At 44.7% G+C, this 144,179-nt stretch overlaps 1 protein-coding gene across 1 annotated transcript; it reads left to right on the top strand.

Annotated features, from left to right (window-relative positions):
- The first annotated feature begins 40,231 nt into the window (after positions 1 to 40,231).
- Positions 40,232 to 132,287, top strand: FAM83C (family with sequence similarity 83 member C). Its single transcript, XM_073608227.1, has 4 exons — positions 40,232 to 41,070; positions 81,508 to 81,675; positions 94,004 to 94,128; positions 130,772 to 132,287. The coding sequence occupies exons 1-4, from the start codon at positions 40,570 to 40,572 to the stop codon at positions 131,559 to 131,561; spliced, it is 1,584 nt and encodes a 527-aa protein (XP_073464328.1). The 5' UTR covers positions 40,232 to 40,569; the 3' UTR covers positions 131,562 to 132,287.
- Positions 132,288 to 144,179: the final 11,892 nt, after the last annotated feature.

Raw genomic sequence — 144,179 nt, 5'->3', positions numbered from 1 at the left:
TGAAATGCTCGTAGCTTCCGGTTTCTTAGGCCATAGAGATGTTTGGAGCCATTCTTGTCTCTGATCAGCTCTATGGTCAGCTGGCTGAATCACCGGCTGCATTTTCAGGTTCCCTGTTAGGACAGGAGAGCCAGAGAAAAACATGGAAGACGGTGGGGGGCATTCCCTCCCACTGCATTCCCTCCCACCGCTAGGATTGCTTTTACATGAAAGCCGACCACTGGCTGAAAAGAATGATACCAAGATGATACCTAAACCTGCAGGCATCATTCTGGTATAACCACTCAAAGTCCAGCAACATACCAGTACGTTGCTGGTCCTTGTTGGGCATATATTGTAAACTTTTTTTTCATGCAGCCTGTGGGCTGAACGAAAAAAAGATATTGATCGGTGGGTATGCCCACCATTAGAATACCTCCCTTCATCCACCCACTTCTAATGATGGGCATACATGCACCGTCTATATATGCCGAAGCATGGGGGCATCCTCCCGCAAAAGGCAGGAGCAAATCACTCCTCCACCCACTGCTGCCCCCACGCTTCGGCATATATGCTGAAGTATGTAACTGTGGTGGTGAAATCACCTCCGACAGCGCTGGAGTCACGGCTTTATGTATCGTGGGAGCAAACGCTGTTGCTGTCAAGATAAATAAATCCGCGCTGCAACTGAATGGTGTACCTGCTAAGCAAATGATGGTTAACAAAAAACAAAGTAACATTACAATATAACAGTAATACTTACCATACCTGCAAAGCAAATACAAAAAAAAAACAAAGTAAAAAATAAAACATTTAACACAACCTGTGCCTACCTAAAATATATATATGCTGAAGCATGGGGGCATCCTCCCGCAAAAGGCAGGAGCAAATCGCTCCTCCACCCACTGCTGCCCCCACGCTTCGGCATATATGCTGAAGTATGTAACTGTGTTGGTGAAATCACCTCCGACAGCGCTGGAGTCACGGCTTTATGTATCGTGGGAGCAAATGCTGTTGCTGTCAAGATAAATAAATCCGCTCTGCAGCTGAATGGCGTACCTGAAAACAAAAAAGTGGTTAACAATAAAAAAACAAAGTATAAAAAAATTGCATACCTATAAAGCAAACATGATAAAAACATAACAATAAAACATTGCAGTATAGAATGCAGAACAATAGAGAGAGAATAGAGAGAGAACAATAAAACGACAACTATTTTTGGTTTTTTTATTTTATATATTTTTTTGTGTTTTTTTTTCTTTTTTTTTTTTTTACTTTTTTTTTACACTTTTTTTGTAACTTTATTTTTTTTAGCTGGTACCAGGTTTGGGTCTCTCAAAATGCGATAGCATCTTGGGAGAACCTGTGAAAGTGTGTCCTAGTCTGTGCAGTGCTGTACCCTACGCTAATACTCAACTAGTGTATGGTAGCGTTCAAAACATTCACCAATGCAAAGACCAGGATTGTCAGGACAGAAGGGACAATAATACCGGGTGTCACGCCTAAATCCGCGCTTGCTGCAGACACATCTTTTTTGGGGGGCTCGTTGGGTAGGGGTACCCGGGAGGACATATTGAAAATGCCTCTCATGCAGCCGGCTTACTGCATTTGGTTGGGGATGGTGAGGTGGAGCACCGTCTGGAAACAGAAGGGCTCTGACGATCTCTTCCTGGAATTTAAGGAAGGATCCAGTCCGTCCTGAAGCTCTGTATAGCACATAAGCATTCAGCAAAGCCAATTTAAATAAATAAACAGACACTTTTTTGTACCAGCGTCTGGCCTTACGGGCAACTAGGTACGGCACCAACAACTGGTCGTTGAGGTCCACCCCTCCCATATTAAGGTTATATTTGTGGACACAGAGGGGTTTCTCCACAACACCAGTCGCCGTAGGAATTTGGACCGTCGTGTCTGCATGAAGGGAGGTAAGAACGAAAACATTCTTATTGTCCCTCCACTTCATAGCGAGCAAGTTATTACACTTCAAGCAGGCTCTCTCCCCCAGCCTAATACGGGAATCTACAAGCCGCTGGGGAAAGCCCTGGCGATTAGGTCGTACGGTGCCACATGCTCCAATCTGATGATCAAAAAGGTGACTAAAAAGTGGCACGCTCGTGTAATAATTCAAGAGACTAAAAATTTTTTGGGGACTTTTAAAGGCACAACTGTAATGGACTACAAAAGGTATATAAAAAGGTTGAATTTTATTAATAACATACAAAAAGCAAAGGGAATAGACAAAACATTGTTAAAAACACATCGGATATAGGCATACAACACATATAATAACACCAATGAGGATCCTATCCTGCAGTTTCCTATGTATTCCTATATATTCATATACAATTAATTCATAATCCAAGTAAAGGAAAGGGTGAGACATACAACAGGCAGCAACCCAGCAGAGCGGTGTACTCCCAGATCCTCCTGTTTTCTATCATGGGAACTACAGCGTATACAAGCTCCCTCCTTACCTACAACTACCTGATGTGACATATATCTGGGAGGCCCTGGTGTCTGCTTGCTGCCCGCCTGATTTTTGTCAGATACACTTCTATCTTGATCGCTTTCTGCGACCCACTGACTAAGTCCACTTGTGTGAACATTTTTTCTTTTCTTATTTTTATATTTATTTGAACCTCTAGCTCCTGAAGAAGCGTTCCTTGTCAACGTGAAACATGTAGAGCAATTCGAGAATACACCACTCTGGAATACCAGACCTGCAGTGCTCCCCTAATTTCAACTTTTTAGGGGAAGAATACCCTTTCCTTTACTTGGATTATGAATTAATTGTATATGAATATATAGGAATACATAGGAAACTGCAGGATAGGATCCTCATTGGTGTTATTATATGTGTTGTATGCCTATATCCGATGTGTTTTTAACAATGTTTTGTCTATTCCCTTTGCTTTTTGTATGTTATTAATAAAATTCAACCTTTTTATATACCTTTTTGTAGTCCATTACAGTTGTGCCTTTAAAAGTCCCAAAAAAATTTTTAGTCTCTTGATGCCCCTAACACAGTATTGGGGACGTTGGCACAAGTGACCTTCAAGTACCTACAGAGTCACCCTGTATATTAGGTACTTTAATACTAGGATCTACCTTTTGCTTGTGTAATAATTGTCCACGTACAAGTGGTACCCCTTTCCGAATAAGGGTGACACCAAGTCCCACACTATCTTGCCAGCGCTTCTTATGTAGTCAGGGCAGTTTGTCGGCTCTACGTGACTATCTTTGCCCTCGTAAACCATAAAACTACATGTATAGCCTGTGGCCCTGTCACAGAGCTTATACATCTTGACCCCGTATCTGGCACGCTTGCTGGGAAGGTACTGTTTGAATGACAAGCGGCCAGAAAATTTAATCAGGGACTTATCAACGCAGACAACTTGATGGGGAGTAAACAAGTCTGCAAAACGTTGGTTGAAGTGGGTTACGAGGGGCCGAATTTTGTAGAGCCGATCGTATCCAGGGTCTCCACGAGGACGACAGAGTTCATTGTCGTTGAAGTGCATGAACCGCAAAATCTGCTCGTATCGTGCCCTGGCCATGGAAGCAGAGAACACGGGCATATGGTAAATTGGGTCAGTGGACCAATATGACCGCAATCTTTTTATTTATGCCCATGTTGAGGGAAAGGCCCAGAAAGAGCTTACATTCGGAAACCGTAATTGGTTTCCAATCTCTGGCAAGGGAGGACTGGGGAATAGTGGCGATGTGTTGACCAGCGTACAAATTGCTTTGCTCCACAATAGATCTATAGAGATCTTCGGTGAAAAACAGTGGCGTAAAATCAACTGTTTCCACCTGAATTCCGGGTTGGCCAGTGAATGGGGGAAGTACGGGTGCTGCAGAAGTGGTGGGTTCCCAATTCGGATTGGCGAATGCAGCAGGAAGGGCACTATGGGAACGATGGGCCTGTCTTTGTCTTCTTGGTGGCAGCAGGACACTACTACTGCTTGCCACCTCACCAGCTTGAACTGCACTTATGGGACTCGCCACGTCACCACGTGATACTGCAGTGCTGGATATACAACCAGGGTGTACTAGGCCGCTGGTGCTTGCCAGTTCACCAGAAGGAATAGCGGCACTAGTACTTCTCTGCTCCATACGAGAGCCCTGCGGTTCTTGCACTTCAAGGACAGAAGAAGAAGTTTGGGGTCTGGTACGCCTGACCTTAGCAGGGACCACAACTCCGTCGTCAGAGCTATCTGTCATGGAGCCGCTGTCCTCTACAGGATCGTATTCTGAGCCTGAATCTGACAGATGAGTGACTTCCTCTTCATTATCTGTCATGCTCAGAAACATGTAGGCCTCTTCACTAGTGTACCTTCGATTTGCCATTTTGGGCTCTAAATTTAGGGGTACACTAGTGAGACTCACAGGCAAAAAAGCTCCTGACTGTTAGCGACTGATTCAAAACGCTACCAAAAAACTGTTAGCGATCGCAGGGATCCTGGCCTGACTCTGCGAACGCTGTAGTTATGTGTGCTTAGTGTTTTGTAAGTGACAGTTATCGATTGATACTGCACTTGGGTGGGCTGGGCTGGGCTGGGCTGAGGGGCAAAACGCAGGTGCTAGCAGGTATCTGGGCTGATCCCGCTAAGACTGCATTTTTGGGAACCCTAAACTGCTGGGGACGCTAGTAGAGATCTGATCGGATCAGATATTATAGCACTAAGGGAGGTGTATGCTGCGCGCGTGGGTGTAAGCGGTACTGGCGCTAACCTGATGCTTCCTGGGGCGACGCAGACCTTATCTGATCCTAAAAACGTAACTTATATCACCGCCCGGCAATTAGGGGGTTAAACCTTTATAAGGTAATAAACGGCGGGTGCCCTAAAACTATAATAAACTATAAAAAACAAACAAACTAACCAGCGTCACCCGTAACACTTATACGGTGATCGCTGGTGAAAGGGTTAACTAGGGGGAAATCAGGGGGTTAAAACCTTTAGTAGGTAGTATATGGGGGTCCCTGTCGCTATATAACACTAACAGCGAACCTATATACTTACCTCCCTAACTAGCATCGCCTGTGTCACTAATACAGCGATCAGAAAAACGATCGCTTAGCGACACTGGCGATGGGGGGTGATCAAGGGGTTAACCTTTATTAGGGGGGGTTAGGGGGTACCCTGGACCTAAAGGGGGGTACCCCAAACCTAAAGGGGGCTAACCTAACTGCTCTAACACTTATAACTGTCACAAACTGACACCAATGCAAAAAAAAAAAAAAAAACTGCTATTGGTGTCAGTGTGACAGGGGGTGCAGGGGGGTGATCGGGGGGTGAAAGGGGGTGAAAAGCGTGCCTGCGTGTTCTATTGAACGTGTAGTGTTGTGCACTTACTTGATGTCTTCTCTCCTCGGCGCCGGAACGAAAAAGACCGGCTCGAGGAGGGATGACATCACTTCCTCTCCCTCTGTTTACATTACAGAGGGAGAGGAAGCATTTTCATTCACCGGGAACGATCGGGAGGGGGTGGCCAACAATGGATGGCCTCCCCCTCACCTCTCATCGCCCGCAAACTAGAGCCGACCGCCTTTGGCACCGGGGGGGGGGGTCCGACCAGGTACGTGATTTTGCCTGCCCGTGCCATTCTGCTGACGTATATAAGCGTATACATACATCCTTGCCGCTCTTACAGTAAAGAACCCTCTACGTAGTTTAAGGTTAAGCCGATTTTCTTCTAGTTTTAGATTCCCTTCATAATTCTTTATGGGGCCAATATGATCTGTCTTCCCTCTTTTACTATTTATGTACTTAAAGAATTTCTTGGGATTTTTTTTACTCTCCTCCACTATGTGCCTTTCATGTTCTATCTTAGCTGCCCTGATTGCACCCTTACATTTCTTATTGCATTCTTTCTACAGTTGGAATGCTGATGATGACCCCTCAGCTTTGTATTTTTTGAAGGCCTTCTCCTTTGCTTTTATATGCATTTTTAGCTTGGAGTTAAGCCACCCAGGATTTTTTTTTTTAACAGAAAAGTATTTTATCAAACAAACAAGACAGTACATACACAACAAATACCATAAAGAAAATCTGACATCAGACATGTTATCACAGATCTAAACCTTTACATAAGCAAAAGATCCTCAACACCAACAATGACATGTACAGGATATTATAAGCTTACATTATAAATTGTGACAGTATTTGAACACTAGTAAATTGTGTGAGGGGCACAGAGGTAATAGAAGTAGGTAGTCTATGCTAACCCGGTGAGAGCTGGGGCCTCCCATCAAGGTGAGGGAGGTGGAAAAAAAAACCCACAACCAAGCCCGGTGGGCACAGAAGGAGATGTTAACAACAGAGACCCCCGGGGAGGGGACCCAGGAGGAGCGGGGGAGGTGGGGGGGAGAAAAAGGACGGGGGGGTTGGCGGCCCAGGCCAGGCGACCGCCTGTCAACCATGGGTCAGCCGCATGCAGCAATCCAATTCGACCACACATTATCAAACTTCTGCGTTTCTACTCTCATAAGTGATTCGATAAAGTGGTAGCGCATTATTGATCGTCTTTTGCCACGAGTCCTTGGATGGGGCCTCCCTCTGCTTCCGTTTTAGCAAGATTTCCCTTCTAGAATAAAATAAGGAGTAAGTAAGGCACAGTTTAGCATAATGGTCCCCTTCTATGTCCTCTAAATGACTCAGTAGCAGGGTCAGGGGATCGGGGGGTATATCTACCCCGCACACAATCCCCAGAGTATCCGCCACTGCGCTCCAATACGGGCGGAGTTTGGGGCAGGACCAGACCATATGAAAGAAGGTACCCGGTTCTAGGTCACATCTAATGCAGCGGGGGCTGAGATTAGGGTACATGAACTCCTGAAGTAACAATGAATATCTACTGGATTCTTTAAGTAAAAAGGCAACAGCTTGTAGTCCCAAAGAGTGTGGAACACTCGAGTAAAGACTCGATACATCACAAGTAATCCATCCATAATTGTCTCCCCATTCTAAATATCTCTCAATTTCACCAGGAGATGCTTCATATCCCTTAAAAAACCCGGAAGACCAATTACTAAAGGCTACAGTTGGCTGTCCACCCAATCCCCCAGTCGTTCGTTGAGGGATCTGATGCCAGCAATGATCGGTCTCCCAGTAAGGGGATCCAATCTCTTATGGAGACTGTGATTGACTGTGACATTGTGCCCGCTGCACATTCCAATTGGCTTCCAACCTACTAGGGCAGTGGTTCTCAACCTTACTAGTGACCCCTTGATAAAATTCCCCAAGTTGTGGGGACCCCTAACAGTAAAATTATTTTTGTAGCGTGGGTTGTCAGCACCCAAGGCAAGACAAGTAATTTGCGCCCCTAACCCACGGACATTTAGCGCTCCCTGAGTCCATTCCACTCGTATAGTATTAAAACCCCTTATGGTACATTTTAGGATGTAACACTCTTTGACTTTGTTCTCCTTTCTTTCCCTTTTATCTCTCTCTATCCTAATTTCTTGTTTTTTCCCCCATCTCTCTCTAGTCATCTTTCTTGTTTTCTCTTATTCTTTCTCTCCCTTTTTCTTTGTTCCTCCCCCTCTTTTCCTCTCCCTTCCATGTATTCTCTATTTTTATTCCTTCCCTTACTCCTTGGTGGGGGGAATGGGATGAGTTGTAGTGCTGGTGGGGAGCTTGGATGAGTGGCAATGCTGGGGGGAGATCTGATCAGCCAACTTAGGTGCTCTTGATCAAGGTCATGAGTGGGGACCCATCGGGGGGAGCACATGAGTCACCCGTTTTTTCTGCTGAACACAAAAGCCACTTGAACGCTTTTGGATACTTGGCCATTTTGGAGCTTCATATATAAACAGTTTGCACTATCAGATTCCATTTATTTTTTATCACAAAATTTTATGGTTTTCCATATCGATTTGGGATTTTTTTCACACTTGGGACTTGCTGTTTTGTATATATACAAATATTTTTTATGTGTATTACATACAATTTTTGAGTTTATTTGAAAGCTTTTTGAGGATTGCTGGCTTTAATATTGTGAATAATATCACTTTATATTTTAATAATTTATCTATATATCTGATTGCACACGTATAGTTCACTAGGTTTTATATTATTGTGTATATAATTGCATGTCATTTGCACTATTGGGGTTTACTCCCCTTTCTTCTCCCCTTTGTTTTTTGACTTATAGGGAGTTATATTTATATATTTTCTTTTTTTTTACATACACTTGGTTTACTCATCTCCATGTGACAGCCAGGAAGGTAGTGCCAATCACCCCAAAGTTGTTTCATGACTCATGTAAGGGAGACCTTCACACTGGCCACTAGTGTGAATGAAAGGATTCTACACCAAGTCCCAATGTAATGAGAAGATTTACATTGACCACCAATGTAACTGAGACGTTTAGCCTGCGTTCACATTTGTGTGTGTCGGGAACGCATGCAAAACCGTTTTCCTGACACCACAGAAATGTGCTGCCCTTTAGCAGATACAGAGCAGTGCCATTAATTGTTAATGACACCCTCACGCATCTGCTGACATGTGCTGTGCAACTGTGTGATTTTGAAAAAGTGTTAGGGACTTTCTTCCGCATTTCTAGCGCATAGAGCAGCCCATTGAAATAATTGGGTTGCCCTACACACGATCTACACCTTTATCCCCCTTGTCAGTACACCTTTGCATCCTAAAACCCATGCTAACCTCTGCACCCCAAACCTTCCCCATCCTCTCCACTCCAAACCTCCACCCCTTTAACTCTACCTGTCTACTCTGCTCATTTTTGCACCTACCTTCCTTACCTCTATACATCCCTTCCTTGCTCACCTGTGCACCCTAAACTTTAATTGTTTCTCTGCTTACCTCTGCACAACCCACACTACCCTCCCCACCCCCCACCACCACCAATTTGATTACCTTTGCAGAACACGCTGATGTTAGGCTGAATGACCACAGTTGTAGTCAGGACTTTCAAGCATGCCCCTTTATCAACCCAGTGGGCAGCATTCCGTATAGGTGATGGTGGCTATGACCTCAGGGGGGCATGATATACATATGAATGCCGCCAGTCCGCGGCTATTTAAATACGAATGCCGACGCTATTTACATATCAATGTTGGTTATTTACATGTAAACACAGGGTCTGCAGGTCAGTCACCTGTACACAACAATAGGGCAGAGCTGGGCAGCATTATCACTTCACACTGAGATATCGGGACACAGCATGGGACTAAAACTTCAAGGGACAAGGGAATTTAAACCTGGATAGTTGGTAAGTATGAGGTAGCTGCTTTGGGCCCTACAACAATGACAGGGCCCAGGGCAGCTGCCCCTTTTGCCCTGCCTTAAAGATGGCCCTGAGTACGTCATTACGTTCGTGTTTGTTGTCCGACAATTTCTTGCCATTTGTATGCAAGACAAAATCCAGTCACAAGCCTTCGGACAAATGTCTGAGGTTTTGTCTGCGGAAAATCCGATCGTGTGTACGAGGCTTAACGCCTCATGCACACTGGATGTTATAATCAAGTTATAAAAAAGCCAGTAAATTTGCAGTGAGTTTTTCAAAGTTTTTCAGCATTTTTGCAATAGTGTTTTTTAGCGTTTTTAAGCATTTATTTTTAATTTTTTTAATCAAATGGATCAAAAACTTTAAAAAAATGCCAGTGAGCTGCGTTTTTGATCGTTTATCAGCGTTTGACGTTAGAGCGTTTTTCAAAAACTCCTCTCAGGACTCACTAGTTTTGTTTTTTGTTTTTTTACAGCCAAAAAACGCCCCAGCCAAAAACAATTGATAACAGCCTATGGGGTTGATTTACTAAAACTGGGGAGTGCAAAATCTGTTGCAGCTCTGCATAGAAACCAATCAGCTTCCGTTTTTTTGTTAAAGCTCAATTGAACAAGCTGAAGCCGATTGGCTACCATGCACAGCTGCACTAGATTTTGCACTCTCCAGTGTTAGTAAATCAACCCCCTATGTGTGCATGGACACATAGGATAACATGCTGGAGAGTTTATTGACTGTAGAAAAAAACATCTGAAGCCAAAAACAGCAGCTGTAAAAACGTCCATTGTGCATGAGGCCTAACAAGTTAACAAACAGAATTGTGAGGAGGCGGTGATAAATATCAAATATCCACTTGCCGACCAAGCCTTTTCCTGCAATTTTTTAGTTTAACCTCCCTGGCGGTATGATTATTTCAGATTTTAGGTGCTGAAAGCAGTACCATTATTTTGCATGGAAATTTGGCGTTTTATATTGTAGGCCTGTAATTCTTAACAATAACACACTTAAATCTGTCCACCAAGAGTCTAGTAGATATCCAACATAAAACATAAATTATAATATAATAAATAAATATAAATAATTAAAAAAATAATAATAATATAAAAATAAAATAAATTTCCCCACGATTCACTATCGCTCAATTCTGCAAGTGTTCTAATTTACTATCGCTGTTTTCTAGCTGGCCACTTTTGACGTAAAGGGACACTTTTTGGTTGCTATGGACAATCTCAAGTTTCCAGGCAGACATATATATAATATATACAGATATATAATATAAAACTGCATGCAGGGCACTGGACAAAGCACTGGGGACAAAAGGGATGTGAAATGATTTCATACAGTACTGTAATCTGTAAGATTGTACTGAATGTGTTATGATTTTTACTTTTTTTTTTAATTTGCCGCCAGGCTCCGCCCCGTGCGTCGCAACGCTCCCAGGGAACGGAGCCTGGCACAGAGAGGCTTCGGAGGAGACAGAGCCCGCAGACACAGCGGAGGGACATCGCAGGATCCTGGGGACAAGGTAAGTATACCGCACCAGGATCCTGCAATGTAATCCCGAGTGTGGCTCGGGGTTACCACTAACATAGTTACATAGTTAGTAAGGTTGAATAAAGACACAAGTCCATCCAGTTCAACCTGAGTGAGCACCTACAATTGTCCCCGCACATTGCGTCCCATCAAGATGCCCATCCAGTATATTATTATTATTTTTTTTATATATATTTAAGGTACCCATGTAGCGCCATCAATCTACGCAGCGCTCCACACACACCCACACCGGTCCCTACCCCCAAGGGGTCTGAAATCCCCACACCGACCCCCAACTCACACCCATACACCAGGACCAATTTTTTTTGGACAGAAGCCAATAAACCTAACAGCATGTCTTTGGAGTGTGGGAGGAAACCGGAGTACCCGGAGGAAACCCACGCAGGCACAGGGAGAACATAAAAAACTCCAGGCAGGTAGTGTCATGGTTGGGATACGAACCAGCGACCCTATTGCTGCGAGGTGAGAGTGCTACCCACTACACCACTGTGCTGCCCAAATGGTGCTGAAATTTAACCCTGAGCCACACTCTGGAAAACCGTCAGGGAGGTTAAATCAGTATTTTTTGCTAGAAAATTACTACAACCCCCAAATATATATATATATATATATATATATATATATATATATATATATTTATTTATTTAGCAAAGAAAACCTAGAAAATTCAAATGGCGATCATTGCAATATTTTGTTACACAGTATTTGCACAGCATTTTTCAAATGCAATTTTTGGGGAAAAAATACACTTTAATGAATTTTAATGGGCAAAAAAAAACAATATGTAGCCCAATTTCTTGGTAAAATATAAAAGATGATATTACGCTGAGTAAATAGATACCCAACATGTCATGTTTTACAATTGCACACACTCAAATTATTGCTCTCACTCTAACGTTCGCGATGATACCTCACATGTGCTGCAAACACTGTTTACATATGCGTCCGCTTCTGTGCATGAGCAAAAAAATGTGATCTTTTGCTTTTAAAAAAACGTCTATGAGCAGCCGTGTGAACCGTAGGATCATTTCTGGGGCGCGCCGGTAAAAATGGTAAGCCTGAGAAACACGAGCTGCGAAAGGGGGGAGACGACCCCTCCCGCTGCTTCTGAAAGTGATCCAGCCGCTAATTAGTTGCTCGGACCACTTTCATGAGAAAGGCAATCACTGGCTAAAAAAATACCAAGGTAAACCACTTGCAAGCTGCAACATATACACTATATTGTCAAAATTATTGGGACGCCTGCCTTTACACACACATGAACTTTAATGGCATCCCAGTCTTAGTCCATAGGGTTCAATATTGAGTTGGTCCACCCTTTGCAGCGATAACAGCTTCAACTCTTCTGGGAAGTCTGTCCACAAAGTTTTAAGAGTGTGTCTATGGGAATGTTTGACCATTCTTCCAGAAGCGCATTTGTGAGGTCAGGCACTGATGTTGGATGAGAAGGCCTGGCTCGCAGTCTCCGTTCTAATTCATCACAAAGGTATTTTATTGGGTTGAGGTCGAGACTCTGTGCAGGCCAGTCAAGTTGATCCACCCCAAACTTGCTCATCCATTTCTTTATGGACCTTGCTTTGTGCACTGGTGAGCAGTCATGTTGGAACAGGAAGGGGCCACCCCCAAACTGTTCCCACAAAATTGGGAGCATGAAATTGTCCAAAATGTCTTGGTACGTTACAGAGAGTTCCCTTCACTGGAACTAAGGAGCCAAATGATTTAGACCAGTGCACAAAGCAATATGCAGACGTGACATCTGGTGTGCAGTATGGATCAGCAGGAAGGTGAGGAGGGTCCAGACTGCAGCGAAGCAACTAGCAGACGGCACACATGGTATGCAACATGGGAACGCTATAGCCAAAGGTGAGCGGAGATCTGAGAGAGAGGACTGAGCGACAGAGGATCAGCAAAGTTAGGGGACCGGAGCAGGAGAAACTAGCAAATGTTCACACATCTCAGCACAACGTGTGACCGGTTCCATTGAGAGCCAGGCACACTCTCCTGACATGCAAATTTGACATGGGAAACTCACATCCAATTCGCAATAATGTGAACCCATCCTCAATTTGTGTTGAAGCAAGTGTAAACTAGTCAGTGGCGGAAGTATAGGTATCACTGAGGTCGCCATGCTGACTGGGCCTCATGCTTGCTGTATACATCGATAGGAGGAACAACAAGGGCGGTGTCAGGGTAATGGCCGTAGGACGGGTAACCCTGCCAGTATCCATCATGGTCGCGCCGGGCGAATCCCCATGTGTGCACATAGGGGTACAACGACAGGCATACGCGTGTGCAATGGCGGGTGCGCGCAGACGTGCATGCTGACGCGCTTGCGCGCATCGTGGCAATCACTGGTGACCTCTGGCCTATTTAAGCCTGCTGCAGGTGTCCACAAATTGCTGGATTACCGTCAGCTTCCTGTGTCCCCCGTGACTGCTATTGTATCGCTTCCTGTTGTTACCCGGCTTGCCTGACTTTTGCTTTCCGCCTGCATCGACCCCCAACTTGGACCTGACTATTCACCAGACTCCGCATCTGTACCTTGATTGTCCGCACAGTGTTCGACCCCTGGCCTGGCTACTGACTCCGTTCCCGATTATCCCGCTGTACCTGATGTTGGACTAATTCCTGCTGTGTACGACCCCTGGCCTGGCTACTGACTCAGTTCCCGATTATCCCGCTATACCTCATGTTGGACTGATTCCTGCTGTGTTCGACCCCTGGCCTGGTTACTAACTCTGTTCCTGATTATCCCGCTGTACCTCATGTCAGACTGATTCCTGCTGTGTACGACCCCTGGCCTGGCTGATGACTCCGTTCCCGATTATCCCGCTGTACCTCATGTTGGACTGATCCCTGCTGTGTTCGACCCCTGGCCTGGTTACTAACTTTGTTCCTGATTATCCCGCTGTACCTCATGTCAGACTGATTCCTGCTGTGTACGACCCCTGGCCTGGCTGATGACGCCGTTCCCGATTATCCCGCTGTACCTCATGTCGGACTGATTCCTGCTGTGTACGACCCCTGGCCTGGCTACTGACTCCGTTCCCGATTATCCCACTGTACCTCATGTCGGACTGATTCCTGCTGTGTACGACCCCTGGCCTGGCTACTGACTCCATTCCAGATTATCCCACTGTACCTCATGTCAGACTGATTCCTGCTGTGTACGACCCCTGGCCTGGCTGATGACTCCGTTCCCGATTATCCCGCTGTACCTCATCTCGGACTGATTCCTGCTGTGTACGACCCCTGGCCTGGCTACTGACTCCGTTCCAGATTATCCCACTGTACCTCATGTCAGACTGATTCCTGCTGTGTACGACCCCTGGCCTGGCTGATGACTCCGTTCCCGATTATCCCGCTGTACCTCATCTCGGACTGATTCCTGCTGTGTACGACCCCTGGCCTGGCTACTGACTCCGTTCCAGATTATCCCACTGTACCTCATGTCGGACTGATTCCTGCTGTGTACGACCCCTGGCCTGGCTACTGACTCCATTCCTGGTTATCCCGCTGTACCTCATGTCGGACTGATTCCTGCTGTGTACGACCCCTGGCCTGGCTACTGACTCCGTTCCTGGTTATCCCACTGTACCTCATGTCGGACTGATTCCTGCTGTGTTCGACCCCTGGCCTGGCTTTGACTCTGTTCCTGGTTATCCCGCTGTACCTCATGTCAGACTGATTCCTGCTGTGTACGACCCCCGGCCTGGCTTTGACTCCGTTCCTGGTTGCTCTACTGCTCCATACCTGGGGATCTCTCCTCGCACAGTTGCCCAATCAGCTTATCCAGTGCACCCCAGCTGCTCTCTGCTACCCAGCTACCCAGCAAAAGCACTTGGCAACCCTTGGACCTTTGGGCACCATACTCCCTGTCTCATTCCCAGGGATACGCTGCACTGCAAGGGGCGCCCTCTCAGCAATCCGGCCTCACATCTAGGACTTGACAGGCGGCTGAGACCGAGCTCCCTGATCCTTAGCCGAACTGTAATTGGCATTGCAGGGAGCTTGTCACGCTGATTTGACCTAAAGTGAAAGCACAGTGTGTGCTGTGCTCTTTGTCTCCCCCTACAGTGCAGTACCCAGCAGGAAGAGGTAAGGTAAAGCACTGCCATTTTTTAGTTTACAAACTTTTTTTATTTGGTACAAAGAAATAGTACAAAAAGCTTATTGACATATGCCATAAAATGTACAAAGTAATTTCTACAAAAAGGAATAACAATATATATTAAGCGGTTCTTGAATAGAGTATAAATTTATATATAAATAAGCACTGCCATTTTTTAAAAGGTTATCTTTATGTATGCGTGTTTATATGTGTGTGTGTGTGTGTGTATGCACATTTTATGTATGCGTGTTTAATCCTGACCCCCTATATGTGTACAATCAAAACAGATTCTTTTTTCTTGCTTGTTCATAGTACCAGCAAAAAAAAATGCAGTTCCTCTGAAAAGCAATCCATGCTCAGATCGCTTTTCAGAGGCATTTGACAGCCAGTAAAGAAGCAATATGTTTCCTCCTGACCGCCTGTTTTAACCCCTTAAATGCATCATCGCTATGCTGCAACTTCATGCAATGCACAGTGTTGTGGAGTGGTTGCAGTGCAGCCCCATTCACCTAGGGGTATACTTCAAGGGTGTCCTGACTGGAAAAAGATTGAGAAGCCCTAACATAGAGGAACCAATCTCTCCATTTTACTCCTACAGCCACTAAATGCCTATGGGAGGGAGAGGAGGAGGAGAAGCGGGGGTAAATGGAGAAATCGGTTCCTTTATATGCAGCCACCCACTTGTGACCGGGCCCTGTTGTTCCGCCACCAAGCTCGGAGGAAAGGGCCCTGTCAGGGGGTCAGGGGAGCCCTTCATGGTTTCTTGCATCGGGGCCCTGAAGGTTCTAGTTACGCCACTGAAATGAGTCCTAAGTTTACTTACAACCATACCTCCCAACTTTCTGGGATGGGAACGAGGGACACCTATTAGCAAAAGCATGTAGGCATAGGACACACCCCCTTAAAGGAGAATTATACAAAAAAAATGATTAGTGAAACTGACAAGTGCTTTTTTTACCACTACTAATCCATTATACTGGCTTTTGGAATTTACAAATCCAGCAACTTATTGAATGAAAGGTTTAGAACTGGGAAACACTTTTTGAAAGATAAAAAGTGCATTTTATATACATCTGTATAGATCAGACCAAAATGAGGAGGAATGAGGGACATTGCTCCAAATCAGGGACAGTCCCTCGAAAGCAGGGACAGTTGCATACCTCCCAACTTTTTGAGATGGGAAAAAGGGACACCTATCAGCAAAAGTATGCAGGCATATGACACACCTCTTGCCACGCCCCCTTAAAGGAGAATTGTACAAAAAAAAAGATTGGTTAAATCCACAAGTGCTTTTTTTACCACTACTATTCCTTTATATAGAAAGCCCGGGGCAATAGTAATGAAATAGATAGGCGCAGGGCGTGCATGACGGGGTTAACAGTGAGATCAACTTAAGCAGAGGGGTGGTATTATGGAGCCGAGGGGGAGGGGCTGGAGGAGCTCATAAAAGGTGACTCCACCTTGGATGAGTCACCAAAGCGTGGGGGAAAATTGAGGAGCACAGCAGCATGGCAGAGATGGAGAGGATTCTGGCCCAGCTCAGGGAGGAGGCAGCGGTTCGGGGTTCAGAGTTGCTACAGGACGCATTGGGGACAGCTTTGCAGCGCCCTGTGTCAGAGGTTAGTGTGGGCGGGAGGAGCGGCACGCGGGCACGCAGGTCTAGGCCAACGGAGCGTTTTTCCCCAGAGTAGCAGGCAGGGACTCAGCGGCAGCCGGGGGGTAGCCGGGAGGGTACCCCTGGCGGGCCCACCGGCGAAACGGGCGACGCGGGCAGAAAGCGGCAGTCCAGGTCGGACACCCTCCCGCCAAACTAGATCATTCAGGGGGCAGCAAGAGAGAGACACGGCCGCATTGAGGCCTACCAAGCACGGAGACTCGGAGAGCACGGGCCCCGCCCCCAGGATGTCAGCAAGTGAGACAGTGTGCATGTAGAGGAGCGCTACCGATGGGGTCCCTGGGCCTTCCATTGCCTCGGCAGGGGACCAGCAAAGGATCGATCGGGGGCGTGGGGAGAAGGTGACAAGGAGAGCGGAAGCCGGCAGGACCGAGGTACTCCACACCTGTCCTGGCAAGGCTGTCCAGAAGTCTGTGAGTGGACACGCTGAGCGGAGGAGGGGGAGGATGTCTGCGGCAACCACGGCCATCAGGCCTGGCAGGCTTTTGTCCGAAGAGGAGGAGGATCTGAGTCTGAGTGTGACGGGGGACTTATCCGAGTCAGAAGAGGAGGCGGCCCCCCTTTCCGGGAAAACAGCTGCGGGGGAATGCAGATGGTCGGCTGATGGGGCACGGTAAGTCACTTTTAATTGTACCTGATTTGGGTTTGCCAGGGAGCACATGGCCTGGGTGTAGGTCGGATGTGGTGACAGCCAGTGGGGGGGCGGGGGAGGCCGCCGGGGGGCCTGTGGGGTTATTGGGCTTCTTGGAGCGTATAAAGGAGCTAGTACAGAAGTTTGAAAATACAGGAAAGGCCGGCGTCGGGCCGGCGTCTGCCTGGGTCCCACCAGCAGGGGGAACCGGGGAGGGAGTTACATCAGGAGTAGGTGCGGGGGCACCGGCAGTTACGGTGGCGGTTACTTTGCCAGCCTTGGAGGTAACGGTGACCAGTGTTACGCAGGGGACGGGCAAGACGGCTGTGGTAAGTGAGACTGCAGTGCGGCAAGACATAATTAGGCTACCTGATGCAGCAAAATTCTGTGTGTGTTATGAAGGGCCATTAGGAGCTCACCTGAAGCAGGAAGTTCAGGAGAAGCTGTGGAAAGGTGAGTATGTGGAGATTTTTTCACTACTACCATTAGAAAAGTTCCATTTAGACAGAGTAAAACTAGATGATTCTAAGGAGGACGAGGAGAAGAGAAGATACAGGTTGACCCCAAGGACATTTGCCAATTGGCTGCAGGCGTTTGCCATTATAGCAAGTGTCATTGGGGAAAAGCAACCCGAACATTGTTCGGCGCTTTTTTGTTACCAGGATTCGATAGGGGAGGCTTATAGGGTTTATGGTGGTATGGCATAGCTTAGATATGACGAACAGTTCCGTCAGCGGAGAGCGGTCCGTCCAGAGCTGCGATGGGACCACAAAGACATAAGCTTATGGATGCGCCTGATGACGACTGCGCGGGCACCGAATTAGTTTTTTCAGGGGGGGGGGGGGCCGGAATCGGCCGGAAACAAAAAAGGGGTTTGTTGGCAATACAATACAATACAGGGACATGCAAGTTCGGGGGTACATGTAGGTACAAACATGAGTGTTCAGGGTGCGGTGGAGCTCACCCGGCGTCCAGATGTTTCAAGCAAGGAAAGGGCCGTGCCGGGGAGGCTGGACACAAGACTCCGGTGAAGGTGGAAAGGATGCGTCCGTTTCTCGGTAGGTATCCGGATAAAATAGCAGCGCATTTACTGGAGGAGGGTTTCACGGTAGGATTTAGAATTTCTTGTACATTGGAGGTTGTTCCTCCCATATCTCCCAATTTGCGGTCAGCCTTGCAACATCCAGATGTGGTTTCCGAGAAACTAGGTAAGGAGGTTGCATTAGGGAGAATGGGGGCCTTTTCCCATCTGCGCCTTTGGCCGATCTGGTGGTGTCTCCATTGGGGGTAGTGCCTAAAAAGGAACCCAATAAATTTAGGCTCATTCATCACCTGTCCTTTCCAAAAGGTGGGTCGGTGAATGATGCCATAGATCAGGAGGCGTGCTCAGTGACATATACGTCATTTGATGCTACTGTGTGGTGGGTGCGCCGTTACGGGAAAGGAGCCTTGAAGGCAAAATCGGATATAGAATTGGCTTTTCGGCTACTACCAGTTCACCCTGACAGTTTCTGGTTGCTAGGGTGTCATTGGGACGACAAATTTTATGTTGACCAGTGCTTACTGATGGGTTGCTCTATATCATGTGCGATATTTGAGCAGTTCAGCTCTTTTATAGACTGGGTAGTACGGGATGTGTCGGGTTTGAATTCGATAATTCACTACATGGACGATTTCTTGTGCATAGGGCCGGCTTCTTCCAGAATTTGCACGGTGCTTTTGGCAACGTTAGAGCACATTGCGGACAGGTTTGGCACTCCACTGGTGGCTGAAAAAACGGAGGGTCCTAGTACGGTCATCACGTTCCTAGGCATTGTCCTGGATTCAGAGGCGATGGAATGCAGGTTACCGGAGGATAAGTTGGCGGACTTGAAAAAGGAAATTGCAGGGCTGATCGGATTGCGTAAAGTGCAACTGCGTTTGCTGCAATCTGTGTTGGGCAAGCTTAATTTTGCGTGCCGTATCTTACCTATGGGGAAGGTGTTCAGTCGCAGACTGGCGGCGAGTACGGGCAGCATAAAGTCCCCAAGCCACTTTGTGCGATTGGTCAAAACACACAGGGACGACTTGAGGGTATGGCATACCTTTTTGGAGTCATTCAATGGCCGAGCGATATGGATGTCGGGGCCTGTTAGCAATTTTGACCTGGAACTTTTCACAGATGCAGCTGGGTCCACAGGTTTTGGGGCCTTTTTCCAGGGACAATGGAGCACAGGTCCTTGGCCACGGGCATGGATCGAAGCGGGTTTCACTAAGAATCTGGTGCTGCTGGAATTATTTCCGGTGGTACTAGCGGTGGAATTGTAAGGGAGCATCGTTCAGGGATCTGAAGGTGCGTTTCCATGGGGACAATTTGGGGGTGGTGCAGGTAATCAATAGGAATACGGCGTTTTCTCTGCCGGTTATTAGATTACTTCAACATTTGGTTTTGAGATGTTTGCAACTGAATGTTTTCATTCATGCTGTCCACCTACCGGGTGTGGAAAATGTGATAGCTGATGCCTTATCTCGCATCCAGTGGGACAGGTTCCGAGAGTTGGCGCCGGATTCGGAGCAGCAAGGGGTGCCTTGTCCTGAGTGGTTGTGGGGGATAGCATTGGCTTCATCGCTGGATGGATAAAGAGGTCAGTAAGTGGGGTTACGTGGTCAGCATACACAAAGGTATGGCAATATTGGCTGGCGTTTGTGCAAGGGGCGAAGAGCCGACTGGACAGGTAGTACGGTTACTAGTTTTATACTACATCGCAATAAAGATGGAAGTGGGTGTGTCCGCCTCTGTGATAAATGCACAGCTGGCAGGTTTAGCTTTCTTGTTCAAATTACAAGGGCTACCCAATTTCACAGAGGATTTTTGGGTACGGCAGGCTGTAAAAAGTTATCGGCGATCAGTGGTCCGGAAGGATACCAGGAGGCCTGTGACCTTTGAGATTATTCTGGGTATTGTAGCCAGGCTAGGGGGAGTGTGTTCATCTGAATGTGAAGTTAACTTGTTCAAAGTGGCGTTTTTGTTGGTGTTCTTTGGGGATTTTAGGATTGGGGAATTGGTCAATCCTTCAAAGGAGGTACATGGGGGGCTGGGGAGTCAGGAGGTGACCTGCGGTGATGAAGGGGTGTCATTGTGGTTACGGAGATCGAAGACAGACCAAGCTGGAAAAGGGAGGTTGGTACAGGTGTATCCAATTCCGGGTTCGCCTCTGTGCCCGGTGTTGGCGGTAAGAGTCTTCTTGGTGGTGCGCCCGGTGGTGCAGGGTGCCTTTCTGGTACATGAAGAAGGAACTCCTTTGTCGCAATTTCAGTTTAAGGCAGTTTTTAGAAAATGCCTAAGGGTGTTGGGGTTGGAGGATAAAGCATTTTCATCTCACTCGTTTAGGATAGGGGCCGCTACAGAGTCAGCCAGACAGGGGATGGATGTAGAAGCGGTAAAACGCATTGGGCAGTGGGAATCTAGTAGGTTCTATTCATATGTTCGGCACCACCTGGTGGTAGGTTTGTAATATAGTTGTGTGGGTAGTGAATTTTCGGTTTGCCCAGGTATAGTGATGAATAATAGTGGTCATGGTGTGGTGTTTTGTTTTCTTCTACTTTCAGGTTCGGTGGCAGGACTGGTCTGGATAATGGGCCATTGCTGGGGGGCCCGGAGGGGGGACGTACGATATGAAGGCAGGCAGTTGGGTTTTGATAGGAGGGAGGCCTGTATCGGATGGTTGGGAGTCCCGGGAATGTTGTGGGGTAGGTTAGTCTCAGAGGTGCAGCGTTATGCAGTTAGGGACAGACCGCCTGATGTTTTAATCCTGCACGTAGGCGGCAATGATTTGGGGGTCAGATCAATGGTGGACATCACGCGAGACATCAAGTTGGATGTGTGGCGTTTAATGGAGGAATTCCCTGATATGATTATTGTCTGGTCGGACATGGTGGCTCGTACAACATGGAGGATGCCAGGTCAGTGGAGGGTGTTAACAGGGCCCGGAGGAAGATCAACAGAGAGGTAAGCAAGTTCATTAACTATACGACACTTAGAATTGGAGTTTGAGACCTGGAGATATTTGAGGAAGGATGGTGTCCATCTGAATGATGTGGGCATAGATATGTGGGTGTTGAGCATTTAAGGACGGAATTCAGCGAGCACTTCGGGTGTGGAGGGGCATACAAGGGTAAGGTGATTACTCTTGTATGCTGTGGCGGGCGTTGATCTGTGCAGGGGAAGGAAGATGTCAGAAGTAAGAGTTTGGGAACTATCGTTGGTATGGGCCCTGATGGTGGTTTCCGGTTAACGGAGGTTGGCCGGGAAGTGATAATGGGGGCACTGCGGCCAGTGGTAGTCTCTGAGCCAGCTTGTCGGCTTGAGGCATGGTTAATACACTTGAGAGGGACCGCAGTGTAATATGGTTATTAACACAGATGGTTACGAAGTTCCTGCTCAGAACAACGCTAGAGAGATTTAGGGTTGAATAACAGATGTTTTTTACTTGTATGTTTCTATGTTTATTTGAAGAGAGTTATACATTTGGTAAAATAAAAGTAGGCTGCTACGGCCTTTGTTACCCCAAACCTTGGTGTGGTCTCGATTAATATGAGTAAGGTATTTAGGTGGTGTTATGTTTTTTGGGTGTAAGCACATCTGTAAGGGCCCTTTCACACTGGGGCGGTTTTCAGGCGCTATTGCGCTAATAATAGCGCCTGCAAACCGACCCGAAAGTTTCGCTGCTTTGTCTCCAGTGTGAAAGCCCCGGGGGCTTTCACACTGGAGCGGTGCGCTAGCAGGACGGGAAAAAAAGTCCTGCTAGCAGCATCTTCGGAGCGGTGAAGGAGCGGAGTATATACCGCTCATTCACCGCTCCTGCCCATTGAAATCAATGGGACAGCGCGGCTATACCGCCGGCAAAGCGCCTCTGCAGAGGCGCTTTGCGGTGGTTTTTAACCCTTTCTCGGCCGCTAGCGGGGGGTAAAACTGCCCCGCTAGCGGCCGAATACCGACGGTAAAGCGCCGCTTACAATAGCGGTGCTTTACCACCGACACCGCCCCAGTGTGAAAGGGCCCTTATACAGTCATGGCTTTTGGAATTTACAGATGCAGCAATTTAGAAATCAGATGAAAGGTTTAGCACTGGAAAACACTTTTTGATAGATAAAAAGTGCATTTTATATACAACTCTATAAATCAGACCAAAATGAGGGACAAATGAGGAGGAATGAGGGACATTGCTCCAAATCAGGGACAGTGCCTCAAATCAGGGACAGTTGGGAGTTATGCAGTTGGGAGCTATGCTTACAACACATATGTGAAACACAAGCCTTGTCATGTGGCCTTCACACCTGGTTTGGAGCCGCATTGTGCTGAAGCTCTAGTCCACCACCTCTGGCACTCACCCTCTGCTCCTGCTCCCTACTGTCACTTGTAAACACAGAAGCCTTCTGTGTTTTTAATAAGGGCCAGCTTTGCTCTCAGGAACTAACAAATCCCTTCAAACACTCATGGCAAGGCATCGCAGGGACAGATCTCCAGAGTCTAAGTGGGAGAATGATCTCCCTGCAAGGTGAGGCAGAGTGGCCTACACAGGGAGGTACTAGAGCCAGGTCAGGTAGGAGAGAGAGACATACGAAGAAGCTTTGGGAGTGGTTGGTGGGTTGGGGTTCCGCACACTGTGCATAGTGCACCCTCAAACCATGCACTCTGTACAAAGTGCACCCCTAAACACTGTACTCTGTACATAACACACTCCTGAACCATGCACTCGGTACACAGCGGACCCCTGAACCATGCACTCCGTACACAGCGCACCCCTAAACACTGCACTCTGTACGTAACACACTCCTGAACTATGCACTTTGTACACAGCACACCCCTAAACACTGCACTCTGTACGTAACACACTCCTGAACCATGCACTCTGTACAAAGCGCACGCCTAAATGCTGCACTCTGTACGTAACACACTCCTGAATCATGCACTCTGTACACAGCGCACCCCTCAACACTGAACTCTGTACGTAACGCACTCCAGAACTATGCACTCTGTACACAGCGCACCCCTAAACACTGCACTCTGTACGTAACGCATTCCTGAACCATGCACTCTGTACACAGCGTACCCCTAAACACTGCACTCTGTACGTAACGCACTCCTGAACCATGCACTCTATACACAGCGCACCCCTAAACACTGCACTCTGTACGTAACGCACTCCTGAACCATGCATTCTGTACACAGCGCACCCCTAAACACTGCACTCTGTACGTAACGCACTCCTGAACTATGCACTCTGTACACAGCGCACCCCTAAACACTGCACTCTGTATGTAACGCATTCCTGAACCATGCACTCTGTACACAGCGCACCCTTAAACACTGCACTCTGCACGTAACGCACTCCTGAACTATGCACTCTGTACACAGCGCACCCCTAAACACTGCACTCTGTACGTAACGCACTCCTGAACTATGCACTCTGTACACAGCGCACCCCTAAACACTGCACTCTGTACGTAACGCACTCCTGAACTATGCACTCTGTACACAGCGCACCCCTAAACACTGCACTCTGTACGTAACGCACTCCTGAACCATGCACTCTGTACACAGCGCACCCCTAAACACTGCACTCTGTACGTAACGCACTCTTGAACTATGCACTCTGTACACAGCGCACCCCTAAACACTGCACTCTGTACGTAACGCACTCCTGAACCATGCACTCTGTACACAGCGCACCCCTAAACACTGCACTCTGTACGTAACGCACTCCTGAACTATGCACTCTGTACACAGCGCACCCCTAAATGCTGCACTCTGTACATAACGCACCCCTGAACCATGCACTCTGTACGTAGCACACCCCAGATACAACCGGCCCTTTGTGGCCAAACATACTGCTAGTGTGGCCCACAATGAAATTGAATTTGACACTCCTGACTTACAACATAGTTGAGAACTGTTTGTGATTTTTATGATTATTATTATTATAATGATAATAATCATTATTGTTGTTTTATCCCTTCATGACCAAGGTCAAAACAAATCTTAACAACCAAAGCCGGTTTTTCAACTTTGGCATGTGTTAGTGAAACCATACATATCTTTGTAAATATTTACTGCTGCATGTGTGGATTATACCTTGTTTTTTCAGGACAGATCAGGCTTTCATTTGATGATAAATGGAATGGATATCTCCTGACTTATTTTTTATCAAAGGTAAACTGGCCCAAAATAGTAAAAAATGGTCTTATAAATGAGCTATATAGACTCACCAGCCACTTTATAAGGGACACTTGTTCAATTGGTTGCTAACACAAACTTATAATCAGCCAATCACATGGCAGCAATGTAATGCATTTAGGCATCTAGACATAGTGAAGACGACTTGCTGAAGTTCAAACTGAGCATCAGAATGGGGGAAACAGGGGATTTAAGGTACTCTGTACATAGCATGGTTGTTGGTGCCACACGGGCTGGTCTGAGTATTTAAAAAACTGCTACTGGGATTTTCACGCACAACCATCTCTAGGGTTTACAGATAATGGTCCAAAAAAGAGAAAATATCCAGTGAGCGGAAGTTGTGTGGAGAAAAATGCCCTGATGTGTAAGGTCAGAGGGGAATGGGCAGACTGGTATGAGATGATGGAAGGCAACACTAACTCAAATAACCACTTGTTACAACCAAGGTATGCAGAAAACTGAATGCACAACACATTGAACCTTGAAACAGATGGGCTACAGCAGCAGAAGACCACACCAGGTGCCACTGCTGTCAGATCAGAAAGGGAAACTGAGGCTACAGTTCGCACAGGCTCACCAAAACTGGACCATAGAAGATTGGAAAAATGTTGCCTGGTCTGATAAGTCTCGATTTCAGCTGTGACATTCAGATGGTAGGGTCAGAATTTGGTGTAAACAACATGAAAGCATGGATCCATCCTGTCTTGTATCAACGGTTCAGGCTGGAGGTGGTGTAATGGTGTGGGGGATATTTTCTTGGCACACTTTGAGCCCCTTAGTAACAATTAAGCATTGTTTGAAAGCCACGGCCTACCTAAGTATTGTTGCTGACCATGTCCATCCCTTTATGACTACAGTGTACCCATCTTCTGATGACTACTTCCAGCAGGATAATGCACCATGTCAAGCTCAAATCATCTCACCACTGGTTTCTTGAACATGACAATGAGGTCCCTGTACTCCAATGGCCTCCGTGGTCACCAGATCTCAATCCAATAGAGCACCTTTGGGATGTGGTGGAATGGGAGATTCGCATCATGGATGTGCATCAGACAAATCTGCAGCAGCTGCGTGATGCTATCATGTCAATATGGACCAAAATCTCTGAGGAATGTTTCCAACACCTTGTTGAATTTATGCCATGAAGAATTAAGGCAGTTCTGAAGGCAAAAGGTGTGGTATCAAGGAATTGAGATTTCCCCAATTTCTGGAATTGCACTGTTGCATTTTAAATGTAATGTTTAACCCAGACCGTTGTTCCTAATTTTTACAGACAGTCTACTGACTGGAATGGTACCAGCTGATTGGAGAAAAGCCAATGTAGCACCAATATTTAAAAGGGGCCCAAAACACAACCCTGGGAATTACAGACCAGTTAGCCTAACATCAATAGTATGTAAACTCTTGGAGGGGATGATACGGGACTATATACAAGATTTTAGTAATGAGAACGGTATCATTAGCAGTAATCAGCATGGATTCATGAAGAATCGTTCTTGCCAAACCAATCTATTAACCTTCTATGAGGAGGTGGGTTGCCATCTAGATAAAGGAAGGCCCGTAGACGTGGTGTATCTGGATTTTGCAAAAGCATTTGACACAGTTCCCCATAAACGTTTACTGTACAAAATAAGGTGCGCCTTCTGGCCTGGATTGGGGCGGATCTAGCTCCAGACAGTTATTTGGGAGAGAACGCTTACTCCTGCCTTGCAAGGGGGGGAGGGAGTGGCAAGTACTTCCCGAATGTAATTAGGAGGAGTGATGGGAGCGACGGCAGAGCCTGATGGTAAAGGGCTCTTTCCGGCTTCCCGATCTCCATATCCTTCCTGTCTGTGGTGGGGTCTGCTGTGGTCTGGGCTGGGTGGTCAGGGCTTTTTCGAAAAGCCAGTGGTGAATGTGCCCCTGAAGTGGCAGTTCAGGGGTGCCGTATAGTCACGGTGTGAAAGCACTTGATTTTATGGCACCATGGTCACTTCACCACAACACACGTTTTTCGCACCTGCCTCTTGGGCCGGGCCTTTTGGCCAGGACCAGGGGAAATTTTTATGCCTGGCCGGAGGGCCGGCCATTGTATAGCACAATGGCCACTTTCACTCTCCCATCTCACTATCTTCCCCACTCTTTCTTTTACCCCTGTTTGTCACCTTTTTGTCTTTTTTTTTTTTTTTTTTTTGGTTGTCTTTGTATACACGTTTTGTCACTGTGTGGCGAGTAGGGTGTGGGTCCTCGGGCCTACTCTGAAAGTCTTGGGAGGGGATGGACATAGGCCTTTTGGCTTGGTTCGCCCTCTCCTTTGAGGGGTCTCTCTTCGGGAGAGCCCCACTGTACTTGGGTTGGTCTGCTTCGGCAGTCCTTCCAGTTGTGGGGGTCCGCCTGGTTTCGGCCGGATGGACCCTTTGTCTGAGTACCTCAGTCCCTGTCTGGAGCCTAACGCCCCGGGGGATCAGGGTAAGGTCCTTCCCTAGTGGAGGACTCTGTACACCCGTTGCACGTTTTTGTGTTTCACTCTCTATGTGTGTCATGGGCAAGACATAAGAGCTGTCAAAGTATGTCAGGGACAACGTTATGGACCTGCACAAGGCTGGAATGGGCTACAAGACCATCAGCAAGAAGCTTGGTGAGAAGGAGACAACTGTTGGAGCAATTATTCTCAAATGGAAGAAATACAAAATAACCATCAATTGCCCTCGGTCTGGAGCTCCATGCAAGATTTTGCCTCATGGGGTAAGGATGATCATGAGAAAAGTGAGGGATCAGCTCAGAACTACACAGGATGAGCTTATGAATGATCTCAAGGCAGTTGGGAGCACATTCACCTAACAAACCATTGGTAACACAATATGCCACCATGGATTGAAATCCTGCAGCACCCGCAAGGTCCCCATCCTCAAGAAGGCACATGTACAGGCCTGTCTGAAGTTTGCCAATGAACAGCTAAATAATTCAGAGAAGGATTGGGAGAAAGTGCTGTGGTCAGATGAGACCAAAATTGAGCTCCTTGGCATTAACTCGACTCGCCGTGTTTCGGAGGAAGAAAAATGCTGACTATGACCCCAAGAACACCAACCCCTCAGTCAAGGTGGAAACATTATGCTTTGGGACTGTTTCTCTGCTAAAGGTACAGACCAACTTTGCCGCATTGAGGGGCAAATGGATGGGGCCCATGGTAAAATCTTGGATGAGAACCTTCTTCCCTCAGCCAGAACACTGAAGATGCGTCCTGAGTGGGTCTTTCAGCATGACAATGACCCAAAACATACCATCAAGGCAACAAAGATGTGGCTCAAAAAGAAGCACATTAAGGTCATGGAGTGGTCTAGCCAGTCTCCAGACCTTAATACTATAGAAAACTTATGGAGGGAGCTGAAACTTCGAGTTGCCAAGAGACAGCCAAGAAACCTTAAGGATTTAGAGAAGATCTGTAAAGAAGAGTGGACCAAAATCCCTCCTGTGATGTGTGCAAACCTGGTCACCAACTACAAGAAATGTCTTACCTCTGTGCTTGCCAACAAGGGTTTCTCCACCAAGTACTAAATCATGCTTTGCTTGGGGATCAAATACTTATTTTACTCACTGAACTGCAACTCAATTTGTTTTATGTGTTTTCTTCTGGATTTGTGGTTGTTATTCTGTCTCGATCATTTATGATCTATGATAAAAAATGATAGACCCTTCATTTCTTTGCAAGTGGGTAAACTTACAAAATCTGCAGGGGATCAAATCATTATTTTCACTGTAGTAAAGTTAAAAGGGCTGTACTGCAACTGCCCTGGATCTGAGTGCAATGCGCACAGTTGCAGCATGGTCATTTGGCCTTTTTAGGGTTAAAACAGGCAGTGTGGAGATGACATATAGCTTCCCAGCCACCTGTCAATGACATAGTGGATCACTTTTCAGAGGGACAGCAAGGGCTGCAGGATATTAAAAAAAAAGCCCTTAAAGCACTTCTTCAGCCTTTTTGAAAAAAAAAAAAAATTAAAAAAGGTCAGCAGCTACAAATCCTGTGTAATAATAAAAAGACACTCACCTGTCCAGGGGTCCAGCACTGTGCTCACCTGAACCGTTTCTTCGCCAGCACCGGCATATTTACTGGGGGCAGAAGGATGTGACTCCTTGCAGCTTCACAGCCGGCTGCCTACTGGTATCGCAGTCTTCTGAGAACTGTGAAGGTTGCAGGTGGCCCAACCAAAAGCAGGTTCATAGGGTCAAATTGCCATTCAAATTCTTACGGCTGCAGCACTTGAAGTAAGACTTCAATTTTGTGAATTTCAAAGGGCAGCCAAAAACCTTCATCACAAGGCAAAATAGAAATTCACCAGACATTCAGGCACCAAAATATTAGAGGTCAATATAGTCTTTATAGAACGTAAACCCAATTATTGGTAGTACTGCACCTGTAGTGAGACTTTACCACCATGCAAATATGAACACCAACAAAAGGAAAGGATCACCTGGCAGAGGTCAGCAATGAGGGGAGTGTGGATGTGGCATTTCTAGAAGAGTGCACACGAGTGGGTTAAGCTGAATTTGTAGAACTTAGGTTGAAATTGTTCGTTTTAAGAAGTTCATTTGATTTTCGAATAGTTGTAGGGTCAAATTGTAGGGCCCCAGAAGACAGCAGGGACCACTCAGGACACGCATCGCGACTTGCGCATGCACAGTAGGGAACCAGGATGTGAAGCCACAAGGAGCCGAGGAACGGGTTGGCTTTGAGTGAGGACATCGCAGGCGCCCTGAACAGGTAAGTGTCCTTATTTTAAAAGTCAGCAGCTGTGGTATTTGTAGCTGCTGACTTTTAATTTTTTTGGCAGAACTCCGCTTTAAAAAACAAAACAAAAGGAAAATGCTACTTCAAGGCTGAGAGTCGATAGACATTCAACACCTCCAAGAGGACGATGGACCAAATATGAAATAAACACTTGTTCTTAGGAGGGTAAGGGGGTGGGAAGAGAGAAGAAAAGGAAGGGCACAAGAGGTGGAGCGAAAAGCGAGAGAAAGGTCGGGTGTGGGCAAAAGGACCACCACCACAGCCTGAAACCTGAAAGGTCCGGCTGCAACGTTTTTAATAAGGGGTGCATTGAGTTTGATAAGGCCGAGCCACAATGATTTTGTTAGAAAATTACTTAGAATCCCAAAACATTATATATGTATTTTAACCACTTGCCTACTGGGCATGTTCACCTCCACCCTGACCAGGCCAATTTTCAACTTTCAGTGCTGTAGCATTTTGAATGACAATTATGCAGTCATGCAACGGTGTACCCAAACAAAATTTGTACCATGTTTTGTGAGACAGAGCTTTCTTTTGGTGGTTTTTAAAGCGGAGCTCCACCAAAAAGGGGAAGTTCCGCTTTAAGGACTGGTCCCCTGCTCCTCACGAACAATTGGCACTTTTGAGGAACGTTGGGGGGGGGGGGGGGGGCGAGCAGGTACCCGATTTTGATAGGTACCTGCATCCCACATTACAAGCACCGTGGCGCTCTGAAACAAAAGTTCCTCTCCCCCGCTGCAGTTTTCTGGGACACCGACAGGTCCCAGAAGACTGCATCCACCACGGTGGGCAGCGCGACTCGTGCATGCGCGGTGGGCACCTGGCTGTGAAGCCGCAAGCTGTCACAGCCGGGTGCCCATAGTGAAGATGCTGGCAGCAGGGACTGAAGACAGCGGGTGAGACCAACTGGGGTGAGCACACCGCTGGATCGTGGGACAGGGGAGTGATTGTTTTTTAACCACTTTTAGACCGAGTCTCTTTTTTAGATGTGTTGTTTACAAGTTAAAAACAGTTTTTTTTTGCTACAAAATTACTTAGAACCCTCAAACAGTATACATTTTTTTTTTCTAACACCCTAGAGAATAGGGTCGTTGCAATACTTTCTGTCACACTGTATTTGCACAGCGGTCTTACAAGGTCTTTTTTTTTTTTTTTTTTTTTTTAATACACTTTTTTGGATTAAAAAAACCAGACAACAGTAAAGTTAGCCCAATTTATTTTTACATTGTGAAAAATAATGTTACGCCGATTAAATTGATACCCAACATGTCACGCTTCAAAATTGCGCCCGCTCATGGAATGGTGACAAACTTTTACCATTAAAAATCTCCATAGGCGACATTTAAAAAATTCTACAGGTTTACTGTTTTGCGTTACAGAGGAGGTCTAGGGCTAGAATTATTGTTCTCGCTCTACCAAACACAGCGATGCCTCACATGTGTGGTTTGAACACCGTTTTGATATGTAGCCGCTACTCATGTATGCGTTTGCGCATTTAACAATTTTTTTTTTCTTATTTATTTTACCTTTTATTTTTTTTAATATTACACTGTTTTAAAAAAAAAATTGTGTCACTTTTATTCCTATTACAAGGAATGTAAACATCCCTTGTAACAGAAAAAAAGCATGACAGGACCTCTTAAATATGAGATCTGGGGTCAAAAAGACCTTAGATCTCATATTTACACTAAAATGCAATTAAAAAAAAAAAAATGTTGTCATTTAAAAAAATGGAAAAACAAAATAGCCCTTTAAGAGCTATGGGCGGAAGTGACTTTTTTGTGTCACTTCCGCCCTGCAGTGTCATGGAGACGGGTGGAGGCCATCTTCCCCTTACTCGTCTCCATCCACAGCCACAGGAAGGATCAGATCGCCTCCTCCCTGCCGACAGCTCTGGTAAGCGGCGGAGGGCACCGGATCGTGGCGGGGGGGGGGCCACTGCCGATAAAAGTGATCTCGCGGCAAGTCCGCCACAGAGACCACTTTTATCTTGTACCGGACCGCCGTCCTAACACTGGGATACCGAGGTTATGGCAGCTAGCTGCTGCCATAACAATGATATCCGTACTCAAAGTAGGGACGTACATCGGCGTGCGGCGGTCCGGAAGTGGTTAAAAGTCAGCTGCTACAGTTTTTGTAGCAGCTGACTTTTATTTTTTTCACATGTGGCTGGAACTCCGCTTTAATCACCACTGAGATTTAATTTTTTGCTAAACAAATGAAAAAAGACCAAAAATAATGAAAAAATAAGCTTTTCTTAGTCTCTGTTATAGTATTTTTTAAATAAGTAATTTTTCTCCTTCACTGATGGGCACTGATAGGCTGCACTGATGGGCACTGATGAGGCGGCACTGATGAGGCGGCACTAATATTTGGCACTGATGGGCAATGATAGGCAGCACTGATAGATGGCAATGATAGGCAGCACTCATAGCCCTCCCCTATGTGATGGAGTATGGGGTACATTGTACCCCTACCCATTCACCCCTAAAAAAACAGCGTAGTGTAAATAAAATGTCCCCGTCGTAGCTTCAATGTGTCTTCTTTCACTGGTTCTGCCACCCATGTGTTCTTCCTCCGGTCTTCTCCCTCCACTGCTGCTACATGGGGACAAGGTGCTTTGTGGTGGGAGGCACAGAGCCCCTCCCCCTGCCCCAAAGCACCCACCTTGCTTGCCCCCCCCTTTTCCACGACCTGCTGGGCTGCATGCTCAGAAAAATTAAAGTTACGTACCGGTAACGTCTTTTCCAGTAGTCTTTCAGGACAGCCACCATGAGAGATAGTCTCCTCCTCTTCCTCTAGGAAACACTGCGCCAGCCCATAAATTCTTACTTCCCCCTGCCAGACCTCAGTATATTGCAAGATTACCTCCGGTCAGCTGGGGAGACACAAGAACACATTAATAACATACTATTCCATATCATTATCATGCTGCGTTCTGGTCTTTTATAAGACACCCCAAAATTTCGGGTGGGTAACTAGGGCTGTCCTGAAAGACTACTGGAAAAGACGTTACCGGTACGTAACTTTAATTTCCCCCCTTCGTCTTTCAGGACAGCCACCATGAGAGGATGAACGAGCACTTACCAGTTAGGGTGGGACTACAGCTTGCAACACCTTTCGCCCAAAGGCTTGCTCACTAGCCGACACCAAGTCCACTCTGTAGTGCTTAACGAAAGTGGAATAGCTGGACCATGTTGCAGCCCTGCATATCTGCTCTGGCGTCGCTCCAGCCTTCTCTGCCTGAGAAGCTGCCATAGCTCTAGTAGAGTGTGCCCTTATACCCATTGGGATTTCTTTCCCTGCTAATGTATAGGCCTGGCCAATGGCTACTCTGAGCCATCTGGCAATAGTGCGTCGAGACGCTTTGCATCCTTTTCTGGCCCCAGAAAACAAAACAAATAAAGAGTCTGACTTTCTAAACCTCTTGGTCAGCTCTAGGTACTGAAGGATACATCTCCTTACATCCAAAGAATGAAATTTTAATTCCCTTTCCCCCGAGGGGTTGGGACAAAATGAGGGTAGAACTACCTCCTGACTTCTGTGGAAACCAGAAGCCACCCTAGGTAAAAATGCTGGATCAGTCTTGAAGATGATCCGATCTGGAAAAATAATGCAAAAAGGAGGTCTAACAGATAAGGCCTCAATCTCACTAACTCTCCTGGCAGTTGTCACTGCTACCAAAAAAACAGTTTTTAACATAAGATCCTTTAGTAGACATTCTTCTAAAGGTTCAAAGGGGGTTCCCGTCAGGCCCTGTAAAACTAACGATAGGTCCCACTTGGGAAAGGAAGGACCCTGAACCGGTCTTTGTCTAGACAGAGCCTTAAAGAATCTGACCACCCAAGGGTTGGTGGCCAGATGCTTTTCTAAATAAGCACTGAGTGCTGACACCTGACCTTTAAGGGTACTTATGGATAAACCCCTGTCTGCCCCGCACTGAAGGAATTCCAACACAGCTGTGGGACTATGTACCGCAAAGGAGCCTTCTGCACACCATTCATTGAAACGTACCCAGACTTTTTTTATAAATCTGGCGTGTTTCCTTCTTCCTGCTGTTGAGGAGGGTGGAGATTAATTTCTCAGAAAACCCCCTAGCTCTTAGCATACCCTCCTCAGTAGCCAGGCCGCTAACTGCCAATGGTGAACCTGTGGACAGAGGACTGGGCCCTGTGAGAGGAGATCCTCTCGAGGTGGCAGGAATAAGGGAGGTTCGACCGCTAGCTGCTTGAGTACTGAGAACCAAGCCCTCTTTGGCCAATGTGGTGCTACTAGAATCAGGGACGTGTTTTCCATCTGGAACTTCCTGAGGACCGCCGGTAATAACGCTGGGGGCAGGAAGGCATAGCAGATTCTGAAATGCCAGCTCTGGATCAATGCGTCGACCCCTCGCGCTCCCTCCCCTCTGTTTAGGGAGAAAAAACAAGGGGCCTTCGCGTTGCTTCTTGACGCGAACAGATCTACTTCTGGAGGACCCTATTTCTCTGAAATGAGATTGAAAACCTCCTGGTTGAGGATCCAATCGCCCTCTCTCAGTTTGGTTCGGCTGAGAAAATCTGCTATCACATTCTTCTCTCCTCTCAGGAAGACTGCTGAGAGTGAGAGAGTGTGAGTCTCTGGCCCAGTTCAGAATGTCTGCTGCTAAGGCCAACAGGACTCCGCTTTTCGTGCCGCCCTGTTTGTTTACATAGGCCACGGCGGACGAGTTGTCCGACTGCACCTGAACATGGTGGCCCTGTAGCTCCTCTTTGAAGAACCTGAGTGCTAGCCCGATTGCCCTCAGCTCCTTCCAATTGGACGACCTTCTTAGTTCGTCGCCCTCCCAGGTGCCCTGTGCTAAAAGGGAACCCAGATGCGCCCCCCAACCTTTGCCGCTTGCGTCTGTGGTTACCACCTGAGAAACTGGGATGAACCACAGACGACCCTGCGACAAGTTTGAGACCCTCCTCCACCACCAGAGGGATCGCTTTACTTGGGGTGGAACCTGTACCAAGGTGTCCAGATCTTCCTGACTGTGATCCCAGACCCTTAGGACAAAGGACTGTAAGGGACGAAAGTGCAGACCTGCCCATTGCACTGCTGGGAGGGTAGCGGTCAATAGACCCAGGGCCAACATCAAAACTCTTATGGAGACCTGATTGCTGCACTGAAGAACCGCCACTGCCCTGTCCAGTTTTTGAACTTTTTCTGCTGGAAGAAACACCCTCAGTAGCGTTGAGTCCAACAGATAGCCCAAGTACATAATGCGCTGAGAGGGAATCAAACTGGATTTCTCCAAGTTCATTAGCCACCCTAGACCTGTAAGAAGCCTCTTTGTTAGTTCTAGATCTCTGACTAACTGCAGTGGACACGGTGCAAACAGGAGCAAGTCGTCCAGGTATGCTATCACTGATATTCCCTGGAGCCGAAGAAAGGCCATCACCTCCGCCAAGACCTTGGTGAAAATGCGGGGCGAGGAGGATAGCCCGAAAGGCAGCGCCTGAAACTGTAGATGTACCGTTGTTCCACCTACATTTACCGCTAGCCGCAGAAACCTCTGGGAGGCTTCTGTAATAGGAACGTGTAGATACGCGTCCTTTAGGTCCAGAGATACCATAAAGCAGTTGCGGGGCAACAGGGCTCTGACTGTGAAAATTGTTTCCATACGGAATCTCCTGTACGTCACTGACCTGTTCAGGGGCTTTAAATTCAGAATCAGTCTGAATTTCCCTGTGGGTTTCTTCACTACGAAGATGTGTGAATAGAAACCCTCTCCCTCCTCGGCCTTTGGAACTCTGAGAACCACATTTTGATCTATCAGATCTCTTAATGCTTCCAACAGAACCTCGGCTTTTGCCGTACACCTGGGTAGGTGCGTGACAAGAAATCTCCGTGGAGGAGGATTTGTGAATTCGATATAAAAGTGTAAAGGACTAATGCGCACAACCCAATTCTCACAGGATCAAGAGTACTAGAACAAAGAAAAGCTGCCTACATATGAGGTGGCCTCACCCACCCTAGATAAATAACGTAATGTGAGATCAAAAATATGTGGCGCTAGTCTATGTATAGCAATTAATGAGAGAAATGAATGCTTCCTTGCTGCTCAATACTAAAAAAATTTTCAATAGACAATGATCACCGCCAGGTCAATGATAAAGACACCTATCAGCTATTACTGAACAATCCAACGACCAAATACAAAAAAGAACTTGCCAAGGTGATACAGAAAGGAGTGGATAAAGGTCTTCTAACTAAAAAAGAGGCTACATATTTACAACCTAAAAAGTGTAGAGTACCCGTAATTTATACATTACCGAAAATACATAAGGATAAATTCAAACCCCCAGGAAGGCCTATAGTGAATGGGATCAATTCGGTGGGAGCACGAATAGGTGAATATATTGACTGGTTTTTACAACCAGTAGTTAAGATCACGAGATCTTACCTAAGAGATACGAAGCACCTTATCCAACTCCTTGAGGAAGTTAACCTGAGTGATGACCTCGTATATTTAGCAACAGCAGATGTCTCATCCCTGTACACGGTCATCAACCATGATGAAGCTATACAGGCCACAAAGTGGGCTTTAAGAAAGATGAGTAACCTGAAATGCAAACAAAGGAGATTTATACTAGAATGTTTGAAATATAGCCTAGATTCCAATTATTTTTGGCATAATAGCAAATACTATAAACAGATTTGTGGAATTGCAATGGGGGCAAAGTATGCACCTAGTGTTGCTAACCTGTATATGTCGGAGTGGGAAGAAGAAGCACTTTATAATAATCGTCCGCAACAGTTGGTATTTTATAAACGTTTTATTGATGATATTTTTATTATCTGGAGCGGCAATAGAGAAAGCCTTAGTGACTTTTGTTTTAATCTCAATATTAATAATAAAGGTATAAAATTAACATGGGAAATTAGTGATGAACAAATCAACTTCCTTGATCTTCAAATAAAGAAAGAAGGTACCAAGATACATACCCAAACGTACTTCAAGACAGTTGACAGGAACAGCTACCTGCCCTTAGATAGCTGCCACCATCCTGTATGGTTGGAGAATATACCAAAAGGCCAGCTGGTCAGATTGAGAAGAAATTGTACCAGTGAGGAAACATTTTTAGAACAGGCCAAAATGATTGGACAAAGGTTTGTCCAGAAGGGTTATGAAACTAAACTAAAACTAAAAATCGCCCCTCCCCTGCCCTTGCCCTTCTGACCCCAAAATTTCTTTTGCCCTTCCGGCTTTGGAATTTCTTTACGCTTTTGCGGACGAAACCCCTTCTTTGTCTGTGTAGGGGTTTTCCGCTTAACTGGGAAGGATTTCTTCCTGTCTGCTGTGCGGTCCAAGACGGTCTCTAACCCTGGGCCGAAGAGAAGGTCTCCCGTTAACGGTATGCCGCACAACTTGGCCTTAGAGGCGCTATCGCCCGGCCAAGTTTTTAGCCAGAGGGCTCTCCTGACCGAATTGGCCAGAGCCGCTGATCTGGCCGACATACGGACTGATTCTGCCGAGGCATCCGCTATGTAGGCGATACCCCGCAGAATCGTAGGGAAAGAAGATAGAATGGTTTCTTTTGCCGTTCCAGCTTCAATATGCTCTTGAATCTTAGAGAGCCAGTGCTCCAGATTGCGAGCCACTACTGTGACAGCCAACTCAGGTTTTAAATTACCAATTGTTGAATCCCAAGTCTTTTTGAGGAGAGAGTCTATTCTCTTATCCATGACATCCACCAGGGCCCCCATGTCCTCAAAAGCCAGGTCTGTGTGTCTGGAAACCTGGGAGAAGGCAGCATCTAACTTGGGACTTTTATTCCAGATAGATGTAGGATCATCCGAGAATGGAAATCTCCTTTTTAAGGATCTAGAAAAAAGGGTTTCCTTTCGGGATCCTGCCACTCCTTTTTAATAGTTTCAACCAGTACCTCATGTACTGGAAAAACTTTCCTCCTTTGTTCCCCTAAACCCTTGTACATTTGGTCATGAAGGGTCAGGGGTTTCCTGTCTTCCTGAATACCGAGGGTTGTATAAATAGCCCCTAAGAGGTCCTCTAACTCTTCCAGGGATAATTTATATCTGGAGGATTTCCTAGGCTCCCCGTCCAGGTCCTCTCCCTCTGAACCATCCTGGGAATCGGAGGAGGAACTGTCTGGTTGTCTTTGTTCCACTCCGGAGGGCCCTGGAGCTTCCACTGCCCTAACTGAAGTTGCAGGTTGGGCAGGAGCAGAGCCCTGAGCCTGAGGCGAGGTTGTATCCTGGGGGACTGGACTAAATGGAGGCTGAAACCTTTCAAATAAGGCTTTAAATGAAGAGAAGGTGGACGAAAGCTCCTTAACCGAGGCTGCAAGTCCTGACTCGTGTTCAGAGTCCCTCTCCTTAACAAGGGAGTCTATGCACTCCCTACACAAGACCTTTGTCCATGTTTCCCCTAAAGTGTCCCTGCAAGAGGCACACCTCTTCTTAGAGCTATGTGCAGACCTAGACTTCTCTGTAGCTTTCTGAAATACATGAAAAGAAAAAACAAACATTTTGTCACTTTTTTTTTTTTTTTCCAAAAAACAAGGATACAACCCTGGGAGTGCACTAGACCCTCCTTAATATGTGGGGATCTGAGCCTCCCTCCCCTGACCACCCAGGGTGTCTGCCCCCCCATGACAGGAACTATACATGGAGGGACAATCCTAGATAAAGAGTACTCTTCCCCAGGGCACTCTTACCTTAGGAAGGCTGGAGGTAGTGTCCGTTGGTTGAGCATCTGCTTCCGACATGACTTGCAGGTGGTTGCTACTACCGAGTCCCACGCTGCCTGTGCGCGTCCCAGACTCATCTCCAGCCTGTGCCTGGCTTCCCTATCAGCGCCGCGACCCGGAACCGGAAGTCGCGGGTCAAAGGCAAGCACTCGCCCTTCCGCCGGAAATGACGTCGCCCATCGTCCGGCCCGCCTAGTTCCAAAAGAAAGAAAAAAAAAAAAAAAGAAGAGAGCGGTCTGTATGGTATACAGGGAAGGTGAACGCTTGCCTGCTGCAGCCCTGTAGCCGCGATAGGGAGTCCCCCCAACCTGAAGCTGCGCTCGGCTAGGAAGTGGTGGCAACAGAACGAGGGGTAAGTCCCCCCTATGCCCTAGGAAACCCCTGATCCCATTACAGGCTCCAAAAAAATATAAACAGCCGCAGTCACCCTGACTGAATGGCCTGGTTCCTTGCACAGTGTCTCCCCACCGGAGGAAACACTAATACTGAGGTCTGGCAGGGGGAAGTAAGAATTTATGGGCTGGCGCAGTGTTTCCTAGAGGAAGAGGAGGAGACTATCTCTCATGGTGGCTGTCCTGAAAGACGAAGGGGGAAAAAGGCCTTTTATGGATTTGGGGGGCCCCACGCTGTTTTTTTTTTGCGCAGGGTTTCCCCTTAAAATCCATCCAGTCCAAAGCGTCTGGTATAGTTTTGGGGGAGACCCCATGCTGTTTTTTTTGGCATGGAGTTCCACCCTCAAGATTCATACCAGACTCAAAGAGCCTGGTATGGTCGGATCAAAGTTGGATTCTGTTTATTGATGTCAAATGAAAGTCAGACATGAAGTTGCAGGGCAAAGTTGGATCAGAAGTTATACAACTTTTGTGTCAGATCCGTGTGAACATAGACCCCAATTGTCTCAGTAAGGCTTTCAGACCCCAGATGTCTCCCCTGCCCCTAACTGCATTAAATCAGACCAAGATCAATCCTATTCGATGCTCGTAAACAAAAGACTGGGACTGGAAGTGACAAAACACAGGCCACTTCTGGGTCCTAATACCATAGAGGTGATCAGAGACAATTTGGTCTCCGAAAACCTGTATGGTAGGCCCACGTAACATCCGACTTCAGTGCCGGGCTCCCTGATCGCATGGGAGAGCCTAGAGAAGCACTGGAGAGCAGCGGAACGACCCCTCCCACTGCCTGGGCTAATTAGCCACTAAGATGGCTTTTACATTAAAGGTAATCGCAGCCTAAAAAAAACATTCTGAAACATTCTGGGATGATGCTTGTAACTGCAGGCTTTATCCTGGTAGAACGGCTTCAACCCAAGGACATATGGGAAGGAAGTGGTTAATCAGGCGGTGAGGAGGTGTTATAACTCCTTCTCACCGTGTGCCAAATGCCCTCTGAAAAGCAATCTGAAGACACCCTTAGGCTCCATTCACACTAGCGCGTTTTTTTGATGCATTTTGCATTTTGCAGAAATGCATGGGAATTTTTTAACATGGGTTCCTATGGAACATGTTCACATCAATGCCTTTTTGTACCTCTGCATTTTTGGAAAGGGTCAGGGACTTTTTTTCATGTAAAATGCAGCGTTTTGCATGTAATAGAATTCAATGGACCAGCATCAAAAATGCAAGTGCACCGTTTTTGCAGCGTTTTTTTTTTTCTTTTTTTTAATTTTTTTTTTTTTTTTAAACTGTAAAAAAAAAAAAACAAAAAAAAAAACGCAAAACGCCGCAAAAACGCTGTAAAAACGCTACAAACATACTGCTCAAAAACGTGGCAAGCATGACAAAAAAAACTCCAAAAACGCTCAAAAGCAACATGCATAGGTGTGAATCGAGCCTTAGGTTGGATTCACACCTATGCATTTTTAGTGCTTTTTGCATTTTGCAGATTTGCGCTACAGTCCATTTAACATGGTTTCCTATGGAACACGTTCTGTAGCACAAATCTGCAAAATGCAAAAAGCACTAAACATGCATAGATGTGAATCCACCCTTACAGTGTATGTGGTTTTCATTCAGAAAAAAATCAAATGAAATTGTGGAGTACTTTCAAATGACATTCGTCAAATCATCAAATGTATTGAAAATGTATGAATGTGACTTGCTCGAGTGCAAATAAAAAAGTGTGTCGGACAGCACTGAACCATGTTGTTGAATAACACAAACATTATTAGAGATTCACTTTCCACATTGACGTTCCACCGTCTGAACACTTTTGTGTTGCACAGTAACTAGAGCGACCATCTGATTGATTGAGCTTTGAATAGTCCAATAAAAAGGGCAGCGTGTTGTCATCCGGGCTTATCTACAGCCTGCTGGAACAAGTTGGATAGTAACTGCTACAACATTTGAGGAGGGGTGAAGAAAACTCAACAAACAGGTAGCTGGATGGGGGAAGGGAAATGTTGGGCTGTGAGAGTACAAAGCTAGGCAGTTAAAAGAGTTAGCAGCAGTATGAGGAAGTCTATCCACAATGACAGGAAAGAGCGTATGGAAACACAGCCAATCTGATCTTCTCTAGTGACAAATAGACTGAAAGCTATTTAGACAGCTGATCTTGTATACAAGGCTTAACAGAAACCACCACTAGGCAGAATCCCAAGCTGGGTGCATCAGTTTTGGGAAGCGCGCAGTTCATCCGGACCGGCAGCCATGCTCAATCCGGAGGTAAGAAGAGGAGTGAGGTCCGTTGGCCAACTGAAAAGTAGAGTGGAAGAGCTGAAGAACCCTTGGAGACAAAGTTCCCCGCTAGTTCTCAATTACAATGAGTCTGCCCGATTGGCGACTGATGCTCTGGTGGAGCAAGGAGAAAAGGCATACTTCCAAGCACTGACCGAGGAGAAAGAACTGCCCTTCCTCTCAAGTTTAGATATAGAATACATCTGCAGGAATACCGACGTTACCAGCAAATCCCAAGACACGGGGTTGGAGAAGGATGGCGATGGTGACGTTGACAACTGTCTTTCCGAGTTGACGTCCGGCACCTACTTTCCTTTAATGTCTGACATCGATGTGCCCGTTTTGGAGCTGGGCTGGCCTGAAATCCCTCTGCTCACCCGCAGTAAAGGGACAGAGGTACAAGTTATCTTCCAAAAGCACAGAAACAACGAAATCAAGGATCTCATCAGATCCCTCATTAACAAGGCAAAATCGGTAAGTTGCTGATCAGCTTAATTATACAATGGTGCCAATAAAAAAGAAGGACTATAATTATAAAACATTTAACAGTTTTACTGCAGTTTTCATACTTTATACACAGTTTATATTTAAAGTGACACTAAACGATATCCTTATTCTCCTCCAAAAATGATCCATATATAAAATATCCATTTAAAAAAAAAGTTAGCCTTATTTTTCTAAAAACAAATCAGTTTATAAAAAAAGATGTTGAATAAAGTACACTAAACAATATCCTTATAGTTATTTGTAAAATAATATTTTTTTTTCCTATATAATTGAATAAAAGTACACTAAACAATATCCTTATAGTTATTTGTAAAATAATATTTTTTTTTCCTATATATATATATAGTTACATAGTTACATAGTAGGTGAGGTTGAAAAAAGACACAAGTCCATCAAGTCCAACCTATGTGTGTGATTATGTGTCAGTATTGCATTGTATATCCCTGTATGTTGTGGTCATTCAGGTGCTTATCTAATAGTTTCTTGAAGCTATCAATGCTCCCCGCTGAGACCACCGCCTGTGGAAGGGAATTCCACATCCTTGCCGCTCTTACAGTAAAGAACCCTCTACGTAGTTTAAGATTAAACCTCTTTTCTTCTAATTTTAATGAGTGGCCACGAGTCTTGGTAAACTCTCTTCTGCGAAAAAGTTTTATCCCTATTGAGGGGTCACCAGTCCGGTATTTGTAAATTGAAATCATATCCCCTCTCAAGCGTCTCTTCTCCAGAGAGAATAAGTTCAGTGCTCGCAACCTTTCCTCATAACTAATATCCTCCAGACCCTTTATTTATTATAATTGAATAAAAGTACACTAAACAATATCCTTCTCCAAAAATAATCCATTTATAAAATCATTAATAAATAAAAATTTAAAAAATTGAATAAAGTACACTAAAGGATATCCTTATTCTCTAAAAATATTCTATATAAAATAAAAGTGACACCAAACATTATCCTTATTTTTCAAAAAGAATCCATATGCATCTATTACTTAATGACCCTATAATCCATTTTTCATGAAATCGTTTCTTACTCTGTTTTTTGTGTCTCCTGGTAACATTCTCCAAAAGCTCCCAAACCTCCCCCTTTCCCCCCTTCAGTTTGGTTTGTTTAGAAAGATTAGTGCACGTTAGTCATGTGCACTGCTCTACACACACTACGGGATTCATTTACTAAAACTGGAGATTGGCTATTATACACAGCTGCACCAGATTTTACAATCAGCTTCCAACTTCAGCTTGTTCAATTAAAGTGATTGTAAAGTCTAATTTATTATTTTGCTATAAAAAAATAACAAACATGTTATACTTACCTGCTCTGTGTACTAGATTTGCAGAGAGCAGCCCGAATCCTCCTCTTCTCGGGTCCCTCTTCAGTGCTCCTGGCACCGCCCTCCTGTTGAGTGCCCCCACAGCAAGCAGCCTGCTATAGGGGCACCCAAGCCAAGCTGCAGCTCCGTGTGTCCATTCTGTAGCTTCGGTTCGGACCCCATCCTATCTCTCTCCAGATTGGCTAAATGACTTTAATTGACAGCAGAGGGAGCCAATGGCACCGCTGCTGTGTCTCAGCCAATCAGGAGGGAGAGTCCCGGACGGCCGAGGCACTCGCTGGATAGAGATGGGGATCGGGTAAGCATTAGCGGGGCTGCTACACGCAGAAGGTTCTTTATCTTAATGCGTTACCTAACTTTACAACCCCTTTAACCACCTCAATACATCTATTTGATCACCTCTGCATTTTTTATTTTTTGCTAAACAAATTAAAAAAAAAAAAATTGTTGAGAAAAATAAAAATGTTTCTTTCTGGTATAAAATTTTCTAAATAAGTACGTTTTCTTCTTTCACCGATGGGCACTGATAAGGCAGCACCGATGAGGTGGCACTGACAATGGGCTTTGGTGGGCACTGATGGGCACTGAAAGGCTGCACTGATGGACTGATTGGCAGCTTCCTGGGCACTGATTGCCATTTCCCTGGTGGTCTAGGGTGGCATACTTGGTGAGCATCCAAGGGGGGGCTGCGCTGGTAAACAATCAGCACAGACCCCCCCTGTCAGGAGAGCAGCCGATCGCCTCTCCTCCAGTCGTGTCTGTCAGACATGAGTGAGGAAAAGCCGATCAACGGCTATTCCTGTTTACATCGTGATCAGTGATTGGACACGGCTGTTCGCGTGGTAAAGAGTCTCTGTCAGAGGCTCTTTACCGAGATTGGTGTAGCGGCATGTCAGACTGACACACCACCGATTGGCGCGATAGTGCGAGAGTGGTCGTTTTAGGTGGATGTCATATGACGGCCTCTCAGAACAAGAGCCTCGCCACCCAGCCGTCATTTGACGGCCGGCGGGAAGCGGCTAAGCTTTGACAAAAAAAAAAAAATGGAAGCTGGTTTTTAAGCAGAGCTGCACCAGATTTTGCACTCTCTCTCGGTAAATCATCTTGTGTGTGTAAGAAGAGAAAAACATTTTTTTATATATATATATATATATATATATATATATATATATATATATATATATAAAATAAAAAATTGGAGGAGGCTGAATACAGTTGAAGGGACTTTTTTGAGTTAAGAATACGTACTTGGATAGCTTTTTTTTTTTTTTTTTTTTTTTTTCTTCAATACAGAGTTTGTCACTTTCAATCCGAAGTGTTGCACATGTGCTTTGGGTCTTCTACTTAGTGCACTGGTCTCCTTTGCAGTAATTGCTGCATTTAGCCCAATAATGGTCCTCTTGGCAAGCATTGTTTATTTACTGGACTTTACATATTAATCTTGTATGCAGTGTTGATGCGTTTAATTTATATTTCAGTAATGCCGTCAATTTTTTGAAATTATAGTTAGGACTGTTCAATGCTATATTATTTTTTGCAGTAAAATGGATTCAATGTGACCCAGATATGATCCAACTCTATTTTTTTTTTTTTTTTTTTAATATACCAATGAAAGGCATTCCTAAGCACCATAGTTACATAGTTAGTCAGAATGAAAACAGGTTCACCTACAGGTTCATCTAATAGTATCAACTTACTTCTGTGTTGTTCATTGCAAGGAATTTTGGGGGGCTCTGTAGCTTGCTATGTCTATCAGCAAAGGGCCAGTGACCTAACGATAGGCAATGGTGGGTACACACAAGTAGAATTTTGTTTGAAAATGATTGATTTTTGGAATGTTCCGAAAGTGGGGTTGAATCAATGGTGGGTTTTTCGTTTTTTTGCTTTATATCTGTAGTGACGAGAGAATTCAAAGGAGTAGGGCACAGACCTGTCATCTGCCTGCTCAGTGGGATCCGTAGAGGCAGCCTACCCCCCCCCCCCCCCCCCAACTAAGAAAGCGGATCTACTGCCAGAGCCCACCCAGTGTAAAAGGGGCCTTAGAGATTTTTTTTTTTTTTTTAACATTGATTTTCAACTGTTATTCCAGCTAGTAACTCACTTCCTAGTTTCGTAGTAGATAAGGTTGAATAAAGACCATAGTCCATCCAGTTTAAGCTGTGTAGGTGTATGTGTGTCAATGTCAGTAATCATTTCCCATATCGCTGTATATTGTGTTCACTAGGATGCATGTCCAAGAGTCTTTTAAAAATATAATTACTTCCCGCTGCCACCACCAATTGTGGAAGAGAGTTCCACATCCTTATCACCCTGACAGTGAAAAACACTCTGCGCAGCTTAAGGTTAAACTGCTTCTCCATTTTTTAAAAGCAGAAAAAAAATCATGTTCATGACTGTAATTTACCGGCAAATGCTTGTAGCTGCTTGTCTTCAGCAAACTGTTTGCGGGCTTTCTTGTGCATCATCTTTAGAAGAGGCTTCCTTCTGGGACAACAGCCATGCAGACCAATTTTATGCAGTGTGCGGCGTATGGTCTGAGCACTGACAGGGTGACCCCCCTCACCCCTTCAACCTCTGCAGCAATGCTGGCAGCACTCATACGTCTATTTCCCAAAGACAACCTCTGGATATGACGCTGAGCATGTGCACTCAACTTCTTTGGTTCACCATGAGGATGAGGCCTGTACTGAGTGGAACCCGTCCTGTTAAACCGCTGTACGGTCTTGGCCACCATGCTGCAGCTCAGTTTCAGGGTCTTGGCAATCTTCTTATAGCCTAGGCCATCTTTATGTAGAGCAACTTTTTTTTTTTTTTTTTCAGATCCTCAGAGAGTTCTTTGCCATGAGGTGCCATGTTGAACTTCCAGTGACCAGTATGAGAGAGTGAGCGTGATAACACCAAATTTAACACACCTGCTCCCCATTCACACCTGAGACCTTGTAACACTAACAAGTCACATGACACCAGGGAGGGAAAATGGCTAATTGTGCCCAATTTGGACATTTTCACTTAGGGGTGTACTCACTTTTGTTGCCAGCGGTTTAGACATTAATGGCTGTTTTGAGTTATTTTGAGGGGACAGCAAATTTACACTGTTATACAAGCTGTACACTCACTACATTACATTGTAGCAAAGTGTCATTTCTTCAGTGTTGTCACATGAAAAGAATAAAATATTTACAAAAGTGTGAGGGGTGTACTCACTTTTGTGAGATACTGTATGTAGGGGTGGGGGCCTAAAAAAAAAAAAAAATGTGTGTATATATATATATATATATATATATAATATTATATTTTTTTTTTTGTGTGTGGGGGGGGGGGTGTAACTTAAAAAAAAAAAAAAAAAAAATTAAGGAGACATCTGGGATCTGAACAACCCTGGGTGTCTCCCCGGTGCTCCACTAAATGTTAAGCAGTGCACATTGCAATAGATTATTTCCTAGCCATGCTGGCTGGGGAAGCTGCCAGGGGGACCTGGAAAACACATCTCTTCCGGGAGGGGAGCGGATGTGTGCCCACTCTGCTCCCCTCCCTCTACCTGGTGGCATCCGCTTTGCAGGTTCTGGGCCTGCGTGTGTGTGTTATAAATAAGAGAAGTTCATCAACAGGGTTTGCATACACTTTAAGGCTCCATGGACACTAGCATTTTTTATGTTTAAGCTAAAAAACCGCTGGAAAAAAAAATGCTGGTAATAGCTTTTTAGGAGCATTAGCGGTTTTATTAGCATTTTTGTCCCTTTAACAAAAAAGGAAGGGGAAAAAAGATAAAAAAAAGGCTATTAGCAGTGTTTAGGAGCGTTTCTGCTGGAAAAAACATTCCAAGAAATTCTACAAAAACAATTAATTTTTTTCTGCTCCTAGACGCTGAAGATCAAAAAATGCTAATAGCGTAATGTAGTGTGCATGGACACTGGATAGGATAACGCTATTTAGCTTCTAGGAGCAGAAAAATTCATGCGAATAACAGCTTCAAAAAATGCTAGTGTGCATGGAACCTGAAGTGTACATTTCTTTGTCTTTTGAAGCAGTATAAGTAAATGATTTTATCAAGCATTAATACTTTTCTAAATTATTGACCTGGCATCCTATTTCATCCAGCCATCCCATCCATCCCACATTGAAAGTGGTATTGATCAAAAATTGTTTTCTTGCCAGCAAAAATGACGTTATTTGTCTAATATAAACAAATCATTAGAGAAACTCTGGTGACACCCTGAAAGTATACCTGTCACAAGGATGATTCAGTTGAGTAACCTAAGGAAATCCCAGAAGGTAAATTTTCTTCTTGACTGTATTCATAGTGAACAATAAAGTTTTGTTTGTAGCTGACCTTTAGCCCCATTCACACCTGAGTGTAACATTGATGGGCGATTGTTGAGGCATTTTTTTGTTGTTGTTGTTATCTTTTTATGTGTACAGTGCTTCTTTAGCATTTTTGGCCCTTAGATTTTTATTATAGGAGTTCCTGGAAAAAAAACAAGCTCAGACACCTCAGGAGATCACTCGCATATCTAATTGGAGGTTTCAAAAATAAACACAAATTTAAAAAACTCCTAGGAGCAAGGAGGAGATTTTTTTTTTTTTGGCAGAGGAAGTTTCCATATGTCTTTCCACCTCCACCTCCAGCAAATTCAAATGAGGGACTTTAGTTCCACCCAAAGCAAAAGAGCACGTGTTCTTGTCACACTTCATAATGCTTTGTTATTTATTCCTCCATATCAGTCATTGTCCATCTGCCTGAAACTTCATGCTGATTTCAAAATGATCTCAGTTACAAGCCTTTTTTTAAATCCAAATGTCTGAAGCCTAAGCCCCCATTCGCACCAGTGCGACTTGTCGTGCAATTTGACATTTCCAAATCGCATGGAAAGTCGCACCCCATTAGCAGCAATGGAACCGTTCATGTTGCAGCAATTATGAACAAGGTTCCTGCAGTTCTTTTTGACAATTTCATTGCGACTTGCATAGACTTCTGCTGAATGAAGTCGCAAGCTGCAATGAAATTGGCATGAAATCAGCAGTGACAATTCCACTGATGTGCGGCTTTGAAATTGTGGTGAAGTAGTGCGATTTTTGCCGTTGTGAACGGGGGGGGGGCTTAAGGCTTAGTTCACATCTGTGGGTATCGATGCGTTTTTAGGAGATCGCACACTGACTTGAATGTCGTGAAACAAAGGTGCCATTGAAGTTCCAGTACCAATATTTGGCACTGACCCAAGCGTGTTTGGCAACTCATGACTGCTTCCTATGTTTGGGGTGCCATTAAGAAATAATAGCACCACAATAGCACTGCAAGTGCAATGTGAAATGTGGGCAGAAACACGTGTTTTTTTGCCCACGTTTCCAAGTGACTTAAAGATAAATGCAGCCTAAAGCAGTAGTGGATGACGTTTTGCACTGTTTCATATGACTGTGACTTTTTATCTTAAAGGATAGGTTCACCTTTTGTAACATGTTACACTTGTATTCAGAGTGTAATGTGCAACATGTTACTGTAGTACCAGCTCTGCACCGCCCCTTCCCCCGTCTCCCTTTGTGACAGCGAGTGGGGGGGAGATGTCACAGTGTTAAAAAAAAAAAAAAAAAAAAAAAGCGCGGCCCTGCAGGGATCCACCTGCCCGGATGTGTCATTTATTCACAGAGTTTTGTGAATGTGAAAACTACAAGTACCGACTGCTGCAAAGGCCTGTAGTTCTCGATGAACCACCAGGTCACTGTTGAGCGCTCTGGTAGGTCATTGAGTCTTCCTGTTATTGTGTAACTGCCTGCCCATACGAGGTACGAGCAGACCACTTCCACCGAATGTCTGCAAGAGCCCTGCATTGCACCCGTCGTCTGCTATTCACAGGTGCAATGGTTTGCATGCTCATAGTAGAAAAATAATAATGTGTGTGTGTGTGTGTGTGTGTGTGTGTGTGTATATATATATATATATATATATATATATATATATATATATATATATATATATTATAATATAATTTGTTTAAGGTAAACTTATCCTCTTTAATAAAATGTTTTACCATTTTTTTAGCATCTCAGTGGTATTAAAGGGGTTGTACAGTGTGTTTTTTTTTTTTTTTTTTTTTCAAATAACAAACGTTATACTTGCCACCTCCTGTGCAAGGGTTTTGCACACAGTGCTCCCGATCCTCCTTTTTTCGGGTCCCCCAGCAGCGTACCTGGCTCCTCCTCTTCTCAAGTGCCCCCATGGAGAGACTCTTCCCATGGGGGCACTCCTGTTGCTGCGTCCATTGATACAGACAGCAGGACTCGGCCTCACCCCCGGCTCCCGTGTCACTAGATTTGATTGACAGCAGCGGGAGCCAAAGGCTCCCGCTACTGTCAATCAATCCAATGAGGACCCAAGACAGAGGCTGGAGCTGCTGTGCTCGTCCCTGTCGCTGGAACGATCGGGTTCAGGTTAGAAAAAAGGGGGGGGCTCTGGGGGGCTGCTGCACTACAGAATAGGGTTTCCACCTGTCCAGGATTCACCCGGACAGTCTGGGTTTGGAATCATGTGTCACTTGTCCACTTGAAACCCATACACATTATTCAGACAGGAATGTGACACAGAACAGAGCCTGACAGGAGGGTGAGGGGGCACTAGGTGTATCACATTACTATTCTCTTTGGAGTGCCCAAAGGTGGCCACTATTTATGAGGTCCGGAACTGATGTTGGTTAGAAAGACCTGACTCACAATCAGCATTCCAGTTCATCCCAAAGGTGATCATTAGGGTTGAGGTTAGGGTTACCACCTGTCCGGTTTGGCCCCTTACAGTCTGGGTTTTGACACATGTGCCCAGGTTTCAACACGCCTGAAACCCGGACAAATATATCAACACTTCAATTGTCCTGTGTCCAGTGGCCCCGGCCACAACATCTAGAGCGGCACGTCCCGATTCCCGTGCCCCGCCAGCAATGTTACACTGTCACCCACATACTGCCTGTGCGCTCCGAGCCCAGCTCAGTGATGGGCAGTGTACGCCCTGTGATTGGCTGAATGGGTCTTTTTCTTTCTTTCTTTCTTTCTTTCTTTCTCTTTCTTTCTCTTTCTTTCTCTTTTTCTCTCTCGACTCTGAGCTAGTGAGGGGGGTGCTGACTGCTGGTGACCCATTATGTCAGCACCCCCATAGAGACGCACCATTAGATCACCCCCCCCCCCCCCCCAGCGACCTCTATTAAATAAAGGCAACTCTCTTTAGATCAGCACTCACATTACAGAGGATCGGATATAGGGGACTATGAGTTTAAAAAGAACACCTAAAATAAAAATAAAGCACCTCAAAAAAACTATGCAAAAATAAATAAAAATGCAGTGCAACCTCACCCAATAATTCTATTAATTTAAATGTGAAAAGAAAATTGAAAATGGATATTCATATATGAAAAAAGAATGATGGTGGAAACCGCAAAGGATAATCCAAGTATTAATACACTCCAATCTTATCTTTATATATACTGTGCAATTGGCATACACATATAATACTGTATAAATAGAGGTGTAAATCCATTCCGAAATGTGTTGTGCTAATATCCAACATACCTAACTCAAAAGGAAATTGGATATTAGCACATTTTGGAATGGATTGGAGGTTTACGCCACTATTTTTATACAGTATTATATGTGTATGGAGATTGCACAGTATATGTTTAAATTTAATTGATACTTGGATTACTCTTGGGGGATTCCACCATTCTTTTTTCATATATGAATTAATATAATTATAGGGCAAGGTTGTGCTGCTTTTTTTTTTTTCAATTTCAATGTCTAAGGCCCCTTTCACACTGGGGCGGTAGGGGGCGCCGGCAGTAAAACATGGCTATTTTTAGCGCTGTTTTACCGCGGTATTCGGCCGCTAGCGGTGCGGCTTTAACCCCCCGCTGGCGGCTGAAAAAGGGTTAAAACCACTCGTATAACGCGGCTATAGCCGCGGTATTGCCGCGGTATAGCCGCGCTGTCCCATTGATTTCAATGGGCAGGAGCGGTTTAGAAGCGGTGAATACACCGCTCCTTCACCGCTCCAAAGATGCGGCTGACAGGAGATTTTTTCTTCTCCTGCCAGCGCACCGCTTCAGTGTGAAAGCCCTCTGGCTTTCACACTGAACAAACAGCGGAGGCTGTTTTGGGGCGGTTTGCAGGCGGTATTTTTAGCGCAATAACGCCTGCAAACCACCCCAGTGTGAAAGGGGCCTTAGGGGAGCACTGATATAAGAGAATCTGATCTAATGGTGGTCCTCTATAGAGGGACCCCTAAATTATGGAGGGGTAACACAGAGCCGTATTTTATGAAGGGGGGTGACCCTGACCCCTGTGTTATGGGTGGTAACACTGACCAATAAAGCATTATTGCTCTCCTTAGTGCACCCAAAGGTGTCCCGGGTCTTTACAATCCTATAATGTATACTACAAAAAAATTTGCCATGCACCGCTAAAGTGTTCGGGTTTGGCTTGAAGAAAAGGTGGCAACCCTAGTTGAGGTCAGGGCTCTGTGCAGGACACTCAAGTTCCTCCACACCAAACTGGTCAAACCAGGTCTGTTTCCATCCCTTTAGTGTATACTAAAACAAAAAAAAATGACTGTGCGCCGACAAAGTGTTTGGGTTTGGCTTTAAGAAAAAGTGGCAACCCTACTACAGAAGGTTTTTCACTTTAATGCATATAATGCATTAAGGTGAAAAACCTTGAGGGGTTTATAACCCCTTTACTCTCCAATCTTTGCAGCTACCTCCTTTCTACATGCACTCCACTTATAGCTTTGTGGCACTTTTACAGGAGGGGGCAGGGTTTCCTGTTTTTTTAACAGAGAATGCTTGCATAATGTACATTAAAAGGATCACTTGTAGTCTCCGTTAGAAGCCTGTGTGACCATCCAGGGGAAGAATTGGGAGCCAAGGTCAACGCATTGTCAACTGAAATGACTTTTTCAAGACAATGAGGCTATACTTGGAATGTCAGGGCCCCCACCTCTTCCTTCTTCCATATAGGAAAATGCAAAAGGGGGTTCCCAAGGGATTTAATGGGCAAAGGGTAGTAACCAGAAAGAGGAGTAACAGACATATAAAAATATACAAAATGTATTGAGTACAAAGCAGTAATAGAATTAGTGAACAAGGCATATCAACCTAAAAACAAAATAGTCAGACTGAATAGTTACATAACAGCTAAATTCTGAGACACACAGTTGATCTCATGATGAGAAGCCAAACAATGTGCAAGTCCCAACATGTTTCGGAATATAGGTATGGATAATTAATTCCTTCTTCAGGGGCTGGTTTGAGACAAGCTGTTTTGTCTGGTAATAAAACAGCAGAAATATCAAAAAGATTTGGCACGGAGAACTGTGCATCATCTGCGCTTTGGGGACATATATTCAGCCCCCCAGGTACAACCTGGAGTATTCCACTGTGTGATGGAGCAGCCTAGAGATGGAAGCCCCTCCATTGTGTGAACCCTGATGTGTACTTCAGTTCACAAAAGATAGTCACACTGAGTATCATCTGTTTTTATTACCTTCCATCTCTATATGTCATGCTGTTACCTACTGTGTTCTTAAATTTGCATATTTGTTTATTTCATACTCTTTTTGATATTTCTGCTGTTTTGTTACCAGACAAAACAGTTTGTCTCAAACCAGCCCCTGAAGGAATGAATTATCCATACCTATATTCCGAAACATGTTGGGACTCCTGTGTACACGCACATTGTTTGGCCTCTCATCATGAGATCAACTGTGTGTCTCAGAATCTAGTTGTTATGTAACTATTCAGTCTGACTACCTATTTTGTTTTTAGGTTTATATGCCTTGTGCACTAATTCTATTACTGCTTTGTACTCAATACATTTTATATAATTATTTTATATGTTTGTTACTCCTCTTTCTGGTTACTACCCTTTGCCCATTAAATTCCTGGGGCACCCCCTTTTGCATTTTCCTCTTTCTAATTGGGATGTGGCAAAGGTTTCCCGTACCATATCTGTAGGTGGTTTTCTTCCATATATTCTTCCTTCTTCCATAGATCTTGGCTGAATAAGAAAAATCCATGAATCCTTCCCTCTACACAGTGTGGATTGATGAATTTCCCGCTGCCAGATGTATTCAAGCAGCCGCAACACCCACCGCTATCAGAAGACCCTAATCCTGGTTGCAGCTCATTGACTGCAGTCACTGTTTGGATTTTCTTTTCACTACCCTTTGAATTCTCAGTTGAAGTTTTTTTAGAGCAGGGTAGTGTTGTTAGGACCAAACGGTGAAAAATATGAGTCTTGTATTGCCAGCCCTTCTCCCTTCTCTTTTTTTTTTTTTTTTTTTTTTTTTTTACATTTTGGATAGAACTAGTGAAGGTTTATAACCCATATCAGATTTTTTTTTTCACCATCTGTGCTCCATTGCGGAGATTTCCCTTCACTTCCTGTACCATACCCAATCAGGACGTGAGAGGAGATCCCTGCAAATTAAGGGAATCCCTTGGGGAACCCCAGATCACTAGGGTCCCCATTGGAAGATTTCCCCTCTATATTGCTTTTCTGGGGACAATCCAAAATTTGGGATTTTATTTTACTTTCACTATCAATAATAATGGTAAACTGGACAAATAGAGAGGGTGTATCCCTAACAGGGGCACAGACAGCAATAAAAGCTGACAAGGGTGCTAATCCCTCATGTGCAGACATGTACATAATCGCATGGCGCATCGAACCGCTGTTCAGTGTCTTGAATGAAGTGTACGTTTTGTACACTTCAAATAAAGTGTGTGTGTGTGTGTGTGTGGGGGGGGGGGGGGGGTGATGTGTGATGCACTGAATCTTGTACCACGCTGCCCCCTACCACAGCCACAACAGACGGCTTCTGGAGAGGAAACCACAGCACTTTACCTCTTCAGCAGCTCTACATTGTTTGTAAACTCAGACCAAAACCTAAAATTTCTATCCCATACTCTCCCTACAAGAACATGTCTTTAACACCCCTTTTCCACCAAGGTACATTTATAAATGGCATGGTAAACAAGAGGTTAAAGCAAACTCAAGGCTGCTACTACAGCTGTGAGCTTGGTGTAACTTTTACCAATCGACAAAGAGCTCTTAGATAAAAATGATCCAGGTACCGAACACCTTGTATGGGGCTCTAAATATGTGTTTTCTGGGGCTCTGAACGTCTGTTTCCCCAGTTCTTTCCATCTGTGACTAATGAACCCAGAAGTAACTTGTAGTATTTCACTTCCAGTTTCAGAGCTGTCATTTCTTGGCTACTGTAGCTGAGGATGCAGCTAATCAAGCAAAATCTGTGCTTGATTAGCTGCATTGGATGGCAGGGGAGATGCTAGAGATCTAACAGACCCCTGATGTCTCCACAAAGAGAATCTGTCGCTTGCCCATGCTATCCCATACAAAACAGAAAAACGTCAAACAAGTGCCCTCGCTTTTTGCTCTGATAGTCATCAAACATGTAAAATGTAGGCAGAAATCATTCCAATAGGGAAATGGCAATAAAAAGTTGACAGAGGCCCTAACCCGTCCTTATCTTTTCTTTTTTTTGGGGGGGGGGGGGAGGATGCAGGTAAATATATGGAAACTGTAACAAATGACCTGTAAGTGAACTTTAGAGGAGAATGTTAATAGGATGTGGCCAAAACAGTGCAGGCAGCAGGGTGTGGGCTGTGCCACGTGAATTTTGATTTTAGACACATTTGTTATGAGCCATAAGAAATGATGTCACTGCTGCTATATTTATGTTCATCTACACCCTGTCTGCCAGGGTGGGGTGTGCCTCCTGCCGTACTGAGGTGCTGCCATGGATTTAGCTTTTTGGTACGTCCTAGATTTTAATGATGTACACTTATACAGGTATACCAGACGCCTTCCCAAACAAACCATCATTCAGGCAGTGCTTTATGTACAAGAGGAATAGGCCTGAGTACAATGCTAGACCTGGAAAGCTTAGTTTTTCTTCAACCTGCTGTATTATCCAGGCACAAAGGCAGACAAGGCTGAGACAAGGGCTGGAGGGGGCAAGGTAATATGGGGAGGGCCAGAAGGGTCATAAGCCCCGGGCGCAGTGTTTATATGTGGCAGCCACTGATATTGCACCTCATTTTCAGCGCAGTGCTGCTAGGGAGTGAGGGCAATCTGCCCTTCTTCCTGTCTCCCCTTGTCATGTGACATATCATTGCCATTTTTCCTCTTGGCAACACCACCACTTCAGGAACCTTTTTTCCTTCCAGTGACACCACAGACACAAAGACACTTTTCCATCTAGTGACATCACCAACACAGACATTTTACCTTCCAATTAAACCAGCAACACAGGGACATTTTTCCCTTCCAGTGACAACACTGATGCAGGGACTGTTTTCCCTTCCATTAAAACTAATATAAGAATAATGCCGCGTACACACGAGCGGACATTACGGCGGACTTTGCCCGGCGGACTGGATTTCGTCGGACAATTCGATGTGTGTGGGCTCCAGCGGACTTTGTTTTCTCAAAAGTTGGACGGACTTAGATTTGAAACTTGTTTAAAATTTATCCGTTGAAATCGAGTCCGGTCGAAAAGTCCGCCGTCTGTATGCTAGTTCGACGGACAAAAAGCCATGCTAGGGCAGCTATTGGCTACTGGCTATGAACTTCCTTGTTTTAGTCCGGTCGTACGTCATCACGTACGAATTCGACGGACTTTGGTGGATTGTGTGTAGGCAAGTCCGTTCATTCAGAAAGTCCGTCGGAAAGTACATCGAAAAGTCCGCCGGGCAAAGTCCGCCGTAATGTCCGCTCGTGTGTACGCGGCATAAGGCTTAAAAAAATAAATAAATATGTTTATTTTTTTGAAGCACTATTCACTTTATATGGAGAGTTGGCAATATTCACAGTAGTGGATTGGTTTCACATATAGTTTTTTCTAAATTAATTATTTGAACAGCGCCATTTTCCCTTTAGTAGAGTTTCAATGTTTTAGGACCCCACCTAGGTGGTGTTCCCAATTAGGGAGGCTGTAGTTCTTTCTACCTACGTGCGGATATTTGGTGTTTTTTATATTTTTCCCTTCCAGTGACACCACTGACGCAGGGACATTTTTCCCTTCCAGTGACCCCACCGACGCAGGGACATTTTTCCCTTCCAGTGACCCCACTGACGCAGGGACATTTTTCCCTTCCAGTGACCCCACTGACGCAGGGACATTTTTTTGGTGACACCACTGAGGGTTTTTTTTTTTTTTTTTTGCTTCCATAGACACTATGGATGCAGGGACATATTTTTTTCCTTTCCAATACTGACACAGGGGACACTTTTTGCTTCTTCACTGTAAGCTGCTTTATTATATTTAAACCTCAAATAATGCGTTTTGTGGCTGAACTGCCATTTCTTCAGAAAAGGTGCATCACAAAATTAAATTACAATGGGCAAGTGGTAAATAAATGAATAAGGCTGGCCATACACTATACAATTTTCTGATTCAATTTCCTTTAGATTTACCTTCAACTATGTAGTGCAAGGGCCTGTCTGATTGCATACAAATTGAAAGGGTTTAGGTTTGACCTCATATTATATGGTTTTGGTAAATCTAAAGGAAAGTTGAACAGGAAAATTGTATAGTGTATGGCCAGCTTAAGGAAAACTATTGTGGGGTGTTGCGCAGATGATTGAGTGTACTGTATATGATGTATAAAGAAATAAATACTTCTAGTAAAGTATAAATTCAGTAGAGGCACAGTGCAAATTCACTAATCGAGCTCTAATTTTTCTCTACATACATATAATGAGCCATCTGTCTCGTCTGGGTAATGGTCAATCTCTATTTCTAGCAATAAATCAGTAACTACTTAAATAGCATGTGTACACAGCTAGAAATCTTTAGACAACACTATTCTAGTACTACGGAAATGGTCAGATGCCCTTGTGTACCAAACCTCCCTTTTTTTTTTTTTTTTTTCCTGAGCAAGGATTGTTTTGGAGGAAACAAATGTCGTGTGGAGACCAGAGCATGCATAATACATTGCATGTGTTCACATCTACATAAAAACACTTGAAGTGGACTTCTTAAAATTCCCAGGTTGTAATTTTAGTAAAATACCTGTCACCACTACCAAAATACATTATGTTAATTAAAATAATACTTGTTTTAAATTAACAGGGCTGCTTCCCTACCTGAAATCTAATACCTAGACACACTGTTTTCAGGCTCCCTGTAAAATTCTGGAATTTTAACACCATTAAGGTGACCCTGTACCCATGTAGAATAGATTGGTCACAAAACCACCCCCTCCTAGCACAGCAATTTATACGAAATATTCTTTGCTTCCATGGAGCTCCATTTGGCTGCCAGGACCAAGAAAAAGGCTGTGAACATTGTGAGCTGACTTGGATCTTACACGGGGCAATGGACTCCATCTTCTGTCAGCGCACAGTCAAACAAGCATCTAGTGGTTTCACATGGGAGACGGGAAGTGAGTCATATAGCGGAACTAAACCAATCAAAATCGCAATAAGCGCATATTGATTGGTTTGCGCAAAAGTTATAGCGTCTACAAGAATAGTTAGAATAGTTTTATGGCATTTTTATTATTATTATTTTTTTTTTCTAGTAGTAATGGCGGTGATCTGCGATTTTTTTTTTTTATCACAAATGCGACATTATGGCGGACACTTTTGACACTATTTTGGGACCATTGTCATTTATACAGCGATCAGTGCTCTAAAAATGCACTGATTACTGTGTAAATGACACTGGCAGGGAAGGGGTTAAACACTAGGGGGTGATCAAGGTGTTAAGTGTGTCCTAGGGAGTGATTCTAACTGTGGAGGGGATGGGCAAGCTAGGACATGACAGTGATCACTGCTCCCAATGACAGAACAGTAGATCTCTGTCATGACACTAGGCAGAATGGAGAAATGCCTTGTTTGCATAGGCATCTCCTTGTTCTACTTCCCCACACCACAATCGCAGGCCGCCGACGAACATCGAGTTCCCGGGGCACGCACGCTCAAAAGGCGGCAAATTTAAAGGGAAATACCTGTACACCCATTTGCCTGCCTGTGTCATTCTGCCGACGTATATGTGTGTGTAGCAGTTGGCAAGCGGTTGAAGGTGCACAGACATACCAGAAGCCCAGCACAGTACATAGGCCAGCTGAAGTCCTCCAGACAGGAATTGGTCACCTCCCAGGCATACCTGCGGCTCGGCTCAGGTACACCCCATAGCAACCAGGAGGGAGGGGCCAGAAGCACCAGCAAGGATCCCGAGAAGAGGAGGATGGGACTACTCTGTGCAAAACCAATACACAGAGCAGGTAAGTAAAACATGTTTGTTATCTTTAACAAAAACAAAAAAAATCAAGTCTTTAGTATCATTTCAGGGGCATTCACACTGCCCCGCTGTGCTTTTCCTGAAGAGCAGCGAACCCGTGGTTTTCATGCAGGTTAGCTGCCTATCCCATACACTTCTATGAAGTCCTGCAGTTTTGGTGTGGTTTTAGAAAGCGCACCAAAACTCCTGCACGCAGCATCTTTGATTATCTTTCTGAAACTACACCAAAACTCCAGGACCTCATAGAAGTCTATAACCTGCATGAAAAGCACAGGTTATTTTTGGAGAATAAAGATATCATTTAGTGTCACTTTATTCTATTTCTTACTTTTTGTGAGTCTCATGATGGGCTCCTTGTTAGCTTAGAGGTAGGGGCCATGCTGTGCAGAGGGGTTTCCACATCGATGTACAAATCTATATTACTAACATCTGCTGCTTTTTAATATTTCATAAATAATGTAAAGAGTGGGGCTATTTCTTTTGTTTCACCTTTGGCCATGCACCTTACTTATTTACCCTGGGCGACAGCGCAGACAAGATGTTGAATGTTTCATAAACTAGCTGTCATGAAGGTTCTAGTGTAAAAGTGTATGATAAATGTATTCAGTAATTTGCTTTACTGAACACAAACAAGTATACATTTAGTAATGAAGAAAGAACAGTTCTCCCCTGCAGCGCCCGCGGTGTGTTCCATGACTGCCACCCTTGAGCACCTTCAATATGATGGGCCTCTTGTATAACTGGAAAATACTACAGATGAGTGGGGCTGTCACTCTACACCGATCGTATCTACGATCTTCTGTGCTGCTTCACTTCTAATCAACAACCATGTAAACAGGGTCTATCCAGGAAAGCCATATTTAACCACTTCAGCCCCGGAAGGATTTACCCACTTCCTGACCAGGCCATTTTTTGCAATACGGCACTGCGTCGTTTTAACTGACAATTGCGCGGTCATGTGACGCTGTACACAAACACAATTGACGTCCCTTCTTTCCCACAAATAGAGCTTTCTTGAGGTGGTATTTGATCACCTCTGAGGTTTTTCATTTTTGCGCTATAAACAAAAAAAGTGACAATTTTTTAATTGCTATAATATATATCTAAAAAAAAAAACATGTATTCATCAGTTTAGGTCGATTATATATTCTACATATTTTTGGTAAAAAAAAAATTGCAATAGGCGTATATTGATTGGTTTGCGCAAAAGTTAACGCATCTACAAACTGTGGGAGAGATTTAGGGACTTTTTTTGTTTGTTTTGATTTTACTGGTAATGGCAGCGATCTGTGATTTTTACCGGGATTGAGGCGGTCAGCATTTTTATAGCACTGATCAATGTATTAAATGACACTGGCAGGGAAGGGGTTAACACTAGGGAGGCTTCAAGGGGTTCCGTCAGCGTGTTCTAACTGTAGGAGGATGGGTTGCCTGGGACATGACAGAGATCACTGTTCCTGATCACTGGGAACAGAAAATTTCTGACATGTCATCTGGCAAAACGAGGATCTGCCTTGTTTACACTAGCAGATCCACGTTTTGCCTCTGTACACCGTGATCGCGGATCGCCGCGGACATCGCAGTATGCAGAGGGCACCCGCGCCTGCTATCTCCCATGCATGGACTGCCGTACAGCTACGGCGGTTTGCGCAGGAGAGCCGACCTGCCGCAGTATAATGATGACAGCTGGTCGGCAAGCAGTTAAAATGTATCTAAACCCAAAAGCATACATGTAAAATGTTGCAGCTTACTGGTCCTTGGTGTGGTGGCTGCATTAGTTTTTCTTTTTTTTCCAAGCTGCTTTTGCTTTATTTTCACCTGCTACTCCTGCAAATAACACACTTTCTGTACCTGAGTGGCTACACCACTCCTCCACTGTATCTATGAAGGGAGCCATGGTTGTTAACCCTAGGCTGCTTTTCAATATGGACTACAAAAGTGTCCTTATCACTTCATCCCCATTATGTGAGCGGAAGGGCAATTGGTACTTTTACAAAGGATGGCTAGGAAGGAAGATATTCCTCAGAGCAGGTCACAGGAAGTGACAGGGACACTTTTAAAAGATCAATGAGGATTTGCTGAACATGGTCTTGGCTTGAAATAAAAAAAGAAAACTAATGCAGCCACCACATCTAAGGATTATAAACTGCAATATATGACTTTTTTTTTTGTTCTTGGGTTTGGTTATCCTTTAAATATTGAATGCCAGAGACTCTCTTAGCTGTTATAAACACAAACAGCAGATGAATGTATGTAATTTGGGTCAGGATGTATAACCTGCACATTTTATTACCAAAGGCCTCCTTTGACAAATCTAATGTCTGATGCTTCAAACACGTCCCTGACTGCATGTTGGTTCTTGACAATGACTGATTTTGTCATGAAGTTATTGCAAAGAACAAGTATAAACTCTTCAGCACCCCTAATCAGATGCAACTGCTGTTCAGATATTTTGATGGCCGCTGGGACTGGCTGTCAAACTGCAATAGTCGCAGTGGGAGATTAATCGATCCGCACTGCATAGAGTGAATGGAGGAATATGCTATTATTAATAATAATAATAATAATAATAATAATAATATTTTATTTTTTCTTCATTCAGCCCACAGGCTGAATAAAAAAGAAAATTCTAATCATGTATGGTTGACTAAAGCGCCCCCTAAAGCCAGGTACACACGTGGATTGAATGAAAAAAAAATAACTGTCAGCTCTGGTCGGAGCTTCTGTACTAACTCTGCAGGGTTAGTACAGAGATCCCCCCTGCTGAGCTGTTGTGTTCTGACAGGGGGACGCCCTATCTCCCCCCCCCCCTCCAAATTTCAGGCTGGTTTTATCTTGTGTCGAGAACTTGTCAGATGTGATCATGCTGATACCAGAAGAATGGAGCGGCAGAAAGCCACAGGACTCAGGGCTTTGGAGAAAGAGATAAGAAAAAACTAAAGATGTGCTTAGATCAAATTTCATAAATCCGGTTTACTTCCACTTTAAAGCAATGTACATTGTATGTGTATGTTAATACACTGCAATGCATAGCACAGTGCATGTGCAAAAAAAAAAAAAAACACATTCTTTTACATTTCTCTGATTAATGCACATTTCCCCATGTCTTGTCTCTCTAAACACTGTAAGCACAGAAAAATGTGTTGATCCTGACAGAAATCCAGAAGGCTTCTAATATTCTAAGCACTCTGGATCTGCTGTACTGAAATCCCAAGCAATGTTATGAGCCCTACTCAGTTCACCTTTCTGGACTACAGAACACCTCCCACTATGTTATAGAGATGAGGAGAGTGGGTGTTCTGTGGCCCAAAATCAGGAGTGAGCAGCCTGGCAGGCTCGCCAGGTAGTTTTTTAATTAAAGCTGCAGGTTTAAAAATATTCAAAATGACTTCTGAAATTGCTTGTTTACATTTTTTCATCTTGAATATTGATTTTGTAATTAGATTTTTATATAATATACGGAAAGGTAAGTATTACATTTTCAATTTTCCTGGTGCCTCCAGGGAGGGAGGGTCGCTGCAAAAAGTTTTTTCATTTCAATTATAAAGCTTTTTTCGCAAAGTTGCGGGAAGTAAGCGCGGCTGGATCCAGGCTATAGTGAGTCGTGAAGGTGGTAAAAGATGACCAACTTGTTGCACGACAGTTTCTTGAGAAACTCGTGCTAAAGCCGCCCAAGAAGAGACCATTCTCCGCGTCAAGTGAGCATTGATTGAGACTAGTTACAAGAATGTCGTATGGGCGGGGGGCTGACTCTTTCTTTTATAGAGTTAAAGAGGTCCTAAAACATTTGAAGTTTAGGTATGAATTTTATTAGTTGGACCAATGTAAGTATTCGTTAGTCTAGTTGGACCAATGTAAGTATTCATAGCTCATACCTGACTGATCCCTGTGTGAGCTGATAATCACTGTAAGGCTCAGTTTCCACTAGTGTGACTTGTCATGCGACTTGGGACTGCAAAGTCGCATGACAAGTCATACCCCATGATTTCCAATGAGTACCGTTCATATCTGTGCGACTTCAAGTCGCAACGACTTAAAAGTAGTCCCTGCACTACTTTGGTCCCACTTTGATGCGACTTGAGGTCCATAGACCTCAAGAATACACAGGCATTGCTTCAAGTCCCATCAAAATCGTGCAACTTTGGGGTTGCAATAGTGGAAACCTAGCCTAAAAGTCACCGCTACTACAGTGATAGCAGCAGCCTTTCAGGTCCCACATCACAGAGGGTCACTCACTTGGCGCTTCTGCCATTGACAGAACACCTTGTATTTTACAATACAAGGCATTCTCTGATTGGATGAGGTGGGATGGTGACCTCACAATCTCTCTCTCTCCGCCAATCAGAAAATGCCTTGTATTCATTGAAAAAATACAAGGTGTTCTGTGAATGGTGGCTCAATGTACATATTTGCCAGGACATAGGGGATCTTCAAATAACATCCAAAGTTTTTCATCAAAGTGATCACATCATAGCAAAAGAATGCAACATTTCAGGGCCACGCAGAACCCCTTTTGTCAGGCATGTAATAATCATCACATGTGAAGCTTCCAGTCTCCAGTGGGCTGTTGTTGTAGCACCTGCTATCCTCAAGGCTTCATTCACACTTGTGCAACTTTGGACATCAAATTCGCATGACAAGTTGTTCCCCATGTTTTTCCAATGATAAACATTCATATATGTGCGACTTAGAGTTGCAGCAACTTCATAGTAGTTCATGCACTACTTTGGTCCGACTTTCATACAACTTGAGGGCCATAGATTTCAATGTTAATCCTCAGAAATTGCATGTCGTACCTGAATGTTGTACAATGCAACTTGTGTGCAACAGTTGTCCATTATAACTGGTCAAAGTCGTATCCAAGTTGCACTCATCAAAAATTGCATCAAAGTTACACTCCAAAGTTGGTGCAACTTTGGAGTTGTACAAGCGTGAATGGAGCCTTAAGATTATGTTCACCCCTAGGAACACGTTCCACTCGTTTTTAGGTTACTGTGCAGTAGACATGTGCACAGCGAAAAAATTTGTTTCATTTTCAATTTGTTCATTTATCCGAAGCTACGAATTATCCAAAAAGAATGCTGCATCTAAACAAATGGAATGGTACAAATTAATAATAAATAATAATAATAAAACTTTGTTATTATTGTTATTTATTATTATTAATTCATTACGCTCCATTCCGTTTTTTCGGATCATTCATAACTTTGGATAAATTTGTGTTACGTTCACTAACAGCCAAATTTGAAAGGAAATTACAATACCTATAATTTAAAAGTTACTAGTAATTACTAATAGTTAAGTTATTATTAGTTAACTATTATTTCAGATTTCCGAATTTTCGAATTTACAAATTCACTAATTTACTAATGTACGAATGCCCGAATTTACGAATGTCCAATCTTATCGAATTTACGAATATTCGGAAAAAATTTGTTAAACGGGTTTTCGTTAATTCGGATATTCCCGAATTAACGAATTTGTCGAAATTCGTTAAAAAAAAACTAATTCAGAAGGAAATGAATTGCACATGCCTACTGTGCAGCTGTTAGGCACTGAACCACGGAAGACTGGTGCTGTCACTGTAGTAGTGCCGACTACTACACTGAAAAGGTAATAGCTGTGGGGGATGAGCTGATGGAGGCAGTAAAACAGTGTTGGTTAGCAGCAGGATAGGCTTCTTTGAAGAGAAGGGTTTTCAGGGATCGACTAAAGATGGATAGATTAGGGGACAGTCGGACAGATTGGGGTAGGAAGTTCCAAAGGATGGGAGAAGCTATGGAGGCGAGCATGGGAGGAGGTGACAAGGGAGCTAGAGAGCAGGAGGTCTTGGGAGGACTGAAGAGAGCGGTTTGGCTGGTATTTTGGGACTAGGTTAGAGATGTAGCTGGGGGCAGAGTTATGGATGGCTTTGTAAATTATTGTTATTACTTTGAATTTTATTCGTTGGGTGAGTGGAAGCCAGTGGAGGGATTGGCAGAGGGGGGGGAATACACTGAATGGTTGGTAAGAAGGTGGATGAGTCTTGCAGCGGCATTCATTATGGACTGAAGGGGGGATCTATCTACTCTATCTATCTATGTTCATACATTTGCCTGTATTCAGCCTCCTGTGTATGCTACAGGTACTCTTTTTAATAAATCAGTGCAGTGAATTTGGCACATGAAAGGGAAATGGGAAAACCTCCAATTTGCTGTTACAAAATTGCTACAGCTAATTCTCAAATAAATATCATCCTTGTATGAAGATTAATTGTGTTTACACTGGTTCAGATGTAGAGGCCAGAATAAAGCACGTGAAGGTATTATAATGACATCCTGTTTCTGTGACTCATAGTTGTTTCTGTATACTGAAACCAGTGACTTTCCCCCAGGTATCTGAATCATTATTGCCTATCATTCTCACACAGGCTTTAATTACCAGTCCGGTGTTCTGTCAAAATAGCCAACTTGCCGAAATACCCAATTACATCACTTCCGGTGACTCTCCAGCAGCAGAGTGATGAGTTGGCTCTACTGGCCATGTGCACCTGACAGAATAACAGAAACCCCGGTACATCACTAACCTATTTTGAAAACTCGTTGAGTTCTCCAACAGCTGCCAGTGCGCATGTACAAGGTACGTCACTAACCTGCACACTGGCAGCTGAACTCGGAGAACTCGATGAGTTTTCAAAATAGGTTAGTGATGTACCGGGGTTTCTGTTATTCTGTCAGGTGCACATGGCCAGTAGAGCCAACTCATCACTCTGCTGCTGGAGAGTCACCGGAAGTGACGTAATTGGGTATTTTGGTGAGTTGGCTATTTTGACAGAACACCAGCCCTCAATGACCCAGAGAGGGAATGAATGTTTGTATAAAAAGTCAAATACTTTCAATGATTTAATAAACATCATTTTATATGAAGTTTAACATTTTAATTTTGGAATGAATGTAATTTCCTGACTCAAAACCACAGACACCTTTAGAAATTAATTTGTTTGAGAAAAAAACTTCTATCCTGTCCCCTCGAATTTTTCTCTTACTATGGTCAAAAAATATAGTTGATTTGACCCCAGTAAAGTTTTACAAAATAAAATGAATGTTTTGAAACCAAAAAAATTTCAAACAAAATTCTACTACTGTATAGATAGCCTTAGGCTGGCCATACACTATACAATTTTCTTTAGATTTACCATCACCTATGTAGGGCCCAGGCCTGCTTGATTGCATACAAATGGAAAGTGTTTAGGTTTAAGCTCATATTCTATGGACTTGGTAAATCTAAGGCTGGGTTCACACTTATGTGAATTGGGTGTGGGTTTCCCTGCATCTAATTCGCATGTCAGGAGATTGTGACCGGCTCTCAAAGGAACCAGTTCATACATCTCTGGAGTGGCTGCTGAACGAATTGCACAGGAGACCTGTGCATCTTCTGGTCTGAATTCAGGCCTGATTCATCCCTGAAACGGAGAAGGGGGATGCACCAGACCCCTGCTGTGAGCCGCCTTTGGCATAAGTGTGAACCCAGCCTCAAGGAAAATTGTATAATGTATGGCCAGCCTTAGACCGGTGTCTCTGGAACAAGAACCTCCATTGGGAAAATGCCTCTTTTATTTTGGGTGATAACTCAATAGAAGTCCTAAGTGAAGGGATACCAGAGCAATTACATCTCTGTACTAAGATTTAATCTCTTCACGTGGGCCACATGCATATGTGCGACCTCTCAGTGTGTGGGCCTTAATGCCGAGTGGCCACATACATGCGGTCCTGTATAAACCACTTACCATGCTGAGTGCGCACTCCCTGCATTATTATTATTATTATTATTATTCAGGATTTATATAGTGCCAACAGTTTACGCAGCGCTTATGCATGCTCCCAACATGGTAGCCAGCGGGTACTGGAAAGCTATTGATCATGTGACTGCCAATCACCCGGATGTCCACCTCCCAGCTTTTAGAGCCCTTAAAAGGCTGGTAGGAAGGGGTTAAAGAGTTTTTCCACTTTGGCAGCCAAAGTGCGATAACACCTTCTTTATATTTGTTACACATTCCACTCTCATAGCATAGGGATGCACATAAGTACAGTATAAACATTTGAATATTGCTGCTTACCTCTTTTACAAGCTGCTTAGCTTCCCTTGTCCATATAATATTAAGAAGGGGACTGGAGAGTTATGTTTGTCATAATTAAATCTGTCTGTACTGGGAGATCTCAATACCTGTTATAAACTAGATGTGCAAACTGTCTGCCCTAGCAAGGGGTTAAAAATGTCAAGGCTTGGGCTGTACAGTGTATGTGCACTTAAAAAAAAAAAATATATATATATATATATATATATATATATATATATATATATATATATATATATATATATATATATATATATAATTTCTACATAAGACTCTATGGGCAGCTTCTATTGCTTAGAATAGCTTGCAATTAGGGGACTGATGCAGGGACATTTTTTTTCATTATTTATATCTCACACAGTGTATATGTATATATTAATAATAATATCTGTGAATGGGCACACATAACATAGTGGGGGTTTCTCAAATTGACTGCAAAAGTGGAATTACACTTTAACTGATTGTTTCACATCATCTTTTTAGCAGTACTTTGAACATTAGGCAGCAAGCAAACAAGTTATCCCTGAAGTTGAAAAAAATGGGCACTGCAGTTTGTTGTGTGTGGGGTGGTATAGCTGCAAACTGGTCAGGGTGCCCATGGTGACCTGTGTACACAGACAAAAGTGCCTACAATGAGCATCAGAACTGGACCACAGAACAATGGAAGGTGGGGGCCTGGTCTGGTGAATCATTTTCGTTTACATTATGTGAATGGCTGGGTGCGTGTACCGTCACTTACCATTGGAAGAGATGGCACCAGGATGCCGTATGGGATGAAAACAAGCCATCGGAGGCAATGTGATACTTTTGGGCAATGTTCTGCTAGGAAACCTCCAGGTCCTGCCATTCATGAGGATGTTACTTTGACACATGCCACCTACCTAAAATATTGTTGCCAACCAAGTACACCCCTTCATGGAAACTGTATTGCCTGATAACAATGGCTGCTTTACACAGGATAATGTGCCCTGCCAAACTGCAAATATGGTTCAAGAATGATTTGAGGAACACCACAACAACTTCAAGGTGTTGACTTGGCCTCCAAATTCTCTAGATCTCATTCCAGTCAAGCATTTGTAGGATGTGCTGGGAAAAAGTCTAATTTATAGTGGACCCACCTCACAGCTTACAGAAATTGAGAGCATGGCGCCAGATACCACAGCAATCCTTCATAGGTCTAGCGGTGTCCATGCCTTGACAGGTTAGGAAGGTTTTGGTGGCAAGAGGGACCTACTCCATATTAGATAGGAGGTCAAAAAGTTATGGTTGATTGGTGGATAAGGTTATTGTTAAGAAACATGCAATTGATAAGAGATCACATCGCTTGAGTTTCCCTAGAACGTTCTCTCCCACACTATTCGAAATCTAAAGTGGTTCTAAAGCCTAAATCTTTTTTACTATAATGCATTCCTTGCACTCAGGTAAAAAAATGTTTAGCCATCAGTACCCCCCTCCACCCCCCTTTACTTACCTGAGCCCTCATTTGATCCAGCGCTGTGCACATTTGCAGCTCTTCTCTCCCCTCACTTCCAGGTCTCGCTGGCTTTGTTGGGGCACCAGGAGCCATGGCTCCCAGTGTTGTCAATCAAAGCCAGTGAGCGGGGGGCGGGGCTGAGTCCCGCTGTCTGTGTTTAATGGAGCTTCCCATAAGGGGCACTGGACAGAGAGGAGGGACCAGGAGCACCGACAAGGGACCTGGGAAGAGGCGGTTTGCTGATGCTCTGTGCAATTCCTTTGCACAGAGCAGGTAAGTATAGACATGTCTGCTATATTTTATGTTTTCTAGTTTTACCTTTTACAATTGCTATATAAAAAAAAAAAAAAAATTGGTTTAGATACACTTCTTTCTGGTGGAATGCACAGATTACGACCAGGGTGTGATATTTCTTAATGATTTTATAGATGCATGTTTCGGACCACTGTCAAGAAAGTGGGAGATAGTAAATGTGTTGCCTTGAAGAGAGCAAGCGGTGAGGAGAAATCTTAGCAATGGAGACAAATGTTCTGATGACAACTGTCTATTTAAATAAGGTTTTAACGCTCCTTCTTACCTCCCTGCCTGTCCCCAGCATCGCACCCAGGGACTAGCAGGAAGGGGACAGACCTTGCAGTGTGACAAGCACCTCAGGAAAGATTTACACTTTTTTGATTAATATTTTTTCATTTTTACGTCGTTACTTTCATTTTTTATTTTTTGTATCACTTTTATTGCTGTTACAAGGAATGTAAACCTCTCTTTTGACAGCAATAGGCATGTGACAGCTATTCTTATGGAGGGAATCCCTTGTTTTGCACTTGAGAGCATTCAAAATGCCAAGATCTGTGTTTTTGCATGCTTTCAATTGTCTTTAAGACTCCAGTAATCCAGAAATTATGCCAGGATGTCGCTTCTGGGTTACTATAGCTGAGACCCGATCAAATCCGATTTGGGCTTTCTTCAGGTCTCTGGCCAGCCGGCGGACATGCTCGGGTTTCCCGGTGGGACAGCGAGTGGCGGAAGGGGACGTCCCCTCCCGCTCTTTGTGATAACAATTGAGGGGCTACTTAGTCACATCGGTTGTTATTACAAGAGAGACAACCATCGGTTCTAAAAAAAACAGTCTGGTTACTTCAGGACAACCACTTGAAGTCAAATGACGTACAGGTACACCATTTGGTGGCAAGTGGTTTTTAACTGTCAGTTGAAGCACATCTGCTGAATGAGTAAATGAGGCATCGGCACCAATGAGTAAAAAAAAAAAAAAAAAACTAAAACAGTGTAGTTTTGCCACAACAATCCAAAAATGCAAAACTGCATTTTAGGTGCCATTAAAAGTAATACCTGCGTTTTGCAATTGTAGCGTGCTTTGCGATCACCGGTCAGAATTGCAGCGATTCTCTTGCAATCCCAAAATGCCCAGATGTGAATGGAGTCTAAGGCTCCATTCACACTAGCGCGTTTTTTGATGCATTTTGCATTTTGTAGAAATGCATGGGAATTTTTTAACATGGGTTCCTATGGAACATGTTCACATCAATGCTTTTTTGTATCTCTGCGTTTTTGGAAAGGGTCGGGGACTTTTTTTCATGCAAAAAGCAGCGTTTTGCATGTAATGGATTTCAATGGACAAGCATCAAAAACGCAAGTGCACCGTTTTTGCACCGTTTTTGCAGCGTTTTTGGTGCGTTTTTTGGTGCGTTTTTGCCGTTTTTTTTTATTTTTTTTTTGTAATTTTTTTTTAAGACTGTAAAAAAAAATGAAAAAAAAAAAAAAAAAAACGCAAAACGCAAATCGCGGCAAAAACACGGCAAAAACGCGGCTCAAAAACGTGCCAAGCATGAAAAAAAAACCTCCAAAAACGCTCAAAAGCAACATGCATAGGTGTGAATCGAGCCTAACACTACAGCCCATTTAACATGGTTTCCTATGGAACACGTTCTGTAGAGCAAATCTGCAAAATGCAAAAAGCACTAAAAATGCATAGGTGTGAATCCAGCCCTAAGGCCCCATTCACACTAGCGCGTTTTTTGATGCATTTTGCATTTTGCAGAAATGCACGGGAATTTTTTAACATGGGTTCCTATGGAACATGTTCACATCAATGCTTTTTTGTATCTCTGCGTTTTTGGAAAGGGTCGGGGACTTTTTTTCATGCAAAAAGCAGCGTTTTGCATGTAATGGTTTTCAATGGACAAGCATCAAAAACGCAAGTGCACCGTTTTTGCAGCGTTTTTGCAGCGTTTTTGGTGCGTTTTTGCCGTTTTTTTTTTTTTATTTTTTTTTTTTTTTTGTAATTTTTTTTTAAGACTGTAAAAAAAAAATGAAAAAAAAAAAAAAAAACGCAAAACGCAAATCGCGGCAAAAACGCGGCAAAAACGCGGCTCAAAAACGTGCCAAGCATGAAAAAAAAACCTCCAAAAACGCTCAAAAGCAACATGCATAGGTGTGAATCGAGCCTGAGGCTGGGTTCACACTGGTCCGACAAACGCTCCGACATTGGGAGCTCATGTCGCATGACGTGTGAAATTTAATGTTTCCCTATGGGAGCCGTCCTAACTGGTCCGACACAAGTCGTTCCGACTTTAGAAATGCTCCCTGTACTACTTTGGTCCGACTTTGATCCTACTTCAGCCTATTGACTATCATTGAAGTCGGATCAAAGTCGGATTGCCGTCTTGCATGATCCGACTACGGCACGCGACTTGTGCTCAGATGTTCTTGAGGGGGAACTCCGCGCCAAATTTTAAATAAAAAACCGGCATGGGTTCCCCCTCCAAGAACGTACCAGGACCTTGGGTCTGGTATGGACCTTGAGGGGAACCCCCTACGCCGATAAAAACGGCGTGGGGGTCCCCCCCAATCCATACCAGACCCTTATCCGAGCACGCAGCCCGGCCGGACAGGAATTGGGGTGGGGACGAGCGAGCGCCCCCCCCCCCTCCTGAACCGTACCAGGCCGCATGCCCTCAACATGGGGGGTTGGTGCTTTGGGGGAGGGGGCGCGCTGCGGCCCCCCACCCCAAAGCACCTTGTCCCCATGTTGATGAGGACAAGGGCCTCTTCCCGACAACCCTGGCCGTTGGTTGTCGGGGTCTGCGGGCGGAGGGCTTATCGGAATCCAGGAGCCCCCTTTAATAAGGGGGCCCCCAGATCCCGGCCCCCCACCCTATGTGAATGAGTATGGGGTACATGGTACCCCTACCCATTCACCTAGGGAAGTGTCAATAAAAAAAACCACAGTACACAGGTTTCAAAATTGATTTATTGGGCAGCTCCGGTATCTTCTTCCGACTTCTCCCGGTGTTCCGCCTCTTCTCCCGGGCCCCGCCGCTATCTTCTTCCAGCTCTATTGCCAGCGAGGGGCCCGGTCTGCTGCCGCTGTCTTGTCGCCGCTGTCTCGCCGCTTCTTCTCTTCATCTCTTCTTCCGATGTTGACACGACGCTCTCCCCGGCTGGAATGCTCTCTGTGCGCTCTGCTCTGACTTATATAGGCGGTGACCCCGCCCCCTTATGCCGTCACAGTCTCTGGGCATGCTGGGACTGTGACTGCATAAGGGGGCGTGGTCATCGGGTGATGACCGCGCCCCCTAAACGTCACAGTCCCAGCATGCCCAGAGACTGTGACGGCATAAGGGGGCGGGGTCACCGCCTATATAAGTCAGAGCAGAGCGCACAGAGAGCATTCCAGCCGGGGAGAGCGTCGTGTCAACATCGGAAGAAGAGATGAAGAGAAGAAGCGGCGAGACAGCGGCGACAAGACAGCGGCAGCAGACCGGGCCCCTCGCTGGCAATAGAGCTGGAAGAAGATAGCGGCGGGGCCCGGGAGAAGAGGCGGAACACCGGGAGAAGTCGGAAGAAGATACCGGAGCTGCCCAATAAATCAATTTTGAAACCTGTGTACTGTGGTTTTTTTTATTGACACTTCCCTAGGTGAATGGGTAGGGGTACCATGTACCCCATACTCATTCACATAGGGTGGGGGGCCGGGATCTGGGGGCCCCCTTATTAAAGGGGGCTCCTGGATTCCGATAAGCCCTCCGCCCGCAGACCCCGACAACCAACGGCCAGGGTTGTCGGGAAGAGGCCCTTGTCCTCATCAACATGGGGACAAGGTGCTTTGGGGTGGGGGGCCGCAGCGCGCCCCCTCCCCCAAAGCACCAACCCCCCATGTTGAGGGCATGCGGCCTGGTACGGTTCAGGAGGGGGGGGGCGCTCGCTCGTCCCCACCCCCATTCCTGTCCGGCCGGGCTGCGTGCTCGGATAAGGGTCTGGTATGGATTGGGGGGGACCCCCACGCCGTTTTTATCGGCGTAGGGGGTTCCCCTCAAGGTCCATACCAGACCCAAGGGCCTGGTATGTTCTTGGAGGGGGAACCCATGCCGGTTTTTTATTTAAAATTTGGCGCGGAGTTCCCCCTAAAGATTCATACCAAACACAGTGCCGGGCATTGGCGGGGATCCAAGTCGGATCCCCGTTCATTGAAAATCGGACACATGCTGGCTTCATGTCGCAGGGCAAAGTCGGATCCAAAGTAGGACGGCTGTCGTGTCGCACCAGTGTGAACCCAGCCTCAGGGGCAAAAAGGTGGCTAAATGTAAAACAAACAAAAAAAAAAAAACACACACGTGCCCAGGGCCTGGAACTGCATGTGTCAGGTGTCGGGCGATATGATTTGTGAATCTCTGATATGGTTTTATAGTGAATTTTCTCCTTATGTGACTACACGTGGTCAATGTAATATATGTACTCATCTTAAAAATAACCATACTTCTATTTGTAATAAATGGAATCTTCTCATAAATAGCTGTAACTATTTCTTAGAGCCTACTTGCTTGTGTTTTCTACTTGGCTGGGCAGTGCTCTAAGGCCTGGTTCACACCTATGCATTTTTTAGTGCGTTTTCAGTTTTGCAGAAACACACTACAGTCCGTATAACATGGTTTCCTATGGATGTAGTTCTTATCTGTGCATTTTATGGAAAAGGCCAGGGATTTTCTTATGCTTTTTGGTTCCATAGACTTCAACAGATCAAAAGCGTGTATTGAAAAACGCAAAATGCACCTGGAATGCAAACTGTAACCTGCATAGATGAGAATCGGGCTTAAGCCCTGGGCTTAGTGCTGATAAGACACCCAGAATCTGTCACATAAAAATCAAGATTACATGAAAGAAAATGAAATGTACAGGTTATACTCTTCCAGCAGCCCCAGGAGAGTGTTCGTTATTAGCACAGAACTAAGGCAAAACTTGACTTGACAGTTGGCGGAGATTTCTACTCTTGGAAAGAAAACCTGTGAATAAAGGCAAATCCATCCATCCATGAATTTGCCATTATAAAAACATTTCCACACTTGGGGGCCATGGGTGGTGCATACAAATGTCCATAGAGGTGGAGGTCTGCATGCATTTTTGCTCATGTAAACACCAATGCTTTTTTGCACCAGCGTATACTTGTACCTGCACACTTACAGGGGGAAAAAGTATTTGATCCCCTGCTGATTTGTACGTTTACCCACTAACAAAGAAATGACCAGTCTATATTTTTAATGGTAGGTTTATTTTAACAGTGAGAGACCAGAATAACAACAGAAATATCCAGAAAAACGCATTTTAAAAAAAGTTATAAATTGATTTTCATTTTAATGAATGAAAAAAGTATTTGATGCCCTATCAGTTAGCGAGATTCCAGGTGTCTTCTATACAGGTAACGAGCTGAGATTAGGAGCTTTCTTATAAAGGGAGTGCTCCTAATCTCAGCTGGTTACCTGCATAAAAGACATCTGTCCACAGAAGCAATCAATCAGATTCCAATCTCTTCACCATGGCCAAGACCAAAGAGTTGTCCCAGCAATGGCGGCCCATCCATTAGGACCCCCTCCCTCCCATCCATGCATCTGGCCCCCTAATCTACATGCAGTGCGCCGGATGCATGGATTCCAATGGGGGGGTGGGGGTTTAAGCACGTGATTAGAGTCAGGGGACAAAGAGCAAAGCGAAAAAGAGAATGAAAGGTGTAGGAGAGAGGGGAGCTGTAATGCTTTGTGTAATTACTGTGATGGTACAAGTGTAATTGCTCATAAAGCATATCAAAACCCCAAGTAATGATCTATTGCATAATTAAGCAAAATTGGGAGCCTGATCCCCAGTCAGGCGACCAAGGAAGTGGGGGCGTAATGGACTATTGCGGTACAGTACACATAACAATATAAAGAATATACCAATAATATAAAAAGTATAGTCGATTTTATTGATGCAAAGGACAAATCATAAGTAATACATTACAGCAAAATAAAAAATGAATAAAAATTACAAAACAATGGGGTCATGAGTTTGCAGTAAGACAATTGATCTCAGAAATATTCCTCGACTAGTTTCGCGGACATAACCGCTTCGTCGGGAGGGGATCTGAAGATGGTAAATTCTGACTAAACAGTCTAAACCTAACAACCTAATGATCTATTGCAGTTTATCAAACCTTAGATGTGGTTTCACATAATGGCATTTAAACAGAAATTAAAGGGAAACTAGAGAGGTTCATGGTCAGTTTTATTTTATATACGTTTTTTAACTGATAGTTTTATATCTGTATTTTCATTAAAACCTTGGTTTCTAGGCAAACCTATATAGAGAACCTGAACTGTGGAAGCCGTGCCCAAAAAAAGAAATCCAGGGCCAAGAACTGGTCATCAGCATTAGGATCAATGCACACCGGGCATTTCACCTTGGTGCATAAGACTCCAGGGTTTGGCTGCAGGTGGAGAGCACAGGTGTCCAATCCATCCTCGCTGCCAGCAACCTGTCAACCCTATGAGATTTCACACTGCTGATATACAGCTATGAGGCTCCAGGCATAGGAGTGCCAAGGCACACAAAGTGCACTGCTATTTTCTGAAGAATTTGTAGGCAAAAGGTACATTTTCAGAATACTGCTTAGGCACTGTTAATATTTCTAGATACTCTAGAAATTGCAATTATTTGCTTTTTGACATCTGGCCCATTTAAAGGCTAAGTTTGCCTTTTCTAGAAAATCTCCTATGCAGTCAAGGGGTCCTGGTAAGTATTTAAAAACTGTGCAGCTTTGAAAAATATTCATTAAATTGTGCATTGTGGGCGCATGGGCGCCGCCCCCCCAAACACCTCCACCGCCCTCCCTATTCATGTGCCCGGCCCCTTTCAGGATGTCGGACACATGAAATACTATGGCTGGGGAGGGGAGGGGGGGTTGTATTTTGAAGCACGAGATTAGAGCCAGAGGCTCTAATAGGCTTCAAATTTGTGTGGGCTCAGGGGGCAGAGCACTGCGTTGTGTGACATAGCAAATTAATTTTCGCTATTTTCACACAAATGTTCCTCCCTGCCAATCAGGAGGCAGGTCAGTGAGACCTGTCTCCCGATTGGCCAAAGCATCAGGCAATCCTATTGGATGCCTAATGCTTTGGAGGCAGAGGAGACACAGCGGAGAAAGCCTGAAGAGCTGAGCGGACACTGGAGCCACCACTTCCCGCCACTGCAGAATAGGAGGAGGAGAGTCCCGTCACTCCAGGAGAGGAGCAGCGCCCCACCACATGAGCGGTAAGTGATGTTGGACCGGCCACGGGGGTTGGTGAAGTGACACCCGGGGGATGCGCCTGGCTGCATTTGATGGGCACAGTGGCTGCATTTGATGGGCGCAGTGAGGTTGCAATTGATGGGGGGTTTTTTTAAAGTATTTTTTTAGAATTTTTTTCTTGTTTGCGCCCCCCCCCCCCCCACACACACACACACACAAATTTTGAGCACCAGCCGCCACTGGTCATACCTGTAGGCCATTTCAGCCCCCTTGGAAGCCTGGCTTAAAATCTACCAATTCTCAATCCCACAAACTCAATCCAGGCATTACAGGAGCAAAGATCTAAAATTGTTTTCTATTCTAGCCTCCTGTCCCTTGATTGGCTGGTGGTACTGTGCCACTTTGTCAGGGCTCTGGTCTTTGGATTCCATTAGCTTCCTGGCTCCTGTATCTTGTGCCTTCCCTGGTCTCTGGATTGCTTTTGTTACTTTTCCTTGCCTGGGTACAAATTATACCACCTGCCCTCACCCTTGCCTGGAAGACATACTATGCTATTATCTGCCACCAGCTCGGACCACTGCTTGCTTGACAACAGGTCAGCCACCAGCCCGATCACCCTTTACACAGTATCTGCATTGAAAGTTCCCATCGTGACACCATCAGACATGTTATTCAAACTCTCTCTCCCTCTGGGTTTCTGGGCAGCACCAATGGTCTGCAAATATAGCATTGCGTCTAATGTTCCGGGGGCATCCATGTATTGCTAGGCCTACTTGACTTAAGGGAATGTCAATGAAATCGCACTAACGTCTCCCAATTTTTCCAGAACGGGACACTAACCAGTGATCTTTGGAATCCTATGGGTAGGCACACGTTACATGTGACCCCTGCATTATGAGAGGATCAAACCACAGTCCTAAGGAATCTGGAACAAATCTTGCATCAGTCCACAGCAATGTTTTGTCCTCAATTATTTTAGGAGAACTGGAATTACTTGTATTTAAGCAGAGTCAGCAGAATTATGTATTTTTACATTTCCCTCTCTGCTGTCAATGTCCTGAGAAACAAATTACTAGCTTTAGGGTTAACGCAGATACAGTATGTCATGTGAAAAGACTGCAAAACTAAAGAAGTTCTCAGACTGAATTACTGTGAAACTGGCAAAATGAAGGAAATTCTCAGTCACTTTGGCCTTCAGCTTGCAACTTGGCTGCAAATTAAGTAAAATGTAGTTACCCATAGTATCCCATCAGATAGGCATTTGCATCACTTCAATTTTCTTACTTCACCTTTTTAAATCAGCCCCTGTTGTTCTGTTGTGTGTTTTTTTTTTTTTAACAGCATAAGTACATAAAGAAATCCAGTACTATATTAATGTGTAATTTCTTTCAGGTGTTGTGTACATTTTAACTAAATATTATATTATTGCAAAATTGATATGGAAATTATTTAGGATAAAACGTTTTGCATTTTACATATGCTATGTGTTATATGTTGCTACTAGCATTCTCTACTAGAATGTTCACGGTATAGCTGAAAGCCCCAGGGAGTGGTGTTCAGTGGTATTTTACACAGGTATAGACCTGCTAAGAACAAATTAATAAGCATATATTTACCTCTTTATGAAGTTTTCTATAATGTGCACAATAGGCTTTTTTATTTTAACTTAAAATGTATGTAAAGGAGAGGTGTGTGTGTGTGTGTGTGTGTGTGTGTGTGTGTGTATGTATGTATGTATGTATATATATATAATGTGTCTGGGACATCTACACAATTCTAATCTTTTTGGCTCTATACACCACCACAATGGATTTGAAATGAAACAAACAAGATGTGCTTTAACTGCAGACTTTCAGCTTTAATTTGAGGGTATTTACATCCAAATCAGGTGACCGGTGTAGGAATTACAACAGTTTGTATATGTGCCTCCCACTTTTTAAGGGACCAAAAGTAATGGGACAATTTGCTGCTCAGCTGTTCCATGGCCAGGTGTGTGTTATTCCCTCATTATCCCATTTACAAGGCGCAGATGAAAGGTCCAGAGTTCATTTCAAGTGTGCTATTTGCATTTGGAATCTGTTGCTGTCAATTCTCAATATGAGATCCAAAGAGCTGTCACTATCAGTGACGCAAGTCATCATTAGGCTGAAAAAACAAAACAAACCCATCAGAGAGATAGCAAAAACATTAGGTGTGGCCAAATCAATTGTTTGGAACATCCTTAAAAAGAAAGAACACACCGGTGAACTCAGCAACACCAAAAGACCCGGAAGACCACGGAAAACAACTGTGGTGGATGACCGAAGAATTCTTTCCCTGTTGAAGAAAACGCCCTTCACAACAGTTGGCCAGATACAGAACACTCTCCGTTAGGTAGGTGTATGTGTGTCAAAGTCAACAATCAAGAGAAGACTTCACCAGAGTGAATACCATAGGCGTGCGCACAGGGTGTGCCAGGTGTGCCCAGGCACACCCTAATCACCCTGTGTAGCATAGATTCCCCCTACTGCCCTAGCCCCCCCCTCCCCCAGCACTGCTGTTGGCTTCTCTCCTCTCCTCCCCCGACAGCTGTTGCAGCAGGGATGTTTTATGATGGATATGGATGGAGGAAGGGGCCAGTAAATATGTCATTTACTGGCCCCTTCCCTTTCTGAATGAACACAGTGAGCGATCGGTAGTGTGTGTTTGAGCTTTGGGGTGCACACCCTAATGCAATAGGCTGCGCACACCTATGGTGAATACAGAGGGTTTACCACAAGATGTAAACCTTTGGTGAGCCTCAAAAACAGGAAGGCCAGATTAGAGTTTACCAAACAACATCTAAAAAAGCTTTCACAGTTCTGGAACCACATCCTATGGACAGATGAGACCAAGATCAACTTGTACCAGAGTGATAGGAAGAGAAGAGTATAGAGAAGGAAAGGAACTGCTCATGATCCAAAGCATACCACCTCATCAGTGAAGCATGGTGGTGGTAGTGTCATGGCGTGGGCAAGCATGGCTGCCAATGGAACTGGTTCTCTTGTATTTATTGATGATGTGACTGCTGACAAAAGCAGCAGGATGAATTCTGAAGTATTTCGGGCAATATTATCTGCTCATTTTCAGCAAAATGCTTCAGAACTCATTGGACGGCGCTTCACAGTGCAGATGGACAAGCATACTGCGAAAGCAACCAAAGTTTTTTAAGGGAAAGAAGTGGAATGTTATGCAATGGCCAAGTCAATCACCTGACCTGAATCCGATTGAGCATGCATTTCACTTGCTGAAGACAAAACTGAAGGGAAAATGCCCCAATAACAAGCAGGAACTGAAGACAGTTGCAGTAGAGGCCTGGCAGAGCATCACCAGGGATGAAACCCGGCGTCTGGTGATGTCTATGCGTTCCAGACTTTGGGCTGTAATTGACTGCAAAGGATTTGCAACCAAGTATTAAAAAGTGAAAGTTTGATGGATAAATGTTAATCTGTCCCATTACATTTGGTCCCTTTAAAAAGTGGGAGGCACATATACAAAAACTGTTGTAATTCCTACACCGTTCACCTGATTTGGATGTAAATACCCTCAAATTAAAGCTGAAAGTCTGCAGTTAAAGCACATCTTGTTCGTTTTATTTCAAATCCATTGTGGTGGTGTATAGAGCCAAAAAGATTAGAATTGTGTCGATGTCCCAATATTTATGGACCTGACTGTATGTGTGTGTATGTGTGTGTGTATGTATATGTGTGTGTGTGTGTGTGTGTGTGTATGTGTATATATATATATATATATATATATATATATATATTATGTTTGTGTGTATACACAGTATCGATTGTATAACAGTGTAAATTTGGTGTCCCCTCAAAATAACTCAACACACAGCCATTAATGTCTAAACCACTGGCAACAAAAGTGAGTACACCCCTAAGTGAAAATGTTCAAATTGGGAAAAAAGTGGCAATATTTTGTGTGGCCACCATTATTTTCCAGCACTGCCTTAACCCTCTTGGGCATAGAGTTCACCAGAGCTTGACAGGTTGCCACTGGAGTCCTCTTCCACTTCTCCATGATGATTTCATGGAGCTGGTGGATGTTAGAGAGCTTCCGCTCCTCCACCTTCGATTTGAGGATGCCCCACAGATGCTATTAGGTCTGGAGACATGCTTGGCCATTCTGTCACCTTTACCCTTCCTCAGCTTCTTTAGCATGGCAGTGGTAGTCATGGAGGTGTGTTTGGGGTCGTTATCATGTTGGAATACTGCCCTGCGGCCCAGTCTCTGAAGGGAGGGGATCATGCTCCTGCTTCAGTATGTCACAGTACATGCTGGCATTCATGGTTCCCTCAATGAACTGTAGCTCCCCAGTCCCGGCAGCATTAATGCAGCCCCAGACCATGACACTCCCACCACCATGCTTAAATGTAGGCAAGACACATTTGTCTTTGTACTCCTCACCTGGTTGCCAGCACACACGCTTGGCACCATCTGAACCAAATACGTTTATCTTTGTCTCATCAGACCACAGGACATGGTTCCAGTTATCCATGGCCTCAGTCTGCTTGTCTTCAGCAAACTGTTTGCAGGCTTTCTTGTGCATCATCTTTAGAAGAGGCTTCCTTCTGGGACAACAGTCATGCAGACCAATTTGATGTAGTGTGCGGCGTATGGTCTGAGCACTGACAGACTAACCCCTTACCCCTTCAACCTCTGCCGCAATGCTGGCAGCACTCATACGTCTATTTCCCAAAGACAACCTCTGGATATGATGCTGAGCATGTGCACTCAACTTCTTTGGTTGACCATGGCGAGGCCTGTTCTGAGTGGAACCTGTCCTGTTAAATTGCTGTTTGGTCTTGGCCAACATGCTACAGCTCAATTTCGGGGTCATGGCAATCTTCTTATAGTCTAGGCCATCTTTATGTAGAGCAACAATTCTTTTTTTTTTCAGATCCTCAGTGTTCTTTGCCATGAAATGCCATGTTGAACTTCCAGTGACCAGTATGAGAGAGTGAGAGCGATAACAACACCAAATTTAACACACCTGTTCCGCATTCACACCTGAGACCTTGTAACCCTAATGAATCACATGACACCGGGGAGGGAAAATGGCGAATTGGGGCCCAATTTGGACACTTTCACTTAGGGATGTACTCACTTTTGTTGCCAGCAGTTTAGACATTTAATGGCTGTGTGAGTTATTTTAAGGAGACAGCAAATTTACACTGTTATACGAGCTGTGCACTCACTACTTTACATTGTAGCCAAGTGTCATTTCTTCAGTGTTGTCACATGAAAAGATATAATAAAATACTACAAAAACGTGAGGAGTATACTCACTTTTGTCAGATACTGTAGATGTTAGTGTTGGTCAGCTTGCAGTGGGGCTCTTCTGTAGGTGGTGCACATGAAGCTGTCCCTTTAGAAGTATGTAGTAGATAGCTGCAGGGCTGCCAAATAAAGGGCAATCTCTGTTGTGCTGTATGTAGCGAGGGATTAAGTGTTGTATTTCCGCTCACCACTCCTGACAGGCGACAGGTTTGGTTCCATATACTTGGCAGTCAGCAATTTGATGTCAGGTCCCAGAGGCTCAGTCTTTCAGCTCTGGTTCACACAAAGTGCAGTCTCTGCCAGAATCGGCAGCAGGTCCTTTCTCCCGCTGATGTAGGCAGAAGGGCACAAGCAGCAAATCCCCTCTCTGACTCTTTCTGGTGTCATGTCCCGCCACAGGTCCTCTTGACTCTGCTTCCCCTTAGAAAAGACCCTTCCATTACTAGATTTACCTGGGAAAAGCAGGCCTGTCACTCTGCCTCTGTGTCCAGGGACTTTGGCTCATGTAGTTCAGAGTCCACCTGTCCCTATTCACTTGTATTGTGCTGCATTCCTTTAAAACTAGGGTTCCCAATAACCATGGCGCCTCCACAGCAAGTTCTCTCCCTATCTCTGATTTGGTTCTAGCTCTCATGCTCCCTGATTGGCTCAAGTCTGCTGCCAGAAGGGAGCAGGAGTGGAGGATTTCACAAAGCTCTTCAGCCAGCAATGAGGAGGAGAAAAACTGGCTGCATTCTCTATTTACATAGCAGCCCAGCGGGAGGGGCGTGTGGGGGCTGGAGATTACACATCCATCGGCACCGGGCTACACATGAAAAGTAGATTACTGGGCCAATAAATTGTGGAGATGTATGGATTATTTTTGGGAAGTAAGGATACCGCTTAGTTTCACTAAGTCTGTGGGCAATACAATTGACCTGGCCATCTCATCTTTCTGTGGACATTAAAACAGAACTAAACTGTATCTGAGCACCACAAACTGAAAACACTGTTTAATTTTTAATAATCAAAGCCCCCCCCCAGCATTTCTAGCCATGGCCATCTTGAGTAAGGGCATATGATTCATGTACCATTTACTTCTTGGAAACCATCTGCCCTTAGGCCAGTCATGCAGGCAGGAGGCTGTGCTTAGCTGGGAAAACCCCTCTTCCAGATGCAAGACAAAACAATGTCCATGAAGACTCCTGGGATATGTGACATTATTTTGACCTAGGCAAGATACCAGAAAGCAACTAAAGAAATGTAGGGAAATTAAAAAAAAGGCTAAAACAAATAATGAGCAAACTTTAATAGTAACATGAAGATTTTCTCTTTTTAGGTCATTGCAGTGGTCATGGATCTTTTCACAGACGTTGACCTCTTATGTGATCTCATAGAAGCAGCAAGCAAAAGAAGAGTACCTGTTTACCTCATACTTGATGAAAAAAATCTGAATTACTTTATAGAAATGTTTCAGAAGTTGGGATTCGACAAAATTCATGTACCTGTAAGTTTTTATTGTAATATTGTAAAAATATATTTAAAGCATGTCTTCCAAAGCGTTTGGCTGTAAGTCCAAGTTTCTGGGGTTTAGCCATGGCTGTGAGATGGGGCTTCATTGAAGAAAGTGAGGTTTACATGTTCTTTCTTATTCTTTGAAAATAGATGTATTTTTCTATCTTCAAGAGTCGCCTCATCTTGAAGCCACCCTGTACTTGCTGGAACTCAATGCATTGCATGTAGCCTTACTGAAATATTGTAATTAAAGAGGAACGTCTTCACATAAACCTGCCAATAACCTGGATAAGTCAGACTAAGCATAGGAAGATGGCTTTAGAGAAAAATAATCAGTAGATTGCCAGTTATAGGCCTCTGAAATTATAAGAAATGTTTAATTTATTTTTTTATTAGTTAGCTCTGTCCTTTCTCCTCCTGCCACTCCTTGTTGGTGATTTCTAATCTCACTAGCCAATGAGAAGGTTTAGGAAGTGGGAGAAGGCAGGGCTAAGGTAGACCTATGCATAAAAAGTTCAAATTTGTTGTAGGTACAATGCCTGTCTAGACTTTCTAAGTTTTTTTTTTTAAAAATCATCACATTTGAGGTTTACTTGAATGCAGTGAGCACAATAAAATAAATATTTCCCAGTAAACTGGTAAAATTCTTACCCCAGAACTTGCAGTTTACCATTTTCAATGATGCTGGTTCCTGCTTTTCTAGTGCTGCGTCCCTAAACTTCTGGTCTTCACGGGTAAGGGTTAACAGCAGAGGCGTCATCAGGGGGTGGCTATTGGGGCTACAGCTACTCTACTCTTGGTCACTGGTTACTATAGCCGCCTAGTGGCTAGCAACCAGTGACGCCACTGCCCACTGTGCCCACACTGCCCAGCATTCAAAGCGGAGGAGGATTGCACTTCCTCCTCCTCCTCCGCGCTAGTGCTCATGGGGCCTGCCATTTCTGGACTGGCATGGAGCGCAGAGCAGCAGAGATGGGGATACCTGGGCAGCCGGAAACAGCCCAGGAGGGAGGGAGAGAGAGAGAAGACACCACCACCCTGAGCAGAATCCCCAGCGCCTTCCAGAACCTGTACTCTACCTATCAGTCCTCTCCCAGCGCGTTGTGATTGGAAGAGGAAGAAGGCGGCAATTACAATTTGGCCGCCGTGCGACATCGATCGGCGCTCGGCTCTCCTCCTCTCCTCTGGCTGCCTCACACACCAGCACCACGACTGAGCTGCTGCTGCAGGACCTGGACACAGGTAGGTCAGTCAGTGTGTGTATGGCAGGTACCAGGTCAGTGTGTGTAGGTCAGTGTGGGTCAGTGTAGGTCAGGGTGGGTCAGGTAGGTCAGTGTGTGTATGGCAGGTACCAGGTCAGTGTGTGTGGGTCAGGTAGGTCAGTGTATGTAGGTCAGTGTGGGTCAGGTAGGTCAGTGTGGGTCAGTGTATGTCCGGTAGGTCAGTGTATGTAGGTCAGTGCATGTCAGGTGTGTCAGTGTGGTCAGTGTCAGTGTGGGTGGGTCAGTGTATGTAGGTCAGTGTGGGTCAGGTAGGTCAGTGTATGTAGGTCAGTGTGGGCCAGGTAGGTCAGTGTTGGTCAGGTAGGTCAGTGTATGTAGGTCAGTGTGGGTCAGGTAGGTCAGTGTGGGTGGGTCAGTGTATGTAGGTCAGTGTATGTGGGTCAGGTAGGTCAGTGTATGTAGGTCAGTGTATGTAGGTCAGTGTGGGTCAGGGTATGTAGGTCAGTGTAGGTCAGTGTGGGTCAGGTAGTTCAGTGTATGTCAGGTGGGTCGATTAGGTCAGTGTGGGTCAGGTAGGTCAGTGTGTGTGTGGGTCAGTGTGGGCCAGGTCAGTCAGGTCAGTGTGTGTGTCAGGTAGGTCAGTGTATGTAGGTCAGTGTGTGTATGTCAGGTAGGTCAGTGTGTGTGTCAGGTAGGTCAGTGTGGGTCAGGTGGGTCAGTGTATGTCAGGTAGGTAGGTCAGTGTGTGTCAGGTAGGTAGGTCAGTTTAGTGGTCAGCATTGATGGGCACTGGTAAGCCAGGCAGCAACCAGCAAGTCAACCTACCCCCGCCACACAACCCCTCCGCCCAACCAAAAAAACCCAGCGCCACTAGAGGTCCCCCCGTGCCGGCCTTGGACTTCGGGCTGAAGCCCCTGGTCTTTTTGCCAACTAGCAACGCCCCTGGTTAACAGTGGACAGTCAGTTTGTTAGCGCAGGGAGGGGAGAAGCAGGGGAGTGCCTTGCCATTCCAGGCTACAGTTTTTGTGTTTCTTTTTTTTAGTTCATATCTTATTTATTGAAATTTTCATTCTTTGAAAAATACAGACACATAACGCACAGACACACAACATATCACACAAGACGTCACAAATACAACACCTAAACAAAGGAGAACATTTTTTTTTTTCTCTTAAACCCTTAAGAAGATAAAATTTACATATAACCGACAATCGCTAAAGTGCAAGTTGGCCTATTCCAATATAGGGGACATAAACTTAAGCCATTGGGGGTTATTTACTAAAGGAAAATCCACTTTGCACTGCAAGTGCACTTGAAAGTGCAGTCGCTGTAGATCCGAGGGGGACATGCAAGGAAAATAAAAAAACAGCAATTTAGCTTGCACATGATTGGATGATAAAATCAGCAGAGCTTCCACTCATTTCAGATCTACCCCTTAGATTAGAGCGACTGCACTTCCACTTGCAGTGCAAAGTGGATTTGCCTTTCATAAATAACCCCCATTGTGACCAAATGGCATCAAACTTCTTCTTTGAACTTCTCCGAAAATATGTGTGATTTTTCAAAAGAGAGAAGTTATGGTGTATATAATATATAATATGGTGGTTGTTGCAATACTTTGTCACACCGTATTTGCGCAGCGGTTTTACAAGCACAATTTTTTGGGAAAAAATTAACTTTTTTGAATTAAAAAATAAGATAACAGTAAAGTTAGCCCAGTTTTTTTAATTGAAAGATGTTACGCCGAATAAACTGATACCCAACATGTCGCACTTTAAAATTGCGCCCGCTCGTGGAATGGCGACAAACTTTGACCCTTAAATCTCCATAGGCGACGTTTAAAATTTTCTACAGGCTGCATATTTTTCAGTTACAGAGGAGGTCTAGGGCTAGAATTGTTGCTCTCACTCTAACGATCCTGGCGATACCTCACATGTGTGGTTTAAACACCATTTTTATATGCGGGTGCGTCTTACGTATACGATTCGCTGCTGTACGCAAGCTCCGCAGGACTGGGCGCTATATATGTATATGTGTATGTGTAAACATCACTTGTAATAGAAAAAAAGCACAGGACTTCTTTAATGTGATATCTGGGGCCAAAGAGACTTCAGATCTCATATTTAGACCCCTTTCACATTGAGGCGTTTTTGCGCTAAAAATAGTGCCTGAAAAGCGCCTGTAAACTGCCTCTTCTACAGCCCCCGTGTGAAAGCCTGAGTGCTTTCATACTGGGGAGGTGTGCTTGCAGGACAGAAAGTCCTGCAAGCAGCATCTTTGGGGCGGTGTGGGATATACACCACTCCTCCATCACCCCTGCCCATTAAAAAGAATGGCCATCGCTGCCGAAGCGCCTGCAAAGCGGCACTTTTCCAGCGCTATTAACCCTTTCCTCTGCCGCTAGCAGGGGTTAAAAGTGCTCTGCTAATGGCCGAATAGCTCCACTATAACAGCAGTAAAGCGCTGTTAAAACTAGCTGCGCTTTACTGCTACCCCCCCAGTGTGAAAGTGCTCTTACGCTTAAAAGCAATAACAAAAAAACAAAAAAAAGACGCGTCGCTTTCGTCATCCAATGGTATGGTGCCGAGTGGGGGCCATCTTTCCCTAACTCACCATGCCTCAGAGGGGAAGGGACCCGATCGTCTTTGCCGCTACTGACGGCTGGCGGAGACCGGTTCAGTGAGCGACGGGAGGGGGTCACCACCGCCGATATAAATGGTCTTGCGGCGAATCCGCCACAGAAACCACTTTTATCTGAAAGCAGACCGCCCTCTGTTAAAGATACTGGGGTCATGGCAGCTGTCTGCTGCCATGAGAACGCTATTCAACGTCGAACACCCGAAGTATAATGCGGGACTACTGAGGGAAATTGGGCACGTAATGCATGATGCAATTGAAGAAACTGATAGAACCATCTTGAATGTAGAAAGAACTCTACCTTCAGCTGCTCATAGGTTTTCATATAATTGTGCTAAGGGAGTTACCCCAGCTCTCACCCATCTCTGAAAAGCCTGCAAAGTAGAAAGCTCGGGAGCCTATAATTTTCCCCAAATTGGGGTATATTTTATTTTATTTATTTATTTATTTCAGGTACTTATATAGCGCCGTCAATTTACGCAGCGCTTTACATATACATTATACATTCACATCAGTCCCTACACCCTCAAGGGGCTTACAATCTAAGGTCCCTAACTCACATTCATACATACTAGGGACAATTTAGACAGGATCCAATTAACCTACCAGCATGTCTTTGGAGTGTGGGAGGAAACCGGAGTACCCGGAGGAAACCCACGCAGACACAGGGAGAACATGCAAACTCCAGGCAGGTAGTGTCGTGGTCGGGATTCGAACCAGTGACCCTTCTTACTGCTAGGCGAGAGTGCTACTCACTACACCACTGTGCCGCCCCATCTAGTAGGGTTGGAATTCCCTATCATTTTCTTAACAGCATCCCATACCTTGAACACTAACCCCAATGTAGGCATAGTTCCTAGTGAAACACCCCCTCACTGTCCCTTCCAGTACATGCAATGGTGGCCGACCTCCAAACACATAGGAAAAAAGCAATAAGAGGCACTTGATGGTAGTGCAGTATCTCATCCTGCTAAGTGCTGTAGTTGGGCAGCAAGAAAATATATCCTCGGGCTTGGTACTGCTAATCCTTCAGCATCCCTGGGGTACTGTAATAGCCCACATTTTATACAAGGGGCCTTCCTCTGCCAAATTAAATCCCTAAATATGCTATTCATTTTAATAAAAATTTGCAATGGTATCCAAACGGGAACGTTCTATAGATGGTACAGGAGCTGGGGCATCCATATCATCTTAAGTAGGTTAATATGACCTACTACAGATATAGGTAATTTACTCAAAGTTTTATTTTGGGTATGAAATCTAGACAGTAGTGGAGCAATATTATCTGAGATGAATGCTTGAGGAAAGGCTGACCTAGTTATACCCAGGTACTTTATAGAAGGCTCTACCTTTTTAATATGAGACCATGTAGGTGCAAAGAGTCAGAGAAAGGGTCTAGAGGCAATAACATTGATTTCTCCCAATTTATGCCAAGCCCTGAAAATTTGCCAAATTTATTAACATATTTAATTGCTGCCGGCAGAGATGAACAGATAGTCATTAGAAATAGAAGGACATTATCTGCACATAGTGCTATCTTTTCTTCCAATGGACCTCTAACCTGCCCAGTAATGTCCAGAAGGCAAGGTCTGTAGAAGGCAAGCCAGAGGCTGTATGGCAATGGCAAAAGCAGAGGAGTTAGCAGGCACCCCTGCCTAGTGCCACAACAGAGTCTGAAGGAGGGAGACTGAAGGCCATTAACCCTAATTGAAGCTCTAGGAGCAGTGTACAGTAGGCGGATCTATTGGAAAAAGGTCCGGCCAAGACCAAGTTTTTCAAGAACGACCCACAAATATGGCCACTCAACACTGTCGAAGGCCTTAATGGCATCTAGTGCTAAAAAGGCTTGATCTGAATGGTCCGGCACTGGAACCTGCATATTTAAATAGGTGCGCCTAATGTTCACCGCTGTGGACATGTTGGGCATAAATCCAGCCTGGTCAGGGTGTATAATATGTGTGATTATCTTATTTGACTTCTTAGCAAGTACTGGCGAGTTCTTGTGTTTTTCTATTGATGCACATGGTGTAGGAAGACACAAGTCTAGTCCCCCGCACGCAAGGGTGACTCCATAGGATGCTGAAAGAGAAAGAAATTGCCTTGAAACAAGAAACCTAGGGCAGCAGTCATGGCACCAACTTAAACTGGAATATCGGCAAGGATTAAAGATAAAGACACTGCATACTCAGTGTTTATTCCATCAGCTGCTGAAAGTTCTTACAAAAACTGAGGGTTTAAAGTGATTGTAAAGTCTCTTAATGGTATACTTGCCTCCTCTGTGCAGTTGGTTTTGCACAGAGCAGCCCAGATCCTTCTCTTCTCTGATCCCTCTTTGCTTCTCCTGGCCCCTCCCTCCTATCGAGTGCCACCTCAGCCAGCAGTTCTCTATGGGGGCACCCAAGCCGAGTCAGAGCTCTGTGTATCCATTCAGACACGGCGCCCCACCCCCTCTATTCCCTGTTTGGCGCCCGTGGCTGTCAGCCAGCCAATCAGGAGGAGTGTCCCAGGCAGCTTAAACAGTTGCGGACATCGCTGGAGAGAGATGGGGCTCCGGTAAGTAAATAGGGGATACTGGGGGGCTGCTACACACAAGGTTTTTTATCTTCATGCATAGAATGCATAAAGATAAAATAAACTTCTGCCTTTATAACTCCTTTATAATATGATTTTAATGTTAATTTCAGAATTCTATAATAGAACCAGCTTTGTCCAAAAATATGTTCTTGCCTCACTTCCTGCCTCCCCATTAAGGATATGCTGGGCTTACAGCTTTTGTATATAGCTTGGTTCACCTACAGTTAGGTTGAGACATGTACAGTGCCCTGAAAACTTATTCATACCCCTTGAAATTTTCCACATTTTGTCATGTTACATTCAAAAACGTAAATGTATTTTATTGGGATTTTGTGATAGACCAACACAAAGTGGCACATTGTGAAATTGTGAAGAGGAAGGAAAATGACAAATGGTTTTCAAAGTTTTTTTACAAATATGTGAAAAGTGTGGCTTGCATTTGTATTCAGCCCCCTTGAGTCAATACTTTGTAGAACCCCCTTCTTTCACTGCAATTACAGCTGCAAGTCTTTTTGGGGATATCTCTACCAGCTTTGGACATTTAGAGAGTGAAATGTTTGCCCATTCTTCTTTGCAAAATAGCTCAAGCTCTGTCAGATTGCTGGTGATACTGATGGAGTTATTGCAAACGCATTTTCAAAGGCTTTTTTTTTCTAGTGATATCAAGAATAATATTATTCATTTTTTTTTTTTTTTTTTATTTAGGCAAGTTACCACAACACCATTATCCCGTAGATTTAAGAACAAAGATACAACTATGTTGGTGTCCCTCGTCAATTTTACATTGTATTTTTTAAAATGTAACTGCCTACTCCCACTCCTACTCATTTGAAGTAAAACACATAGCCAAGTATTATTCTCCACAATTTTTTTTATTGTGCATTAAATAAAAAAAAAATTAGACATACTATCTGCCAATAGAACTTAACCAAAAAGTGCATTCTATGCATCCAAAAATATAGAAAATATACTAAATCAAATCATTATTCAACCAAAAAAATAATGTCAAAGTAATAACCCCAAGGCCAGTAATAAATAACACGATAAATAATAAATAACACAATTATCTCCTCCGATTCCTCAACATGTCTGGTTGACGAACGGCTATTCAGAAACTAACTGAAAAGCACGAAATGAAAACCACGAACTGAAAAGTGCGAAATGAAAAGCACGAATCAACACTCACCAAACTTCTACTAACACGAAATTAGCAGGAAGAGCCCAAAGAGTGGCGCTAAAGAGCTGAAAAGCCACGTAGTACCTCTTGTACGTCACTACGTTCGTAATTGTTGGCCAACATTTGTGTGACCGTGTGTATGCAAGACAAGTTTGACCCAACACCCTTCGGACAAAATTCCACGGTTTTGTTGTCGGAAAGTCCGATTGTGTGTACGAGGCATTACAGGTTTTCTTCTAATGCCGCATACACACGACCGGTTTAGCCGTCGTAATAAACACCGACGGTTTCTCCTACAGAATTCCATGCAAGCGGTCTTGCCTACACACGGTTAATCCAAAGTCTGACCGTCCAGAACGCGGTGACGTACAACACTTATAACAGGACAAAAAAAATAAGTTCATTAGCCAGTAGCCAATAGCTTCTGTCTCATACTTTCTTCAGAGCATGCGTCTTTTTTTTGTCCGTTGGACCAGCATACAGACGATCGGTTTTCCCGATAGGAATTTGGTCCGTCAGAAAGATTTAGAACATATTCCATTTCTAGGTCCGTCAGATTTAAAAAAAAAAAAAAAAAAAGTCAGATTGAGGCCTACACATGATCGGTATATACGATGAAAAGCTTCCATCAGACTTTTTCTGTCGGACAGTCCGCTCGTGTGTACGTGGCATAAGAGTGCCCTGTATTTGGCTTCATCCAACTTCCCTTCAGCTCTGACCATCTTCCCTGTCCCTGCTGAAGAAAAGCATCCCCACAACATTATGCTGCCCCCCACTGTGTTTCACGGTGGGGATAGTGTGTTCAGGATGATGTGCAGTGTTAGTTTTTTCCGCCCCACATAGCGTTTTGCTTTTAGGCAAAACATTTTAAATTTGGTCTCATCTGACCAGAGCACCTTCTTCCACATGTTTCCACATGGCTTTCTTCTTGCCACTCTTCCATAAAGGTCAGATATGTGGAGTGCACAACTAATGTCCTTTTGGACAGATTCTCCCTAAAGGAAAACAAGGACAGAGGGCGCACCAGCCTTACGCATTACCTTTGCAACACAGAGATTTATGACAAATAAAATATTGTACTTGCAAACGAGTGATAAAATCAAATGGGGGGGGAGCAAGGTCCATCATTGGCCTCATGCAACAGGATCTGCTGGTCACCCTCGAAATGCGTCAGCATATTTTGGACTGTTTTCATCCCACTCAAGTCTACTGGTCAGCAGATTCTGTTGGATGAGACCAATGATGGACTCGCTTGTGAGTACAATATTTTATTTGTAATAAATCTCTGTGTTGCAAAGGTAATTCACAAGGCTGGTGAGCCCTCTGTCCTTGTTTTTCCTTTAGAGTTATTCCTGGGTTCTCCCCGACCTGTTGAGAGTGGCAGCACAGCCGACGCAGTGGTGTGGTTTGTGAATAAGTCCCTCTTCTTTCATTTACCTTATGACAACCTTTTCAAGCGCAGGAGCATTTGTTTTTTTTGCATTGGACGGATTCTCCCACCTGAGCCATGGATCTCTGCAGCTCCTTCAGAGTTACCATGGGCCTCTTGGCTGCTTCTCTGATGAATGCTCTCCTTGCCTTGCCTGGTCTGTCAGATTAGGTCGACGGTCATGTCCTGGTAGGTTTGCAGTTGTGCCATACTCTTTCTATTTTCGGATGATGGGTTGAACAGTGCTCTGTGAGATATTCAAAGCTTGGGATATTTTTTATAACGTAACCCTGCTTTAAACTCCTGCAACTTTATCCCTGATCTGTCTGGTGTGTTCCTTGGCCTTCATGATGCTGTTTGTTCACTAAGGTTCTCTACAAACCTCTGAGGGCTTCACAGAACAGCTGTATTTATACTGAGATTAAATTACACACAGGTAGACTCTATTTACTAATTAGGTGACTTCTGAAGGCAAATGGTTCCACTAGATTTTAGTTAGGGGTATCAGAGTAAAAGGGGCTGAATACAAATACATGCCACACTTTTCACATATTTGTAAATAATTTGGAAAACCATTTATCATTTTCCTTCCACTTCACAATTATGTGCCACTTTGTGTTAGTCTAGCACAGCAAGAGAGAGAGGGAACAGTGGGTAGGTGGAGAGTTAGTAAGGGGTAGGGGAATTAAAAAGGGTAGAACTATGCTGTAATATAATTACTCTATGGACCCCCGATTAACAAAAATATGGCAATCGGGGGGCCGCCCTATATGGGGGTGGTCAGTGCAGCGAGGATCGCTGTTTTGTAAGGTACGTATTTAATCTTAGAGATGAATACAGAAAATACTCTGTTTGGGGGAGATGCACTAGATAAGCACAGTGAGAACCATAAAGAATGATCATGCAAAAAACAGTCCAACCAGCTAAAAAAAAAATAGAAAATCGAAGCTCTAGTGTGTTTCTGATAATCATGTAGAACATAATAACACCGGGCCGCCCGGTGTTGATGCACCGCTGAGGCGACCTATGGACAGGGGGGACCCGCACAGGCCACTTACGCTCCCGAGCCATGTATGCGCCGGGTCCCCTGTATCCCGTCTCGCAGTGCAACAAGGCCAAGACAGCAGCTTTCAGGCCTGCAGGACAATTGCCATGAACAGGCCAGGGGAAACAGGGGCACAGACACCATATCAACATAAATATAAACATAAACACAAACACAACCCAGCTATAACATGGGTTAACGGAAATGCAAGATGCAGTGTTGTACTCACAGAATACCCCCTTTAAAAGGAGAATGAGGAACATATAAGCATCCTTGCGGCCTATGACCGTGTCCCTGATAAGTGGATCCCATGATGGTGGGACCCATGCGGAGCCGCACGCCGCCCCCACCAGTCCCTAAAAGAACCGGAATAAGGGAGCAACGCGCGAGTCCGCATGAGCCAAACCCCCCGCTGTGGCCCCCTGAGGCAATGTATGCAGTGCACCCCACCCCAGCCCGCACAACCCCCATAGGAAAGAAAAAAGACAAAAATATGAACATATCAAATGGGGAGACATGCTGGGCCAGGCGGTGCCGCTGAAAGTGGAGAGCTGAAGAGCCCGTGTGAACACGTCTCCTAGGCACAGTCGGGTTCCTGAACTGTCAACTTGAAGAATCCTGGGTGGGTCACCAAAACGGGAAAAAGTAAGGGATGCTGCAGACCTGGAGTGCTGTGAGTCTTACCAGTTCCTGTGTTTTAGGGAGTGACCAGTCCTCGGAGGATGTCGGGTGGGATCTGAAGGCTTCTCGGTTAGGCGGGCGAGATCGGGAGCGTCGGACCCTCTGTTGCCGGGGTACAGATGGGTTAGGTGTGTCCTGTGAAAGCAAATAGTCGAACCAGTTAGGTACATCCATCGCCGGTCTGGCAATGAAGTGAAACAGTGCAGGGAGCTGATCCGGTGTGCGAAGGTGAAATTCAGATCCTTGCTTCCTGACTATCAGATGAAAGGGGTGTCCCCAGCGGTAAGTGGCGTCTGCCTCACGAATGACATCCAACAGAGGCCTCATCATCCCACGCATGACACGTGTTAGCCTGGAAATGTCTGGAAAGATCCGGATGGTGGCTCCGTCAAAGTCTATCGGGCCCCTTTCCCATGCTAGACGTAGAATATCCTCCTTAATTGTAAAGAAGTGCACTCTGCACAAGACATCCCGGGGGGGATCAGTGTCCACTGGTGGTCGCTGTGCAGAAGAAGGGGCCCTAGGGCCCGGTATGCGGTGCACCCTGTCTAATTCCAAGTCTGCGGTGGGTGATTTCCCCAGGACCTGGTTCAAAATAGCAATGACAGTGGACCGGAGATCGGGGCCCATCGTGGCCTCTGGGATACCTCTGAGGCGTAGATTATTCCGCCTACTCCGGTTCTCGCCGTCGTCGAGTCGCAGGTGCACATCCACAAGATGGCGGCGAAAGGCCCTATGTTCAGACTCCAGGGATGTAATGCGGGCTTCAGTGTCTGCATGGGAGGACTCTATAACAGTTACCCGCTCCTCCACCGTGTCCACTTGCTGCTTTAAATCATGGAGTTCCCTAGTGAGGGCGTTGACAATTGAAGTGGCCATAGCATTTAGGTCCTGTTTAGAGGGTAAGCCCGACACTATATCCCTCAATGAGCCCTCCACCGTGCCGCAGCCATCCCCTGTGCCCTCTGATGATAGTAGAGTGTCCGCAAACGGGATGGCGGGGGACTGTATGGGCGAGGGCGCCCTGTGTGATAGGGGTGGAAAGTCCTCATCAGCTGCGGGGAGAGCTAACTGTGTGCCCCTCTTACTTGTAGCAGCGGTGTGCGCCGTGGAGACTCGTGGCGGCGCCATCTTGTTCCGTCCGGCCGGAGAGGAGATTGGCTGTTGCCTCAGGAAATAATGGGTGATTTCGGGTCCCCTCCGTTCCTCGGTGGCCAGTGGGTGTTTGCGGCCCCCTGGCATGTGAAGCTGGCTTGGCTGCTCGGTTCTACGGGTGGTTCTCAGCCCGTTCCAGTGCAGAGCTCCCGGCGGTGCGTCCTCACGCTTCCATAGCTAAGCCACGCCCCCAAACTTTAATTAGTTGACAATTACAGTATGGTAACATGATTTTAAACTGAGATAAAGACAGATGTTCTAATTGTGCTGTCAACCCTGCATTATTGGAACACTGGGAGCATGCTGGCTTGTTTTATTCTTTAACAAAGAAAAAGCTATTTGGTTTTTCAATGCTTCATAAGAAATACACCGTTCTGCAATATATTTGTTTTGTTTCAGAATATGAAGGTACGGACTATAACAGGAGATACGTACTGTACGAAGTCTGGAAAGAAATTCTCTGGACAGTCTCTATCAAAGTTTCTTCTGATTGACTGTGAACATGTCATCGCTGGTTCCTACAGGTAACACGACTCTTATCACTGATAATATCATCATATTGGGCTTGAATAAGTTTAGCAGGAATGGCACCCAACCTCCCACACATATGGTTTGACTTGCTGACCAGGGCTTTTTTCAGCGGGGGAGGGGGGGGGGGGGGGGGAGAATGCACCTCCAGCACTGACTGTATGTAATAGCAAGGGGTGCTGGGGTGTGCTGCAGGGTCTATTGATGCTGGCTGCTGGGGGATCTATTTTTGCAGGGGGGGGGGGGCTATGGTTGCTTGGGGTGGGTCTTATATTGCTGGGGTGTTAGTCATTGGGGGGAGATATCTACTGTTGAGGAAGGGGTCTATTGTTGCTTGCTGCTGGAAAGTCTATTAATGCTGGCTGTGGGGAGATCTGTTGTTCCTGCCGGAGGTCTATTTTACTGCTTTTCTTGTTGTCATTATCACCACAAAATGATACCTGGTTCTGTATTCTCTAAAAGGGCAGTAATGGTAGGGAGGTAGGTAGGGGTGAAACTAAGGAACAGTGCCTGGAGGTGGGTAGGAGCTGAGAAAAGTGGTCAAAGGATGAATTCCTGCACCTATTCTCTGAGGAAAAAAAGCCCTGTTAATGACAAATGGACTGGGCATTCTGCAAATGAGATTGCTCCGGAGTTTAGTAAATGAGAAGAAAATCTAACTTCCATCATCCAATCATATGCAAGCAAATAGACTTTTTTTTTTTTTCTCCCTTGCATGTGATTGGGTATTCTTTGTAAAGGGAAGCTTTACAACATTCACTAAGCTCTGGAGCAACTGCACTTGCTATTTTGCCTTTTAGTAAATCAAGGTCATCATGTTTTTGGCCAAAGACTAAAACCTTGTACACACAATCATATTTTTGGCAGGTAATTGTGTGATGACAGACTGTTGGCCTAAAATCCAACCGTTAGTACGCTCCATCAGACAATTGTTGTCCAACTTTCCGCCAACAAATGTTGAATGACAGGCTAGTAAATTTTCGGCAGGCAGCGGTCTGTCAGATTTTCCTATCGTCTGGACACAAGTCCGTCACACAAGTTGAATGTACAAACATGCATGCTCAGAATCAATGCTCACCAAACAAGACATTAGCAGAAGGTGCCCAAAGGGTGGTGCTCAAGAGCTGAAATTCCTCGTAGTACGTCACTACGTTCGTGTTTGTTGGCCGACAATTGTGTACCGTTTGTATGCAACACAAGTTCCTGTCACGTACCCTTCGGACAAAAATCTGACGCTTTGTTAGCCAACAATCTGATCGTGTGTACCAGGCTTTAGAACCAAACATCAAGCAACTGATGTACCTTGTGTAGCGCTACCCCCTTAGGAGCCACTGGATTTTTGGGTCCTCCCTCTCATGCACAGCCAGGCAACAGAAAATTTTCCAGCTTCCACCAAGTAGACAAGAATCAGTCCATGGGAGTTTGTTTTGTTTTTGGTCTATTAGGGGATGAACTTGGATAGGGATGGGAAGGTTTGGGATGCCCAGAACTGTAACTTGATTGCAACTTGAGGACTTGCTAACATTTTGGCTGCCAAAAGTCACTATTAACCCTTTCATGACTAAGCCTATTTTAGAAATTTGGTGTTTACAAGTTAAAATCCGTAAATTTTACTAGAAAATGACTTAGAACCCCCAAACATTATATATATTTTTTTAGCAGAGAATCTAGAGAATAAAATGGCGATTGTTGCAATATTTTTTATCACACGGTATTTGTGCAGCGGTGTTTTAAACGCAAATTTTTGGAAAAGTGACACTTTCATGAATTTTAAAAAATCCAAACAGTAAAGTTACCCCAATTTTTTTGTATAATGTGAAAGATGATGTTACGCCGAGTAAATAGATACCAAACATGTCACCCTTTATAATTGCACACACTCGTGGAATGGCGACGAACTACGGTACCTTTGAATTTCCATAGGCGACGATTTAAAAAATTTTTACGGTTACCAGGTTTGAGCTACAGAGGAGGTCTAGGGCTAGAATTATTGCTCTCGCTCTGACGATCGCGGCGATACCTCACATGTGTGGTTTGCACACCGTTTACATATGCGGGCGCGACTTCCGTATGCGTTTTCTTCGCTGCGCGAGCTCGCGGGGACAGGGGCACTTTAAAAAATTTTTTTTTTTTTATTTAATTTATTTATTTTTGTACTTTATAAATTGTGTTTAAATTTTTTTTTTTTTTTTTTTTTACTTTTATTGCTGTCACAAGCAATGTAAACATCCCTTGTGACAGTAATAGGTGGTGACAGGTACTCTTTATGGAGGGATGGGGGGTCTAAAAGACCCCCCATCCCTCCTTTACACTTCAAAGTATTCAGATCGCCGAAAACGGCGATTCTGAATACTGTGTACTTTTTTAAATTCGGCGCCATTGGCAGCCGAGTAAACGGGAAGTGACGTCATGACGTCGCTTCCGCATTTACAACAAGAAGGCTGGAACGAAGCCGCTCGCAGCTTCGTTCCAGCCCGCCCCCAGCCGCCGAAGGCAGCCGAACGGACACCGGGCCTCCCGATCGCATGGGAGGCCCGGTAACAGCGGCGGGAGGGGGGGATGTCCCCTCCCGCTCCTCCGGTATAACAGCCGAGCGGCTTTTAGCCGCATCGGTTGTTATACTCGGGTAGCCGATCGCCCGCTGAAAACAACTGTACCGGGATGATGCCTGCAGCTGCGGGCATCATCCCGGTATAACCCCGGAAAGCCGAGTACGCATATGTGCGTTCGGTCGGTGGGAAGGGGTTAAGTCCTCCCATGGGATAAACTGATCAGCTGAAATGATGGCAACTATATTCCACACACTAGGTACAGATGCTCTTTTTCTGTAGCAAATGCATATGCACCTGCCTTCTCCTTAGATTCCCCAAGCAATAGGTAGGAGTCCAATCTCGGTATTGAACCTGACTAACTGCTTCTCCTCAATCAGGCTCTGGGATGTAGTGGTTGAAGTTACTCAGTGCCTTAGGTGAATCCTTAGGCCAAAGTGACTTCTGCACAGACCTCCTGCTGAATAGGTCCTGGCCATGGCTTTCAGGAGGGCTTTAGCTAAATCTAGCTGAGGTTAGAAAGGATGTGAGTCTTCAGTGGCTTCCGACTTCTCTCTCTGGCTCCTTCCTTCTGCCCAGGGACAGAGCCCCCTAGCACAGGGATCACCTCCAGGCAACTGGACCCTGGACTCTGCTCCCACATGACCAGGCTCCAGAATATATATGGTCCATCTCTTCATCTTCTGGGCCGTCCCCACCCAGGAGTTGGAGGAGACTCCATAAATATTCAGACCTAATCTCTGCTGCTCCACCTTCTACGTTGTAGCACCCTCCAGCTGCTCCAGAAGCCAGGAGGAGGCAGCAGAGACTCAGCCCTTGGAGCTCTGAAAGCTTACTCTAAACAAATTAACCCCGGCTCCTCTGCCTACAAAGGAGCCCAACTACATTTTCCTACACTGTACACTGAGGGTGCTACACTTGTGTGGCTTTGACATCTAATTTACTGTTAACACCCTTACTACTGGCTCATTGGTCTGCTAGGTGGTCTAATTAGCCAATTACAAAGTGCTGAGCGAAGGGCTAGACCAAAGCCTATAACCATGGGAGTATGTCCGTTTCAGAGTGGTTTCTGTGTCTAAAGATGCTCTGCAATGAAGCAGCAATTGTGAGCTTCAACTTTATCAGGTGTATCTTATAAAAAAAATTGCATAACAATTAACCCAGTGAAAGTGCAAGTACAAAAAAGTTAACGGTCTATTTCCTCTGCTGGTCAAATGTTGTTCATTTCATTAAAACAGAAAATACTGCATTTTGGCCACTGGACAGGAATTTTCCAATGATACCTAGCACCATCTATAGGCCAAATGCGGACTTTTTAAAAATTTTTTTTGTTTTAAATCAATGGAAAAAAATGACTAGACTAGCACAGGAAATAGCCTAATAAAGTGATACCTCGGTTCACTAACTTAATTCGTGAAACGACTCTGGTTGCGAACCAAGGCAACTTTTCCCATAGGGTTCAATGTAAATGAGGTTAATCCGTTCTGACCTTTTTTGTTTTTGGACCACACAAATATTAAACCAGGTACAGTATAAAGAGAGAGAGAACACTAACCTTGCTTGACTTCTAGTGTGGAGGAAGGCGAATGGGAGGTGGTTATTGTTCGGCTGGAGAGTCCCCCTCCATAAGGACATTGGGGAGATCTCCTTCAGGTGTTACCTCTCTTTGTCTCTTAGCCGCAGGCTCAGTTTTGGTGAAATCTGTCCAATGTCACGTGTCTTTTCCTGCGCTGCATAACCCTCCAGAAATGAGAGACCACGTTATCCTTCATCAGATTTAACACTGTTCGTTAGTTATGTTGGGGTGGTGCTTCTCAAAAAAATCATGGCACTCGTTCCATTTTTCAATAATGCATTTTATGGCATCACTGCTAACCTCCTCCCTGTCTTCCTAAACGCCTTCTGCTGCTCATTGTGGAGTTCAGAAAGTTCTTCTGTGGTCAGCTCCTCCTTATGTTCCTCCTTCTGTTCCTCAACAAGCACCTCTATGTCTGCATCATCGACGTCCACACCCATACTGTTGCCCATGGACACAATCTCCTCCACTACCTCTGCATCAGACCCTTCAAAGTCACAATCAGTGACACATTCTGGCCACAGTTTCCTCCAGGCTAAGCTTAAGGTTCGGTGAGTGCCATCTTCCCAGGCTTTGTCAATGAGGTTAATGCAGTGGAGAACATTGAAATGTTTCTTCCAGAATTCTTTTATACTCAAGGACGTCTCTTCAGTGACATTAAAACACCTAGTGAAGAAGGCCTTTGTGTACAGCTTCTTGAAGTTGCAGATCGCTTGCTGATCCAAGGGCTGCAGAAGGGGTGTCATGTTGGGGGGGGGGGGACTTGACATTTTATGAAGTCATACTCAGCGTCCATATCATCCACCAAGGCTGGAGGGTGTGCCGGGGCATTGTCCATCATAAGAAGGCACCTTTCAGGCAGTTGGTTGTTAGATATTTTCTTATGGTGGGTGCGAACAACTCGTGCAGCCATTCCATGAACAATTGCTTTGTGACCCAAGCTTTCGCATTGGCCCTCCACATGATGGGCAGTCTGGCCTTGTTAACATTCTGTTCCCTGAATGCACGAGGGGTCTGGGAATGGTACACAAGTAGTGGCTTAATCTTTAGATCAGTGCTTGCGTTCACACACAGCAAAAGAGTCAATTTGCCCTTCATGGGCTTGTGCCCTGGCAGTGCTTTTTCCTCCTGCGTGATATAGGTTATGTTCGGCATCTTTTTCCAGAAGAGCCCTTTTTTATCACTGTTGAACACTTGTTGAGCGACGTATCCTTCTGTCTTCGTGAATTCCGCAAATTCTTTCTTGTAGGGTTCTGCACCGGCCTTCTCAGAACTGGAAGCCTCACCATGTCTTGTCACACTGTGGATTTCACTTCTCTTGCAGAATTTTTCAAACCACCCTCTACTGGCTTTAAATTCTTCACTTGCTGCACTTTTAGAGGCATAGGCGTGCGCACAGGGTGTGCCAGGTGTGCCTGGGCACACCCTAATCGCCTTGTGTGGTGCATATTCCCCCCTGTTTAGACCACTGATATTTCATCCCAAAAAAAAATGTTACAAAATAAAATACTTTAAAAAGAATAAAAATAAAACTACTGACACTGTCCACTGCCCTACTGACACCATCTGTACATATACACATGCATATGTATTTGAGCTTTGGGGTGCACACCCTAATGCAAGAGGCTGCGCACACCTATGTTTAGAGGGTTGTTTTTTGCAGCAAATCACTGTGCAATTTATTGGCTTTTTCACAGATCATAGCTTCACTAACGCTATCACCGCCAGCTGTTTCTCATTCAACCACACTAACAAAAGTTTTTCCACCTCTTCCAGCACTTGCATCCTCTGCTTGGTTAACCTTATCTTTGCTCCTTTTGCCACATCAGCTCTTTTTGATGACAGCTTTCTTCTGCAAAATAGTCAAGATTGTCGACCTCGCCATCTTGTACTCTGAGGCCAGATAAGTCACATGAATACCACGGTCATGCTTTTCTACAATTTCCTTCTTCAGCTCAATGGTTATTTTCTTCACAACCTTATTCTTACAATTCCTGCTTTTAACAGTCTTGTCACTTTCATTACCGCTCTGTACATTCTTGTCACCTTCATTACTGCTCTGCACTTTCTTCTTACCACCATGCTTGCTCCACACTTTCTTGTCCCCTTCATTACCACTCTGTACATTCTTGTCACCTTCATTAGCACTCTATACTTTCTTGTCACCTTCATTACCGCTCTGCACTCTCTTCTTACCACCATGCTTGCTCCACACTTTCTTGTCACCTTCATTAGCGCTCTGTACATTCTTGTCACCTTCATTACTGCTCTGCACTTTCTTCTTACCACCATGCTTGCTCCACACTTTCTTGTCCCCTTCATTACCACTCTGTACATTCTTGTCCCCTTCATTACCACTCTGTACATTCTTGTCACCTTCATTAGCACTCTATACTTTCTTGTCACCTTCATTACCGCTCTGCACTCTCTTCTTACCACCATGCTTGCTCCACACTTTCTTGTCACCTTCATTAGCGCTCTGTACATTCTTGTCACCTTCATTAGTGCTCTGTACATTCTTGTCACCTTCATTAGCGCTCTGTACATTCTTGTCACCTTCATTAGTGCTCTTTACATTCTTGTCACCTTCATTAGCACTCTGTACTTTCTTGTCACCTTCATTACCGCTCTGCACTCTCTTCTTACCACCATGCTTGCTCCACACTTTCTTGTCACCTTCATTAGCCCTCTGTACATTCTTTTCACCTTCATTAGCGCTCTGCACTCTCTTCTTACCACCATGCTTGCTCCACACTTTCTTGTCACCTTCATTAGCGCTCTGTACATTCTTTTCACCTTCATTAGCGCTCTGCACTCTCTTCTTACCACCATGCTTGCTCCACACTTTCTTGTCACCTTCATTAGCGCTCTGTACATTCTTTTCACCTTCATTAGCGCTCTGCACTCTCTTCTTACCACCATGCTTGCTCCACACTTTCTTGTCACCTTCATTAGCGCTCTGTACATTCTTTTCACCTTCATTAGCGCTCTGCACTTTCTTCTTACCACCATGCTTGCTCCACACTTTCTTGTCACCTTCATTACCGCTCTGCACTTTCTTCTTACCACCATGCTTGCCCTGAATTTTCTTTGGAGCCATACTGGATGTCCACTACAGTATGTGATAAAAAGCACACAAAAAAGCTTTTACAGCAAGTGTGCACAGGGATGTACTGTACAGTATGTGCTAAAAAGCACACTAAAAAGCTTAACACTGTAAGTGTCTTCACAGTACACATTTAGTGTCTCTCTGTGACCGCAATCTCACCTACAGGAAGTTGCAACCACGTGTCAGAGCAGGGAAGATGGCCGCAGCTCGTGTTCCTGACCCAAAGCGGAGTTTAGGTACCGAAGCAAATTTTTGTGAACTCTTCTTTTCACCAACCAAGTTGTTCGTGAACAGAAGCGTTTGTGAACCGAGGTATCGCTGTACTATTTCATCATTGCCCCTTTCACACAAAAAGGATGTACATGTCGTTTCACTGAGCAAAATGTTATGCAAATTTTTTATAAATATGTGTGCTTATGCCACCGATTTTGGTTCCCAACTACATTTTTCGCTGCTTTGTTTTATTGTGGTGTGATGTCGAATTTACTTAGTGTAAAATACAAAGAATAGATTCAGAAAGGAATGTAACCTCAGTTCTGATGCGCAGTTCTGGGTCTACGCAGCCTGTCTGCAAATCTTGGTTTTCTTGCTGGACTTGAACAGAACTATTTCGGCTTGGCAGTGAAAACAGGTTGAACAATGCAGGGCCAAGATTTATTTATAAAATTGTATTCACATAATATTGCCTATAAGACTCAATTTAAAACTGGTTGCATGCAGTATTTTTTAGTGTAATTAGATTTTCGCCTATTTAGAAAAGCTCTGTCTAATCATTATAGCTGGGGTAGGGGAGGGCTTAAGGGTAGGGCTGGCAGAAAGCTTTTTTTTTTTTTTTTTTTTTTTTTAAAGTGAAGCTATGCTACAGCACCCAAGTGAGGACACACTATCTTCCTTTTTTCATTTCAAAAAAGTTATAATTTGATTTGCATTTTAATGAGTGAAATAAGTGTTTGACTCCTTCACAAAACATGACTTAGTACTTGGTGGCAAAACCCTTGTTGGCAAACACAGAGGTCAGACATTCCTTGTAGTTGGCCACCAGGTTTACAGACATCTCAGGAGGGATTTTGTTCCAATTCTCACCCAAGATTTGACGGTACGTGGCCCTGTCCATCGTCCCTTCAATTGGGTAAAAGTGTCCTGTCCCCTTAGCAGAAAGACGACAGCGAAGCATAATGTTTCCACCTCCATGTTTGAAGGTGAGGATGGTGTTCTTGGTCATAGGCCACATTCCTCCCCCTCCAAACACGGCGAGTTGAGTTGATGATGCCAAAGATCTCGATTTTGGTCTCATCTGACCACAACCCATTTCAGCCAGTTCTCCTCTGAGTCATTCAGATGTTAATTAACAAGCTTCAGACAGGCCTGTACATGTGCTTTCTTGAGCAGGGGGACCTTGAGGGCACTGCAGGATTTCAATCCTTCACAGCGTTGTGTGTTACCAATTGTTTTCTTGGTGACCATGGTCCCAGCTGCCTTGAGATCATTGACAAGATTCTCCCATCTAGTTGTGGGTTGATTACTCACCGTTCTCAGGATCGTTGAAACCACAAGATGAGATCTTGCATGGAGCCCCAGACCGAGGAAGATTGACAGTTATTTTGTGTTTCTTCCATTTGCGAATAATCGCACCAACTGTTGTCACCCTCTCACCAAGCTGCTTGGCAAAAATCTTGCTGATTGATAGGGGATCAAATACTTCTTTCACTCATTAAAATGCAAATCAACTTATAACTTTTTTGAAATGCGTTTTTCTGCATATTTTTGTTGTTATTCTGACTCTCACTGTTAAAATCTACCATTAAAATTATAGACTGTTTATTTCTTTGTCAGTGGGCAAACATACAAAATGAGTTCCACCCATATAAAAGTCAGCAGCTACAAAAGGTGATGATTGTCCAGCGATGGAGCGGAACGAAGCCCCGCTCCTCTCCCCCTCCTTTTTGCCGTGCCGACATTGTCACTATGGGCGCCCAGCTGTGGCTTCACAGTCAGCACGCACTATGCATACGCGAGCGGCGCTGCACACTGTGACTGGCTGGGCAATCATGTGGGACCTGTGATGTGTCCCAGATGATTGCCGAGAGGGAGGGGGGAGAGGTGAACTTGCTTCCGGCACCCGGGGAGGAAGTGGGAGCTGGATCTCTCTAAAGAAAAGGGTTTCTGCCCCCCCCCCCCAAAAAAAAAAATGACATGCCAAATGTGGCATGTCAGGGGGTCACCTTCACTTATAGTGGAAGTTCCATTTTTGGGCGGAACTCCGCTTTAACAGGGGATCAAATACTTTTTTTCCTCACTGTACATGCTTCTCCTGACCTTGTGACCCAGTAAGCACTCAAGCTAAAGACAGCTAGGCAACTTTTAGAAGTTGATCAGTAATGGCAGCCTACATATTTTTACTCTTAACATGACCCTGTCTTTGATAAAAAAAATAAATAAAATATTAAAGAAGCACCAGCCTGTGAATAAAGATTAGTTACTGTATACTTACCTGTACAGCAGATGGTGAGTCCAATCATCAAGAGCATTTAATACTCCCAGGTGTGTCAGATGCCTGCTCCCCGGCTGCAGTTTATGGTGCTATCCACTGGACACAGTAGTAACATAAGGGGTAGCAGATGAATCCATAGCATGCAGTTCAGAATGCAACATCAACATCTCAAGACGTGTTGGATGCCAGAGGTCACAAAAGCAGTTAAAGTGGAACTTTAGGCCACAATAACAAATGGGCAAACGGGCACGAATTTTAATGCAGGAGATATATGCTATGTCCCTTTTGCATTAAAGTTACACACCTGCCTGTCTGCCCTATGTACATTGAGCCATACATGAGCAGCAATGCCGAATCTGCCTGAACTCCTGCGCATGTGCGGGAGTGACGTCATCCCCATCGTCATGGGCGATTGAGACCCAGAAGGTGGCCACCCAAAGATGTCAGCGTCCGGGCAGGGAGGTTGGGGACGCTGCATCGCTGCAGCTGAGGTGAGTATAGTCCTGCTTTAAACAGAGCATCAATTGGACACCCCCTGATGGACAGGCAAGTATAATTAAACTTCTTTCACAGCCTGTACCTATTGTATTTTTTATAGCAATGGCAGGATGCCTTTTAAAGCCGATTCTGGGCACAACATAAAAAAACAAAAAAAAACAAAACAAAAAAACACTTTGTAGTGGGACGCCCCCCCCCCCCCCGCAAGGGTTAAATACTCATTATGTCTAGGGGTCCTGGAATAAAGAGAAATACATGTTCTTGTTCTACACTCCAGCAGGCTCCCTCCAGTGGTGTGACTGGGGCACTGCAGCCACCTCTCTAGGTCACTCATAGCTGCAATTGCATGTGCAGCACTCCACGTACAAAGCAGGGTACATAGTCCTGTGTTGTATATGACCAGACCGAAGAATTGCCCACAGACTGGAACCTCAGGAAGAAGAAAGCATGGGAGCGGGGTTTAGGGTAAGTAATACTGCCTCATATTCTATCCACTAGACATAACAAGTATTTTTAACCTTTGCAGTGTGTGGTGGTGGTGGGGGGCACAGCAAGGGTAGATTTTGACTAATTCCTGGAGTTGGGTGTTAAAGGTTAAAGTGATACTAAACACACACTGTTTAATTTAAATGATCCCTTCTTTTTCTGTACATTGATGATGGCACTGGTAATTAAATAAATAAAAATCAAAGTACCTTTTTCCTAATCAATATACAGCTGTCACATGACCCAAATCTTTCCCAGCCTGTCTGCAGGGAAACGGAAGCAAGAGAAGCTTCTAGTCCTCTGCTGCTGGTCACATGTTAAAAATAAAAAAAATTAAAAAGACCAGCATTTGGGATACAGAGTAAAAATAAAAAATAGCAGTAAACTCTCTTAAATTGTCATACAAATATATACACTATATTGTCAAAAGTATTGGGATGCCTGCCTTTACACACACATGAATTTTAATGGCATCCCAGTCTTAATCCGTAGGGTTCAATATTGAGTTGGCCCACCCTTTGCAGCTATGACAGCTTTAACTCTTCTGGGAAGGCTGTCCACAAGGTTTAGAAGTGTCTATGGGAATGTTTGACCATTCTTCCAGAAGAGCATTTGTGAGGTCAGGCACTGATGTTGGATGAGAAGGCCTGGCTCGCAGTCTCCGTTCTAATTCATCCCAAAGGTGTTCTGTCGGGTTGAGGTCAGCACTCTGTGCATGCCGGTCAAGTTCCTCCACCCCAAACTCACTCATCCATGTCTTTATGGACCTTGCTTTGTGCACTGGTCCAATTCATTTGGTGGAGGGGGATTATGGTGTGGGGTTGTTTGTCAGGGGTTGGGCTTCGCCCCTTAGTTCCAGTGAAGGGAACTCTTAAGGCGTCAACAGTTTGGGAACAGTTTGGGAATGGCCCATTCCAGTTCCAACATAACTGCACACCAGTGCACAAAGCAAGGTCCATAAATACATAGATGAGCGAGTTTGGGGCAGAGGAACTTAAATTGTCTGCACAGAGTCCTGACCTCAACCCGATATAACACCTTTGGGATGAATTAGAGTATAGACTGCGAGCCAGGCCTTCTCATCCAACATCAGTGCCTGACCTCACAAATGCTCTTCTGGAAAAATGGTCAAACATTCCCATAGACACTTCTAAACCTTGTGTTTAGCTGGTTAGTGGATATGGAGAAGGAGGGAAGAAGTGGGCTGTCATTTACCACTGTGTATACACCCACATGTGTGAGTCTATAGTCGCATGCGCTGCTCAGATATGATAGGGAGGAAATGCTCAGCATAGAAACCCACTGAAAACTGAGCATATGCAGAGCTTCCAACACTGCTCTGCAAAAATCCCTAGCGGCATTGGGGACATGGACAGAGGGGGGTGATAGAGAACAGCAGGATCAACCAGGTTTTTTGCAGAATACAGAAAATGAATCTCATAGTGACTGAGTATGAACAGCATTTGATAGTTTATTATTTGGGTTTATTGATGCTTTAAGTTCACCTTTTATATTGATTGTTGGCTAAGCTGATATTCTGAAACAAGGCATAAAAAAAAAAACATCTGGTATACAACAGAATACCACTGTATATAGCACAGTGCCATACCTCTGTATATAGCACACTTAACTATTTTGTTTTTCCTATCCCATCCTGGCAACAAGCAAATAGCTGAACATTCTAACAATAAAATAATCAAGACCTAAAAAGACAATGTGTTACTGTGTCTATACCAGTATTTATTTATTTATTTTATTTATTTCAGGTACTTATATAGCGCCGTCAATTTACGCAGCGCTTTACATATTCATTGTACATTCACATCAGTCCCTACCCTCAAGAAGCTTACAATCTAAGGTCCCTAACTCACATTCATACATACTAGGGACAATTTAGACAGGATCCAATTAACCTACCAGCATGTCTTTGGAGTGTGGGAGGAAACCGGAGTACCCGGAGGAAACCCATGCAGGCACAGGGAGAACATGCAAACTCCAGGCAGGTAGTGTTGTTGTTGTATTTCAAATCTAAAAACAGCAAATGTAATCGATCACAGCTAACCAGTCCTTGGAGGAGGTGTCTCTATTAGTTTATTTTTCAGGTTTATTTTCCTGTTAATTTTTAACTGGATATCCTATGAATAACACACTCCCTGCCCTTGGGTGGTGTTGGATATCAACATGGTTTAATATCATTTCATTTCCTGGTTGATACAGCCAGGTGGCCTACGTTGGAATGAAATACATCAAAGCTTTGTAGCATGACAGTGGCTTGGCTCAAGCCCACCTGCTGTGATATGTGTGATTACAGGCTTCAAAGAGAATAAAAGCTAGCTAAGACGGGGGCGTGGCCTGGACAGCGATGTGAGCAGACGTGCGAGACTGTAGCTCCGCTGCCGGCAGATCCTTCTGTACCCATCCTGCACGATAGGAACACCGAAACCCGCTCCAAAACAACCAGGGACCGAGCACGGACTCCCGAGCATATCATGTCCCAGCCGAAACGCACTACCACAGCCTCCTCTTCCCTCGAGAGATACCGAAGGACGGACCGGGATGCGGAGGCCCAAGATGGCTCCGCGCCAGCAGATCACGCGGCATCTCACACAGAACAAGAGCCTAACGACACCAGTAAGGTACTTGAGGCAATCTCGCTATGTCAATCCACCTTGACAACTAAAATAGAGGAGGTGAAGGTGGACATTTCGCTAATTAGACAAGATATGTCAAAAATTAGGGAGCGGGTCGCTGAGGCTGAGACCAGAATTGGGCGGGTGGAGGACACACTATACCCTATGCAGAATTCACAGGAGGACATACAACGCCAGCTACAACAACTGGCACAGAAACAGGATGATTTAGAGAACCGTACCCGCAGGTCCAATCTCCGGTTTATTGGACTGCCAGAGGGCTCAGAAGGCACTGACCCAGCCACCTTTTTAGAGCAACTCCTGCTTAAAACGTACGGGAGGGAGGCATTTTCAACCACTTTTGTAGTGGAACGCGCTCATCGAATGCCAGCTCGACGCCCACCTGAGGGGGGCACCCCCGCGCACATTTATTGCAAAACTGTTGAACTTCAGGGACCGAGACGCGGTCCTAAGGCTGGCAAGACTTAAAGGAAACATCCCATTTCAATCCGGTTTCATCTCAGCATTTCCGGACTTCTCAGCAGAGGTCCAACGTCAAAGAGCCCGGTTCTCCGACATAAAACGCCGCCTGAGAGCGCACCATATCAAATATGCGATGCTCTTCCCAGCCCGCCTTCGTGTGGTGGGCGAGGATCGCGTCCACTTTTTTGATGACCCAAACCTGGCCTCCACATGGCTGGATCAGCAAGATGCGCAAAGAAATCGTCCTGCCTGATGCACACCATCGCGGCCGGATACAGTAAGTGCCACTACACTGTTCCTTGAACTGAGATATTCCTTATGTCCCCTGAGACCTGCTCCCACAAAATGTACCTTCACTGACCCCATAGACGTGGGTTCTCTACTGAACATTATACTCCTCGGCCCTACAACCACCATCTATACACCCAGGCCCTCCATCGACAAAATTACACAACGATAGTGTGCCTCATACGCTGCTCCAGATCCATACGTATATCACTACAGGACCTTTAAGCCTCCTGTACGAGGGCCTGCACGATAATCAACACTAGAACAGCCGATCACTTTGGATCATTCCACCAATATTATGCCTCACTTGACAGAGGACTGCCACGACTCCATCACTACGTACGGAACTCGGGGACTTTCTCCTGGCTAATTATAAAGTATCTTTGTCACATGCCACAGTTAAATGGTTCCTACCACACGGACATTTTCCTACCCGCCGCAAAACTGAAGCTACGTGCGGTTCATCGCTGGTGTAATACCCAGTATTTGTTCGCCCCCAAAGGGTGTTTGATTATGTCGCCACCGTCTTTGCCCAATAGGCTCTTGACGGTGTCGATCTGTTTGGTGTGCACCTGTTTTTCGTTTTTGCCTTTTATTCCTTACAGATGCACTAGGTTTGGGTTATATGCCCCAGTCAAGTTTGGGCAATTGAGGGCAGGGAGGGAGGGGAGGGTGGGGAGGGGAAAAGTTAAAGTTCAAGTTAAGCTAAGAAACATGTATAACAATCTGCAATGCCTGATAATGAATATGTGTGTGTACTGCTATATGGAGACGGGAGGAGTTGCTGAGATTACCCTGGGGGGATGGGGGATGGCATGCGCCCCTAAAAAGCACCATACATTAATCCTAACAGAAACATGGAGACACTATTTAAATGGCTAATTTGAAATTCCTCATATGGAACATCCGCGGGATCCGAGATAAACTTAAACGCACGGCTGTCTTCACGTGCCTTAAAACGTATCGTGCAGACATCACGGTTTTAGTTGAGACCCATGTTACAGGACGGTGAAGCGGCCATGGGTAGGTTGGGCGTTCCATGCCACCCACACTCCCTATTCCCGCGGGGTCTCGGTACTAATAACCAAAACTGCCCCCTTTGCATTGATCTCAGTACGTACAGATCCCCACGGCAGCTATGTTTTTATACACTGTACATTGTATGGCTCCCAATACTTGGTTATGGCATTCTACATACCCCCACCGTATAAATCCACCTTAATCACAGAAGGCCTACTATATATGGCTCAACACCCCAATATACCTGCTATCTGGATGGGGGACTTTAATATGGTACTGAATCCCCAGGTAGATAAAACACAGGCAAACCAAAGGGTCCACATCCCAGATACTACCAGACTAGGGCGCACACTAAAAGAATTCTCGCTGACTGACGTCTGGAGATACAAGCACCCCCACGATTTAATATACTCATGTTTTTCTGCAACTCACTCCACTATGTCCCGCATCGACCTTATTCTAGTTTCCGACACGATACTTCCCAAATTAATAGACTCAGGATATCACACTAGATCCCTCTCTGATCATGCCCCCTGCTGGACAACACTGAAACTGACCCAACACGTTAGTCCTCGTACATGGCGTTTACATCCCTTCTGGTTGTCAATGATGAAGGACCAAGAGGAGACACACAGAGACTGGAAATTCTTTTTCAGAACTAACCAAAACACTGCCCCGGTAGGACACATCTGGGAGGCGTACAAATTACATGTCCGCACTATTCTAACCTCTCGCATAAATAGAATTAAAACCTCCTCCAAGTTACTCCTTGAGCAGACCTCAGATAGGATTGACCTCCTAACAAAGGAGTTTCACAAAGACCCCAGTCAGGACAGGGCAGCAACACTTAGACTCCACACACGACTATTGGATCAACTACACTACGACAAAGCCAAAAAAAAGCTCTTTTTCCTACAACAACGCGTGTTCGAGCAAGGGGAGCGCGCTGGCAAATTACTAGCATACTTAGCTCATCAGAACACTAACCCCCCAGTAGTGGTGACCCTCCTGGGACCCCAAAACACCATAATATCAGACCCCCCCGCAGTAGCAGAGGCTTTTCGTAAATACTACTCTGACCTATACTCCTCTAAAGTATCAGTTACTGCACAGGAAACTAGATCATTCCTCCAGGCAATCCCCTTTCCACAACTATCTGATCCTCAGATACAAGAACTAGAGGCCCCCCTCACACTAGACGAAATTAACCTAGCTATAGCTTCCCTGGCGCCGGGCAAGGCACCAGGGGGAGATGGTATCCCACTAGATTTCTATGCGGCATACTCTGAGATATTGGCCCCTGAACTTTTGAAATTATACAATCACATATTCGAAACTGAATCCCTCCCTGAAACCCTACGCCAGGCAGTAATTATAGTAATCCCCAAACCGGGTAAGGACCCCCAACTACCAGAATCCTACCACCCTATCTCACTTCTCCAAGCAGACATAAAAATACTAGCCAAAATATTAGCTATACGCCTCAATAACAGCATTCTCTCCCTCATTCACCCTGATCAGACAGGGTTCATGCCAGGCAAAAACACAGCTATGAATTTAAGACGCCTCCACATGAATATTCAAGCGGAACATGAGACTATGGGAGGTAGGGCGGTGGTAGCGCTCGACGCTGCTAAGGCGTTCGATTCAGTGGAGTGGGGATACCTCTGGGAGTGCCTGCGGGGATACGGTTTTGGTCCCAACTTTATACAATGGGTACAGCTACTATATTACTCCCCAATGGCAAAAGTGGTGGTAAATGGCTGGACATCCGATTCCTTCCCACTGAGCAGAGGAACCCGTCAGGGTTGCCCGCTATCCCCTCTGCTATATGCTTTGGCGGTGGAACCCTTGGCTATCTCCCTCAGACAAAACCCACACATACGGGGACTACGAGCGGGACCTCTGACGGAGACATTAAGCTTGTATGCAGACGACATGCTTTTATATCTAGAAGATACCGGCCCTTCCCTGCAGGCGTCCCTCCTAACCATTGAAGAATTCGGTAAACACTCAGGTCTAAACATGAACTGGACTAAATCTCAGATTCTCCCCATGGATCTGACGGCCCCCACACAAAACGCGGCATCCCTCCCTCTGCAAAGAGTTGCAGCTATTAAATATTTAGGTATAGAAATCACTAGAGATCCACTGGAATACATCACAAACAATATCGAACCACTTTTCCCATATCTAAAATCCCGAACGCAAACCTGGGCAAGACTTCCTCTTGGAGTAATGGGCAGGATTAACCTTTTTAAGATGATACTACTGCCAAAGTTCCTATATATACTTTGGAATTCCCCAATTTCTATTCCCCTCAAAACCTTTAAAACCATTGATAAAATTCTTAACTGCTTTGTGTGGGGTTCCAATAGGCATAAACTAGCCTGGAATACACTTAAGAACCCAACTTCATGTGGGGGCGCTGCCCTTCCGGATGTCCACACATATTATTTAGCAGCTCAGCTATCACACTTCTATTATATCCACAAAACGGACGAGGAAAGATATCAAATCTTAGTATGTAAGAGACCCAACAAAGACTTATACTCCCCATTACAAGTACTCTTTAGAGGAGGCAACACGAAACATAAAAAAGAGGATCGCAACCTGCTGCTGTCCCAACACAGACGAGTATGGGAAAGGGCTGTCAGACTCACTGGTACTGATTTTTTTCATTCACACACCCCATTGTGGCATAACCCACAACTGAGGGAGCTTATGTCTCTGCCTGGGACCCTCAGTTGGGCCGCTAAAGGAATAGTGTTTTTATACCAAGTTATCACCATATTTGGTGTGAGAAACTTCGAAACAATCTGCGAAGAGTACGGTCTCTCCCCCAATATGCGCTTCAGATATATACAACTGAAACACGCACTCCAAACACAATTCGCAAATGGCTTCCCCAATCCACAATCACTAACATTACTAGACGTGATCACAGGGTCAGATCCAGACAAACTTATCTCCACTCTGTACGCCACCCTACGTACCAAAATGGTGACTAGAATTGCCGATAACGCGAGGATTAGATGGGAAAATGACGTAGGACCAATAGACAGTTCTGACTGGGAAGATATCTTAGAAAATGTCAAAAAAACATCACCTAAAATCTCAGAACGCCTGACCCAACTTTATATAATACATAAATCCTATCTCACACCAGCTAGAATAGCCAAATATGCCCCACAACAGAACCCAAACTGCCCCAGGTGCTTCAGTAACTCTTGCACATTCTATCATTTAATATGGCTATGCCCGGACATACAAAGCTACTGGACACAGGTCATTAAATTCCTTCACGATCACATGGGTTCACCGATCCAACTAGACCCCAAGTTGTGTCTTTTTGGCCTATTACCAGATACTATTAAAGATAGATCAGTGGTCACATTTCTCAGTGAATCACTGTTCTATGCTAGAAAATTGGTTGCCAAGTACTGGATGGGCACTGGCCATCCAACCATACAGATCTGGATCAGAGAGGTGAACGCGTCACTACCATACAAAAGAGCCATGTATAAACACAGGGGATGCCCAAATAAGTACTATAAGATATGGGACAGGTGGTTGAACAATGATAATACTTGCTCACAGTAACCCTGCAATATTCTAAGAGTCTAATGAGTCACCCATTATCATATTGGGATATTATGCTACATAGGCCCTTGCTAAAATCCCTCAGTAAAGACCTCGTCCCAAGATTTATTCAGGAATACATTGATGAAAATCGTGCAGTATTTTCTGTAACTATATCAAACTTTGCCTCTCCGTGATCTGTATAACATACTTGTATGTCATCATACCTTCCGGGTAATATCCCTTCATGTGATTGTAAGTGATGTACTATGACTGTACACTGACATACTCTTTCAACAATAAACATGTTTCTTTTAAAAAAAAAAAAAAAAAAAAAAGCTAGCTAAGACGACCCAGGGCTAATAGAGATGATTCATGGACAAACACTGCCACCAGAGGCCAATTACGGCAAGACAGTCAGTAATATAACCTGCTGAGCAGGAACGCCCCAGGAATTGTCTTATTCGTCCAAAATCGAGTTGGGCTGGCAATGGGAGGGGGTTTGGATGGTGTGTGTTTGTAAAAAGGGCTGTTGCAACCAAAGAGCTCTTTCTCTTCTGATGCTGGCCTTTGCCTAAGCCTCATGGCTCTGGCCCTCTTTCAACATCTTGAGACCTTGCTCTGAATGCTGGCTTGGGCCTAGGCCACATGGCCCAGAGCTCTTTCAACATCTTGAGACCAGCCGATGAGTCCAGTCTAGAGAATGTGATAAGTATATTCTTGTATTGTGTTCTGATTGTAAGCTTTGTAACATTGTAATTTATTTTAATACCTTTATGTTAGTTTTCCTAATTCTGCTGTTTAGTATATTCCTATTTTCTTGGGAAATAAATGTAACATTGTTTACTAAGCAGATGTGTTTATTATATCATTGTGCTTATCAGACTCTAATAGACTAGCTAATTTATAGGGATAGGCAAGTTAATACATGTATGCAATAGTTATATAGGATATATTAGATTGTATAATATTGCATAGATTACTTCAGGTGGCTACATTTACTCCTCCAGTGTATCTATGGAAAGAGCCATTATAACCACCAAGGCTAAACTTTGTGTATGTCCATTATTAATTTACACAAGCTCAACAGGTATTTTCCGTATTGCTGAAAATGTTGTTGTATATTACATTTTTTGTTTTTGTTTTGGAGTTTAGTTAACCTTTTAACTATAGGTAGCAGGCATGTACTTGCCATCAGGACTACCGGGAGTCTCTGGTTTCAGTGACAGACGGTCAAAGTAATGGCTGTGTACACCGCTGTACTGCCTATAAGAGAAATAAAGTAGAACAGCTAATGGCCAGTGAAAGGTAGGGGGGGGCTTGGGTGGCCATTGGGGTTGGCGGGGGGGGGTTAGTCCAGCCAGCTGGTATGGGAGAGACCTGTCATCCGCACTGCCCATCACCTCACTTTATGGTGCGCAACTCGGCTCAGCCTCTGCGCTGCTGCATTGCTGAAAGGCAGCCAATGGCTGTGCAGCAATGCCGGTTTCTTAAATTCTAGCATTACGTTGGCCCTCCCAATTCACGCAGTGATGTGAGAAGCAGGAGAAAAATACAGAGGAGAATAAATGAAATAATAAGAGGAGAGTGAGGAGTATATTTTCAGTTAACATATTTTCATACAAAAAAAAATGGTAAAACTTGGAGGACAGATATATGTTCTGTCCTATGCCCAATACCTTTTTTTGCACAATTTTGTATAGCTTATATACTGTTTTTGTGTGTGTTTGCAAAATTAAAGTGGGCCAGTCTGGATGAAGTCCAGAGCCAAATTTTTGTCCCAGTCCAGCCCTGATGGGTAATATAAGATTTCCATGGCATCAAGCAAAATTCATTGAAAACATGTGCTGCAGAATATATGTAGACTGTAATTGCTGACATCTCCTTCCAGTTGCATATACCAAAAAAGAAAAGGAAAAGGGACTTATGGACTTTTTAGGCACCACAAAATTATAGATAAAACTTCTTATTTTATTTAATATCAAAAGACACATAACAAAAGACAAAAAATATTGTTAAAACACAACATATGCCTATGCTTAGATAGTTGCTATACAACACCATCTACAATATGAGATTCTCCGGACATATGAGAAATGGCTTCAAATGTAGATCAGTCCGAAGAGGTGGCTAGATAGCAATTCCATAATTAATTCACATGTTGAAATCGTTCGATGCTCGACATGTTTCGCGTATGGGCTACGCTTCCTCAAGAGCGATAACAATGTATGTTGTAACTATCAAAGTATATAACATTACAATTAATGGTTAGTATATATATACAAGTAAAAAACAGGCGTCTACAATGGCGCCATATATTTTATACAAAAAGGACAATTGTGTGCTTGCTCAAACAGGGCGGTAGTGGGCGTCAGTGCCCGAGCGGTGCTAAAGGACTGCTATGGGGGCGTGCACGAACATAGTTACGAATAATATTTAAAAAGCAGTAGGATAGATTTGTGACCCAAATCAGATTTTTAATGGCCTCGACATGTAGAAGAAAAGGAAGGGGGGGAGGGGGGGGGGGAGGGGGGAAAAAAAGGAAGGAAAAGAAAGGGGGGAGAAGGGGGGGGAGGGGTGAGAGGGAAGGGGAGGGAAAAAAGGGAAAGGAGAAAAAGGCGGAAAGAAAAAGGGGGGGGGGGAAAGGGGGGAAGTGGACGATCTACTTCCCCCCTTTCCCCCCCCCCTTTTTCTTTCCGCCTTTTTCTCCTTTCCCTTCCCCCCCCCCCCCCCCCTTCCCTCTCCCCCTTTCCCCCCCCCTTCTCCCTCCTTTCTTTTCCTTCCTTTTTTTCCCTCCTCCCCCTTTCCCCCCCCTCCCCCCTTCCTTTTCTTCTACATGTCGAGGCCATTAAAAATCTGATTTGGGTCACAAATCTATCCTACTGCTTTTTAAATATTATTCGTAACTATGTTGTGCACGCCCCCATAGCAGTCCTTTAGCACCGCTCGGGCACTGACGCCCACTACCGCCCTGTTTGAGCAAGCACACAATTGTCCTTTTTGTATAAAATATATGGCGCCATTGTAGACGCCTGTTTTTTACTTGTATATATATACTAACCATTAATTGTAATGTTATATACTTTGATAGTTACAACATACATTGTTATCGCTCTTGAGGAAGCGTAGCCCATACGCGAAACATGTCGAGCATCGAACAATTTCAACATGTGAATTAATTATGGAATTGCTATCTAGCCACCTCTTCGGACTGATCTACATTTGAAGCCATTTCTCATATGTCCGGAGAATCTCATATTGTAGATGGTGTTGTATAGCAACTATCTAAGCATAGGCATATGTTGTGTTTTTAACAATATTTTTTGTCTTTTGTTATGTGTCTTTTGATATTAAATAAAATAAGAAGTTTTATCTATAATTTTGTGGTGCCTAAAAAGTCCATAAGTCCCTTTTCCTTTTCTTTTTTGGTATATGCAATTGTTAGGACGTGGCACAGTATTATTTTACGTGTATCCACGGCACCACTCCGTGTGACGATACACTTTCCTTACAATTTTCTTAATCTCCTTCCAGTTGTCCTAGCCGCTGGTCTCTGGTGCTCATCTAAATGCTTCAATACCTTCTGAGTTAGGCTCCTTTCACATGAGCTGGATCTGGTTTTGCTCAGCAAGGGATCTGTCCACTGATCCCCTGCTGAGCTGAGCAGAGTGGAGCTGCTGGATGACAGGTCTGTGTCTGCTCTGCTTATGCAGAATGGACACAGACAATGCGTAATGGACATGGACACAGCCCACTCTGTCCGTTTTACACCCGACTGCCCTCTGATCCAATCCAGCCAGGCGGATGGGAAGCAATTTCCCCTTCCGTCTTTTTGTTTTTAGGAGATCGGAGGCAGCTAAATAGGCATAAGGCCATCTACATCTGACTGGAGGAGGAGAGGAGAATGGAGGGTCTTATCAGGTCCACCTGAAAAACTGACAGGCGAACCCGATCAGAGGATGGCCCATGTGCAAGGGGCCTAAAGCCTGCCATACATCATACAATTTTCTTATTCAATTTCCTTTAGATTTACCTTCAACTATGCAGTGCAAAGGCCTGCCTGATTACATACACATTGAAAGTGTTTAGGTATGACCTCACATTATATTGTTTTGGCATATCTAAAAAAAAATTGTACTAGAAAGTTGTATAATGTTTGACCAGCCTTAGCAACCTGGAACAAATATACAGATTCAAGTGGAACTTAAAAATGTGAAGAGGCAGGTTTTTTTTATTTATTTAAAGTATTCTTATGCCTGTTCTCAACGTATGCATAGCTCAATGTACAGTATTGGTATCCACCAAGGTGAATAAAACGGAGAATTCCTATCAAAATACTTACCGTAATTTCCTTTCCTGATGGACTCCATGGCAGCCAACGTGTGGCTTTAGTCCTGCCTCTACTACCCTATAGGACACTACTCCCATAAATCTTTGCTCCCCGCCAGCGGCCGTCTTCAGTAACTAGCCTACTCCAGCCATTGGGAGGGAACTCCTGCTGCCATGGAGTCCATCAGGAAAGGAAAATTACGGTAAGTATTTTGATAGGAATTTTCCATTTTCCTAACACTCCATGGCAGCCAACGTGTGGGAAATAACTTGCCATAAACACCCGGGTGGGCAAAATGCTGAACAAATATTTATTTAACACCGTCACCGGACGCTACTTTAACACCAAAATAACTGAAGACAGAGCAGCTGGCTCAACACAATAATGAGACATAAAAGTATGGTTTGATGACCGAGAAGCCGCCCTGCAGATCACTTCAGGTGCGACATGACGTGAGTCTGCCCATGAAATTGAGAGACTTCTAGTTGAGTGCACTGTTACCACCTCAGGAGGAGCCAAGCCCTTCTCTTTATAGGCCCATTGAATTGCTTGGACGACCCACGCACCAATGGATCTGACGGAGGCCCATAGCCCCTTGTTCTTCCCGTGGAAGAACAAAGAGATAATCCGACTGATGCAAATGAGCCGTGGCCTTCAAGTATTGCTTCAAGGAGACTCCTACATCGAGGGCATGTATTTCTAGACTTCCGGCTGATCTAAAGGTGGGAAGTGAGATCTCCTGGTTCTCATGAAAGATTGAGGTGACCTTTAGGGTTTGACCCTAGCATTGGAATTAGAACCACTCTGTCCGAAAAAAAAAGTTAGGAAAGGTTCTTTTGACCCTAAAACCTGGATTTCGGATACCCTCTTTGCTGAGGTGATGGATATCAAAAATGCAGTTTTGATAGTAAGCGCTCTGATTGAAAGTGGTTTGTCGAGGTGAGAAGAACTCCAGAACTAGAGGAAATCCCATTTGGGAAACATAGGTTTCCTTTGAGGCCTCAGGCTAACTGCTTCTTTGAAAAATTGCTGAATAAGGGCGTGTCTGGCCCACGACACCCCAGTGAGGGCTGAGATCACTGAAACCTGTACACGGAGAGAACTGACAGATAAGGACAAATCCAGGTCTGACTGCAGGAAGCTCAAGATGTCTTGAACTGCAGGTATGCTACATGAATTAGCTCTAGAAGACATATGGATCGAGAATTTAGCCCATATTCGTTCATACGCTCGGTTAGTGCTTCTTCTTGCATTCAGGAGTGTGGGAATGACCTCTTCGGGGCAACCTAATGCCTCCAACCTCCCCCCCCCCCTCAAGAACCAAGCCCTTAACTGCAGGTGAGCCGGGCACGGGTGAAGAATCGTGCCCTGGGACAGCAGATCCATTTTGAGCGGGAGAGGAACCAATTCTCGGAAACTGAGAAGTGTTAGGAGAGGAAACCAAGGCCTGTTGGGCCAGTAAGGAATTATGGCTATTACTTCCACTTCCTCCCACCTGAGTCTCTGCAGGAACTGAAGGACAATGGGTGTCGGAAGGCATAGGCTCTGTGGAACCACCAACGTTCTGTCAGTACGTCTATCCCATAGGTCTGAGGGTCCCGAAACCTTGAGTAGTACCTCGTCAGCTTCTTGTTGCACGAAGAGGCGAAGAGATCGACTTCTAGAAAGATCCCCAAGGTTAGGATCCATCTGAACATATCCTTGTGGAGAGACCACTCATTGTCCAAGCAGACTCGAGAGAGGAAGTCCGCTTGGACATTCAGAATCCCAGGTACATATGTTGCTGTTATGTTGACCAGATTCTTCTGTGCCCAGGTCATAATTGGTTCCACCTCTTGTAGCAGGAACAGGCTTCTGGTACCTCCTTTTTTCATTTATATAGGCTACTGCCGTCGTGTTGTCCAATCTGAGTAATACAGATGCCCCCGTTGTCAGATGGCGAAATGCCATCAGGGCCTGGAACGCTGCCCGTAATTCTAGGATGTTTGACACTGTTACCCAAGAGGGAAAATCCCAGGAGCCCTGAGCCACTTCCGTTAAGCAATGAGCGCCCCAACCTCTGTTGCTGGCATCTGTCGTTACTGTGATCCATGTAATGGGAAGGATAGAGTGACAGTTACATAGATTTTCCAGTTGAAGCCACCAGAGGAGGGAACCCCTCATGGCCGGAGTAATGTGAATACGTTAAGACTTGTTGCCCACTGATGAAGAAATCCCTTCTGGAAGATTTGCATCCTCCACTGTGCCCACTTCACCATTGGTATTGTGGACACCATGGTACCTATGATCCTCAGGCACTGGAGGGTCTGGAGATAAAAGGAAAAAGCCAGACAAATCCTGTCTCGAACTATTGTAACCTTCTCGTCGGGTAGGGAGATGGTGCCTTTCACTGTATCGAAGTGAGCTCCAAGGAACACAAGAGATTGCGAAGGCTCTAACTGACTCTTTCCCCAGATTCAGGAGCCAATCCGAATTCCCGAAGAGTTGAAATGAATTGACCTCTGTATTCCAGGAGACGATCTCTGTCTTGAGCCAGCAGGAGGAGATTGTCTAGGTAATGATGGAGACGGATCCCTCTGGTTCTTAATAGAGCCACAACAGCCAGCAAGACCTTTGAGAAGACACATGGAGAAGTCGACAGCACGAAGGGAAGGCAGGTAAATTGTAAATGAAGTTGGCCTATGGAAAATCAGAGAAACTGCTGGAAATCTGCTTCCACTGGAACGTGGAAATAAGCGTCCTTGAGGTCTATAGAGACCAGCCAGTCTGCTGGTTGGACCGACTGCTGGAATGTGGACAGGGTCTCCATTCTGAACCTTTCTTTTCTGATGAAACGGTTCAGATGGGTCAGATCTATGACGGGCCCCCATGCACCGTTCTTCTTTTGGACCATAAAGAGAGGAGAATACACCCCCATGCCTTGCTGGCCATCTGGAACAGGAATAGCAGCAACTTGTTCCAATAAAGATTTTACGTAAGCTGATAGAATCTGCCTTTTTTCTTCCGATGCTGGAAGAGACCCCACCTGAGCCTGTGAGTGCTGCTGAAAGTCCAGGCGTAACCTGAAGAGACCATTCTGACTGTCCAGAAGTCCTGGATCGAGGCTGCCCAGACATGCCAAAAGTGGGGAAGGTGAGCCCCCACCTGGGCCTGCCTGGATGGGCCCATTCTCAAAAAGATTTGGTCAATTCCCCCTCACCAGTCGAACCGCTCTTAGTGTTTTTCTTGAAAGATGACTGTCTAGTCTTCCACAATCTGGAGATTTCACAGCCTGGCCTGTAACTACGTGCTTCCCTGGCACGTTCCTGGTTCCTGGTGACACGGGTTATGGCATTATCTAGTTTGTTGCCAAAAAAGAGAAGACCCATTGGAAGGAATTCGGCACCACACCTGTTTGGATGCTGGGTCGGCCAGCCAAGGGTGAAGCCACAGGGCACGCTTGGCGGTGACTGCTGAAAGCATAACCCGAGCCACCAGGCAGATGATATCAATCAAGGCCTCCCCCAAGAAGGCCGATGCCAACCTCAACTCCTGGATGGGCGAACTCTTTTTTTTTTTTTTTTAAATGATTTTTATTGAGTTTTGCATGTTATACATAGAGTACAGTGTTACACCGTTATGTTGTACCATATTACATTAACATAGGTATATCTATTTTATTTAGACAATCTAATCTTCAAGATGTTATTAAGGTAATGGTCTCGTGAGGCGTATTAATATCATTATTATAGTTATAGCTGAATAACATGTTATCCATATGCGGATATAATATTGCTGGAAATTTAACATATAAAGAAAATAATAACATAAAGGGAGGGAAGGTAGGAGGGAGGGAGGGAAGGGAGTAGGGGAGGGAGGGGGAAAGGTTGAAGGAGGTTCATCCATGGTCTGATCTCATGTGGACATAGTGGAAGCATCTAGATTTGAATAGTTCATCTGATATTTGTTAAAGTCAGTTACCTTTAAACCATGTTGTCCAAATTTTCCAATTTTTATCAAACTTTTCTTTTTGGCCATTCTTAATGGCTATCAGAGATTCATAAACATAATGTGTCTGGGTGTTTGTGAGGACTTCGGATACATTTGGAGCTCTGTCTGCCTTCCAATCCCTGGCTATTAGTGTTCTTGCAGCTAGGAGAATATGTGTGATTACAGTTTTGAATTCAGGAGGGAAATTTTCAATACCCACATTTAAAATTGCCAAGCTTGGTTTAGGGCGGGTCAGAATTCCCGTAATGCTAGAAATAAACCGGAAGACAGAGTTCCAAAAGCTAGTTAGGTGCCTACAGGACCAGAACATATGTAATAGGTTACCTATGGAGCCACATTTTCTCCAGCATAGCGTGGAGCCATTGTTTCCAAATTTTGAAATCCTGTAAGGTGTAAGATACCAGCGTAATGCAATTTTCTGGGAAAGTTCCCAGTGGTTGACACATTTTGAAGCTTTGTAGAGTGATCTAAATGCACACTGCCACTGTGAGTTCGCAATGCGCACGTTTAGATCTGTTTCCCATTTCTGGAAAGGTTGAGATTTGATAAAATCTAGTTTACTTTGAAAAATATTGTAGAACAGAGAGATACCTTTTGGAGGAGTGGGTTTCGAGGTGAGATATTTCCACGCCTCTTTAGGTAGGTATATATGGTATGATTTAATAGAGCGTAGGAGATGAGCTATTTGATTATATTTATATTGATCTGTAGGGCATAGATTATATTGGTCCTGCAGTGTGGTGAAGGGGATAAGGGAGTTATTGGAATATAAATCCGTGATAAATTTTATACCTCTGTTGTGCCATTCTCCCATGTTAAGATTGGGGATGGCTTGAGAGATAATTGCTATGGGTATAGGGATTTCCTGGAGTTGGGGTGGCGTGGTTGGGTTTTTACATAGGTCTCTCCATGCAGATAATGATGCTTGGAGGGTGAGTGGGAGGGTGTGTAGTGGGTGGGGTTTCCACACATCGAAAAATAGGAAACATTGTAGGTTGTTAGAAGGAATCAGAGTTCTTTCAATTCCGCACCATAGGTTGTCAGATGTTGGGTCAAACCATTCTTTAAGTTGTGTAAGTACTGCAGCACGATAATAGTCCCTAATGTCCACCAGTCCCATCCCTCCTGCTCTTCTATGTTTGACCAGGAGGATTTTAGAGCATCTTGGTCTCTTGGATTGCCAGATGTATCTGGAAAGTAGAGTATTTAAGGCTTTGATATGTGTGTTGTGTATTGGGACAGCTAATGTTCGGAATATGTATAGTATTTGGGGTAAGATTAACATTTTGAATGAGGCAAGACGGCCCGACCAAGTTAGTTCTATTTTGGCTAGTCTGTTTGTTTCTTTGGTGAGTTTAGTAATTAAGGAGGAGTAGTTGGTTTCTGCTAGGTCATTTGGGTTTTTGGTCAATGTAAGACCTAGGTAGGTGATGCTCGTCTTGCTCCATGTATAGGGGAAGGATGTCTGAAGTTCGGATTTTAAGGAGGGGGTTATTCCTAAATCTAGTATAATTGATTTTGTAAAATTGACTTTATAATATGAGATGTTGCTAAACTCATTTAGGGTATTGTGTGCATGGCTTAATGATATTTTGGGTTGGGAGAGGAATAAGATGATGTCATCTGCAAATAGATTTATGTTGTGTGATTTCCCTTGTATGGAGAAGCCTAAGATTTTCGGATGTGTTCTGATTCTTTCTGCAAGGGGTTCGATCAGTAGGTTAAAAATTGAGGGGGAGAGGGGACAGCCCTGTCTAGTCCCGTTTGATATGTTGAAGGTGTCAGATAGTAAATTAGATGTAAAGACTTGTGCACAGGGAGAAGAATACAATGCCCGTATAGCAGATAGGATGGGGCCAGCGAACCCGTATTTTTGCAGGGTTTGGTTCATGTAACCCCAATGTATCCTGTCGAACGCCTTCTCCGCATCCAAAGAGAGGAGCAGAGAAGGCGTCCGACACGACCCGGCATGTTGTATTATGTTGATGACCCTTCTGGTGGCATCGGCCGGTTGTCTTCCTGCCGTGAAGCCAGATTGGTCGGGTTTTATAAGAAGTGGGAGGATTGGAAGCAGTCTGTGGGCCAATATTTTTGCATAAAGCTTAACATCAGTGTTAAGTAATGATATTGGCCTGAAGTTGGCCGGGGAGGTAGGCTCCTTACCAGGCTTTGGGATAGTTACTACATATGCTTTAAGCATTTCTGGGGGAAACGAGGCAGAGGACACCGCAGCAGAGTATACTGTTTGCAGGGTTGGGGCTAGTATGGATTGGAATGCCTTATAATACCCATTAGGGAGGCCATCTGGGCCTGGAGATTTACCCAGGGGGAGTGATCGTATCCCCTTTTGGATCTCAGACTCAGTAATGGGGGCATTAAGGGTCTCAAGTTGTGTATGAGATAGAGAAGGGAGATTGAGTTGCGCTAGAAAAGCCTGAATTTTCTCCTCAGTTGGCTGTGGAGTGTCAGGGTCTGTTTTCAGATTGTATAGCGTAGAGTAGTATTCAGCAAAGGAGTTTGCTATGTCTTTGGGATTGTAAATGTTGTGTTTAGTGGTGGGGTGTGTCAAGAAAGGTATTTTGGACTTGGTTCTAGCTATCTTGAGCCTCTGGGCTAAGAATTTGCCTGCACGGTTGCCCGATGAGTAATGAGACATTTTAAGGTATTGTATGTGTTTGTCATATCTTTCGATCAATAGGAGTCTGAGATCCAAACGGAGTTGGGATAATTTTTGGGCATTGTGAGGGGTAGGGTTTTGTTTGTTTACTGTCTCCAGGTCTTTGATATCATTGATTAGTGAGTTTAGCTTTTGCGTCCTCTGCCTCTTCTCCCTTGCACTTATCTGAAGCATCAACCCTCTAACAAACGCTTTATGGGCGCACCACAATACTGCCGGATCTGACACCGAACCAGTATTGGCTTCAAAAAATTCAGTTAGATTTTTACTTAAATTCTTAACATGCTGTGGCATTTGAAGAATACGTGTGTTGGCTCTCCATATATATGCCGGGCTTGGAGTGTGCCCCTCCACCACCGTGACCGATACAGGAGCATGGTCAGACCATGTGATGTCATGTATGGTGGAGGAGGACACTGCCTGCAGCAACATTTTATCAACCATAATCAAATCTATTCTGGAATATGAATTATGTCTAGCAGAATGAAAAGTGTAGTCCTTCTCATTTGCATGTTGGCAGCGCCATACATCGAATAAATTTTCCGAGTGTAGCAGAGGCTGAAGTGAAGGAGGAGGACGCTTGGCCTTGGAGGTAGTGTCCAAAGAGTGGTCAGGTGCTATGTTGTGGTCTCCACAGACAATCAGAGATCCCTGTTGAACGGTAGAAATTTTACGGTAGAGTCTCCTCAGGAAACGGAGTTGGTGAGAGTTAGGAGCATATAAGTTAGCGATGGTAAAGGGTTTGTTATTAAGCTTTCCTATGAGTATTATATATCTTCCAGCTGGGTCTACGTGTGTTTCCAAAAGATGAAAGGCTACAGAGTCTCTAATAGCGATAAGGACCCCTTTTTGTTTCAAAGGAGCTGAGGCTAGAAAAACATGAGGAAATTGCTGGTGTTGAAAATGTGGGGTATTACCAGTGGCAAAGTGTGTCTCTTGAAGGCATAAGACATCTGCTTGGAGCTTTATTGCCTCTTTCCATACAGAAGCTCTCTTGGCCGGGTGGTTGAGACCATTTACATTAAATGAAACTATTTTAAGCGCCATTTAGAGTAGTATGGGGAGTGGTGCGTGTAGTACCTTGGTCTCTTTGGAGTAGTCCATCTTGTTTTGATGAGTCGACGTTGGTTGGGCTGGTTGTTGCTTCTCTGGTCCACTTTGATGAGGATGACCACTTGGAGCTCAGACCAGTAGAGGGAGAGAGAGATCAGAGTAGGGGAAAAAATAAAAGATAATTGTAAAAAAAACAAGTATTGCAAAATAACTGTGTGGTTGAACTTGCATCTGAGGGCACAGCAAATGCCCATATTTCAAGCGGGGGGGAACTTTGGTACATGCTCCAGGCCTTAGCAGGAACCTTGATGCGGTGAAGTAGAATTAGGTTTTATATTTGGGTGTTTTTGAGTTGTTTCGTTTGGTGCTGCTCTTTCTGGACACTGTTTGCCATTCGTACTGAGTGTCGAGTTTTGCAGGGGGTGAGGGGCCCTCTGAGGGGCGAACGGGTAGTATGTCTAGTGATCGGAGCAATTTGAGTCCCTCCTCCACGTCTGTGATTACCGTAGTGTTACCATCATGGGTGACTGTTAATTTCACGGGGTATCCCCACCGATATGGTATATCGTGGTTGCGGAGAGCTTTGGTCACCGGCAATAAGGCTTTTCGTTTTTGCATGGTGAATTGTGAGAGGTCTGCGAACAGTTGGAGATGTGCAAACCTTTCTGGGGGTTGTTGGTTTTTACGGAACGCAGACATGAGTTGTTCCTTGGTCTGGTAAAAGTGCACTCGCATCAGCACGTCCCTGGGTATGTTGTCAGGGAGGTGTGCTGGCTTTGGGAGTCTGTGAATGCGGTCTATATAGATTTCATTATCTGGGATGTTAGGTAAGAAGGTTTGGATTAGATCCTGTGCATATTGCTGGAGTTGTGGGGGAAGAACATTTTCAGGGACCCCTCTAATCTTAATGTTGTTTCTTCTTGACCTGTCTTCAAGGTCGGCGACCTTTGACCTAAGCCATGTAATCTCATCAGACTGGTCGTTATGGGCGTCAATCAGAGTATTGTGAGATGCTGCAAAATCCCCCATTTTATCCTCTATGTGATCAACTCTTCCCCCTATAGCTCCTAGTTCAGATTTAAAGTTGTGTACACATTGCATCATATCTGTATGCATAGAGCTGCGTAGGGAGACAAGCATATCTTTTAAGGTGGTGTCTGATACAGGCTTACCCGTTGTTGGGAAGGCTGTGAACGGGTCCACCAGCTCCCTTGTGTCCTCCATGGTATCCGGAGTCATGCTGCCTTGCTGAGTGTCCTCCGTCAACCGGGGTTTGGACTTTGCTGGGCTGCGGGACATGGGTGTGGAGGCACCAGGAGAGCTGTGCTTGGAGCCTGCTTGTGAGCCCGGGCTGGAGAACGCAGACCTCGCGCTGCCTGTGGGGGAAGGAGGATCTCGCATGGCGCCGGCGCCATCTTGGAGAAGGCCGCGGTCTTTCATCTGGAAGAAATCCGGTAATTTCTTCAGCTGATCGTTGTCCTTTTTCCTGCGGGTCATCTTGCGTTAGTTGCAGGGCTTTTAGGCTCGTTTTTGAGGTTGAGCAGGGTCGTTGTGTCGTCCCCAAGGCTTCGGTTCCTGAAGCTGGAGCGGAGCTGTGGGTTTAAGCGTCCATTCAGCTGCGCGGTAGCCACGCCCCCCGATGGGCGAACTCTTGGCCAGATCCTCCGAGACATTTCTAAGTGACTCATCCACATTGTCCGTCCAAATCTCCTCCATGGCTTTTGACATTACAGCCAGATCCAAAGCAGGCTTGCAGGCCATACCTGCAGTAAGATAGACCAGTTTTTAGGTCAGAGTCTATCCGCCTATCCAAGGTGTCCCTGAAAGTGATTGTATCTTCTAGAGGAAGGGTCACATGCCTGACCATCCTCATTACGGCTGCATCCACCAGAGGAGCTGATTCCAATTGCTTAAACTCTTCCTCTTTGAAGGGATAAAGCCTCAGTACTTTTGAGAGCAGGGAGTTGTTCTTCTCCACCTTGCCCTACTCATCCGTGATGACTTCACCCAGTTCATAAAGAAACGGGAAGTTGACGCGTTCCTTCTTTAATTGCTTTAAGTACTTCCTTTGTTTAGCAGGGGCCGCTACTGGCTCTTCCAGTTTAAAGTCTCTTTTATGGCTTTAACCAAAGGAAGCAGCAGGGCAAAATCAAATCCGGTGCAGGGGTCTTCCCCCTCTGAGTCCCAATCCAAGGGGACAGCAGATGGGTGACTTGGCAAAGGAGACTCCCAAGTGTCCTGAACCTGAGTATCCCTCACTGGTGAATGTGGAGGCTCTGTAGGAGGTTCGTGGGGCTGGCTGGCCTCCATCTCTTATGCCGCATACACACGGTCGGAATGTCCGACTGGGTATGTTCGATGTGAGCCTGTTGTCGGAAAGTCCGACCGTGTGTATGCTCCATCGGACATTTGCTGTCGGAATTTCCACACACAATCGTCGGATCGTGTGTACGCGGCATTAGACTCTCCTTGACGACCCTTTCAACCAGAGATTTTAATTGCTGGTCTGTACCACCTCTTTCGCCTGATGCTTTGGTGTAACAGAAGTCACAAAGGGATTTGCCCGTAACATGGGTACATGCGATCTACACCCCCAGAAGACTCCTTCGGCTGTACGACTGGAGTGAGCCGTGGAAGGGCAAAATGGGTCGAGGCTACGGTGTTTTGATCTTGAGGGAGAACCGTGGTGTCTAGGTCTGGAAGAGGAATACCGGCGATGAGACTTTGAAGAGTCACTTCCTTTGCGTGAACTGTGCTGCTGGTTGGACCTAGAAGGGCTGACAGAAAAAAGAAAAACAAGGCACATCTCTGTTTAAGGGAGACAACAATAAATGATGCTCCACCAACCCCCCCCCCCCCTCCCGGCAGGCAACACCCAGGGAAGACCCCCTACCATGTACCTTCTGCGAGAGTGCCGGCCACAGGCAGGCTGTGATGTGTCCATAGTCCTGGAGGATTCCATCAGGGCTGGAAAGAGGGCGATCAAGTTAGCAGAACAAAATGCATACCTGCAGGATATACCAGCTCAAGTTATAAAACGCTGCGCTATCAAAATGATAAATATAAATATATAATTAATAAAGTGGTATTGTGCTCTCTCGTGACATGTATAAAATGTTCAAAATACTATACATTAATGTGCAATAAACTTCAATAAATAAATGAATTAATAAGAGTGCTTCAATAAGCCTGTGAAAAATATATATAAATATTCCAAAATATTTGTGCAATATTCAAACAAATAATAAATAAATATTTCAAGAAAAAAATCACCCATGCGATTCAGTGTTGCATCCATGTAATTCAGTGTTGCATCTGTGCGATTTGGTGCTGTGTAGCTTAGTGCTATGATCAAATTAACAGTCCATAAACATTCCAAAATCCATCCATGTGTTTCAGTGAACACAAACTAAAGTGCTTTGTGCTCATATAAGTGCTCCCCCCCAGGTGATAGCCCCCCACCTTAGGGCGTGTGACCTTGCGATTAAGCTTGGTCAAAATGCGCCTTAGAACCTCTATGGGTTCGGTATTGTATGCTGGATCCTGGATAGGTTACATTTGTGCCTCTGTTCCTCACAGCAGTCCAGTTTATACCTCGGTATATCAATATAAAGAGAACTTCATGGTGCAGTATGTATTACCTTTATTTAAAAACAATAAAAACCCACAATGGGTACTCACAATGTCAAGGCGCTTACAGTGTGCCACTCTAAAACAGCGGTAATGATCGGGTGACGGCGGCCGGTAATAGGGCGGCGTACTAATCGTTCCCAAGAGATGGTGTGTGTGTAGCGTTCAGTCCTGTCCCCTTCCCCTACGCGCGTCGATACAAGGGGTATTTCGTATCTTCATCAGGGGATGATACGAAATACCCCTTGTATCGACATGCGTAGGGGAAGGGGACATTGCGAATAACCATTGTGGGTTTTTATTGTGATTTTAAATAGGCTATCACCTGGGGAGGAGAACTTATATGAGCACACAGCACTCTAGTTTGTGTTCACTGAAACACATGGATAGATTTTGGAATGTTTATGGACTGTTAATTTGATCATAGCACTAAGCTACACAGCACCGAATCGCACAGATGCAACACTGAATTACATGGATGATATTTCTTTGGAATTTTTTATCTAATATTGTTTGAACATTGCACTATCACTGAATTACAGAGATACAGCACTGCATTGCATGGATGCAACACTGAATCGCATGGATGATTTTTTTCTTGAAATATTTATTTATTATTTGTTTGAATATTGCACAAATATTTTGGAATATTTACATATATTTTTCACAGGCTTATTGAAGCACTCGTATTAATTCATTTATTTATTGAAGTTTATTGCACATTAATGTATAGTATTTTGGACATTTTATACATGTCACGAGAGAGCACAATACCACTTTATTAATTATAAATTTATATTTATCATTTTGATAGCGCAGCGTTTTATAACTTGATTATAAAGGCGTGGCTGTGACGCATGACGCTGCAACCTCACGAGATAGCGGTGATTCGATGTGCTGGCGTATTACCAAGGAGGGGGTGAGAACTGAGGGGCTGACGCCTGCATACCTCGGGTCCGCCATGGCCGTATCCCTACACTGTGTGATCCATTTGCTGAGTTTCTGTGTTTTGAAATTGCACTGATTTTTGCTGATTTGGATTTTGTAAAATGTGAGTGGCAACTTTTAAGAGTGATAGTGTTTTAATAAATTGGTCGTACTGTTTTACACTATTGAAGCACCTTATTATTTTACATGTGGAGTGTTCCCCTTACACACTGGTGGATATCGGGCTGCTGATCATACCCTATTTGTGTGGTATAAAAACGATTTAGCCTTGCACACAAGTGCGGGCATTTGGAGCCGGTGAGTGCATTTCTTAAGGGAGTGGGTTCACTGAACACTCTGGTGTGGTGGAAGAAATTAAGAAGACACTTGCAATCAAACATTTTTTATTATATGGACATTTTGCTTGATTTAATCACTTTAAAAAGTCACACGGTGTTTTGATTGTTTAATTACATTTTTTGCACTAGATTTTTTACAGTGGACATTTTTCATTATGTTTTAAATTGAACAACGTTCTCCTTAATAGCGCCACTATTTTCTTCTTTATATGTATGTTGTTCACCATCTAGATGTTTTAAAGGATTATATACTGTTTGGCACTTTTTAGTTTTACAGTGGCAGCTTTATTCACTTATTTGTTTGTTCATTTCATCTGAGGTGCGGTGGTGGTAATTAGAGTAAGGGGCGGTTGTTTACTTTAATGCTTATAGCTATCCCCCATATTTGCCTGTGCCGATGTCATCGGCACATGCGCACTGACACAAACTGAAGTGCTTCAGTGAGTGTGCCGTTACTGCCCGCATGTGGGGAGTGACGTCATCGCGGCTCCGGCCAATAACAGTGCCGGTGCTGCGATACCGTGAAGTAACCGCCGGGAGTGATGTCGGCCACTGGAGCGGTGTACGGGCACCGCAGCGAGGGCTTCGATCTCAGGTGAGTTTTACATAATGAGCCAGTATGCTATGCATACTGGCTCATTATGCCTTTGTCTTGCAGGTGTTTTTTTTTTTTTTTAAGTGGGTTTACAACCACTTTAACTTGGTGCATGCTTGTTCCCAATTCATTAAATGAAAGTATTGAAGCTGAAAGGGGCTAGCAGTTTTGGAATCTGGTCACCACTAGCAGGCAACATACTTCTTTCAGTTCATGTTTGGGAAAATATTCTTTCAGAACACAGGGTCGCTGATCATGACTTTGAGATTACACATCTTTTTAGATTAGGTCCTAAGGATCCAGTATACATTTTGTCGTATTATCTTCATAGATGTTTATTCCAACTTTTTGTCTTTTATCTTTTAGTTTCAGCTGGCTTTCTAGTCAAGTTCACAACAACATGGTGACCTACTTCAAGGGGAACATCGTGGAAGAGTTTGACAGAGAATTCCGCTGCTTGTATGCCTGTTCACTGGAAACTGACTATTTCTCAGGTCTTGAAAATGAAAACGGCAACCTTTTTGGACAAACTCCTACAAGGCCCAGATGGACGCCCATGAAAACCGCCCCTAGAACTGTACCAGTAATTGAAGATTCTGTTCACTCAGACAGCAACTCTAGTTCTGATAGTCAGTCAAGTGTGAAGACCCCTCCATTTTTTAGGAACCAGGCCATCACAGTCATTCATGAAGATAAGCCTGTCATCTCAAAGTTCCTAAATAGAAACTCGCATGATACACGAGAAGAAACAAGTAAACAAACTGTGGAAAAAGTCAATGATCAGAGAAGACCATCAGAACCGCACTTGAATCCAAATAACCTCATAGGGATGCAGGCACTTTCCTTATCAAAATCTACACCCAATCTGGATGACAAGTCGCCTTCTGCTTTAAGAACCAAGTTTGAACAAATCCAGAATAAGTTTCTTAACGCACAAATTAAAACATCCCCAAGAATGAAAAGTGATGTTTCACTTAATAAACCCTCCAACTTCAATGGCTCTTCCGCAAACAGGAATGCCCCATTGGCTGATATGAAAAGGGAAGAAGCAACCAAGAGAATGACCCTGGGACATAGTAAGCTAGCACTAATTACAGAGAGCAATAACAAACAGCTAGAAAAGAAGGTCTACAGTCGCTTTCAGATGCGTCCATAGATTTTGCACAGAACTATGAATCCTCATTATTACCTGCTTTATATTGCGCTGGGATCCTGTACAGGGGTTTGCAGGGTCAGACTTTGCACAGCCAACATAGGTCATGGCCAAAAGCAGCAGTGCTTTCAGGGGTGGCACACTGTCCCCCCTACAACATGTTACTGTCATTTTATGATGCAATTTGTGTCAAAGATAAGCTGCTCTTGCGTGGGATACCAGGATTATTCCCCCTATACTGCATCACAGAACCCCAGCTTTACCTGGGGCCATGGAGAGGCATGCATTAATCAAGTCAGTTAAAGTAAATGCATCAATACACTGGGCATCAGAAAACCTTGACGAATTTCACACCTAATGGGGCTAATTCATAATGTTATGTATACACATTGATTATTTTCATTCAACCTGGGCACTATAAAGTGTGGACAGAGGAATCTTCTGCTGTAGCTATTGTTTTTCGCCTGACTTCTTAGATTTTTTTTTTTTTTTTTTTCAATTGAAGAATGTTGGTTGGAAGGTGGCCGAAGGGGATACCCACATAGCGAATTTGAGGAACTGCCCAAAATTCATATTGTGTGTACCCAGCCTAAGGCTCAGTGGTATGGTGTTATCTGGCACCACTGTATGTTAGGCTACTGTAATAAACTTTTTGATTGCTGCATGCTTCTTTTTGTTTGTCTCCAAATGTAATTTGTGTGTATAATAAAATTCTATTTTTTTTTCTTTTTGGGTGGAAGAGTGTAATGTGTGCTTGCACTTCAGTTATGGGGGACATAATGGAGCAATACACATAAATGGGATAAACGCACAAAAAAATGTGCAAATGGCAACTTGGCTGATTTTGTGCCTAAGTCGTCATCATCATCATAGTTACATAGTAGGTGAGGTTGATAAAAGACACAAGTCCATCAAGTCCAACCTATGTAAACCTATCATCAAGCAATCCAAAACACTGGGAGAAGCCTGAGGTCCTACGTCTTTGTGGAATTATTCACCTACAAACTAATAGATCACCAGGATTGTCTGTCTGGTTTTCAGTACTATCCTCACATATAATGTGGATCCTGGTGTGCTTCTCAGCTGCCTTCAGTTGCGCTAAGCTGTAAGGTAACATTACTAACCTGTTCCAACATGCTACCAGTTTAATATAACAGAAGTCATGGCACAAGGCTTGTAAGAAGTACTGTATTTATTGGCGTATAACACTCACTTTTTTACCTTGAAAATCGGGTGCAAATAGCGTGTGCGTGTTATACGCCAATACTTAAATTTTAGCTGCCTCGGAGGGGACAGGGAAGGGGCGGGACGAGCGCCGTCAGATTACGTCCAGTGAGAATCTCTTGTTTACTTGGCAGCCTCTGTAATAAGAAGGCCCGTCTCCTGGGCTGCCATTGGACCACTGTTCTGTCTATCATAGGAGATTCTCACTGTATGTAATCTGTCGGCGCTCATCCCGCCCCCCTCCCTGTCCCCTCTAGGCTGCAGATGGACATCGATCAGGCTGCATTGAAGGCAATGGTGAGGCTGCTGCATTGATGGCAATGGTGAGGCTGCTGCATTGATGGCAATGGTGAGGCTGCATTGATGGCAATGGTGAGGCTGCTTTGATGTGGACTGATGAGGCTGCATTGATGGCACTTGTGAGGCTGCAGATGGGCATTGATCAGGCTGCATTGATGGCAATGGTGAAGCTGCAGATGGGCACTGACCCTTATATTGCTTCAAAGTCCCTTATTTAAAATTTAAGTTTTTTTCCTGAAACTTCCCTCTTAAAAGGAATGTGCGTGTTATACGCCGATAAATACGGTATCTACTAGGCATTGATCCTTAAACATATATGTATGCATGCAGTTCCACCACTTGGATGTATGGAATATGCATAGAACTCTTTTAATGTAAAAACAAGAATATTATATTTTAAGCATGAATCACACAGCATAATTGCATTTTAACGCTACTGAGTGTATGGTAATGAAGACTGGTAAATTTCAAAATGGTGTCACTACATCAGTATTGCATCGATATGGAAAACAGCCACAAACACTTTAATAAAAAGTAATATCCTGCTATACCTCCTGTTATTAAGGGTGTGTAATAAGCTACAAGTCTGTTCATGTCAGTTTGAGTCTGCATTGAAAAGTATTACACATAAATGTGTCAATACTCTTTTTTGAAATGTATTGTTTTATAGTAGTGGGTAAACAAGACAATCAACAGGGCCATAGATACAGTGTGTGTAATATATATATATATTACACATACTGTATCTCACAAAAGTGAGTACACCCCCTCACATTTTTGTAAATATTTTATTATATCTTTTCATGTGACAACACTGAAGAAATGACACTTTGCTTCAATGTAAAGTAGTGAGTGTACAGCTTGTATAACCGTGTAAATTTGCTGTCCCCTCAAAATAACTCAACACACAGCCATTAATGTCTAAACTGCTGGCAACAAAAGTGAGTACACCCCTAAGTGAAAATGTCCAAATTGGGCCCAAACTGTCAATATTTTATGTGGCCATCATTATTTTCCAGCACTGCGTTAACCCTCTTGGGTATGGAGTTCACCAGAGCTTCACAGGTTGCCACTGGTGACCTTTTCCACTCCTCCATGACAACATCACGGAGCTGGAGGATGTTAGAGACCTTGCACTCCTCCACCTTCCATTAGAGGCTGCCCCACAGATGCTCAATAGGGTTTAGGTCTGAAGACCTGCTTGGCCAGTCCATCACCTTTACTCTCAGCTTCTATAGCAAAGCAGTGGTCGTCTTGAAGGTGTGTTGACGTGTTATCATGTTGGAATACTGCTCTGCTGCCCAGTTTCCGAAGGGAGGTGATCTTGCTCAGCTTCAGTATGTCACAGTACATGTTGTCATTCATGGTTCCCTCAATGAACTTTAGCTCCCCAGTGCCGGCAGCACTCATGTAGCCCCAGACCATGACACTCCCACCACCATGCTTGACTGTAGGCAAGACACACTTGTCTTTGTACTCCTCACCTGGTTGCCACCACACACGCTTGACACCATCTGAACCAAATAAGTTTATCTTGGTCTCATCAGACCATAGGACATGGTTCCAGTAATCCATGTCCTTAGTTTGCTTGTCTTCGGCAAACTGTTTGCAGGCTTTCTTGTGCATCATCTTTAGAAGAGGCTTCCTTCTGAAACCACAGCCATGCAGACCATTTTGATGCAGTGTGCGGCATATGGTCTGAGCACTGACAGGCTGACCCCCCACCCCTTCAACCTCTCCAGCAATGCTGGCAAAACTCATATGTCTGTTTCCCAAAGACAACCTCTGGATATGATGCTGAGCACGTGCACGCAACTTCCTTGGTCGACCATGGTGAGGCCTGTTCTGAGTGGAACCTGTCCTGTTAAACCGCTGTATGGTCTTGGCCACTGTGCTGCAGCTCAGTTTCAGGGTTCTTGGCAATCTTCTTATAGCCTAGGTCATCTTTATGTAGAGCAACAATTCTTTTTTTCAGATCCTCAGAGAGTTCTTTGCCATGAGGTGCTGTGTTGAACTTCCAGTGACCAGTATGAGAGAGTGATAACACCAAATTTAACACACCTGCTCTCCATTCATACCTGAGACCTTGTAACACTAACGAGTCACATGACACCAGGGAGAGGAAATGGCTAATTGGACCCAAATTGGACATTTTCACTTAGGGGTGTACTCACTTTTGTTGCCAGCGGTTTAGACATTAAATGGCTGTGTGTTGAGATATTTTGAGGGGACAGCAAACTTACACTGTTATACAAGCTGTACACTCACTACTTTACATTGTAGCAAAGTGTCATTTCTTCAGTGTTGTCACATGAAAAAATAGAATAAAATATTTACAAAAATGTGAGGGGTGTACTCACTTTTGTGAGATACTGTATATACACACACACACACACACACACATATATATATATATATATATATATATATATATATATATATATATATATATATATATATATATATATATATATATACTATAAAAGTATTGGGACACCTGCCTTTACACACACACACACACACATGAACTTTAATGGCATCACAGTCTAAAGCCAGGTACACATGGGCTGAATGTTGGGAAACCACGGCCGGTTCAAAAAAAAGAAAAACAGCCAACATTTGGCCCGTGTGTGTGTTGGACATGCATGCTGGAAAACCAGCAGCCGACCGACTCCCGATCAGCGATCTCAGCCAATGGCAGAGAGCGCTGATCGGAGTGTTCTGGCGGGGGCGCATGGTTAGTACAGCGCTAGAGCTGTCAGTTTTTTTGGGTTGCACGAAAAAAAAAACTGTTAGTGTGTACCTGGCTGTAGTCCGTAGGGTTCAATATTGAGTTGGACCTTGCATTATGCATTGGTCCAAATCGTTTGGTGGAGGGGGATTATGGTGTGGGGTTGTTTGTCAGGGGTTGGGCTTGGCCCCTTAGTTCTAGTGAAGGGAAGACGTCAACATACCAAGACATTTTGGACAAATTTCATGCTCCCAACTTTGTGGGAACAGTTTGGGGATGGCCCCTTCCAGTTCCAACATGACTGCACACAGTGCACAAAGCAAGGTCCATAAAGACATGGATGAACGAGTTTGGGGTGGAGGAACTTGACTGGCCTGCACAGAGTCCTGACCTCAACCCAGTAAAACCCCTTTGGTATGAATTAGAGCGGAGACTGCGAGCCAGGCCTTCTCATCCAACATCAGTGCCTGACCTCACAAATGCACTTCTGGAAGGATGGTCAAAGATTTCCATAGACACACTCCTAAACCTTGTGGACAGCCTTCCCAGAAGAGTTGAAGTTGTTATAGCTGCAAAGGGTGGGCCAACTCAATATTGAACCCTACGGACTAAGAAGACTGGGATGCCATTAAAGTTCATGTGTGTGTAAAGGCAGGCATCCCAACACTTTTAGTAATATGGTGTGTGTGTGTGTGTGTGTGTATATATATATATATATATATTTATATATAATATAAAATGTACCGGTACCCCCGTGAGGGCTGCTGATTAACTCTATACCCCACTGGCTACCCCGACTACACAGATCCTCTCTTACCTGTGAAACCTTGGGTTCCATTCTGCAATGTGGCGTTAGTAATGAGAAACTCACACAATATCACTGAACCACTCAGAAATGTTTACTGAGATAAGTAATGGAACACAATAAAGAGCATGAATGAACACAAGTTATGATTAACAACGATTATCATTTAATACATATATACAGAACTTATAACTTTATAATCACCTTAAGGAGCATATGTGAATAGTGTATGTAAAAAAAGTGGGGAAATGGCGCTACCCTATTGGGGTCTAAGGTAAAATAACCAATTACAATCCAGAATTAGGTAAACGTAAATAGTGCTGGTCCCAGTATAATTAACACTTATAATTATGCGTGATGATAGTAATAAACGTGCACTAATTTCCATATAGTGATATAAAATACATATATCTATACTGTGGCAGTGTGCCCCTAAGGACAAGTAACAATAATGTGCAGTGCTCCCGTGTTTATTCAATGTGTGCTTACATTCCAAAAGGCTGTATGTCCCTTACAACAAGCACCAGCATTAATGTGTATTCAAAAAAGAGCTCAGTGTGTGCATGCAGCCCAATTAGCTGCTGCATATAATGAAATAAACAAAGTGGCATCAACTAGTCTAACCGACATCCAAACATGTGTCTATGTATATATATAAAATAAAAATCAAAATAAAAATAAAAAGTATTATACAGTTATAATATAATTACATGTGACATATATACCACTGTGTATAAGGGTATATCAGGGCTGTGTATGCATAATACTGGAGTAAAGTCTCTGTGAGAAACCAAAATCTCTGTGCAGTCCAATCAAAATAATAAATAATAAAGGATGAAAATCAACGGTGACTTCTGTGCACGGAGGTTAAGCTTGATTTTTAAAGGAACATCCACCCTAAGTTACCCACTCTATGTCCACTACCCCTGCAGGGGTGACTGCTTCTGGTGAGTGGGGGGACACATTGAGGGAGCACTTGGAGTCACCATTGTTGATGAGCACAGAAGTCACCGTTGATTTTCATCCTTTATTATTTTGATTGGACTGCACAGAGATTTTGGTTTCTCACAGAGACTTTACTCCAGTATTATGCATACACAGCCCTGATATACCCTTATACACAGTGGTATATATGTCACATGTAATTATATTATAACTGTATAATACTTTTTATTTTTATTTTATATATATACATAAACACATGTTTGGATGTCGGTTAGACTAGTTGATGCCACTTTGTTTATTTCATTATATGCAGCAGCTAATTGGGCTGCATGCACACACTGAGCTCTTTTTTGAATACGCACTAATGCTGGTGCTTGTTGTAAGGGACATACAGCCCTTTGGAATGTAAGCACGCATTGAATAAACACGGGAGCACTGCACATTATTGTTACTTGTCCTTAGGGGCACACTGCCACAGTATAGATATATGTATTTTATATCACTATATGGGAATTAGTGCACGTTTATTACTATCATCACGCATAATTATAAGTGTTAATTATACTGGGACCAGCACTATTTACGCTTACCTAATTCTGGATTGTAATTGGTTATTTTACCTTAGACCCCAATAGGGTAGCACCATTTCCCCACTTTTTTTACATATACCTTATTAGTCCTAATTGGGAACTAATTTAGGGGTAGGCTGCAACCCTCCAAGTCCTAAGCGCGGACTTTTAATTTCTAATAACTTAATATGTGAACAGTGTGTTGGCAATGTTTATACCTCACTTAAATGATTAACGATACATAAAATAAGTGATTAAAACCTTTGTCTATATAAGAATTAAAAACGAGCGATAACGGTGCAAAAAGATAAACAATTAATTTATACAGAAAAGAAACGTTAAAATAATTAGAAATTATCAAACATCTCAAGTGATGCTGCAGGTACAGTGTTGCCAGCCTACAATGATAATTTAGGCCAAACTCAGACATGGTTACAATGGGCATACACAGGCTATCAATATTTTAAGACAAATCCTAGGATAGAAAAGGTTAGGGAAAAAGTAAGGAGAGATAAGGGAATACTTAACACAGACATCCTGTCATCTCAATGGTCTGGAGTCGAACAGAGAGCTTCAACCAGCTCTCCCCCTATTTTATATTCATTCTCCACCAATCAACAAAATAAACACATTCATTGGTTCAGAGTTCCATCAAATTCTGATTGGCTACCTCTGAAGTCTCCTAAATGTTCATTGGTTCAGAGTTGCCTCAAATTCTGATTGACTGCCTCTGAAGCTTCCTAAATGTTCATGCTCAGGTTTTAAGGTTTCGGTGCCTCCAGGTCTATGATTTAATAAACAACCCCTTTGATCCCCAGCGGAGCCTTGACGTCTACAAAGGCTCTTTTCAAAACAAAAGAAATTCAATTAACACCTGAAGACATTCAATAGTTCCCACGAGAAAAAAAGTCTTTTTGAAAGGTGGGCTGGGCCCCTATCTCATCATCATATCACAAAATATATCATCTTATACCTACATACACGTATATATATATATATATATATATATATATATATACATCTATATATCCAATGGGGCACAGTAATTTAATTAGAGTCCTTGCAATGGTTCCCTTGAAGCTCCTTGTTATAAATATGAAATCCAAAAAACTCCACCACAGTCCCCCCTGAAGTTCATTCTTGAACTTATGTCCTCAATCAATGATTTTGTACCCACCCACAACAGCCCAGAAGCCCCAACCTTTGCCACACCACCACTGCGGCCTCCTTTTCCTTTCTTGAACACGCCGGAACCCATCAAGGTAGAATTGAGATAGTAAAGAAATCTCAGTGCCTTTGAGACTTCACCTCCGAACCATGAGTGTCTGTACTGCAATGTTTCATCGCCACTCTGCCTTGGAAGAGCGGAACTCCAACATTGATGGCGGGATCCTGGCATATCTAGTCCTATAACTTGGGAATATGGTGTAATGAATGTAACGATTGGATCAGACTGCGAGACAGCACTTTTCAGCATGGTGAAGGAAAGTTCAGGAGGGTCTTATTCGTGGCACATTTGTCTCAAGAAATGACTTGGTTGTACCTGGCGGCCTGCCAGATTGCGTGCTCAGATAAGGGTCTGGTATGGATTCTTGGGGGGACCCCACGCCGTTTTTTTTTTTTTTTGGCGTGGGGTTCCCCTTAAAATCCGTACCAGACCTGAAGGGTCTGGTATGGAATTTAGGGGGACCCCCACATCATTTTTTTGTATTCTCTCTTTTTTCTTTTTTTTTTGTATTCATGCACGACTGTCCGGAGGCCCGCCCAACCACCACCTTCAGGTCTGGTATGGATATTAAGGGGAACCCCGGCCAAAATTTAAAAAAAAATGACGTGGGGGTCCCCCTAAATTCCATACCAGACCCTTCAGGTCTGGTACGGATTTTAAGGGGAACCCCGCGCCAGAAAAAAAACAAACGGCGCGGGGTCCACCCAAAAATTCATACCAGACCCTTATCTGAGCACGCAACCTGGCAGGCCGCAGGAAAAGAGGGGGGGACGAGAGTGCAGCCCCCCCCCTCCTGAACCGTACCAGGCCACATGCCCTCAACATTGGGAGGGTGCTTTGGGGTAGCCCCCCAAAACACCTTGTCCACATGTTGATGAGGACAAGGGCCTCATCCCCACAACCCTGGCCGGTGGTTGTGGGGGTCTGCGGGTGGGGGGCTTATCGGAATCTGGAAGCCCCCTTTAACAAGGGGACCCCCAGATCCCGGCCCTCCCCCCTGCGTGAAATGGTAAGGGGGTACTTACCCCTACCATTTCACTAAAAAACTGTCAAAAATGTTAAAAATGACAAGAGACAGTTTTTGACAATTCCTTTATTTAAATGCTTCTTCTTTCTTCTATCTTCCTTCACCTTCTTCTTCTGGTTCTTCTGGCTCTTCTCGTTCTTCCTCCGGCGTTCTCGTCCAGCATCTCCTCCGCGGCATCTTCTATCTTCTTCTCCTCGGGCCGCTCCGCACCCATGGCATGGGGGGAGGCTCCCGCTCTTCTCTTCATCTTCTTCATCTTCTTCTCTTCTTCATTTTCTTCTCCGGGCCGCTCCGCATCCATGCTGGCATGGAGGGAGGCTCCCGCTGTGTGACGGCGTCTCCTCGTCTGACGGTTCTTAAATAACGGGGGGGCGGGGCCACCTGGTGACCCCGCCCCCCTCTGACGCACGGTGCTTTGACGGGACTTCCCTGTGACGTCACGGGGAATGCCACAGGGAAGTCCTGTCATGTCCCGTGCCTCAGAGGGGGCGGGGTCACCGGGTGGCCCCGCCCCCGTTATTTAAGAACCGTCAGACGAGGAGATGCCGTCACACAGCGGGAGCCTCCCTCCATGCCAGCATGGGTGCGGAGCGGCCCAGAGAAGAAAATGAAGAAGAGAAGAAAAGAAGAGAAGAAAAGAAGAAGAGAAGAAGATGAAGAGAAGAGCGGGAGCCTACCCCCATGCCATGGGTGCGGAACGGCCCAAGGAGAAGAAGATAGAAGACGCCGCGGAGGAGATGCTGGACGAGAACGCCGGAGGAAGAACCAGAAGAGCCAGAAGAACCAGAAGAAGAAGATGAAGGAAGATAGAAGAAAGAAGAAGCAATTAAATAAAGGAATTGTCAAAAACTGTCTCTTGTCATTTTTAAAATTTTTGACAGTTTTTTAGTGAAATGGTAGGGGTAAGTACCCCCTTACCAATTCACACAGGAGGGGGGCCGGGATCTGGGGGTCCCCTTGTTAAAGGGGGCTTCCGGATTTCGATAAGCCCCTCGCCCGCAGACCCCCACAACCACCGGCCAGGGTTGTGGGGATGAGGCCCTTGTCCTCATCAACATGGGGACAAGGTGTTTTGGGGGCTACCCCAAAGCACCCTCCCAATGTTGAGGGCATGTGGCCTGGTACGGTTCAGGGGGGGGCGCACTCTCGTCTCCCCTCTTTTCCTGCGGCCTGCCAGGTTGCGTGCTCGGATAAGGGTCTGGTATGGATTTTTGGGGGGACCCCATGCCGTTTTTTTTTTTTTTTGGCGCGGGGTTCCCCTTAAAATCCATACCAGACCTGAAGGGCCTGGTACGGAATTTAGGGGGACCCCCACATCATTTTTTTTTTTTAAATTTTGGTTTGGGGTTCCCCTGTGGGGAATTCCCATGCCGGTTTTATTAATGAACTTCTATGTGTATTGTCGGACCGGCAATGCAATAGCCGCAAGTAGTTTTAAATGGGTTTTTTCCTTCGAAATGTCATTTTGCTGTCAGACTGTTCTAAACACAGGAAACATATGCCCCTTTACAGGCATACTATAGACACCCCCCAGCTACGAAATTTAAAGGGATATTACACTTTTATTGTTTGACTTTAAGCATTATTAAAATCACTGCTCCTGAAAAAACGTCCGTTTTTAAAACTTTTTTTTGCATTGATCCATGTCCACTGGGGCAGGACCCAGGTCCCCAAACACTTTTTATGACAATAACTTGCATATAAGCCTTTAAAATTAGCACTTTTGATTTCTCCCATAGACTTTTAAAGGGTGTTCCGCGGCATTCGAATTTGCCGCGAACACCCCAAATTGTTCGCTGTTCGGCGAACTTGCGAACAGCCAATGTTCGAGTCGAACATGAGTTCGACTCGAACTCGAAGCTCATCCCTAATTAAGACATAAAAACCTGGGTGTCCAGGGATATTTTGGTTTCACTGGGTGTGAAATATGGTACTGGCGGGCAGGAACTCGGACGCGTCTTAAAAGTCCTTTTTTTTTTTTTTTACAAAAATGATATGACTCAGTGGCGGAATTTCCACGGTCGCACCAGTCGCACTTGCGACTGGGCCCTGGAGTTCTGCCCATGTGGGGGGGCCCTAAAGCCCGGGATGTGGCTCGGGGGTTGCTGGCTGCAGTTATGAGCAGAGAGTGTCTATTACACTGTCTCTCTGTCACACTGCTCAGACCCCGCACTGACAGCCCCCCTCTCCTCGCACGGACATCGGAGAGGAGAGGAGAGGAAAGAGATACAGAGAGCAGGATCTTCTCCTCCCACCCCCTCCTGTGTGTCCCCGTGGCCCCGCCTACATTCCAATCCTCGGCAGCTCCATGCTTAGCAAAGAGAAAATCCAGCAGCCTGCAGGTAGATAGTGGAGGCCAACTTGTACTATGGATGCTGCAACCCTCCAGAGGATCCACAGCTCTCCAGGTCAGCCAGTCACCTTGCTTCTTAATGAAACTTCATGGTGACTGAAAAGAAAGCAGCACACAGGTGGGTTAGTCATTGATGGGACTGATTGTGTTGTCCCCTCCGGAGCCCCTCAACCAACACAGCAGCCCACTGGGGTTTCCCTAGTGTGGTGCACTACAAGCCCCAGCATGCTCTGCCAGCCTATGACTACTTTCAGACTGGGGCGGGCATCAGCGGTAAAGCGGCACTATTTTTAGTGCCGCTTTACTGTTGTTTTAGTGACGCTATTCGGCTGCTAGCAGGGCCGTTTTAACCCCCGCTAGCGGCCAAAAAAGGGTTGAACCTGCCCGCCAAGCGCCACTGCAGCGGCGCTTTGCCGGCGGTTTTGCAGCACTGCCCCATTGTTTTCAATGGGCAGGGGCGATTTAGGAGTGGTGTATACAGCGCTGCAAAGATGCAGGACTTTTTTTTACTGTCCTGCAAGCGCACCGCTCCAGTGTAAAAGCCCTCAGGCTTTCATACTGGAGAGACAGGAGAGGCTCTTTACAGGCGCTATGCAGGCTCTATTTATAGCGCCTGTAAAGCGCCTCAGTGTGAAAGTAGCCTTAGTGCCGGTTCACACAGGGGCGACTTGTCAGGCGACCTAGCCACCTGACAAGTCGCCTCCCGTTCTGTACAATGGAACCGTTCTAATAGGAGCGACGCAAGTCGCTCCGACTCAGAAAAAGGTTCCTGTACTACTTTGGGGGCGACTTGGGGCGACTTGCATAGACTTCTATACAGAAGTCGTTTTGCAAGTCGCCGTGGAAGTCGTGAGGCGACCTGCAAGTCGTGCCGCCCCTGTGTGAACCGGGGCTTAGTGTATGTATAGCACAGGCTAGTAGATCTTGTTTGCTGACCAATCCAGGGCCCAAGCCTCCATCCAAGTGTCCCCAACCCTTCCTCTCTTATCTCGTCAGCCTCTGAGCACACTTATGTAAGGGAGAGCTCTGTGGACTGTAATGTAAAGGGGGACTCTGATGTACATGGGGGGCTTTGGTGAGCAGAGTCCCCCTTACATCAGGATTCCCAAAGCACCTCTTATGCCGCGTACACACGAGCGGACATTACGGCGGACTTTGCCCGGCGGACTGGATTTCGTCGGACAATTCGATGTGTGTGGGCTCCAGCGGACTTTGTTTTCTCAAAAGTTGGACGGACTTAGATTTGAAACTTTATCCGTTGAAATCGAGTCCGGTCGAAAAGTCCGCCGTCTGTATGCTAGTTCGACGGACAAAAAGCCATGCTAGGGCAGCTATTGGCTACTGGCTATGAACTTCCTTGTTTTAGTCCAGTCGTACGTCATCACGTACGAATTCGACGGACTTCGGTGGATTGTGTGTAGGCAAGTCCGTTCATTCAG

Source organism: Aquarana catesbeiana, linkage group LG12, assembly GCF_042186555.1.
Source record: "Aquarana catesbeiana isolate 2022-GZ linkage group LG12, ASM4218655v1, whole genome shotgun sequence".
Taxonomy (NCBI): Eukaryota; Metazoa; Chordata; class Amphibia; order Anura; family Ranidae; genus Aquarana; species Aquarana catesbeiana.
Note: the sequence above shows the minus strand (reverse complement) of the source record. Positions and strands in the feature narration are given on the sequence as shown.

Excerpts from the sequence above, each read along its gene's own strand:
- FAM83C (XM_073608227.1), top strand. The coding sequence starts at position 40,570 with ATGCTCAATCCGGAGGTAAGAAGAGGAGTGAGGTCCGTTGGCCAACTG. Across the intron at positions 81,676-94,003 it reads TCGACAAAATTCATGTACCT|AATATGAAGGTACGGACTAT; the intron begins GTAAGTTTTTAT and ends GTTTTGTTTCAG. Across the intron at positions 94,129-130,771 it reads GTCATCGCTGGTTCCTACAG|TTTCAGCTGGCTTTCTAGTC; the intron begins GTAACACGACTC and ends TTTATCTTTTAG.